Here is a 101,555-nt window from a genome sequence, read left to right as displayed (position 1 = left end):
CTCTGCCGAGTGGCCTCTCTTGGTCACCCACATCAGAACTGATGCTCCAAGGAACAGAGAAGGAACAGACCGGCAGACCGATGTCAGTGCAGGATGCTGTAAAACCTGGCCACACTGAAAAACACCCCTTATAAATCAGAGCAGGAATCACGTTAAATGAAGAGGCTTGGAGGATGCTTTATGCAAGAGGGGGAGCGTCGGAGAAAAATCAGGTATGGTTATGTCTCACCTAGCCCTTGATCCCTCCAGGGCATGGTACTTTTTGCAAGGTATATTGTATGCAAAAATGGAAGGTGAAAGATAGCAGTTTTACAGTGCCGGTGTCTGGCAGCATCTGTGAGGAGGCTGTGTGTATGGGATGTTCATCCCACCCGGGCAGCTCTGCTGGGAATGTAGATTCATTCACTCATCTCTTTCACTAACAGATAAAAACAAATGCAGAAAAACATAATGATATCTCCTAAATGGTGATTCTGACATGGAAAATACCTGATGTGTGTGTCAGGTATTCCCAAATACAGCTCACATTCCCTGAAATAGCTGACAGAAGTAAAGGAACAGATTAAAATGTTATGGCTGAACAAAAAATCCATATACACCCTTTCTCCTTATCTTTTTACAAAGCTGATTTCATATAAGCTATTTGCTGTAACACCCTGCAAACTCATACTGTATAGATATATGTTGTGAATGAGCATTTTCCTTTCCCTCTGTCACAGCTTCAATGACTGTAAGGGAAGCAAGAGTGTATTTTCTTTTAATCCAGTTCTTCCTCCAGTTTGACTCCAGGGTTTACAGGACTAAAATGTCTGCATTTGTCTTCCAAGTACTTCTGCCTTGGCAACATCAACAGCTGAATGAGACCCAGCTCCTCAGCAAAATATGGTTGTGGCTCTGAGTTTACTATAATTCAGATCCAAGAACCCATTTCAGCGACTTAGTGAATTCAATGGAAAGCGTGTCAGATGTACTGGGAGCAAAATTTGCTTAATTTGTGCTAAAAGTAGGCAAGTTTAATCCTGGTTTTATGAAAGTCTGTAGCAAAGCTCTTGCTGTCTTCTCAAGGGCCAAGCTTTCACTTGCTGCGGTTTTGATGAGTGGATCGACAGTGTCACTCAAACAGGAATCTCTCTGTCCCTACTACCTCCTCTCCTCGGAAAAGTCCTACAAGCATCCTCAAAGTGCTACACAACTGGCCACAGACAGAGAATTTATCTGCCATTTCTTTTGATGAGGTACAAAATATAACATAATATAATTAATTTTACTGCCTCAGAATTGCGCTGGCTGCTCAGGGCCAGCAGGAGAAAAAGCCATATTGCCAGCCAACTCAGCAAGCCCGGCTTTGAACTGATGCAGCAAGCACATAGTGACTTCTTGGAGCAGAACTGCACATTATCATTTAGCTGGATGAACGCATGAGACAGAAAAGTTGTTCTTGATTAAAAACAAATATCGAGCATGGCAAGAAAATGAGTAAGGATAAACAGATTAAGTGTGATATGTCTGAAGGCTTCCCACGGTATAAAAGCCATATGTGGGAGGCATGAGCCTAAAATGAAACTCCTAACAGTGTGAGTTAAGGTCTTTGAAAGAGGCACCTGACACAATCAGAGGGGGAAAGTCTGAGTAATTGGCTCATCGAGGGAGGTTCTCAACACTTTCCCATGATCTGCACCTTCCTTCTTCTGCTGTGCTCATCCAAGCAGGAGAACGCCATTCAGGGGTCAGACCAGACAAGCTGACTTACGCCAGCCCCGCTCGTCCGAAGGAGTCCCCGTGCAGAGCCGAAGCAGGGAAGCAGCTATGGGCAGCCACAGCTAAGCCACAGCCCATCCAACGCCAACCCAAGGCCAGGCAGGCTAGAGCTGGTACGAATGTTAAAGTCAATCCACCCTGCTATCAGCATTCCCTTCCCGTGCTCAGCCAGCTAAAGCCCCACACCACAAGCCCGGGTATGGGGGAAAGACTCTATTTTAAAAACAGGCAACAGATTCTCTAACAATCAGTCGCAGAGTACTTGCAGCAAGCAATTGCTTGGAACAACAAACAATTATCATGGGGCCTTCCTCGCAAACAATGAGCTACTGGTTGCTGTCTCCGTGCTAGTCATTGTGGGCTATAACCTCAGCACCCTTGCAAGCAGAAAGGCAGCGTGTCATGCTTCTAAGCAACATAAATCTTTTACTGATTTCATTCAATCCACCAAATTGTTTTCATTTGAGGCTGCCACTTTTTGTTAGCTTGGTGATGCTGCAGCTTTGGCTTCCGCAAAGAGCCTGCACTTCTAACAGGAACGCCATTTGACTTTCCCACTGTCGGGTGGCCGGTGGGATGGCCAGCATCCTCGGAGTCTGTGTCATCCGCCACTCTTCGCCATGCAGCCGGCATTCCCACACGCCCCCCCCCGGAGGCTCCCTGCTCGTCATCGGATGTGAGGGAGCCTACAGTTAGTGGGAACCCAGCGTCTCCCAAACGCTCTTGACAAACCGCTTTTCACTGCCACCCAAACCACATGTTTTCCAGTAACTGCACGATCAAGCAATCATTCACCCAGGCTAAACTCAACAGCTATGTGTTACTCTAGCTTGCAAGATGTTCAGCTCTGCTGGTTTCTTCCCGATTCACCTTCTTTATAGACCCAGTCCACAGCATCTTCTCTTTTCTTCACTGAGGAAGAAATAAACCCGATACAGTCAAGGTACGTTTGTTAGTGACTAGGAAATCCTGACGTTTTGGGCTCTCCCCATAATGCTGAAAGCCTGATCTCTGCTGCCCACCACCTCGCCTCGCCACCAAGGCCTTCCCAGAGGGAGCCCCGCACAGCAGCCCAGAGGCTTTTCCACTCCCTTTGGGCAAGTGCAAGGAGTGGCACCGCGAGCACTCCCGCGGCCACCCTTGCTCCTGCAAGGACCCGCTGTGACCACAGAAGAAATTCCTGCTCAAGTGGAGGTGGAGCACACGGGGCCTGCCTATAACATTGTTTGCAAAACGAAGGTCTAAAGTAACTCCGCTGAGAGACTAAGTGTGGGGAGACCAACCCTGAGGGGCTGCTATATCTTCCAGAATATGAGTGAAACTTGCCAGCCTTCTGTCACCGAACCCTTTACCAGTTTTATAGTTTTTCTCTTTTTTGGGGGGTTAGACTCTCTATTTAGGCAGGTGCAGTGCACTTAGCTCATGCCTGGCTACTGTTTTGGTAGCCCCAATGTCCAAGCTGCGGTGCTCGGAAGGATGCTGCACAGCCAGGGGAAACGCACGCAGTGTCGTGGTCCATGCCCTGCAGCAAATCAGCTGCTGCAATCAGCTCCCATAAGCAAATGCAGTGAATGGATTTGTTATTTAAAGCTGTCTGCCATCCCATGTCAGGCACGAAATTAATAAATGATTGGGAAGGGGAACTTTTCCTCTTCTCTCTCTGTGGAGGAGGTGTCTTCATCCAAGTCTGCACTGCTCCAAGATGAAGTAATTTTGGCTCCCCGTGTTTTAGCTATTTGAGATAACAAACTCAAATTTCTTAGTCATCCAAAGGCAAAACTGTCTTTATCTCTTTGCTGGTGTTATGGCTTCATTTTTGCTGTAACCCATGCTCTGAGTGCAAGCATGTGGATGAGCAAGACACAGATGCTGTTCCTACATAAGGCAAGTTTCCTAAATGTTGTGGAAGGGCAAGAGGTGAAATTCAACCATTACCAGTAACATTTCCATGCAGTGCCCACACAGCTGTTCACGGGAGGATGCAACTATTACAAAGGATAACCAAGAAAGACTGATTGATAGAAAAGAGTGATAGGTTTTGCATATTGCTCACAAGCTACTCTATAAACAGGACCTGAAACATTGTGTGCACCCATGTTTCCTCCCAGGACTTACAAGACGGTCCAACCTAAGGGTGCACCTCAAGGTTAGCAGTACAGCCAGGAGATAGTCTTCTCATGGGTGCCCCAAGAATCACTCTGCAAGGTAGTGTGGATGCAGTTTTAAATACTAAGAAGCGCACCTTGGATGGCATTTTGTTCATATCTTATATTTTTCTTTTTTTTTTATTTTTTTAACAGGGCAGGGCACATCTTGCCTTCAGAAGCACTAGGTAATCGTGAGGTAGTTTGTGGGTATTTCTGACTTAACTAAACGTTGGGGAAAAAAGCACTAGCTGCGTGCTACATCTGTGTAAAATGGCTGTGCTCAGCACCACCTGGAGCTGGATACCTGTGGCTCTTTACAAGAGCATCCTTTTAGGTTTTTAATTTATGAGCACAATCCAATGTTAAGGATATGAAGACAGGTCATCATGGAGGCAAGAGTTATTATTTCACACACCTCTCAGTCATATCTATTTATTGAGGCTGGCCACAACAAGGAGAATAAAGGAAAGAGCTTCCCAAGACTGAACCGCTACTAGAAACCAGGAGCCCGAACAGGCTCCAAAAGCCAAAGGGAGCACGTCTTTTTTACCATCTATGTTGCACATTAAATCTTCTTATATAGGTGAGTGTACCTTCCTCCATGCTGCATCATAAATATAGCTGGGTAATAGACATAGTTAATAGAAACCCGATTCTTTAGGCTGCGCTTCCTTAGGCAGACAGTAGAAGCATGCTAAATGACTAAGCATGCAACCAAAGCATCATAAATATCTATTACTCACTGTGACCTGCTCTAGGCCAAGAGATTAAGAAATATTTTTCAAAAGTTATCCAGAAAGTATTGTTGATTGATGAATGCATTCAAAATAATGAGCTCTCTTGGAAAAATATTTAAAAGAAAAAAAGAGAGTAAATTCATCAGATATTGATTTTGCTGACAAATTATTAGCCCAGCTTTGTCAAGTAGCAGTTTAACCAGAAAAAGACTGTATGATCTGCTTCCCTGCTCCCCAATTGTCCTACTATTGCCTCTTGGTTTCCCAGTTGTATAGAGTATGTTTTCTCTTCATTCAAGTTTCCAAGAATCCTTCTCCATCAAAAAAATTGGTCTTGATTTGGCTGGTGGGAGGATGACTAATTTCCATCTACCTCACTCATCTTAATCATAGTGGTCAGCCAAAATTTGGAATCCATAAGATTGTGTCAAATTAACAAGATAATAAATCCAGTTGATTTATTGATGACATCTGTTTATTTATTGAGTTAGGCAAAAAGAAAAAAAAAAAGTATAAAGACCTCTTCTCCTGAAGACAGGAAAAATCAACATCAGGAAAGGAATTCCTTGCAGGTACCCCTCATAACCTTTGTGGCTGGCAGCTGTTCCCAAAGCTCTTGGTCAGAGCTGCATTACCTTTCTGTCCTCATCATCTCCTTTCATGGTGGTTCCCCTGGTGGTCTCTCTCATAAACCTCGGTTGTCCCCAAAAAGCCCATCTACTCATAAAGTCCAAATTCCTAAGATAGCTGTGGTTCTACTGAGTGTCATAATTGATATATCCCTTGTCCTCTAAAGAAATGATATCACGCAGAACATGTCTTGCTGTTCCACCAAAAAGTTGGCAGGATTAGCTTTATGGAGATCTATTAAGTTACTTGTTCAAAATATCAACAGAGGCAGTGGTGCAGTGACGTGTCAGCTCAGACAAATTGAATTTGCTCTGATATATTCTAGCCATATAAACATGCACCAAAAATGTGCGTGCGTGTGTGTACGCACATGTATGCACATATGCACACCCACACACAGGAATGCGCTGAACCAATATATATACATATTTATACGAACACACTGAGCATATTTTCCTACAGATGCACCCATATATACCAAACAGCTGAGTTCATCCCTTGTTTATTTACTAGTTTACCACCAGGCAGGAGTTTGTTGATGCTAAAAATCTGCTAAACCCAGAAGAGAAGACAACGATGGTTGCTGGGCAGATGGTTGCTAGGCAGATAGGGCACATGCCTACAGCTGGTGAGGAAGCTGAAGGTTTGTGGGGATGCTGCTGCTACTCAGTGTGTTTAGCAGGACAGGGACAAGAGGAGACCATACACAGATGTGCCCCATCACAGGAACATTCATAAAAACTGAAAGAGAAAATTCTTCTTCCAACAGGACAAGACCACCTCTTATCAATACGCTCTTAATCAAAACTGTCCTCTGGGGAAGGTCCTTCTGCTATTTCCCAGTCTGAGGTCTCCTGTTATGAGATAGCTGTAAGATTTTATGACCAGCTAATGTAGTCCAGGATGGTAAATGCCCATATTCCTCGCTTTCCCACCATTTCATTTTTCTGTCCTAAGGAATCAGAGCATGGACAAATCCCATTGACGTAAATGCTGTGGGGTAGCAAGAATGTTTGCCACCAGGCCGTGCTCTGGAATGACAAGTATGCAAGAATTAGCATCTATAACTCTCCATAAACATTGGGGTTAATCTCCAGGGTTTACAAGACTCTTTAAATGTGTTTTAATAGGACAATATGCCTTACACAGGACCCATCCAACACTTCACATATCAGCAAAGTTTACAAGAAGGTAAACCGAGCTGGGGTAATAGTTCAGATGTACAGCCAGGGCTCTAATGAGAATGCCAAAGTCAAAGTAATAAATGGATTTGCAAGTATAATACTTTCCCAAATGGCTGAAGAGCGTTCCAAGTCTGGCAGGACAGTCGGAAGGGAAGAGCAGTGAGAACTGCATTGTGCTCTCTCAAATTCAGAAATCTAAAGAAATGGATCAAATCACCGCACATTCAATGCAAAATGGTGGGCAGGCTTAGACCTGCACTCTGCCAAGTCTCACCCAGCTTGGGCAGGACTCCACTCCTTGGACAGTCCTGCTGTGGGGACCGGGGACATTCTCAGCAGCCCCACAGAGTTTGGGGCTGCTGAGAATGAGTAAAGGTGGTTAATTAAAACTGAAGACTGTGTGGACGACTGTGTGGACACCTACTTTAGGAAGGGAAGGCCGAGGCCTTGAACAAACCTCTCATCTCCACTGATGACAAAAGCAGTCTGAGTATGTTGCCAATTTGCAGGCGCATACCTTCTAGCTTCCTAAAGCCAGGTGAGATGAATCCTGCCCTGGGTTTATGCAAGCCTTGGGTGTCTACTTGCTTCAGGTAGGCTCCACCTCTGTGGTCAGAGCAAGCCATCAGCCCCAGGCACAACTTGGTTTCATTTTGGAGAATGATTTTCAAGCTGACTAGCCTCAGCCTCACCATTATCATCGAACAAACCCATACAAAAGGCACACATTAGCCTTTGCTAGTAGATGACTGATTTGTTTTGAGTTAACTTATTCTTTCTATGCTTTTCACCCAAAACTGAATACCAACAAGAAAATAAATCTGGGAATTTCAAGAAGGGACACATTTCCGTTAAATCAATATGAAAACCAGCCAGACTATCCTAATAAACGTAATGAATTAATTAGGCATTTAAAGAAGAATGACCTCATGTTTCACTTCTTTATCCTTATCCTAATTATCACAGAACATTTGCCCAACCTACTCTCTTTCCATGCCACTGTACAAAGACCGGAGGGGACTTTCTGGAGACAGCCAGCCAATATCTTAGCTGCATTTGCTATTGTCTCTGTTTATCGCTTGGCACAACCTTGTCAGACTATGGGTAGATTGGCAGTAAAAGGATGATTGTTTCATTATAATAATTCAATCTGCACTGAGACAGGCTGTCTCCCGTGCTACGTGAGAAACAACTAGAAACTTTATTTCATAAGCAAAATTACCACTGGCCATTTTAAAATGCCAAGAGCAGCTATCATTAGATTGTGGTTCGGCCGGCTCTGTTCTCTGGTGCAGGGGCTGTGGCGTACTGGGGAGCCTCTGTCTCAGGAAGGAACCAACCTTTCCGGTGTGCTGGAGCAAAGGCATGATGAGCAAGAGAAGATCCAACTGTTCCTTTAGCACAAAATCAGAAAGTTTGGGAAAAACATCTTTATAGACCAAGAAAAGACTTTCTGTAACTGCTTGTATAGAGAATTGGGAACAATTTTTGCTCCTTTAGAAACATAAGCTTGACCTGGTCTATATCACTGAAATCTGGTGGGAAGATTCCCATGGCTGGAATGTTTAAATCAATCCTTATTGCGTATTTCAGGAGGATCAGCTGAGCAAAATCTAAGGAGGAGTTTCACTGTTTCTGAAAAGGGTTTTGGCCTGCTTCCAAGTTTTTAGCAACTCTGGAACAAATGTTCTCATATTGTTATGGATTAGTGTCCTCAGAAATGGTGTCTGAGATGGGTACAACCAGCATCAACTCCAAAGCCAACAGAGAAGAGTGAATTTAGCTCCCTGGATTATGATGCCTAGGGACAAAAAACTGCATTGCCATGGGTGCTGCAGCCTGTGTAGTGCAGCTGAGAGACCTCCCATTGCATCTACCAACACATTTATGGCATGTCTAGACATACAGAAGACATAGCATAACTTAAATACGTGCAGTGTATAACATGTAGTGTGTAAAATCTGGAGTGCAACATACTATCTGCCAGATTTTGTTTCTTTACAGGTTACCAGCAGATCAGACAGTGCAAAGCAGTGACTGCATAGATACAAGCCATCATGGCTGGATCGTGTTTGTTGGGATTATCATCATATAGCCTCAGCCAGGACTGGGTATTTTGAAAAGCCTGGCTTCAGAAAACTGAAAATATCACAAGGAAGAATTTAAAGGGAGAAACATGGATGATTGGCAACTGCTTAGTGACAGCAGATCAGTGACAACTAAGGTCAATGAATCCTGAGTTTGTGAGGAATGTCTTTCCTCACTAAATGACTTTTGGTGTCTGATAAGGCTCGAGCTTGGTCAAAGCTTTGCTTCTTGTTGGCTATTCATAAAGGGTCTCCCTGAGGTGGGTCCTCTGATGTCTAGTAAATTGAGAACCTGTAGTAAAGGCCTTCATCCAGAGGAGACACTAATCAAAAAAAGAGTAAATTGTTGGTAATGAATATGAATTACAGGCTGTAAATTACAGTGGTATGGTAAGAAAAGGACACCAATAGACATCTATGGTCATCAGGAGTTTTAAAAGTATGTTAATTACAAATAGGATCATCACAAAGGTACCACATTGCTTCTAAATGGACATGCTAAGACTGCCAATAATAAACCCAAAGAAGTAAAAACATTGAGTAAATATTTCCCACTTGTATTTGGGGAAAAGCCAGACAATGCATTGCATCTTATGTAAGAAAAACAACCCTTTCTTTTATAACAATAATTTCTAAACTTAGAAAATTTTAATTGGCAGTTCCTGAATAATTTGCATCCAAGAGGCAAAGATGTTCACTGAACCCCTGCTGCTGATTTTGAATAAGTCTTGGAACACTAGAGAAGTTAGAGATGTGAAGGAAAGATAATGTTGTGCCAGCACCTAAAGAGAGTAACTAGGGTGACATGAATAAATATAGGCCTGTCAGCCTGACATCAATCTGAACAAAATAACAGAATGGTTATTTGCAGACTCCATTAAGTATTAAGGGGAAAAAATGGAATTACATTGAAATTATCATGAACTTATTAAAAATAGACCCTATTCAAATAATTTTATAATGTTGGAGCATGTACAAGTTTAATTGGTAAAGGTAATAGTGCTGATGTAAATGATACTGTTGGACTGTTTTACCAACTGACAGGTCCTCACATAAAACTGTCTTTGGGGAATCAGCGAATCTCATGATATGGGTTCTTGGCCCTTCACTCTTTAACAACCATTCCCTGCTGATGGAGCTGGCAAATAAGACAAAGACTGGGAGGGACCGGTGAGTGGCGAAGATGTAACAGCTAATCTGGGAGACAAATCCAGTTTGCTCCGTAACCATGACACAGCACAAGTAAGGGACAGCAAAGGAGGCCAGACTTACCAGGTGAGGAGATCAGTGATTCTGAAGAGAATTCCAGATCCTGGTAGAAAGTTAGCTGAACAGGAGCTCGGTGTCCAAAGAGGCCAAGAGAGCCTTTGGCTGTGCAAAGCAGGGTCCGTTAAGGAGCAAGGTATCCTCTGTGTTTCACAATGGTGTGGTGGCTCCTATAACTGTTTTGGTGTTCAGAAAAAGGGTCCTGAAAACAAATGGAGAGGAGTCAGAAAAAGATCACACTAACTCAATTAAAGGGTAGGAAACATGCCTTACCTTGAGACACTCAAGAGCTCAATTTATGTGACATGTCCAAAGGAAGGCTCAAGGATGACTTGATACAAAGTCACAGCCACACAGGCCACACAGCAGCAGAGCTTTCACAAAGACAGGCTCCTTCACTTATTGGACAAACGTTTAACAAACCTCATGGTCTGATGCTGAAGTTAGATTAATTTTGACAGAAATAAGACACTGTTTTTCAGAAGGGAGAATAATTAACTGCCAGAATTACACACAATTAGGCTCCCTGTTATTGATCAGTTTCTAATAAAGCTTGGAGGAAATCCGGAAATTTCAAGTAGAAAGAAACCCATGTAGGTCCCATGGGTTTTGTTACAATGAAGATCTGTCTAGAAGACCCACATATCTACTCAAACCTTAAAAAATCTGAGAAAATAGGTTGTCAGTGATGACACATACTTTCAGTGAGTCTTTCACCAGCAGACTGTCTCAACACTGAGACAACTAGGACGACCTTTCTTTACACAGGAGTGATCTAATACTCCCAAAGTTACTGTTTGCTTTTACCAACTAGATGCTCTTACATCTTGACATCTTGGCTAGTACCGCCACCACATTTAGTCACTGTCAAGCTTTTCAGCAGTTGTTCTTTTAACTCTATCTTGAGAGTATGGCAATTTCCCCATGCTAAGAGGACTCGGAGATATTGCAAATTAGTGATTATCTAATAGCAAGGAAGCTAGAAGTTCAAAACCATTTATCCTGTTTCTTCATGCTCCTCAGCTCCTTTTGTGCCCTTGTAGAACTTCTTGCTCACTGACTTTATGAAGAAGCTGGATGCATCTCTTGCTGCTTATCAGCTAAAGAGATGATCTGATGGGAAGCATCTCTGCTGCACTTGGTCGTAATGTTTCCGTTTGCAGGACTTGTTCTTTTGGTTCACATGGCCTTGCAACCTGTCAGTTTCACTAAGTTTAAAGTCTTAAATCACCACTCAAGCAAAATCACCACCATTTTCCCCCTTTTCACGTTAAAAATTTGTGAAACTACCAAGTTTACTATGGCATTTCCCCAAATCCACAACCTGCTGCAAATTCATTGAAAAGTAATTCCAAATTTAACCCAGATTAATAACGCTTCCAATTAGTATGGCCAAGTTTTGCAGTTTAACAGATTAAAAATTGTCAGATTTCGTGTCTCTCTGTGAACATTTTGTTCCACCCAAACCACAATCCCACAACAAATTATTACCGCCAAACTAAAGCTAGGAAAAAAGTCCACCTTTGCATTTTGAAAACTCTACACTTTGATGGAGCTCAGATCTGCAGTTTAATTTTGTCCTGTTGCATAAAGATGGGAGTAACCTGCTTCCAGATCCAGAAGGGTTTCCAAGTCATAACCCTGCCCAGATCAGGATATTTGGACCCATATGCTTTTGTTTGGATCCTTCACTATTTTTTCCTTAAAATGGAGGGCGTGCTCAGATCATCTGTTTCAAGCTAACATGTTTTCAGTCATTAACCTTTCTTCAGCTGAAGATCACTGCCCCTTGACTGAAGTGAAATATCTAGCCACAGTTCCCCACCAGTGCAACATGAAACAGGTTTGCTGGCCCACCCTCTTGGAGAGGAAGGAGGTGAGAAGGGTGAACACCTACAAAGACGCTAATTCCATTGTTTGTGATCACTCTGGCTACCCCCTGCATTTTTCTGAGGCTGTTTTCTTCCTCCAGCTTCTGCATTCTTCTCCCTAGGTACGATATCTGGAGACAGAAACGTGGGCTGATGATGACTGAAACCACATTCCCCTGAACAGGATGGCCCTTGCACCTCCTAGACCAAAGTAGTCTCTGGGACTGTGCTGAAAAAAAGATTTATAGTTTTTAATCTCCTCATAGGGTATGACTTTAACTATGCTATAATATATAGGACAGGAATTAATCCTGAATTTATTTAGTATTTTTTTTCTTATTTCATCTGTCAAAAGATTGCCATTTCAATTATTTATTAAGAAGATTATATTTTTCAAGGTAAATGCATTACTGTTGTTATCTGCTTTCAATTAGCTGGGAATTCACTATGTCCAGCCAAATGTTCATTCATCAACAAATTCCAGATTCCTGGCAGTCTGAACAAATTCCCAATTTTCTTCTTTTATGGGTAAAATAAGTGAAGATATTCATGCCTCATGCTAAATTATGGCTGGGGTTAGACTAGCCTGGAGGGAGGAGAAAACAACTATGGAAGGTCTTGAATTATATTAATAGATGTTTTGGTAGAAGTAGAGCTAAAATATTTCACAATCTTTTCTCTTCAGGTGCTTTGTTAAGTTAACTAGATGCCCTTCTGCCCTCCTTCATGGGCAGCTTAATGAACTGAGCTGGTCACCCTCCAAAATGCGCACAACAGGTTGATGAGGCCATCACTAGCTGCGGGGCTATGCCTTCCACAGGGACATGCAGGAATAAAAGCAAAGTAAAATACACCTGGTGCCACTGCAGCTCTTCATGTCATGGCCAACCCTTCCAACTAGTGAATTCACATTTTGAGTGCAAGCCCGTGCAAAGTAGCTCCTGCAGTGTCATGGGCTGCCCCAGGGCCACCTGTGCAACCTGGAGCATCGAGAGAGCAGTGAGCAGGGAGAAGCACAGCAGCCAGTAACGTGCCGGGGCAGAATAGTGTCCAGGTTTCTGCCTCAGAAATACTCTGGTGATGGTCCTCTTTTCCCTTCCTGCAAAACAGGGCTACCTAGATGGGGGCCAGGCCATTACTGACACGGCTACATGGCTTGTGAGACCCCAACCAGTTTCTCAGCCCAGCACCATGCCATGCTGCATAGCTGCATCCATCACAGCTGGTTCCCTCCACAGCCAGCTGCTAGGTGGGAGCAGAAAGCCCCATGCCCTAGCATGGGAGCTGGTCTTCTTGCAGAGATGCTCTTTATCCTGAAAAGGGAGCATAAGCACTTTTTAAAATGCAAATATGCTTTTTCAAATGCCTCATGCCCAAAGGCATTTCTGCTTGCAATTGACGCTTCACATGCTGCTGGGCCAAAGCCCTTTACAAGGAATCTCCTGGGCAAAGACAGGAGAAGGGCCAGCCATAGGGATGGAGGGCAACCAGAAATGCTGCCCCAGCCTCTGTGCATGCTCACCACAGCTCTGAGCTCAGTTATTCTCCAGGCACTGCTTGGAGTGCTAATTCTGCATATGATGTGATCAGCCCCAAGCCATGGGGAGAGTAGAGGGGGGAGTGATCCCACTGTCCCAAACAGCTATATCGGCCTCCTTCATCTCTGTGGGGCATCAGGCCACACGCCTGAGGAGGTCCCAAGCACACCACAGCTCCTGACTGGCCGCCATGGCCACGTTGCCTTCCCAGAAGGCAAGGGGAAGAGGATAAGCTCCCAACAGGGAGCTAGGACCTAACTGGGATGCTTGCTTGGACTCAGGAGTTTTGGTGTGAGATAGCCTTAAAATATAAGCAGTATTTAAAGCTCAACTGTTTCCTTACAAACAAGAAAGATTTTCAGTCATTTTAGTCATTAATTTTATCTCCTCCTCCTTTTGTTAGTGAAACTGATGTCTCCCCTGGCTTTCTCAGGTTTTGTCAGAAATCTTCTGTACTGGTCATCTCCTGTAGGTTCTACTAAGTCACCTTGGTTTTGTGCTGCCCTTCTGCTTCCCAGCTTGGCCATCACTGACTCTGATTATATTTGCTTGGTCATCTCTTCTTTCCTCCTTTCCACTCACAGTGGATACTTTCTGCACCTTCTGTTTTCTCTTTCCAGTGATTTGTGGTCAGTAATGCTTTCCTTACACTGTGGAGAAGGACTCTTCAGCCTTTCTCATCACATTCAGGTGTTTGTAGGTGTCTCCCTCTCTATGCATGCTCTGAGATCATGTTCTCTTGTGCACCGTATTTTTCATCATGTGAGTGAAGAAACAGAGACACTGCTCTGCCTCTTGTTCCCCAGGTCGTGCAGAAAGCTAACCGTCCTTACATGGGCTGACGCCTTTCCCACCAGACGTTGGACAGGCAGGAAGATGAGATATTTTTTTCCTTATGTGATTGATTTGCGTGCATCTCAGACAGATATTGCTCTCTGCATGGAAAGATGACCGGGTTGATGTTTTGCAGTAAAAGCTATGCTGCCTTCACGTCTTGGTGTTGCAGAGCCCTGAGAGCCACCTTGCCGTCCAGCAGCCCTGCCAATGGCTAGTGCTCCTGCCCAGGGCTCTCCCAACAGGCAAAACCATCGCCAGCTCTTCAACATCTGTCTAACGTCCTATAGCCTAGGCAATCGTGAACTCCTGTGTTTATTTTACTGGTAGAATACACCTGCAACTTAAATATTGTATGATAAGCCAGATGTTCACTTCTATAAATTGAACAGCGCACAAAGATTTATAGACCCCAGAGGTTCAGATTTAGCGAGTGGGAGCCAAGGTCACAACTGGACCTTCAGATTCAATAAATCTTGACATTACTGGAGCATTGGGGGAGGGGAGGAAGGCGTCGTTATAGACATATAACAATTTTAAAAGTATGCCAGTGATGATCTGCAAAGCAGATGTAAGTCAGGCTGATTTTGATACGTTAAACTGACCCTTCCAGGCAAGAGATGAAATAACTCAGGATTTTATTTGGAGTCACATATAGGACTGGAAATGGTGATAATAAGGCCCTGTTCATACGAGAAGTAGAGGGAAAAAATGCTCCATTAAAAAGGATGAATGTTTTGTTTTCATGCTGTAAGAAGGACACTGTTGATATCATCAGTGGTGGATTTATTCTAATTAAGGTACTTTAAATGACATATCTGTACTGTATATTTCTTTCATGCAGTGCGCTAATGAAAACCACTGGTTTAGCTACAGAAAAAACAAAAAGTCCTGTGTGAGCAGAGTAGGTACCCACTGCACCCAATGGTGTCTCCCAGCTCAGGAGGCAGTGACGGCACTGCTGGGTGCATTTGTAGGCCTGGCAAAAAGAATAGGTTGTCAGAATTAATTCAGTCTCTAATGTCCCTTCAGACCCTGGTCTCTTTGCTGGAGCTTTAAACACAGGCTGGCAGCAATGATGGAGGGGAAGGGAGGCGATGCAGTATGGACAACCTGTACCAATGTCACTGCGGAACAGAGGCTGGAAATAGAGAGAGTGAGGGAGAGTAAGAGGCAAGGAGGAAGGTTTTAAATAGGCATGAAAATACCCTGACATTGCTCTGTTATAAGCTCCTTTATGGGGGCAACTCAGTAGCCATTGCCTCGTGACAGCCGCAATAAGATAGTGCTAAGGATGTAAATGGAAGTGGATGAAGTCTGAAACACCAGAGGCAGCCTGAAGCAACCCCTGCCAGCCCAGAGCCCAGCCTGGCTGTGAAGCCCTCCAGAGAAGTAGTACAACTTTGTCCACTCCAGACTCCATGCTGTACCTGGTGGCACCAAGTTAGCACACTCCAAGTTAGCTTGCATCAGCCGACACGCCGTCCCAGCCTGGGCTGGGCAGGGAAAGCGGGAGCTGCCGCCAGTGTGCACAGGGTGTATGTGACCGGCTCCCCCCACACCTCCACCAGCCTGCAGGTGCCTGTCCCACTCCACACCTGCAGTTTTGCAACTGCCCGCAATGTTCTAAAACAAACAGCTCAACTGGCCCATTCATTGAGCAATTCACAGCTACAACAAAAACCTGCATGGAGGTTACTGATGAGCAATTATAAATTACACCAGTGTTTTGGTGTTTTCTGCCTTTCTGTTTAGAGTAACTTATATCAATTTATGAGAATCATCTAACTAGCAATTTTCAGGGACTTCCAAAACATGTAGTTCAGCCAAAAGCAAAACAGAAAAAACACTACCAGTAAGGAATTCCCCAGTTACTGAATAATAACTAATAAATACAAATACGCATTACAGTAGAAGATGGAGGCAGAGAACACAAGGGGCAGATAAGAGAAAACAAACATGAAAATGTTATACTGACTTTTTTCTCATTGAGGTAGATATGCATGTGACATCTCCCACAAACTCATGTATCTGAAAGCTGAGCGGTCTCAAGCAGAGATAGACAGGAAGATGTGGCATTTGAGGGCTCCTATGGCAACTGAAATGAAAATTTTGGAGCCAAAGCGAAGTTATCACTAGCTGCCAGATACAATCTTTGAAAAAAAGAGTGCTCCCAAATAAGGCTGTAGGATATACCCTGGCTGCCAGTGGTAATACTGATAAATAAACGGGGAAAGAAGAATTCCCTTGGGTTGAGGAGGATCGAGTGAGGGATCAATTAGATCAATTAGATATTCACAAGTCCATGGGCCCCGATGGGATGCACCCAAGAGTGCTGAGGGAGCTGGCGGAAGTCATTGCTGGGCTGCTCTCCATCGTCTTTAAAAGGTCGTGGAGAACAGGCGAGGTGCCTGAGGACTGGAGGAAAGCCAATGTCACTCCAGTCTTCAAAAAGGCAAGAAGGAGGAGCCAGGGAACTACAGGCCGGTCAGCCTCACCTCCATCCCTGGAAAGATGATGGAACAGCTCGTTCTGGGTGTCATCTCAAGGCATGTGGAGGAAAAGAAAGCTATCAGAAGTACTCAACATGGATTCACCAAGGGGAAATCATGTCTGACTAATCTGATAGCCTTCTATGATGGCATGACTGGACGGATAGATGAGGGGAGGGCGGTAGATGTGGTCTACCTTGACTTAAGCAAGGCGTTCGACACGGTCTCCCACAACATCCTCATAGGGAAGCTTAGGAAGAGTGGGCTTGAATGGACAGTAAGGTGGATAGATAACTGGTTGAAAGACAGAGCTCAGAGGGTCGTGATTAGGGGCACAGAGTCTAGTTGGAGGTCAGTGACGAGTGGTGTTCCCCAGGGGTCAGTACCGGGTCCAGTCGTCTTCAATATATTCATCAATGACCTGGATGAGGGGATAGAGCGCATCCTCACCAAGTTTGCTGATGACACAAAGCTGGTGGGGGGTGGCTGACCCACCGGAAGGCTGTGCCACCATACAGAGAGACCTGGACAGATTAGAGAGTTGGGCAAAGAGGAACCTTATGAAATTCAATAAGGGCAAGTGTAGGGTGCTGCACCTGGGGAGGAATAACCCCATGCACCAGTACAGGTTGGGGGCTGACCTGCTGGAGAGCAGCTCAGTGGAAAGAGACCTGGGAGTCCTGGTGGACAACAGGATGACCTTGAGGCAGCAATGTGCCCTTGTGGCCAAGAAGGCCAATGGCATCCTGGGGTGCATTAAGAAGAGTGTGGCAAGCAGGTGGAGGGAGGTCATCCTCCCCCTCTACTCTGTCCTGGTGGGGCTGCACCTGGAGTACTGTGTCGAGTTCTGGGCTCCCCGGCTCAAGAAGGACAGGGAAGTGCTGGAGAGGGTGCAGCAAAGGGTTGCCAAGATGATTAGGGGACTGGAACACCTCTCTTATGAAGAAAGGCTGAGGGATTTGGGTCTCTTCAGCCTGGAAAAAAGATGGCGAAGGGGGGATCTTATCAATGCTTATAAATACTTAAAGGGTGGGTGTCAGGAGGATGGGGCCAGGCTCTTTTCAGTGGTGCCCGGGGACAGGACAAGAAGTAATGGGCACAAACTTGAACATAGGAAGTTCCACCTAAACATGAGGAGGAACTTCTTTACTTTGAGGGTGGCAGAGCACTGGAACAGGCTGCTCAGAGAGCTGGTGGAGTCTCCATCTGTGGAGACATTCAAAACCCGCCTGGACACGTTCTTGTGCAACCTGCTGTAGGTGACCCTGCTCTGGCAGGGGGTTGGACTAGATGATCTCCAGAGGTCCCTTCCAACCCTATGGTTCTATGATTCTATGATTCTATGAAATAGTCATATCATCCGAAAAGCATGACAGTCTGAAGCAACAGCACAAGATTTTCGAAGTGCTGGCACAAGGATGCTCTAGATACCCATGCATTCTTTCCTGAAAGGGAATCCATCGGGAAAAGCTGGAGTCAGGCCGGGGTGGTCGGTTCCCAGAGCACTACCCTCTCTTCCTCTCATCCTAGCTCCAATTTGGAGCCATGCACAGGGCTCATTTTAACCCTCACACCCATGTATGCACGATATGGGTATATTTTGCTTCAGAGGATTTAGTGAAGCTCACAGTAAGTACAGGCTTGGGAAAGGCTGCTGTAACAATCTGATGTGCAACAAACCTTCTGTCAACTGGTCTTTCATGACTGATGGCGCGTTTTCTGCACCCGCCTCGCAGGTTATGGGATAGAGGCACGGGGAGCAATTATCTACCCCAGTGCCACCCAACAGCCTCAGCCAGCAGCCCCCTGCAGTGATCCCAGTCACCACACCCCCTCGCCTGGAGACTTTTTTCCCCGTGAACACAAGCCCCAGGATCATTAAGGAAAGGTATTTCTCAGTGGTTTCTCCACTGCTCCTTGTGAAAATCCTACACAGCCATGGCAATCGGGAAGTGTTTACATTATCAGGCCTTTCTTCCAGTATCTTTAAACACCAGCTTCAAAATAATTCTGATTTCCATACCAAACAAGCACAATGTGACTTCTTTACTGGTGAGGCACAGCCTTGGAAGTTGCAAAAGACAGCTCTGGTATATGCAACATCTTTTAAGGGAGCCGGGAGCTTTCATTTTCTTAGTGAAAAACTCGTTTGGGGTAAATCAAAATTCAGCTTCATTGTTATCCTGTATCAGACCGGGCTGCAGGTGAAAGTGAGTTTAGTGGTTACTATTTTTTCCCAGCTGACTACTAATCCCATTTCCCATTGCTGAAATAGGGCGTTAAAAATCAAAGTAATCTCTCCTTGAAAGGAAGACATTCCTAACAGCTGTATCCTTCAAAGGCTTCAGCCTTTTCTTTCCCCTTACCTTCTCCCTAGGTAGCCCTCCGGGACATGCGGTTATGTGGGATGCCAACTGCTCACTATTCATCATGGCCCTGTTCTCCGAGGGTCCATTGACTTTCAATAATTTATCACTCGACGTTTTGTGTGTTGCTGCAGAAATAAATCAGAACTGGGAGCACCAGATGATCCTGCATCCCATCGTATTGCATTAATCTATTAAAAAGGGATTTTCTCAGCTCAGCCATCGGGTGCAGGAATCTCCTCCACAAGGAGCTGTGTGGATGGGGGTTGAGGTCCACCGAGCCAAGTGTGAAGAGCTTTGAGAGAGAGAGAAAAAGGGACTTCAACATGGAAGCACATGAGCTTGGAAACCCTCGCAGGGTGAGCAGGCGGTCGGCTTTCCAAGCAGAGCTAGTGATGACAGCGCTCCAAGAAAAATACATTTAGTCCTTAAGCGTGTAGCTTTTGTTCTGGGCTCACAGGCTCTTTCTGTTTCTTGGACTAGGTCTCGCACCCGGATACGGCAAGTAAATATCAAGCCATAAATCACAAATTTGATGCTTGCTTTTCTTTCCTCAAGGTTGTATAATATAATGAAAAAGATCAAGCAAACGCAAAGCTATTTTACGCTGCACATGCAGAGTGCAAAAGGCCCTGGGTCTTTTCCAATGACCCCGCAAGAATGATAGGCCTCCTGCTAACAAGAAGATCTATTTTTCCGAGGCATCACACAAATCCTCTCATGGATTGAAGAGTTTCTCCTGTTCTTGTTTTCTTTAATGCTCTTGCAATACAGTTAATTTAACATATAATGACCCTTCATTCAAACCTTCTGCACATATATATTATGGTAGTTTCATCAAATGTGCCTCTGGCAGAACAGGAAACACAAATTTCCTACGTCCCTTCCCAGAGTCCTGAATGCATGTCAACAGCTTTTTGGTACTCATCACCCTTGGTCATTTCTCATCTCCCCTTCAGATGGGGAGAACCATGGCTGCTAACACACAATCTTGCCTCTGATGTTACCACTGGAGCATCAGGTTGACCCCACCTGGAAGACGGAAGGGTGCTGGGACTTCTCCTTGAAGTTCTGGGACCTTGTCCTTGAAGTCCAGCCTTGCCAAGGTTGCACACATGGTTCCAGCACTCCCTAATGCAGCAGGGCATGAAGTCACACCACTGGCGCTCTTATAAAAATCAGTTTCTAGCTACCTGCAAGGGGAAGAGCCAAACCGATAATGTATGACTCATCCTACCCCCGAAAACATTAGTTCAGGGTAACTCCTCTTCTCTAGGATGGTGCCCACCAAACAGGAATTGTATAACGGGATAGGAGTATTCCCAGTACTGCTGACAAGTTAGCAGCCTCTCTGCCAGGTTTCAAGTCACGGGCTCCTTTGCCAGGTTTCAAGTCTTTGCCGCACCTCCAGAGGGACTTAGCAGCCTCTACGGGAACGCGCTGGCAGGTGGGTTTTAAGCCCCCATTTCTGTCTTCATTCTCTCCTCCTCCTCCTCCGAATTTTCCATTTGCATTGACATTTTCCCAAACTTGTAAGCTAGGGAGAGATGTGCATAATTCTAGCCTGAAGAGCTGAAGTTTGCCAATGTTATGAGAAAGCATAAGCAAGAGCTTATAATGGGAAGTGTTGGGCAATCCTGTCTTTACTGGAGGCAAAATCCCCTGCTGTGGCTGCCACCAAGATTAATTCCAGATTGTCTTAGGTTCTGTGACATGCACAAGGCCTGTCCCAGCAGCTGCTAAGCACTATCAGGTTTAATGCTCTCCTTTCAAATCTCTCAGCCCTACCATCAAAAGCATTATTCTGAGGAGATTTTTCCTGAAATCTTCATGAGAAACATCGGGAAATCCTTATTAGTCAGTAAGACCATTGTTTATCCTCCTGGTAAAACACGGCTTCCACTAAACCAGAGCCATTCTCTCCTTGAAGATAAGCAAATGTTAGCAAAATTACTGTAAATAGTGAGATTACTGGTTAAGGTTGCAGCAAAATGCAATTTGCATCTTAACTCTGTTTTCTCTCATTTACAGCCTTCTTCAAATGTCTTCTTTGGCACTAAAAACATTTGTCTCAACCTAAAAGTGAACTTTGGAGGGGGGGGGAGTCTGAATAAAAACCCTACAGCTGTTTTTGAATTATCCAGGAAGAAAAAAATGCACATTTCCCAGTATAAACATTATCTTGGTTTTATTCTGGGTTTTTTTTGTCGTTTTGTTTTGGGGTTTTTTTTTAGTTCAAGGAGAACATTCAGTTTATTTAGAGTTAGATTCTTTTATTTTATTTAGATGTTAGCACAGCACATCTGTATTTCTCGGTGAGACAGAGGAACATAAGAACAGCTCTGCGAGGTCAGACCAAGGGTCGGTCCAACCCCGTATCCTGCTTCTGACAGCGGCCAGTAGCAGATGCTCAGAACAAAGCACAGAGAAAACAGGACAAACACCCAGGGACCCTTCCTGGTGTCCTCGCACTGCTCCCAGTGCTCAGTGGTCACAGGGCTTCCTGAGCTGGAGCTGCAGCTGGGCCACTGTGTTTGACAGTCCCCAACAGCCCGGTTCTCTCCAAATTTGTCTAATCCCCTTTTGAGCCCATTCTACCCTCTTGGCCTTTGCAGCTTCCTGTGGCAAAGACACAGGCACGAGGCAGCTACGCTGCATGTGAAATTAATACTTCCTTGCCCTCTTTTTAAACCTGATATTGTCCTTGGAAGACTCTTAGTTCTTACCTTACGAGAAACACAGAATAGGCTCTTTCCCTGAACAGGCCTTTTTTTATAAGCTGTTTCATCACTCCTCTTGTGTAAGCTTGGTCATAGCCCTCCTCATTCTTGTTTTTTCTTCTCTCTGTACCTCTGGCTCTCCTGTATCTATTTTAGGGGAACTCAAGCATGGCATGGCTTGGACTTACTTACAATTCAAACAACAACTTCCTTTCCTGGTAGTATCTAGTACTTAATTCGCCTATTTTTTCCTCCATTGCGAAGTAGCAGACAATACTATGAGAGAAGTTTCCATCACGTCTAAACGTCTTTCTAAACAGCAGCCAACCGTTGGGTAAGCAGTAGTCATTTTTTTGTGTTCCCTCTATTTCATGACATCGCACTGACTTTCTCCTGACATTTCATCTCCCAGTCACTCAGCAGTGTGAGATCCTCCTGCAACTGTCTGCTGTTAGCTCTTCAGAAGAGTTCTGCATCACCTGCAAATGGAGTTAACTCACTATTTATCCCCTCTGCCAGATCTTTGATTAATACATCAGATTATACATCTACAAAGTTTTCCAGACTAGAGCAGCTCTGCAAAGAGGACTTGGGCCTTTTTTCCTCATCAGCTTGACTTTCCAACGTGCCTGGGGCAAAGCACCATTTTTGGAAGCTGGATACGCTTTATTGGCGATGCTTTGCTTAGTCACGTACTTGCTGACCCAAGACTGCCAATAAATTTGCGCAGCCAGACTTTCCCCCACAGAAGCAACATTTCTCTCCTCCCACCACCTATCTCACATACATGGGACCCATCCATGTCTATCAATTCTAATCTGTGACATAATTTTCAATACCTTGCTCAGTATAGAAGGCCAGCACATTAGTTTGCAGTTCTCCGGTTCATTCTTGAATTATTTCTAGCTAATGTTAATAATCTGGAATAAAAAGTTCAAATGTGAATTTTTATTAATAATTAGAGGGGCAACAAATATTCCCTGCAGGCAAGTTCAGTTACCTTTGCTAGCTTCCCTGTTAAAAATGCAACTTCTTCCACAAACTGGGTCAAAGTATGGCCAGAACTAAAATATTTGGAAAGGTGCCCTTGATCCTTGAATAAAGTGTTGATTTAGTTTTTGCACAGCAAAATGCACTGGCAGTTTGTTCCCCCATAAACTCCATTTTTGTATTCACAATTTTGCTCCTATAGTCTCTTGTGCATCAAACATAATAGAAGGCATTCAGAAGTTGTCATATAGTTTGGCATCTGCAGTTAACGCTGTGATCTGAGTTCATGACTGATTAGAGCCCTCTTACACTGGGAAATGCACTAGTGTTATTTTGCCTCTATAATTTCAGTTATATTGGTCCAGCTTTCCCTGTGCACACTCCTTTCCTGGAATAATTGTGCATAGTTGTTGATGTTTCATCATATTTTCCTTCAGCGTGATTACCCCCAGCTTTACAAAGTAGAAATTTGCATACTTTTAAAATGTAGTCAAATGTATAACATAGGGTAAAAATATGCAAGTCTGTATTTGACTTCTCTCACACTCTCATCCACCTGAGAGTGTGTACGTGCATGCGTATGCATAACACTGCACAAGCATTCATGCAGACATTAGAGAAGGTGAATGCACAAACAAAGGCATGCGTACAGGAACTGTGTTTTATTTCAAAAAATGCTAAATAAGACCCGAAGAGGTAAAAGTTGCCTACAGCAATGAAGGCAACAAGTATTTAATCATGAACATAAGTACAAATATGAAAGCACTGTCTGTGAAATTAATACAACCTATCGGGTGCTTTAAAAATAGGTTCACACTTAAATATTTCACCTACCCAGGGCTTCTGCAGGTATCGTCATGGTACCGTGTAGGTAAACAAATGCAGATTAATGGAGGGAGTGTGGGTGCTTTCACCTCTCTCCCTCAAAATGAGCAGCACCACCACACTGTGCATTCCCACATAATAATACATCAGGGCTGTGCAGCCTTGCCTCCACCCTTGAGTCAGTCCAGGGCTGTGTTTGCCTCTGGGTAATGTTAAATTTAGGGCTTGTGTTTCAGAACTACTCATCTTCACTTCGCAGCTCTCTCAGCTGCAGTATATCACTCACAGGCCAATACCCTTAACCCACAGGGGGGTATCCCATGTGGCATACACTAATTTAAAAATGAGAATGATATCTGAATGCGTCACATTTCAGTGAAGAAAAACAAACCTTATGCACTCTTTTAAGGCTGTGATAAATTAGAATGCGCACGGTACAAATATTTATCTTGCACCCTTATTACAAGTATTTCCTTTTCACTGGTTAATTTAATTAAGAGGTGTCCCTTTGGATTAAAACTTTGCAAGATAGATATATTTTTCTCCAAAACATAATTCATTTTGAATGAAGAGGGGAAAACTCATAGCTCCTGAACTTATTAATAATGATATGAATTAAAATACATTCCTGGCTTCCTTGAACACTTACGTATGTTAAGGGACAGCTGGGAGTGGAGGCAAGAGGGATTATTTTTGTTTTCATGAGAAGGACCTGATCCCAGAAACACTGTGGAACACATATGATGAGGAGTTAGTCACAATGATTTCTTTGGCAAGGGAGAAAGCAGCAGAAACAAAAACAACACTGACCCAACTTTCTGTCAAAGGGGGAGACAGGGGTGAGGGAGCCGGTGTGGGATCATTCTTCTTCTCTCCTGACACCCAGGATCCCATCTCACTCCAAAAAAAGCCTCCTTGTGCTTGGCAGCCTTGGCTGTGAAGGAGACCAAGGACAAGAGCAGGAGAAGCAGTCAAGCCTGCCTGGAATGGCTCGTGGCCCAGAGGGTGTCACCCTCCTGCATGGCCACAGGAGCTATGGGGGCCTCCTTTGTGTCCCCCTCTCTGCATGATGCAAATTGTCACTCAGCACAGGACACTGGGGCCCCAGGAAGGCAAAACCCACAGAAGACCCCATCCCAGTTCATCTGGCAAGTTCTGGGCAAGTGTAGCCATCCTCTGAAGACGTTACCTGGGCTGTAGACCCAAAAATAAAAAAAACAAAAGACGAAGCCTGCTGGAGAACGTGCTATTTAGGGGTTTGGAGGGTCAGGATTTTGTCTCAGATCTAATCTAATCAGGTGCTACTCTTGGATGTGCCACTTCATCTCATTTCTTGGGACCCCTTTCCAGCTTCTGTCTGATCTACTTCAAGGGCAATCTCTCTGGATCACAAGCTGACTCCTGCTGTGTCTGTGCACTGAGACAATGAGGCTCCACACACAATTTTGCTGACATACAGGCATTACAGATAGATGATAACAAAACTGCAACTGTTTTTCCAAAATATCTGCTTTGCCTCCGCTCAGAGCAATTCCTAGAACTGTCCATTAGAAAATTAGTCCCCAGCTCAGTCCCTACAGGGGGGTGAGTGATTTTGTGCATGATTATCTCTTCAAGGGAGAGTTTAGACATACAAATGTTTGGGAGATATGTCTATTTTGAGAGGCCTCTTCTTCCACAAAGCTTAGTGTCCACAACTTCCATCACGGCCTCTGTGGCATGCTGATGAAGGATGATTTTAATGACGTTCAAGGTTGAACAATAGAAGAAGGCTGTCGTTTCACTTCTGATCAGTTTTGACTATTGTGTCAGTAACTCCTGTCACATTTTCTTTCATTACAGAGCCTACCAATACGCTGCTAGCAGAGTTATTAACAAAACAAGGGGCATCACTGCCAGAAGAAAAGGCTACTCAAATGTCAATACAAAGTCTAGCAAAACATCTCAAGCATATAAGCTTCAACTTGAATCATTGCTGTAGGTATAACTGAAGGAGTTTCTCAACAAATTATTCAAATCCATGTTGCTGTTGTTTTGCTTCCCACTCCCCTCCAGCACCTGCAGAAATCTCTCTGCTGACCCTAAGACCCTTGGTGAGACTCAAGCCAGAGTGTTTGGTGAATGCCAGCTCTTACATCAGTGACTGGCACCCCTTCATGGCTCACACGTCCCCCTTTTAAAAGAACAATTACGGCCATGCTGTGAGTTGAATGACAAAACTCAAAGGAAAATGAACTTGAAGATGTTTCCCTAGCAACTGTGTGCAGCAGTGTTCCCACCAGTCCAAGATTACAGCATCACACTTTGAATTGAAAAAAAATAGAGACTGAAATCTTTACCACTTAAATAGCAAGTGCAGCCTGGCAGAGACACAGCCTTCCTTGGTCACGTCGGCCCGTAACCAACTCATAATGCTGGCTTTCACCTTATGTGGAAGACCGCTCCAGATAAGGAACAGCAATGGCCATGAACAGAGGTTCAGGGAGTATAGCAGCCTCAGGAGCTAGCCCTGAAAATAAAAAAGCTTGATTTCAGTACTGTTAAAAGAAAATAAATGTTGATTATCTCTTTCTCCTTCCCTTCCTGATCGTTCTCACTACAACAATCTCACTATTGAATAATTTTAGCATATGTTTTTTTAATGAGTCGCCTTCAGCCATCTGACACACATTGGCTTTCTTGAAACAAAGGCCATGAGTTACTAGTGGGCAAAGCAAAGCTTACTCACCCAAATACAATCATCTTTGTGTGGCAAATCTTTTCCAGTGCTTTTTGCTCATCCTTCCTAAAATGGCCTGACTCTCGGAAACAACGTGGCCTGGTACACCCTTTCTTTCCTGGCAGACTCAGAGATACGCATTTTCTCTCCACGGTATTACCCAAAGCAGATACAGTGAGTGATGCAAACAGAGGAAGGGAAGAGGCAGCAGCCCCATTACTATCCTAATAAAGCCACCTATCTTTTGTTTACATTACCACCACTGTTTTAACTGATGTAGCCCAGTCTACTGCATAAGGCCAACTTTTTAGGCTGAGTCCTGCACTATTATCTTCCACAGGGACAGTAATCATTTCCTTCAAGTACGTTATTCTGGTTTGAATATTTAGGCACGCGGATGAAAGGCTGCTGTGACATCATACTGTAAAATCTATTTGCACTGGTACATTATCTATTAGTTGTACTCCTAAGATAAATGCAATATTATACCATATCACCCCAAGAATGATTTCCACTCACCTGTGCTAGAAATGTCCTGTTCCATGAACTTGAGTTCCGCCTTTTGGACCTGAAAACACTCTGAAAATGCTCCCCAGAGCTGGCCAACCAATTGCTTTCCTTAGCTGATGCATGCTCAGTGTCACTCACGTGGATTATATTAGCAATATTAAATCAAAAAAATCGTAGCTCACACTGTGATTTACGGTTTACCTCCTGCAATACGAGCGGCCTTTGGCACACTGAGGCAGAGATGCCTCAAATGCTACCAAAGGGACATTTTTATAAAAAGAATGCGAGGGGAGGGAAGCATTCATCAACATCCATGCATTAGTTGTGCAGGTCTTCTTCCTGCTTGTTGGGTGTAAATAGTCATGCCATTCATTCTTTCTATAGCTCTCCACATGCCATCAGTAGGAAAAGCTCGGCCAGGGGCTTTGCAGGACAGGGCTAAACAGGCTCAGAGTATCTGAAAGCCTCAGCTGATGAAGCAGGAGGAAGACTACGCAATCACCCTGACCCACAAGAAAGCAAGAATTTCTTCTCACCCAGGCAAAGTGTTAGATTTGCGCAACTGGGAGGAACAATCCAGGAGGGAAAAGAACAATCAAAAAGCTGAAACGTCTCCTCGGTGCGGAGGCAATCCTGCAATTGCTGGGCCTGCTCTGGGAAAACAGCCCCCCATTGTCTCCCGAGCTACATGCAGAGACTTGGGCAACCCACGAGACCCAGAGTCAACCACAGACTTCAAATGATGAGTTTCTAACCTGAGAGAAGGGCCCAATCTTGCTCCCTTTAAATGACCAGGAACCTCTCAGGAGGCTTCAGAGCATTTCTTAACTACATACAATGCAGTCAAAGCCTGAGAAGTCCAGTTTTCTTCTCTGTAATTCAAGTAACAGCCCACCCACATACTTAGATTAAGGTGTACTTTAGGATAATGAAAAGTCATTAATTCTCTTCTTATGAGAGTTTGTTATGAAAATTTCACTGTTACTCCATCAATACCCTTTGTTGACACAGGATGACAGAGATGTAGTAGATCAGGCAGACAATATTACGCACGTTTTTCTGCGATGCAGATCCTGTCCTGCTCATCAACATACTTACATGGCATCAGAAAGGTTATCTCATACCTAGGAATCACTCCTTTTCCCATCCCTGTGCAGTCTTGCTAGCATTACTTGCAAAACCTCCCTACTCACAGGCTGGAGCTGGCACTGGAGTCACCATCTGTCTTTCCTGTCTGCACGAGGCTTTGATCCAGCCTCTTGTCTTGCTAGGAGCCAGAGCATGGCTCCTCCTGGCTCTCTGTCCCACCAGGTGCTGGGAGCCAGAGCTGCTAATGCTGCAGCCATGGAGGCAGCAGTGTGACCCCCTTGCAAATGGGCGATTTAGATCGCTTAAAGAACCACTGTCAAAGGTATCAGCAAAAGTGGTTTTATCGAAATATGATGTTATAAAAGTGTGACTTAACAAAGTTTGATGGCAAAGTTTGCTCTATTACTGCACTGCGCAATCATTTGAACAATGATTCAAAACTACTAAGGCAGAGTCAAAGTTACCAAGATACAAATTAAAGTTACCAAGACACAAATCAAAGTTACCATGACACAAATCAAAGTTACCATAACACAAGGCTATGTGTGATATTGGTGGCTTACCAAAGATCTGCCGTTGGTGAAAGGTCTCTCTGCCTCGAGGAGCAACCTTGAGAGGCGTCCCAGCTCAGGGGGAGATCACCACCATTCAGCCAGCCTGCTTAGCAAGGAGAGATCAAAGAAGGCTCACTTAGGCTATCATACTTATGGAATGAAGTGGTTGGCTTGTAGTTAAATTACATGTAATGGAAAAGGTACGCATAAGACTCCTTGTAGCCACAACTTTGTTCCTTGATAAATGAGTCTTGGAAAAGTCATCCACTATTCACATGTTAATTGCATGGTCGGTGTTCCAAGCTCATATGCATCAGTGCTCACTGTGCCACTCTGCTCTCTTGTGGGTTTTCAGAGAACAGACTGGAACTAGAGAAGGCCCGATTACGGTTTAGGCCTTTATCTCCTTTGGAGCCTGTACAAAATGACCGCTAGTTTGGTTAAGGGGGCGAGTGCATCCCTCACAGACCCCCATACCTGCATACCTGCAATACTGCATTTTGAACTGGGATCTGCCAGGATCTGACCCAGTCCTAGGACCTGGCTGCTGCAGCTGAAGCATATGGCCTACCCTGAGACGAGTTGAGGATTTTGTGTGCAAGGGTAGGAAAGCAGCAAAGCAATTGCCCTTCCCCATGAAGTAAAGCCAAACCCTGCTCCCGCAGAAATCAATGGTGAAACTGTCAGGACCTCAGCAGTGACGGTTCGGGTCCTTCGTGGTTGTTTGCCTCCTAAAAGGAATTTTGCTTCATTAAGATACCGAGTCTTTCTAATTTGAATATTTGTTTTGCTTTGGGTCTTCGGTTGTCTTCATGATGTGGCTGCCAACGGGGAATTAAAAGGGGCACCTCTGAACCTGCTGCAAGGCTGTGAAACTTTACTGAGCGAGTGTTATGTGTGGGGTGAGAGTGAGTGGGCAGGCAGGTTCCCAAGGGAGTGCCTCCCTCTTTGACACCATTGCTGTGGAAACTTAAAACTTCAGGATAAACTAGGAAGACCAGTGAAATGCAAATGGCATGAAGCCCAAGAGAGACTTTATTTGCTCACTACTCACCACGCTTCCGCAGAACGAATTCTCTGAGTTTCTGCCTTTGTGAAAATGAGCTTTACCTGATGTCCTAAAGGACAAACTCACTCATAGGCCTAAAGGTCAGGAATCCAGCAGTGGCGAGGTGATAGACATGAATCTCAAGAGCCACTTGAGATGCTTACTCTGGAAACAAACGCTCACACGAAAGTGGCAAAACACAAGACATGATGCAAGAGCAAAACAAATGAAAACCGTGTGTTTCATCCCAGGTCGAGTTACCTACTGGGAGAGGGAGGGCAAGAGCAGTGGATCTGTTGTGTACCTCCAGTTTTTCACACCCACTTGAACCCAGCCAGCTAGCCTGGCTAGCGATGACAAAAACTTCACGCATTTAGATGAACTCAAACAGTATGATTTTAACAGCACAGGAAGAAACGGTGAAGAAACGGCAGCGAAGTAAGCCACCAGTAGAGGTGGTTCATTGCACAACAATTCGCTAAGCAGAACAGCGCCCTACCACACTGCAAAATAAAGCTCTTCCAGACAAAGGAAAGGGGTAATTTTTTATTGCAAATGGCTTAATCACTTCCCTCAGCTCCAAATGGAAAGAGGCATAAGCTACAAAAGCTCTGCTTGTATTAACCTCCAGGCAAGCAGTCGCTCTTCCCTAAAATCCATTTAGCTGTCAAAATGGAGAAAAAAGGCCCGCAGCAGAGAGGTTCAAAAACTGTGAAGTCCAGGCACTTCGATGAGGCTTTTCCTTAAAAAAAAAGAATAATAATATAGAAAAGTACACTGAAACCCAACTCTAGATAATTTGTTCCAGTTTCTCTAGAAGGGAGAGGCAGGGTGAGGATACCACCAGCGCTTTTACATGCAATCCTTTCATGCAAATGATTTCAAATGGGAGCTCTTGCTCTTGCCTGAAGACAAAAGCAGAATGCATCACTGTTGCCAGACCACCTGGGACATGGGGAGGAGAGGAAATTTCCAGATGGGTTTTAAGACAATTCATTTATATTTATATAGCCAGAATAAATGTGGTTTTTTCTGAGATAGCATTTCCCTTTGCTCTATCTAGACCACCAAGAAAAAAGGGAGGCACAGAATTTCTATTGCATTAATAGTCCTGGTGTTTACGGTTTTGGCTTTTATGAAGTTGCGGGAGCTGTTTATTGAGTCATAAACGTTACTAATGGGGATATTATTTCTAAATTATATAAGTACTACAGTATTTGGGTTAGTTAAAAGAAAGGTTTAAAACAGTCACACACTTACAGTTCATCTCAATTACCAACATGATCCCATAATGGGAATTTAATTGCTAATTGCTAGCTTATATTGCAAAAGAACTACAATAACAACACACAATATATAGCCTGTATAAACATGTCCAGATAATTCTATATTATCTCCTTTCACTGCTACCTTCTCATATGGTGGAGTTTTTTATTACAATGATTTAATTCCTAAATGCCTCAAATTAGGAATTTCTCTTTGTCAGGAAAGCATTTCCACCGGTGCTTCATTTGATGGACTTTAGCAAGCCTTCTGCACACACTCGAGTGTCTTTGTGCAAAAGGGGCAGCCTTATGCATACGATTAAATACTCTGCTAAATTAGATTCTCAGAGAGCTCTAACAAGAATAATCCTGGTTCCATTTAAATCAACCCAGGTTTTCGTGTTTACCTAGCTGGAGTGAAATTTGACCAAGTCTCACTGGAGAGAGCTTGAGTCAAGCTTATTGAGGACAGTCAAATCCTCCTGCTAAGCATGGTCCTAAGTCTCTTCTCCGCCTAAGCTCCAGAACACCCCACGAGAGGCATCATATGCATGGCTGGCATGTAGCTTGGGCTCACGCTCTCCCCTACCTGGTCCGCCCAGCTCAACCCAGACTATCCACAGTTGCCTGATGCTCAGACCTTCCTACACATACTGTACTCACTGCAGGGTGGCTGCAACGTGCAACAAGGGTGGAGAGCAGGCAAGTGGTCACTGTGCTTGACCTTAGTGCACCCCTAGCAATGCTGATGGACCTCAAGGGCGGGATTCGTCTCACTTAACAGCAATGCAAACATCTACGTTTAGCTGGTTGTTTTAAATCCCTTCATGATCGGTGCAGACGGAGGGGTGGTGTGTGGATATCATGACTCCTGTAGATATTCCTGTAGGCTAGTCACTCCCTAGAGGTGCCCATCACTCTTCCATTGGCAAGTAAGGGATCCAGAGAGCTAGTGCTGGTGCGGACATCTGCACTGCAGACATCTGAAGCCACGGGACGCAAGTCTCACCCACAGACCTCATGCTAATTTAGAGGAGGCTGCGTCCCACCTGTGCCACAGCAGCTCTGCAAAAGGTCTTCCTCTTGTCTTTCAGGACAATGCCATTCTTCTAACAGATTTGCCTTTGAAAATGGGAGCTCTCTCAAGCACTGTTAGGTGATACAATGAATTTTTGCTGTTACAGATTATCCCACCATGCTGCTTGCCAGAATCTGCATCAGATTTCGGAGAAGTTTGTGAATCAGCTCCTTTACTTCTCTTTGTTCGTAGTTCTTAATATGAAACTATCCTGACGAAAGAGGATAGCAAAGAGGACAGATGGCTAGGGTGAAGGGCAGATGAGGATAGCTAGTTTATTTGTGTGTAATACATACCAGAAGAAACTTCCAGGTGATTCAGAAATGCCCAACTGCACAGAGAAAGAGTTTATATAATCAATTTATAACCTTAATACATTGTATCTATATTAACTTCCTTCCTCAACTTAGTTACGTTCCCTTGCTGGTTTTAAACTTTACATTGAAAACTGGTAGGGACACGGACTTCCCTCCACATCCCTATCTATCATCTGGCTTGTTTGACCATTGCCTAAAACATGAGTGCTGCTTCCGACTGGGTCTGAGTCACCACCCTAAACAAACAATGGGAAATTAATTCAGAGCAAACAGTGCCTTAAAAATGTCTTCTTTCAAGATAGTTTTCTCTCAAATGTTATCTATACTGCCCTCTAAAATCTAAAAACAATTTTAAAAATCTGACTGAGCTCAGATTGTGGTATTTTTTCCTCTTGATATTGTAACTTCTTCACAAACATGCTACTATTTTGTCTTTCTCATTGTATTGGGGCTTGCTGGCTAGGCCACCTCAAAGAGGAAGAAATGCTGTGAGTAAATATGCAATGGGTAAGTCACTGAGTGTACAGGACATTATTGCTTAAAGAACTAATGTTTTCCTCCATGTCACTGAATAACCTTCGTATGACTACAAGATGTTAAAAACTGGAAAATTCTTGTAATAATTAGTTCCATGTCTCAAACCATGGGAACACATAGAAGGGTCCAGCAAGCAAGAGACCAGTGAATTACTATTACTGATATATGGACTGCTGTTCTCTGAATGCTGTTGAGTGACTGAAAACATCTGATATTTTGGCTGTTGTGGAATTAGGATCCCTGCAGTTTTCCCACAGAACCTTTGCTTTTGGGTGGCAGAAATGTCTCCCAGGCTAAAAGGACAAGACAGAAAGAGCAGACATAGGAGTCAACTGAGCCCAAACTTTTTCTGTAAGCTTTCCTGCCACGAAGCAGGATCAACTAACATCATAACATGAGGGACAAAAGCACCTTTTCATTTATGTAGATGAACACCTGTCTGACATTGGTACAAATGTCTCTGTCTAGAAAAATATGGTAGATGCTTGTATGATGGGCAGAACACGGGAAAATATTGCCTGGAAAGGAACTTGATTTTTGTCCACAGATTGTCTATGGCTGCTTGTGGGTACCATGTCTGAGGGGGCCCATCTGCTGGTGACCAGAGCAGGCACTCTGAACTGGACAGGAACAGAAGTTGACGCAAGGCCATGAGCTAACCAGTGCACCACCTGCACACAAGGACTGGTCCTCTTTGCCATTTGCAGCCTGCCATTTGCTTGCAGCAGCAGCTATTCCAGAGAACTTGAAGCCTCTTATTCTCAAATGCCAAGTTGAGGAAATAAAAATTAACACTGAACACGCAGCAGACCCCAGCAGTGAGATGGGGAGCCAGTACTGTAATGTGAATCTCTTCGCTCCTGTCATGGACAGCACAGATACTTGTGGAAAGAAGATATCCTTGGCTCCCCTACAGAGATCGAGAGCTGAGATTAATGGCAACTGTGAGGGCTGCGTTCCCCTTTATGCGATGCATGCTTTAAAGCTGTGGCCTCCTGCCATCTTGAAATATAATCTTGTGGTATTGTCTTCATTCAGGCCCCTCATCAGCAATGTGAAAAGAGAGAAGAAGCTGGTGGCAGGATTAGAGGAGCGGTTGAAATATTCTGGGCAGCATATGCTGTAAGTCACATTATACAAAGAGTATTATTGGACTGCTCATTGGCTAGGGCTTTCCCTTTTGGAAGCACTGCTGCTTGTAAAAAAGAAAACCTGGTGAAAAGTGTTTATAACACATCAGATCACAGCATATGACACATTGTGAGCACAGTGACAAGCACTGAAAATATTTTTCAGGCCCTGTCCGCCCTGCTTCTAGGAGATCTTTTTTGCCCATCAGGGTTATGCAAGATGCATGGGAAAAGAGGAGAAAGAGAAGTGAGACTAATAATTCAGAAGAGTATTAATAAACATCCTAAAATTACTGTCATCAGATGATCCATCTCAACCTTAAAACTAACAGAGTACTTTAGTCTTGGAAGGCTGTTTGAGACCCTCGTTGGTTTAGAAGTGAGAAATCACTTTTTGTTATCCCGTTTAAATTTATTTGTGACGAATTATATCCATTTGTTCTTAGACTACCAATGTTCTTAACTGAAACAGATTATTTTCCTTGCCTGCCCATAATGTATTTACAGAGAGCAGTCATATTCTCTCTAAGACTTCATTTTATTTCACTAAACAAACCAAGCTCCTTTGGTGTCCTTTCTTGATTATTCTTGGTCTCACCTTTCTAGTTATTCTCTACACTGGTTCCAGTTTGAAGTCACCTTTCTTGACCATGACCAAGAACAGAACAGATCATGATTGACCAGATCTATACACAGGGTTCCACATGAAATTATAAGAAATTATATACTTGCACTATTTTTCTTTTCCTGTAAAGAGGCTCCTCTTTATCCTATACACATAAAGAAAAATAAACTAAAGTGAATTTCTCATCTTTAAAAGCTACTTGGGAAGTTCTAAATGTTCAGAGTCAATCTGTCTTGGAAACCCTCAGTTGCATTTCCACAACTGAAACACACCCTTCTGAAATCTGGGGAACATTAAAAATTTACAAGGGCAACTGCATTCATTTAAAGTGACAAGTTCAGTCTTGGTGGCATGTTTTAAAAATCCTCAGCTTTCATCAAACTGGCTTCAAACACAAGTTATTATTGTTTTGGCTCATGACACTATCCCCATGGTCAGGCACATTTTTCTTGTCCTGTAAGAAACCATTTTCCTTTTTTGGATCAAAAAGCGGTACATGGTCTTGTCTACAACTTAAAGCACTTCAACAAGTTTTCACAGTTTTCTTTTTGACCCCCTGGACACAACCATCACTTACCTATTTTATTGCAAACATCTTCCTAAGCAGCAGCGACACACATAATTATGCCTTGCCTCAAGTCCTTTTTTACTCACAAAGGCAAAAAACTGCCACAAGCTTCATATTTTGCCATATGGACGGAAAAGAATTTCTTCTAAGGAGCTGGAGGGGCTAGAGAGAAGAATACAATTAGAAATTTCATTTACACTATCACGCAAAAGTGCAGCAAGGTATTTCTAAATGGAATCATAATTCTAAAAGGGATCTCCAAGTTTCCAAAAAGATACAGAATCACTGAATTAAGTCATTCTTTGAACTAGGAAGTTAGATATGTTTAATTCTCATCCTTCTAAATCAAACACTTCCTCCGCAAATTGTAATTTCAGATTAGAGAAAGGGCAGGGTTCCCAGTCTACTGACTGTGTGAGTTTTCCAGCCACCAGCAGAGATGCGCTGACTAACACTTCTTCCCATTCCCATGTGGAATCACCATGGATGAGTCAGCTCTCCCCTTCACCTCAGCTTTCCATTCTTTAAACTGAGGTAATTACTTCTCTCACAAAAGCATGCAGTAAATTCAGATCTAATCATGGCTTTGAGCTGGCATAATCTTAAAAAGATACAAAAATGCTAACAGGAACTCCATTTAGTCACTGCAACTTTGAGCAAAGAGAAAGGCATCAATTAATTTTCAAAGGGCAAGTACAGTGCTACTGCAAGAAAGTTGCACACTAAAATTGTACTGAAACACCTTCTCTTCATACATGTCTCACTTAAGTAAACTTGGGTGGTTACAAATCTGAGTTACGTTTAAAACAAAAAGCAAGAACTGATAGTTTCCGTGCTGTGGCTGCAAAATACTTACTTCTACATTGGAAGGCTATAATTATCTCTGATACTAGAGCAACTTTATACAGTGCTAAAACCCTGCTAGTATTTCCCCCATAAAATAATGAACTTTGGTGCAAACAGTACTTAAGCGTCACCACAGGGATACAGCAAAACCAGATATAAGATAAAGAGCAAGAGAGGAAATTTGAATGGTATTACCTTATTGTGCTAATACAGTCCGACATAGTATTTTAAGAGGTCATCCAACAACCTCTTTTGTTTGCAGAATAAAGCAGGGTCAGTCAGATTTTGCTCTGTTTGACTCAAAGATTTCTCAATACTTGTAAATTCTCCATATAACCAGACACAAAGATTAGAGGATACAGTTTTAATTATGCTTGTATAAGTATGAAAGAGTACTGTTGATTTAGAAGGAGTTACAAAAACACACAAAGTATACATCTATGTTGGAATAAGAAATTACATGCAATAAAACTTATATCTGATTTTTTTGTTTTACAAGGAATGTTTTTCAGTATCTGTCTAAATAAACTTTGGAGCTGAAACACTAATCCAAAGCGCCTTGCACAGATCAGATTATTCTTCCTTGCCAAACAGATCATCCAGAAGAGGTAAGTATTTGATCCCTTTCACAGGAAGGGATGGTGGTTGTCCGCTCAAGTCATCTTCACTCTGAAATTAGTAACCCAGAGAATATCTTAGAATATAGTATTGAAAACAAGAATAGTTAAAAGCTGGTCAACACAAGATTGAATGAGCTGCTTCATTTCCAAATCTGTGAAAAAGTGGAACTTTATATAACACATCCTCTTAAAAGATTACTACACACCCATTTTTATCGATCTTGCACAACATTTTATTAAAAATATTTTCTATCATTTGCCGCTTTGCAAATATTTTCAAATAAAATAATGCTATATTGTCTTCATTAAGACACTTATAATTGAAAGTCTTGCAAGTCATCTATGTCTCAACACCAAAAATCATACAAAATAATGATGTAGAGAGAAAGAAAAAGAAAAATAAGCTTTAAAGTCAGCTAAATAAGCACAACTCTGTTGCTGAAATCTGTCTGTCAAATACAAGTGCTGTAGCCCCAAAATATTGCTGTTAATTCATGGTAAGTAATGATCAGAATGACAATTGGATTCTAAAGTTGAACAAGATTTAATTCTCTTCCTTTCTATATTTTTTTCCATTTTGTATTGATGTTTTCATTAAAATATTCTTGCACTACACCAAAGATAGCCTAGGTATTGCAGCTAATTAAGATAACAATAAAGTCAATAAAACTGAATAAACTATACTTGTACCAATTTGGGCGCAGTTCATTAAAAAAACAGTGCTGTATGTCAGTATGACGGTTACAGCAAGGCTTTGGAGCCAATAAGGAACTGATTATCCTAGCATGATGATGACTGGTTATAATTTCTATTGATGCTCTTTCTTCCTTTTTGATTTCAGCTGCAACCTTCCTCCCATAACTTCATGTACCATTCTTAGATAGGGCTCTTAGGCATCAGCTACTCCCAGAAAGCCCATCCACTGGCTGTCCTCCAAGCAAAGATAATATCTTCTTCATACCCGAACAAAACCTCATCTCTTATGCTGCTCTGAACATACGTTTCACCACAAATGTCCATTTCAACCTCCTGCTTGTTTCACAAGCACCTTTTCCTCCACACCTTCAACTTGTGAAGGCTAGCTCTTGGTTCCACCACCACTTGCACCCCATAGGAGCCATCTCCTTCCCTCACCTGCCAGAAATGAGCTCATGCTCAACGGCATCCTGTGAGGGGAAGGAAACGGTCAAACCCATTCAACAGCAAGTGTATATGAGCCTCTGCTTCTTTCACCCTTGCTTTTTGGTACAGCGCTTTGCACCGTCTTCAAGGCAAAAATCCTCTGGGCACTGGCTTTGACCTTTCTATTTCTGTGGTACTGAGAGTCATGAGGCCCCTTATCCTGACACAATCTCCTGAGAACAGTCACTGTTCAAATACTGATTTATAATTCAAGCACAGAATTCTTCTGTAAAAATAAAGACTACCCACTGAACAAACCTAATGCACACTTTTAACCACAGGACAGCTTTATAAAACACATACAAGGGCTTTGATTTTATCTTTACAAGATGGAAAAATTCTTCTCAATGACAAAGGGAGAAATAAACCACCAGGGAAAGCAGAGCAAACCAGCAGCATTGGGCCCTCATTAGACATCACCGACAGTTTGAGATGCTACAGGAGAAAGAGCTGGTAAGCCAAGTAAGAGAGAGGAGTCAGGTTAATAGCACAGTACCTGAGGAATATTAGTTTAAACTATGCCACCATTGAACTTGAATTTAAAGCAATGCTACGTTTCTAAATGGTCTGAACACAAGCAAACACATTCTGTACAAGCATAGCAACACATTGGCTAGGCCAGAACAGCAAACCCACATGTTGTCAGAAGGGCTTCGGATTTATCTGTTACAAAGTTTTTAAAAATCAGCATAATTCACATCTATTTTTAAATGTTCCATTTAGCACAAGATGGCAAGATCAGGTTAATCTCTGCAGCTTGTTGATACCACATTTTAATTTACCCTAAGTAGCAGGCTGGTGGAGATATACAAAGTTGATCCATCAATACTGCTCTTGCTGTACACCTACCCGTGATGTGGTGTATTATGTACAAGTTTCTATGGAGTTATATAACTACTTTCTGCAGTGTCAGTGAAGTTTAAAGTATTTCCGACTATCTCAGCAAGCAAACAGATCATTTGACATGCGTCGACAATATTTGTGGGTGAAGTGGTGTTCATGCCCATTGTTCATGGACAAATACACCTGTTTCTCCTTCTCTTTTTTTTTCTTCTAGAAAAATGACACAGAGATGTGACACTTATTAGGCATGGGAGTGTTACAGGGCCTTGTTTGATTTTTGTGCTTCATTCTAAACCTCCCAGAAAATAAATTAATTACTTGAAGAAAATAGGCAAACATATGCAAATATGAAACCTGTTGTGGTCTCCATTGGATAAATCACTCATGTTGAAGTTGGACAAATTGTATCAACGTACTGTACTGTTCCTTTGCACAGATACACTGGTTTTACCTTTATTGTCTGGAAAGCAGGGATTTGATTCTCTCTCCAGTTCAGCCCATCCACAAACTTTTTATATTCCACTTGCTTATGGTCATCTCCAAACCTGAGCACAATATCCGTAAGATGACTCAAGGTTAAAGGAAATTTTTAACAAAGTTGTATCATGTTATCTACAGCATACTAATACATTACCTTTTGGATAGTAATTTTTCACTCCTTTATTACCAAACACTGGCAGAGTACAGAAAAACACTACCAAACTGTCAGAACTTCTATATCATACCTTCTATTCAATATTCTTACACCTTATTATTATCTCTCATAGTAGAATTCAACTTCTTCACGTTTTATTACATTTCCACTAATTTCATTTTGCTTTTGAAGCATTGCCCAACCTTTTCCAACACTGGGATCTCACAATTGGTGACAAACATAAAGGTGAGATGATCAGTGTATGATTCCTTTGTGTAGGAAAGAAACATGTAGAATGATACAAGTGAGCTGTGCTATAACACAACTGACCTGCTTTATTTCCTGAAAATAAGCAATCCTTCAAAATGCTGTTTGCACACACCTTGGGATCAATTTACAATTGAAAAACACACAGCTCTCTAACGTACCAAATAACAGCCAGATTTAAAAATCACAAGCCTTGTCATTTTGTAGTTGTTTTATGGCATTATTCTTCATTTCTATGGAATAAATATATATTTGTGTCAGTTATGAGGGCCCCTAAATGCATGAAGATACATATGCTGCCCACTGAGGTCTACAGGTACACGTGGAACATGCTGTCTCCCTCCCTCAAATTTCTAAAATCATTACCCTGCACTAATAAACCCCATGGGAACAGATTTGTAAGCCACATCATCCTTCTGACATTGATTCAAATGAAGCAGCTCCACAAAAAAAAGTCCTCAATTCAGCAAAACACTCGGGTGATTAAGGCACTTGGGAACCACTGCTATTTCAGCGGGACTAGGCAAATGCTTGAAAGATATCCACAAGCTGAAGCTACCATGCAAATCGTTCTTGAAATGAACAGCTTAACTGCTCTGCCATAAATACTGTACTAGCAGCTTCTGTGAATGACATCTGTCTCACCGAACACTACCTACATACAAAAGGGACCTGGTTTAGGCACACAAGCACACCCTGAAAGTGTCTGTGCTTCACTGGGGTCCACGGAGAGATATATATAACTAGCAAGACTCAATACCTATTCTTTGGTGGGAAACACCAGGTTAAAAAATTCTGTCCTGTAATCTGGTGAGACAAATAGTACTGCACAGAAGCAGGGTCATCTCCATGAAACAAGTCTTTTCTTTCTTAAAGAAAACCATTTTATGTTGTTCTTAAAGAAATAGCACTGCACAGAACATGGGCCTCAAAACCCTTCAACCACTGCAGCGGGTTATGGTAAAAATTAAGCATGAAGGTACTTTAAGGGAGAATTTACAGCAGAAACTGGGAAAACAATACCAAAGAAGAGGAAAAAATAAATCTAGTGACAAAAATAAACTGCAATAAACTGCAACTCATCCTCTCCTCCTCCTCCCCCCACACCTTCCATTTAATAGTCAGCAGGAGAGATAATAATAAAATATACCGACAGCCATAAACAGAGATGCTAGCGATAAACTGGAACATTAAGTAGAGTGAGTTATGCTTAAGATGAAAGCAAAGTCAGAAAAGAATGCTACTGTTACTAGTATTAAAGAGGAGCATGAAACATTGCCATGAGAAACCTTCCTATGATAGCTTGCGTGTTTACAATAGCTCACACGCAAGTTAACATTTTCATAAAGCCTTACTTTTGGGAAATATATCCAATATACAAGAAAATTATCATTCCCACTTCTAAGGGGTTCTTGCTTATTTCTGGTTTGTTTTTTTTTTTTTTGCAGGTGGTAATTGGCAAAAGGAGTTTTGCATTAGATATAACAAGACAATAAAAAACTTATACCTCTTGGAAAAAAAACTATGGCACACAAATTTTGAATTTCAGAACTATAATGACAAATATTTTTTTCTTTTACTGTATATATTTTCTAATTTTGAAAAGTCAAAAGATTAAGTCTACTGCCAAGATGCAGAGCTCTAGAAGCAGGATTTTTAAATAAAGTAAAAGTGAAGGCATGTAACTACTTAAACTTATGTTGAGGCGATGAAGTCAAGGAAGGCATTGCTTCTGCTTTCGACATACATTAACAGGGAGAAAAGTCCTTTAATGTGACAGCACTAGCAAACTGAGATGACAACATGGGCATGAAGTTAACTATAACGAAAGATTTTAACACGAGCACAAGAAATGGGATTCCTAAATCCCATATTTAAATAGCTACAGAAAGCAGCTTAAAGTATTACTCTAGAATAATCCAGAAAGAAAAAATAAAATAAAATCTACTCTTTAGATCTCTGTCCTGCTGTGACTTATTGTATCAATCTACTAAATGCACACACTTGCAATTTGGCACAGAGTATCCAGATGGACTGAGGAGATGTTATCAATTTGTGCATTATTAGGATAGAGATATCATACATTTCAGTGGCTGGAGTTAATATGACTGAAACTGACAGTGCTCTTCAGGAAAGGAAATTACATTTGTCTTATCACGAAGATGCAACGAAGATCTCTTGAAACCATGCTTTTCTTCAGTTTTGCCCTGTGACTTCACCAATGCATGTGATTTTAGACAATGAAAGCCACTCCCCCATCCCTATCATAGTTTGCAGAGCTTTTTTTTTCTTTGACATTACAGAAATAATCATACATTTCTGCTTCTAAAAATATATTCACAATGAAATACTCCAGATACGTGAAAAATCTGGTTAAATCACATTATGACTATTCCTGAATATGCTTTGGTGAGTAAAGGCTACTTATTAATATTTTTTCTTTCCCATCAAGAAATCTGTAACCCAAGCATTTATGTGAAAAGTTAATGTACATGCAGAGGGGTTTTTTTTAATTCCTTAATTTTGAATAACATGTATTAAGAAGTTTATCTGATAATAATAGAAGGGAAGCATCATACTACTTTAACCTTAGAGAAAATGTTGGGATTTTTCAGCCTGTTTGATACACGGGTATACACCTAAATTGTCATAAACTGCTCATACGAAAAGATTTAAAACAGCAACCACGGACAAGCCTATGCAGCTGATCAGTACAAATGAAGTAATGGCTACCATCTTGTGTATGCATCTATTCATGACTTGAACAACTAGGAACAACAAGAAAGCCAACCACACCCTGGGATGCACCAAAAGCAGCGTGGCCAGCAGGTCAAGGGAGGTGATTCTGCCCCTCTGCCCTGCTCTCGTGAGACCCCACCTGGAGCTACTATGGGGAGCTCTGGAGCCCTCAGCACTGGAAGGACACGGACCTGTTGGAATAGGTCCAGAGGAGGGCAACGAAGATGATGAGAGGGCTGGAGCACCTCTCCTGTGAAGACAGGCTGAGAGAGATGGGCTTGTTCAGTTTGGAGAAGAGAAGGCTCTGGGGAGACCTTATAGCGGCCTTCCGGTACCTAAAGGGGGCCATTACATGGGCATGTAGCCATAGGACGAGGGGTAACGGTTTTAAATTGAAAGAGGGTAGATTTAGATTAGATATTAGGAAGAAATTCTTTACTGTGAGGGTGGTGAGACACTGGAACAGGTTGCCCAGAGAAGCTGTGGATGCCCCATCCCTGGAGGTGTTCAACACCAGGTTGGATGGGGCTTTGAGCAGCCTGGTCTAGTGGGAGGTGTCCCTGCCCAGGGCAGGGGGGTTGGAACTAGGTGATCTTTAAGGTCCCTTCCAACCCAAACCATTCTATGATTCTATGAACTATAAACTGAACCATCAGTTTCTCAGCATACTGAATAACAGAAATAATTTCTTTTAAGAGATCGGAATATTAATGCTGGAGAGTCTTTTAATCACAAATGGCATAAGGAGTCTCAGGCAGCAAAGGTAACGAGCAGAAGACAGAGTGCAGGAGAACAATTTTGTGACCCTTTCCAGTCTTGCTCCTGCTAGCAGGAGACTTGCTGTAGCAGGAAAAGAGGGTTTGCTTCCTGAAAGAAATAGGTCAGCCCTAAAAATCATTACAGACAAGCAACTACATAAAAAATCAATGCTTAGCCACAAACCAGAGAAAAGCTGAGCATGCAGGAGTGGCCTGGCCTGCCCTACTAGTGACTTGAGATCTGGGATGACCATGTAGGATGCCCATTGCCATGAGGCACTGCTACCTGGGATTAACTTTTTCAAAACAACAAGCCCCCCTCCAGAGTCCAACAGACTAACCCTCATACTGTGAAGAGCTGAAGAACTACACAGCTGTTTTTAACAGAAATTAAAAATCATATTTTAAAAAATAGGGACATATGCTTAACAACTAAACTAATGTGGAATAATCAACATGTAATACTCGTAAACTTGTCATCCATTCCTTCTTCCCTCCATTTTTTCTTTCCTTATCTGCCAGCTGTTTATATACCCTCTGGGACAGGATTGCGTCTTGAAAAGTCCTTGTTAGCATACATTTAGCATTGCAGTAAATAAAAAATAACTGAAAAAACCCAAACTAAATCCATTACTTAAGCACTTTAGCAGCATTTATTTATTAAACAAACTATAATTGCTCATTATGCCTGCATAAATTTAAAGAAATGCTTATGATGACTACTGTGGTTTTCTGGCAGAAAAAATGGTGTACCATATGCATTGCTTAATACATCGTGATTAAAAGTCTGTATTGTCCTGTGAATAAAAAACTACGTGAGAAAATGCTGACGGAGAAAGGAAATACTTTTTAATAAGCCAGCTCAGGTAAATTGGAAAAATGGACACATTGTTGGGTACCTAAATCCTACTATTCCACCATCCCACAATTAAAAATATAAATTTACTCTAGACAGGCAATTTTAAAGTGTCTTATGAAACCTCAGAGTCTTTGTGCTAATTCTCCCTACACTCTGTGGAAACTGAATAGTGTTTATGTACAGTAAACAAAGTCTTGGGTCATCTGGAGGTGACCACAAAATTAGACAGTAACTTTTAGTCCCATCCCATGCTTTTAATAAGTGACAGATCATTGCAGTATAATTTACAAATGTAAATAATAAATACTTTAAGAGTATTACCTTTCAAAATGGAAAAATAGAACCATTAAGTCCTACAGTTGCCACGTAATCTCAGACAGCAAAGCTGAATAAACATACAGCTTCAGTCTTCAACTACTATCTGATCATGTTGTCTAGCATCATTTTATAGCTGAATAGGGTCCAGCTAGTGCATTAGCTACATATACTGATTTTGTGGGAATCAATCCAACAACTTTTATTGTACCACTTTCTTCCTTCATAAATACAGATACACACAGTAGGAAGACCGCCACTGCTTGCTTCAGAAACATCAATGGACACAAAATTACGTGCTTCCTCATCCAAAAAAACACAGGGAAAGAATATTGTTGAAAACTTGGCCCACACTGAATTGCATACTCTCCAGGAGTGAGACTGTTCTTCACTAACAATAAACCTGCCTGTTTCCTGATTCCTCAGTCTCAAAGAAAACTACAGAAAGCAGGAGGAAAGGAAGAGAAAAGTCTAAATCTCCTTCAATTTCCAGATTACTGGAAATTAACTCCTACTAAATAGACTTCAAAAAAATCTTTCCCTGACTGCACCCTCACGAAACAATAAATTTACCAGGCAGTGCCAACTGCACACATTACTAAGAATGCGACAGTCTTCCTTCTTATCTGCAGTGCAGTGACTCACCACAAAGTGCCGTCTTTTGAAGCAGCTGTTAGTGTAACTTAGAACCGGCATTACACGTAGCACTCTAGATAATGAAGCACTTCTCACACTCATTTCTGAGGCCCAGATTCACACCATTTACCTTTCTCAAACAGAAACCTGTGATACAGTCTGGCCACAGCCCCTTTAGAAACAAAGGAAAATGGATGGCAATTTAGAAATCCAGCTCTTATACAGGCTGAGGAGATAACTCTCTCCTCCTCCATTGCCTACAAAAAGAATTTACAGCAGCTGAATCCTAATTCAGCTGTCATGGGTACCTGGGTGAAATCCAACCCTTAGTCTCCTCCTTGTCTTCTAAGCTTATCTCTAATTTTTATTGTAGTGTACTGGGCTTTTTCTTTTTAACTGCCTACACTGGGACTCTTCAGGAGAGAAGAGGTTCATCTCACAAAAGCTTTCCCTCATAAATTCACAAACAATAAACGCACCTCTGGAGCCTACGATGTGTCAGGCTTGTCTGTTTTTCATCAGCATTGAGTTAGTACATAAAGGAAAACCTACAGTCCTTTGTCTGTGCATCTATTCAATTTCAACCTTTATGAAGTGGAAACTATGAGAACCCCTTGTCTAGGACAGGATGTCAATTGCCCTCCAACACTTTTTGCGTTGGGCAGCTTTGTGGGAGTTCTTAAAAATGAGGTTTAAATTAATCCTAAAATTCAGACATGCTTCTGATTACTCCTGTTTGTAACTAACTGTCAGAAGTGATGAACAGCAAACAAATTGCCAAAGTCATCTATCTGGCTACTGCAGGGAACTATTCTGAAAGTTTTTGGTCTGGAAAAGGGGGCTTTGTGAAAAATAGCCCCTTAGGCTTCTTAAAGCAGTCTTGTTGATACCGATTGAAGCAGGAAGTCTTGCTTGCAGTACAAAGATGTTTTATTAAAATGGATTCCACATTTCTGCCTGACAAGAGTCTTTTCATTATTTGATAAATCCAGATGCTTAGTTTGCAATTCCTCCTGAAATCAAGAAGCATATCTACCTGAAAGCATCTAAACATGACAGAAGACAAGACCAGCTCCTGCTTTTAACACAGTATGAAGGCAACAGACAAAATATTTAAGGATTTCCCACAAGGGAAAGAAGAGACCAGTGAGCATGTATTTAAACCTATTACCAGAAAATCTGGCCATGAAAACCAAACTCAACATGACATAAGTGTTCAAAACACCACAGGGTACTCCGAACTCTAGCCTTTAATACAAGCGCACTGAATACTAGTTCTTTTCATTTCTACTCCCATTAATACAGCTAGCCAAGCAATTTGTCTTGAAACAATCAAATGTGCTGTGGAAAAATACCAAAACCATGCTAACAGTCCTTTTCCTTTTTAAAAATTACCATAAAATACGTTTCAGGTGAGATTAATAGGACTAGCAAACCACTTTTATTTACTATTGATGTTGACTACTTGATTCAAGGACGTTTCATTGTATTCATCTTGGTATGGTTCTTAAAACTCACGTAATGTGCTTTTACAAGATTATTGGTTTTACCTTACATATGCACAGGAACAACTAATGCAAAAAAAAATGAATGTCATAGATAAGTATCAGTAGCTGATTCCCATAAGACTAATTCCATGTAATTCTGGCAAAACCCAGATGATCTTCCATGCCAGACAAGATGAATAGAAGTCGCCAAGGTGGATGCACCTCAGTTGATCATAAATATTCTATAAATAGGAAAGTCCACATGTGTATAGCGACAAAATCAGCATCATTAAATGATTAATATTAGGTAAATGACAAATACTTAAGAACTCTGTCTGCAGTAGATATTTAGCACTGATTTCCACCTATCCAGGCAGGTCATACTATCTGCCCTTAACTCACATGGTCAGTAAAGCCTGCAGATCATCATCAGCCAGTGGCAACTTAAAGGACTTGCAAATAGTCCTGCACATCTCATGGGGCAGCGCTCCACATCTACATAAACAGAAAGAGAGGGGACAAGTGTACATTAGGTATTTTCCAGATTTATTTCACGTGAATGTTGCTGTGAATAGGAAAACACGTGAGGAATATTGGGGTAGAGATAAAGAAAAGAAGGTTTAATGAAATTTCACTGTTACAAAGCCAAGAAATTTGAAGTACGCATGGTGGCCTGTCTACCCCGGGCTGAGGTCCTTAGTGATTCTCTGTGATTCTTTATCTGTGACATCAGAGAACAAAAAGGGCAAATGAGTCATATAAAGAATCAGCTACAAATCCTTTATTTTTCCCCTTAAATCACTATTTTTTCCTCTTTGATTTGAAATACTCTGTTTTGCCTGTGAATAGGCAAAACGTTCAGTACAGTAGCTACAATAAAAAGTCCACAAACAAAATGAGAGGCAAAAAGGCTATCCTTTTCTTGTCTACTGTCAAGTGCTGAGAGAGGCTTAACATTACAAATAATATCCTTTGGCCACAATATATCATTCGCTCAGCAACAAACAGAAAGTAGGTAGAGCTTCCCAAATAACAGCTTAGGATAAACAGAGGAAACTTACTTCTCATGGTCGTTGTATAAAAACACTGCAGACAGTTGTTCAAAATTCTCAAAGCTATTTTTCTTTAGTTGTTCTTGAGCCACTGCAAGGAGGAAGTGGAGGTCCATTTCATATTCCTCTCTCACACTGTAATAGCGCCCAAGAGTGATAATTTCATGTTCTGAAAATGCTCCATCAGTGATGCTGGCTATCAAATTTCTGTTCACAAAAACAACAGCTCACTTGAGTTTTAAATAAAGGAGTTAAAAACAGTTAATAATCACTACATTTCAGGGGGTGAAGAAGGAATTACAATGCATTCATCATAAAATGCTGTATTTAGATCTTTAAATTTGAAATCCAGATCTGTTCAAGGAGGTATAATGAAAATTAACAAATCTTAAACTTTTGCAAGATGTCCACATTTCCTTAGTAGCTGGCTATACCTACAAAAAAATACATAATAATCCTGATTGAAGCCTTTTACCTGGAGATGCCATACCGGCATGGAATATTAGCAGAATATTTGTCATTGCATTTATCCAACAAGATCGTGAATTAACAAGGTATTATCCTGTTTTGTTTCTAATTATATTTTGCATTCTGCAGTAATTAATTATCTGTAAACACAAAGCATGCACAACAACAATTGCATAAAATAGAGAGAGAGAATTAACAGTGGCAGAGGAGAAGTGGGGCAGAAGATCCCAACAGAGAACACAATATTAATCAAGTGTCAAGCCACACTTCACAAAGACTTGTGAAAGCTGGCCCTGTTGGGTAGTTTTTGCTGTAATTACAGAAATTACAAGGGTTACCAAGAATGGAAGATAGGAGGCAGTAGCAAGACCGGTTTATGCTTGGACACTGTCATCGGAGGAAGACCCTATGCAGGGAAGAACTGAGATGCGCTTTCCCAAGATTGCTTGTGTTCCTCAGACAAATCAGCCCACTTCAAGAAAGAAGAAATGCTCCTGAGATCCATCTGACGGGCCAGTGCTAGCACTGAATGACCAGTCATTCCTTCTAGTATCAAGAATTTGTTGCTGGTAATAGAGCTGGAGTGATTTCTCGGTAAACTCCTGAAGGTACTTGTAGTATATCAGCAAGTGGACACAAGCTTTGGAGCTTAAGAACCAAGACTAATAATTACAGTTCATAACAATCTCCCTCTGCTTGATATTGTTCGTGGAAGGGAGGAGAAGGACTACTTTTAAAGACCACACTGTCTTTGCAGTAGGGGTTTTGTTGCCTTCAATGATTACAGAGTTCCTCATACGTCCTGGATGTCGACACAACGGAAGGAAAGAAAAAAAAAACAGTAGTAAGGTATGCAAGGAAACCTAGGAGGCTTCCTGCTCTCCTGGAAAAAACTGGCCTGAACTGTAGATCACCTCAGCTGTTCTCATACTATCTGCCCTTAATTTACATGGTCAGTGAAGCTTGCAGATCATCATCAGCCAGTGGCAACTTAAAGGACTTGCAAATAGTCCTGCACTACTGTGTCCTGCACTCTTGTCAAACCTGGCTTAGTGTAACTACATGATCAGAGGGGTGGAGCACCTCTCCTGTGAATACAGGCTGAGAGAGATGGGCTTGTTCAGCAGCCTTCCAGTACCTAAAGGGAGCCTACAGGAAAGACGGGGAGGGACTCTTTTATCAGGGAGAGGAGTGATAGGAGGAAGGGTAACAGTTTTAAACTGAAAGAGGGGAGATTTAGATTAAATATTAGGAAGAAATTCTTTACTGTGAGGGTGGTGAGACACTGGAACAGGTTGCCCAGAGAAGCTGTGGATGCCCCGTCCCTGGGAGTGTTCAAGGCCAGGCTGGATGGGGCTTTGAGCAGCCTGGTCTAGTGGGAGGTGTCCCTGCCCATGGCAGGGGGGCTGGAACTAGATGATCTTTAAGGTCCCTTCCAACCCAAACCATTCTATGATTCTATGATACATTGGCATTATGATCCCAAGTGTCTGCCTCTGGTGAACTCACATTCAACAGGACTTTTTTAAAACAGCAAGCATCAACATAGGCCTATGTGCTTCAGCCAAAATTAGATTAATTATATATAATATTTCTGAATAAACTGCACTAAGAATAAACTTCACCATAATTGCTGATGCAGTTAGAGATGTACCTTGTGGTACCCTTAAGGGTACTGCATCACTGTGATTATATACCAATCTTTGAAAACAAATGGAAGAAATTACTAGTGATGCACAAAGTTCTGACACAAGATTCGAACTTCTCCCTGGAGAATAGTTAAACTCTGGAATAAATCTGATAATGGGTCTCTTAACATCCACATGTGAACTGAAAGGACAGAAACTTAGTATTCTTCCAAATTGCAAAATTTCATCAACAAACATAACATTTCACTTGCTTCCTCTCAGAAGCTTGCACAAATGAAGATACCTGTTCATAAACATGATTGCACCTACACAGCTGTTCAAAAAAGGATGCTAAACACAGCATAGTGTCTACTTTGATTGAATGTCTCCTTTTTTCACATTAAATAAGTCAGAAAGACCCTTTATTTGCAGTGGCAGGAGATAAATGTAAGGAGAAGACAAGTTGACAGTAGCAAACCTTATCTGAGATTATGCAAACTCAATGATCAAAACTCGGTCCATCTATTAATATTATCATTATCTTGACAGTATTATTATTCCACTTACTGAATATTGCTATTTATATTGTAGCAGCATTCAAAGATCCAGTCAAAACTGGAGCCTCTTCCCTGGAGCCTGCAGTAATACTACTGCAAACACAAAGAAGAGGACAGTACTGCCTGATAAGGCTGGCACTCTAAATGCTTGGGCTGGGAAAGCTGAAAGCGTGTAGATAACATCACCATCTGAGTATTTCCACAGACTGGATTTCCACGCATGGCACAGATTTTGCCAGTGTCGGGATTTTAAAGCTCTTTTATTTTCTCAAGCCAGTTAGTGACAATAAAATCACCAAAGCTCCCAGGTAAAATCATTGTCTGTTTGGGAATTAAAGCATATTCTAGTGATTGCTAGGGACTAATGAGCGATACCAGAGATTCACAAACAGAATTACATCTAAACTCTTCCGGACAAAAAGAAACAAGCTGCAACAATTGTTCCCACAGCTTAGTTATCTTTTGGTTTACTTTTTTTTTTTGTTGTTCTAGAAGAGTAAGACAGATTGCAATCTGAATTTGGTAGAGAAAGAAGGAATAATAATAAACTGCTTAAAAGAGCTATTTCTTAAACTGAATTGAAGATAGACATCTTTGTTAAACCCACATGCTTCTTTGTCTCCAACAGTGAACAGTCTTGCCAGTAGCTTATGAGAAAAAGCAGTCTGGATAGGACCATGTGATGCACAGGCATCTAAGTTTAAGTTTTGGGGTTTTTTTTCTTCTCTTTTTAACAAAGTTTTCAATAGTTTTAACAATAGCTTAGGGGATAGCTTCAGTGTACACCATGCATTTATTTCCAGGACGATGTGCCATAGATTTGTGCTCTGAAAGTAGTTGAAGTAAATTGTATAATTACAATTCCGCTTCACTACATCATACTTACAGGTGTATTTTTAAATGCAGCTCATATAAAATTACATAGGTAGAAAGGAAGAAATCTGAACAGCCAAGTTCAGAGTGCAGTAAAGCTTTAGCTGTATTTAAGATAAGAGGATTATCATGCTGGTTGAAGCTGTCACACAGATAATTGCCTGTACTAAAAATAATCATTTGTAGTTACAGTTATAATCATGAAATGCCACGACAGATTAAAAATAAACAGTGATGTACACAAGAAAATGCAGAACTGAAAGAAAAATACATATTCTGTTCTCAGAAAAGTATCTTTGACTTTTCACAGATGCAAAGAACTGCTCCTGCTTTCAGCATTAAAAATGTTTCTTTCATTCTAAAACAAAATACATAGATTTAAAAAAAAAAAAAAAGAGACCCTTTAGATTACTGGATATCCTATAAATTAACAGAAACAAAATCACTAAAATCACTATAAAGCACAAAAGTTAATTTTCCTTAGAGGCAAGTTCTTCCTCTGGCAATGCGAACACTTCCCAGTAGACCCTCCCTGTGGTTCCACCACAGGAGGGATGAGACCGTTCGTTAGTAGGTGCTCCAGCTGGCCAGGTGAGCACTTGAGGCCAAGAAAACATTTATTAGGTGGGCTCTGCTGCTTTCACTCTTGCTCACGGAGAGGGATACTGCATTTTTGTTGATGAAACCAAGTGCCTTAATACCGTATAGCTAGACATATCTTACTCCATGCCACAGAACAGCACTACCCTAAATTAATCATCTGGGCTGTTCACAGCTGCACAGAATACAACTGTGATTAAATTTACATGCAACTGAGCCTCTCCTTAATAAAATAAAAATCTTTCCCTGCATAATCATCCCTTCTAAAAGTGTGCTCCACCAGTTTCGTCATGCAAACATTCTGAAGCTTTGCCCTGCTCTTATTGCATGTAAGAAGATAGTTTTGCAGATGATTATTTCATAATTTGAATTAAAACCATAATTATTTGATTTTAAACATTTATTGTGCATATAAATTAAAACCCTTTTCCAAGTGCTATAAAGTTTCTCCAGATATACATTAAGTTTCAATTTTCTACCTTTCTTACTCCAGTAATAACATTTTCCCTCTTAATGCAATTATCAATTCAAAATCTTGCTTCTGTTGAGTAAAATATCTGAGTCTACAAATATTTTGACCAAAAGCTGCCAATAACTGTGGCCTCTCTTAGTTTAAGTCCTACCTTTTAATCACTTATTTTTTATTTCTGAATACCAGCTTGTTTTCATTTCTCACTGCTTTCCCTTTGAACTGCTGGAGGAAGCTTCTGCTGATCTATACCTCTTCTGAGATATTTCAGAAGCAATCTCTACCTTGGTTAACATTCCTATAGGGATGACACTCCACGCAATATACATCTACTTATATGCTTTAGTTATTATGACGGTTCCTAAATATATACTATATTACCACTGAAAACCAAATGCTTCTAAGTAAAATTTCCTCCTCTGTTCCACATCATTAACTTTACCAGTACCCGACACAACACTGCTCAAGTATTCTGGCTATGGGATAAACTGAAATCAGCTTGCATTTGAGCACGATTTCCCCTTTCAAGTATCTCTACATTTGCCCATTGCAGAATCTGGATCATTGCCAGAATCCAGATTTCCACTCCCCCTATCTATGCTGAAATCACTATCCCAGCATTAATTATTGCTCTCACTACTGCTTTCCAGTCTTTTTTAAAGATGCTTACCACTGCATCCTATAATTTCAATAGACCTTGGTTCCGTGAAGACTCTCTTATTTATCAATGATTCAAAACCCAAATAACACCATTTTCAGAAGGCAACTCAAACATTCCTTCTTGAATTTCAAAACTACTAATTAACTCTTTGACTCTCAGGATGGACTTTTCTTTATCTTTCAGTGTATACTGTGTGTACTGCTAACTTGCCCTTCTTCACAACACCCTGTGCCAGCTCCATAAAAAGCAGACAGATTTTAGTTGTGCTTTTCAGATTACTTGAAACTATCACATTTCTCCTTTTTTTCTGGTGCATGGATTCACATTCTTTTTCACACACAGTCTCCAAGTAAACGCAAAACAAATGTACACCATTTGTCAGCTAACACTGTGCAGAACACATCAAGAAACAGCCATGCTCTATACATTTTTGTGGAATGTGCCTTCATTAAATATTAAAAAACAAACTCCACTGTCTTACCTGAAAGGTTCATACTCAATCACCTTGCTACGCTCAGGGTCAGCGGCTGCAAACACCTGTCTGATCTCTCGGGAACGAGGTTCGGCTGTGTCTTTTAGTTTCTTGAGGATGATACCAATATCAGCCATGGAGAACTTAACAAAGAAAAGCAAGACATACATTAGAGGGAAAGGCACTATGCACGTACCAGTAAGAGTTGTCAAGATGCAGGGCAATGCTGAACTGCCAAGTATTATTAGTTTCCTCATTTCAAATGCATAAGTCAGCACTGTGTTAAGTTTGGAGGGAAGCTTGCTACTGAAAAAATTGCTTCCTACTGAGAATATAAAAAATTAAACAAAAATCATCAGGTCATGCACTCTCAAAAAGCTTATTCCAACTACATAAAAGGACAGACACTTTTGCTTCAAACATTGAGTTGTTAAAGCAGAAGCAGAAACATTTAAAGAACAGTTCTAGTAACCTGCTTCTCATTTTATGTTGGTGCATCTCACTGAATTCTCAATTAATAAAATTCACCATGTTAAAACTAATCATTTCACTGTTGGCTCTGATGAACTGTTGAACAGATATTCTCATTCATATTGGACTGAGTGTGCTGTTTTACATACTCAGAATTAGCAACTGGAAATTTGTTAAGAACCAGTTTTTCCTGTTGTGTTAGAAGAATGCTTATTTCTTCTAACTATAGGCCCTTAAAATAAAATTAAATTTAGGTAAACAGAACTGGAGCAATTAAACTTCCACCCTACATTCAGAACATTGTGTTAGAACTCTACCAAAGATTTATTTGCTATACTCATTTTTAACATAAAACATCTATGTATTTAGTCATTAAATAAGGGTTGAGTGCAAGCATGAATAACTGACATGCCCTTATATCTGTCATGCTCTGTCTAACTTACAAAGCACAATGAACTCTCCAAACACAGTTTTTTTCCCCCCATTTCTTCCAGTAAGCAATGTTGTTTTTACTAGCAATTATTTGAAATTTGGTATGACTGGTATTAAGGACACAACAGAGATTGGGCCTCGCTCTAATTATGATGAAGTTTGTCTACAGCATTGTATCAGTTCAAAGGGATCTAGAAAAGGGTATTTAAAGTCCCTATGGCACTGCCAGAGCAGTATAAAGTGATCCAGGTTTAATAAATGTATCAGTGGTTGCAGGTAACATGCTCAGATTTAGAGAAAACTGTTGCTGCACATGCCAAAACTGCTCCAGGTACAAGCCTGGCATGCAATGCATTGCAAGGCAGTGGTGTGGAGCAGCAGGACCAAAAAGTTTTATAAATGGCAACTTTTTCAAGCCTCTCCCCAAGCTGTTATTGTTTGGGCCACAAGCACATAGCATTTTTGAAAAAACAAGGAACAGAGATTGAGAAAAGCCTGGGCAGAAGGAATCAATCACTAGAGTATTTAAAGATGGACAAAGTGTTCTGTCTATTTAAAAACCTGCTTTCTCTACATTATCAAAGCAGTTATTTTTACATCTTTTTTCTAAACTGCATATTCCAAACACCTACATAGACATCAAGTATCGGAGTAACATGGCAATAACTCTTTAACATCTTTTCCTGCTTTTCATGTAATTGCTGACATGCTGTAGTCACAATCTAGTTTTATTTCATGGTCTGGCTTAAGTCAGAGGTTATTATGTTGAATTCAATGGAAGTAAAATCAACCTCCTTGTTTGTGCTGCAGAAGACTACAAGATTTGAACAATGGAGACTGTTCCAGAGATGCTAAATTAATTTCCACAGAGGCACAAGGAGGGATGCCTTGTTTCAAAGAGTCCTCCTCAAACCTGGATATACCGGTAGGACTGCGCACAGCACGCATATTCTGCTTTGGAAGTGAATTTATGTTTTCTAAATACATCTTTTTCCCACAAATTGTAAAAGAGACTAGAAGTCTTGAAAAATTTTGAGAATTAGATCCATAAAGTTACTTTCAGCACAAGTGGCAATCAGAATTACAAGACTCAATGATTTTTCTCTTCCTATAACTTAAAAACAATACAATAAATACAATTTCAAAACAGAAAATTTAAGCTTTCCAAATACCTCATATGGAGTCAAACAAATGTTTCAATGATAGCAAAATCAATTCCCACCTGCACTATGTTTACCCAATCAAAATTTCATCTAAATCAACATATGCCTATAGAAATGTGGTCAAAATGGCATTTTCCAGAAGAAAAACATTCCATCTGGGTTTCTTTCACCAGTTTTCAGAATACGTACTGATGTGTCCTGCTGAAAGGAAACCTCTGTCTATTCAGAAGGAAAATTATTTATTTTCTAATTTTAGAAATAACTGACAAATAGTCCTCTTAAAATTGTTTCCCCTTCTTCAAGCCATCTTCCAGCTCTGCTCTTCTCTAAAATTTGCTGAAGTTCTTGTGAATTGAGTATGCAATCCCTTAATGAACTGAGGCAAACAAGGTGTGCCCTTACTTCTCGAGCTCTATTCAAAGGATGTGAATAAAGCAACTACCGTTGGGAGAATAAAGCTTTTTTTCTAACAGCTGTTGTAAAATCTTAACTGTGCAAAGAACATTTCAAAATTCACTTTAAAGAAGTATTTTTAGTGTTACTTCTTCCCATTTTGTGATTTTATTTTGATAATGTACAATCATTCAATCTGGAAAACTAAGATCTCATCTGTTTGACCCAAGATAATCAACGCAAACAGCAGTTCCAAAGAGCATTTACAATCTAATGATGCGCTCTGCATTTTGGAGAATAGCAGAATTGGTTTTGATTCTACTAGAAGAAACAGTCCAGCAGTAAGAAAACATAATGTATATAGCTTTGTATTTTACCGCTTAAAGCATTTAGCAGTCGTAGCATTTTACATCAACAAGCATTTTGCAGACCTTCCTCATTATTCCAGGGAAGGCAGGTGGTGCTAACTCCACGTTAATTTACTAAGAAAGCACACCTTTCTGCTATTTTCATTTGAGTGAGAACAGCACGTGTTGAATCTACCTCTGCCTCAGCAGCACAATGGCATCAAGACTCGCAGTCCCCAAGAAGGGCCTACTGGTGTCTTGGGTGTCCTGCAGGTCCACTCACTTTAGTGAGGAAGCAGACAGGGAACAATTAAAACTTGCACTAAGAACCTTCTTCCTTCTCCATCCACAAAAGGTCTGGACAAATGGGCAGAGTACCACAGCTTGATAAATCCTCCTGGATATTTTCCTTAGGCATGCTCTCAGCAAGCCTAAGCAAAAGGGCAGCTCTAGAGAAGGTCTGCTGAAGACACAATTCATGCTGCCACCCCACCATGAGCTATGAAGCATACACACTACCCCAAAGTCCTGATGTTCAAGATCACACTGTGACGAAGCAACAATCCAGAAGAGGGATCAGAATGCAGAAATGCCTTGGCTCCTGAGCTGATGCATTCTTAAGTTGCGTCTCAGAGTGACTGGGTCAGAGCTGCACATAACAGAAATTTCCAAGTATACTGGCGTACATTTATTCAAATATTGCAGCACAAACTTCATCATAAAAAAAAAACCAAAAAAAACCCAAAAAACCTCCCAATAATCTACATTTCTTACCAAACCAATATAAAATCTGACAAAACGCTCTGTGGCTCTTCTGTGGTTCTCCATCCCTGTATCCTTTCTTTTTTGACCTCTGTGACAATTGCTATAGGAGAATCAATATCCTCCTATTGCATATGTTTCTGGCTTTGGCAAATGAGGGCTTCTTTACTAGCCATTTGTGTAATGACTGCTAGCATAAACTATACATCAGCAGAGGCACCCCAGCTCTCTATTTATTGTTGCTCTTCCCTCTGAAGGGAACACCAAAAGATAGTGGAATGCAGTACAAACTGTGAGCTTGAATTCCAGACTGTGATATGAATTTCTAATATTAGAAGGGAAATGTTTTGGCAGACAAATGCGTATGAACCAAAAAAATCACATCAGGGAATAAAATACCCTCATCAGTAAGACTCTAAATTGGATGTGCCCACATTCTGAATACTGTGCACTGTTCCATTCCCCACATCTCAGAGTTACCTTGCACAGATAGACTATAAAGGCTGAAACTCTTGACTGGATAGGAAGGGGGAAGAATGTCTGAGATTTACAAAATTATGAAGGTGGTGCATAAGGTGAATGGGGATTGAACTAGTGGGAGGTTGATTTATAACAGATAAAAGATACTTCCTCCTAACAACCCCTAATACAACAGGGGTGGATGCTGAGAAACAATAAGGGTGGATGCTGAGAAAGTAGAAGGGGAATGAACGGCAAAGAGTGGCCGGGCTTGCATGCACTCCCTAGCTAGCCTCTCCTAAATCCATTGCTAGACAGAGAGCGCTGGGCTGTGAACTTCGGGTGAAGAAACTAGGTATAAATAATTCTGAAAAATACACAGGTAAACTACAGTCCTTAAAGATAACAGAAAGTAACAAAAGCCTGCTTCACCTCATTTGCATGCTTCTCCATGTAGTTGAACGTGTACTCATCAGCATCCACCAAAAGAAAGTTGTGACCATGGAAACAAACTCTGGCTCCAACAAACAGATCTTGAGCCTTGAAGTACTTGGATGGCTCACTCTTAAAGAGCTCCTGCCCAGGCTTCTTAATGCGACCTCTTTCCAAGAACTTCCCACCAAGTATCCCTATGAGAATAGAATTGTAAATCATTACTTGTGGCTTTACTTGGGGGGGCAAAAAAACAAAAAAAAACACAGAAGAAAACCGAAAAGACACCCCAAACTAGCTGGTTTGTATTTAAATCAGTTTTCGTCCTTGAGTTTCTTGTCTTATAGTATACTGTCCCCTTCCCTCTCATTGTTAAAAGAACTGCCTCTGTCGGTGTCCACAGCAACAGTTACATTGTGCATATTCTGTGACATGTCTCATTTGAATGCCTGCCAAACACCTTCCCTTTTTTTCTTTTCTTTAAAATGGGACAGAAATGTGCCTCTTCAAATCGTTCCCATAACCCTGTTGCCAGCCTTGGGACTGACCCATGAGAAACGTAAGATGCAAAGTGTAAAATGCAGGCAATTATCCTTGAACAGTTAAAGAAAAAAAGAAAAAAAAAAGAATTCACAAAATTCACAACTTAGAATAGCACAGTCCTACGAAGATCAGGAATTCTGGTGCACTGTAATTCTAACTTGTTTTTAAGGGCTTTTGAATGTAAAAAAAAAATAGGACTTGACATGACACCATCTTCCACATACTGTTCTGCCAATCCGATTTAACTGTGATCTGTTATTGCCTTTGTGAGCTGGGTATGTCACATTATCTCTTTTCACATTATAATTATCTTATTTGTGCCACTGGAAACCGCATGCAGTGCTCAAGGGTATGAAGAAACTAAAAGGAACATTTTGCTTTCCAGTAATATCTTCTGGTGCACAAGATTGCATTGCGTGTACTGAGCTTTCTAGAAAACTGGCTGTCACACGTTTAGTTTCGCCAGGATATGTGCCCTACAACAACTCTGTAGTGCCTGAGGTTCATTTCCTGTTTACATCCCAGCTTCCAAGTCAAAAGCCAAAATGTATACTTCAGTAATGGTTAATGATGTCTTACATATTAGGTAGTGATGCAAGTCCAATAAAAGGCTGATGAACAGTGCAATAAAATGCCTCTTACAGTCAAAATTATAAATGAATGTAAAACTCAAACTACTTATTAAACCAGAGTTTGGATCAGATATCTGTCTTAACTGCTTTACTAGCACCGTAAAAGCAAAAGACAAAAAATACACTATGGTCACAGTCAGGTCTAGCTTGAATAAAAAAACTATTCAAATCACTAATGTAACTCTAATCTTAACACATTCTTTTTCTCCCAGCTATTAAAACAAATATGAAATTTTTAGGTTATATAACCCTGGCAACTGTTTGTAATATTTAAACAAAAGTGGTTTCTGTAAGATTGGAATTTCGCTCTTGTCTCTATTTCCCTGCAATTGTGCACTTAGATTGGAAACTTACCGTTAATACCTCTGTCCCAAAATTGTTTTTTAAATGTTACAAGTTAGTACATTTCACGTGGTATAAAGAAAAACAACCAAAAATATCTCATTAGGTTAGAGATTTCACACTGAAACCTGATGAGAAATTCTGATGGAAATCTACAAGAGCCAGGCTCAAAGCACAAAATAAACACCACAACCAAATACTCTCTTCCATTAAGATCAGATCAGACTTTGCAGGTGTTTGTACAGCTGTTGGCTTGCTCTTACACTGAGTAAAAAGGGAGTTGTGATCTTCTATGTGGGGAGCCAAAGTTCTCAGGCTTTGACCCCCATCTCAACAAATGCTTCAAGATGTCCAGCCCTGTGCATTTCAGATACAGTTTCATAATGTTACGAATAGCATGAAGTACTTTTCTGCAACCTGCAGCTTGCTGGACTGGGAAAAGTAAGAGCAACTTTATTACTTCCATCTTAGGACTGAGATTTGGAATATTTTTACTTGCCAATTGGTATCAATTCATAAAAATAAAAAGGCAAAAGTAGCCCTTTGAACCTGTGCACAGAAGGGATGGTCAAGTTGTTATTTTGGAAGCCATTTACTGTTTTAACTTATCCCCTCTCTAAGATGTGCTCAACCTTACTCTTCTCCCACCCCATCCACTTCAACACTTTTCCTTCTCACTTCCTGTCCTCGCTCCCATTTTGCATACCTTACTCCTTTTTCCTAGCTGCTTTTATCTGACCTCTGCAAAGCCTTCTCATTCTTAACCTCGAAGAAACAGGTTCACTTTTCCTTCAGACATGACTAAAATGAGCAGGGGAGAGAGAGACAGAAGCAAAAAGGAGAAGAAAGAAAAGAAGGAAGGTGGGAACAAAGAAGCTTCTGCCCAGGTTTCTTTCCAACTACTGCTCTACTCCCCCCTCCCCACCCCCCACACCCCGTGAACTTCTTATCCAGCCTCTTCAAGGCTGTTCTCACTGAACTCTCCAATGGCCAGTTCTTAGCCACATCCTTCCACTTCACCTGTCCACCACCTCTGAAAGTCAGCTACTCCATCCACTTTAACATCCCAAGGAACTTAAAAACCCATTTACGTACTTCCTTTCATATGCACCTTAAAACATTTGTTATTGCTGGTATGCAAACTTGCCTATTTACTGTTTCACGTTCTGTTTGACTAGCGATGTTCAAGGGGCTCCCAGCTGCAATCCCAGCGTATATTCTCATTCCAAAATAAAAGGAAGCCAGGGAGCAATCTCTGGCCTGGCACCCATGCTGTTGAGAGCCTGACCAACTGCCCACATCCACACTGCACACTGTCTGGCTCTGGCTCTGCTCTGGGTGCTATGTGATAAATCTGGGGTCTTAAGACACAGTTATTATTTTTGTGCGTTCGAAGTGTTTGAAGGCATGTGAGGGCTGCGCTGCAGTCCAACAACATAAAACTGAGGGTACATATCACAGCCCCTGGGTGTGGCAGAAGGACCTGAATTTCAGAGTGTGCAAAACCTCCTGGAATAGTGTTAGATGACTGATAAGTGTGGAGTAAGCCAAACCTGGTGCGGCCTTGTCCTTACTGCCTTGCAGGAGGAGTTTCCTGGAGTAAAGCATCCTCCAGGAGGGGCCTCGGGCTCTCTGGGGCCTTGTCTAGTTGGAATGGTGCAAAGGAGAACCAGAAGCAACCAAACAGGCAATACATATGATTGAGGTCCAAGATTCAAACGATTCCCTGGACTTCTTTAACACTGCAGCTGCCTCCTTAGCATCCCTTACGTCTCCAGACATAAAGATTGTCAATCAAACATGTCATTCACTAGTGAAGAACTGAGCTGCTCTTGATCCTCACAGCAGCATTGCATAATAAATACATACATAAGTGTACGTATCTTTAGCTGTAACAAAAGTAGTTGCATGAATTACAGTCCATTGGATGGCAGGAAGCTAGTAAAATAATGATGACAGGACACTGCTGCCATAAGCAGAGCTGAATCTTGATGTTGCACTGCAGTACAGCTAACGGGGAATGCTCATTGAAGCCTAGGCAGGTACTCTACACATTTCCAAAAACATTTCTAAGAGAATTTCTTGTATTTTAGTTGGGTGTGAGGTCCCCGTTTATGCAGTCATAATATAGTTGGATACCGGCAGAAATGCCATTAGAAGTCTTTGCACCAGAAAGGCTCAGGCCTTCCCAGAAACCTACTCACGTGCATGGCACTCAAAATGACTTAGTAGCACCACTGGCACAGAAAGAGTTCTCTAGGAATAAAGACGGGTCTAGATATTCACCACACCTTCATTTTTTATGGATGCAATGTTCATCATAGTTCTGAAAAGGATTAACATCAGAAATCATTTTCAATGTAGGCTTAAGTGTAGGGTTGCAAGAATACTTAGTCCCTAACTGTAAGCTGAGTAACTGGACCTACGAAAGTCAACTGCTGGCTCCAGACCCTGAAGCAAAGGGGAGTTTGAGAAGAAAAGTCCTCTTTGCTCTAGTCTTCACTCTAGACAGTGAGCTGGGAGTATCAAATAGGTTAGTACCGAGCACAGTCACCATTGCAGGGTGTACCAAATATACCATACTAAAGTGCTCTGTACCAAGAAGCTGACGCAGGGCAATTCAAGCAGTACCAAAAGAGCCAGTCACAAGGTTCCACAAAGAGCCTAACCTGGTAGCTAAGGAAACCTTCTATTACTCTTTTTCCCTTGTCTTTGGGAGCATACAATTTCCTGATTTTTTTCTATCGTTTTCTCAGAGGCTGATGGCAGCTTTTGAGAGTCAGTCCTCTGACTGCACATGTTGAGAGGTGCCAGAGCACTTCTGGATGTTAACTGCTCTGAAACCGTTGCTACAGATGTTTTGTGGGCTTCACAGAAATTCACTAATCTCTTCTACAGGGTCATGCTTAGCCAAGGCTTCCCTATCTCTGCGAGTTACAGAATGACTTCCTGATATCCTTCCCAGTGTCGTGTCTTTCCATCCACATGCAAGAAGACACTCCAAGGAAATAAACCGATGCTTGAAAATCACAAAGCCTTTCATATCCTCAGTTGGAGGCAGTCTACAACAGACAACAGTGGTCAAAAGAATTTAACCATGACAACATTGGGTGACCATCCTCCGGCAATAGGATAAATGTGATCAAACAACTGAGAAGTAACAAAGCATTTGGCACTTAAACGCTGGTAGTCTGGGTCTTGAAATTCAGTTCAGTATTATGCACACACATATGTACAGACACTAGCACAGGGCAATCTTCACTCTTTATATGCTCAACAATATATGATTCATGACAAAATACGTTAAAAAATACCACAGCTATTTTGCTTTCATGAGCTGCTTCTGTATAATGGATGCTACATAAGTATCGGAACACCATAACACAATCTTGCAAAACAAAGAATTTACTCTTTCATTCTTGAAGTCTTACATTTCCTGTCCCTATTTATCATCAGTTACAATACAATTTCTGTATGTTATCCACAACAAAAGTAAGTGTTTAAAGGCCAATTTTGCAAATTAAAATGTTGTAATAAAATAGTTCTAATAAAAGTTCTAATGCATTAAACTTCCAGTTCCCAAAGGATATTGTGAAGTATGGTCATACAATAAACAGCGTTATTCTGAGTGATGAAGATTATAAATTACTATGACATACAACTACGCAAGACAATGCAGCAGACCTGCTGATGTAATTCCCATTGCATTTAAAAATCCAAATCCCTGCTTCAGCTAGTGCTGAGCTGGGCCACAATGTTTACTGTAAACTCTAATCAAATGAGCAGGGCAACTGGGACTGGTTGCAAGACATTACTGGATCTTACCTGTGTTTTGCTGTACCTGTTCAAAAATTGAAATGGTGTCATCACTCAGGAAATAGGAAATAATGAATTTCCGATCCTTGTCAATAGGACTATCTGTGACAAGTTTTGCAAGAAAGCGCAGAATGTTACTTTCCATTCCATTTCTAAAAAGCAAAAGAGGAGGTAAGAAATCAAAAACAGAGTATGAGAAAAGTTTTCATCACTAAGAGATGCACTCTCCTGAATTTTGTAACATACATTAATTGTGTTATTCCTGGACCAAGAAGAGAAATAGCATAAGATTCCCTACTTTGTCAGAAAACATTTTCAGCTTAAATTAACAGAACCAGCTAGAGTCAGCCAGACAGAATGTAATCATTTTCAGGGGAAAATTACTTCTCTGCCACAGGTCTGGAATGAATTTGTATTCAAATTCAGTTGCAAATCAAGCTCCCAGTTTCCTTCCAGAAAATTTATAAAGGAAGAACACACTTAGGTATGTATATTTTCAAATCAAATTCTGATTAGCAATACATACTAGGATTATCTCCACAAAATCAGGCCCATCAGATGATCTTACTGGTTGGATATTTGTTAATTGATAGTATTTCAAATCATACACAGCACCGCTATATGCACTATCAATACATTCCCAAGCCTTTTTCTAATAGCTTTCTTCTTTTATAGAGGTGCTACAGGTGAATCTCTATCATGTGACTTTGCTTCCCCCTTAGGCTTCAACAACCACTGCCTGACAAAACATTTCATATTGGAAAGTAAAGGGTTAATGCTTTAATATTGCTACAGTAAACTACATGAAATTCAGCAGACAAAAAAAAAAAATAAATGCCAGAAAGTCAAACAGAAAAACAAATTAGTGTTGGACTGCTGAAGCATACAAAATTCCTGACTAATTTCTGGACTAAGACTTCCATCAAACTCCCACTGAAGACAGCAGAAAGGAAGGGGGTGAGGTAGGGTCAAAAGAGAAATTTTGCTGAGTTCAGAGAAAACTGCAGTACCATGTTACTAAAACAGTCCTCATACACCTGTCCCTTAAAAGCCTGATGAGATGCATATTTTGCTGAAAAAAAATTACATCCCTACTTAACATTTATCTCCTTCACAAAAAGACATAATTAAAAAAGTTGGAATTGATTTTCACTGAAATACCTGTCTTTCTCCATGAATTTCTTGAAATCTTTTTGAGGAGGCTTGAGAAGCAGACTCATACAGGAGCACAGAGAATCCTCTTCAGAACCAAATCCAGTATAAGGAGGAAACGTTTTTTCTGGTTTTGGAGGTGGCGGAGCCTTATATGCAACTGGGGTGAAATCCTCTACAACAAAGACAGCAAGAATTATTTATTACCGTTCAGATGAAGCCATTGCATTAAGGATTTTAACTTCCAATATGAATACTTATTAGCCTATTTCTGTAACAGAGCACCGATCAAAGTCAAACCAGGATCCCTTCTATTGTTACAGCATAGAAAAAGACTTCATAGAAGCCAACAGCAAAATTATTGTTTCTTCAAGGGTTTCAGGATTTCATCTATAATCTTAAAATGTTTGACAAATATCATTAAGATACATAGGCAAAAGGAAAGACAAATATTGTTTCAAAATGGGCTAAAATAATAAATTAACAATTCTAGATTAATTTTTCAGTGTTATCCTTTGAGACAACATGATTAAGTAAATACTTGGCTTATGAGTTTCCTGCCTTCTGCTTTTTGCCAGAGGAAAATAAATACATAAATAAACAAAATTTTATTAATTATTTCAATCATACATATATGAGAAGAATTTGGTATGTTGAAGCCAATAGCTTCAGTCCACATCTCACTTTCCAGAGTTTCGGAAGCTTTGTTTTTACGCATTTTCCCCAGTTTCAAGTCTTTCCTCTTGGCGATCAATGGTCCAGACTATCACAGATACACAGCAGGAGCTCTCCTGACTCAGCAGAGACGTGTCAGGTCAGGGACCTGCACTCACTTCCCACAGGGCTTGCTCCTAAAAGCCCTGCTGCCCTGTGGTCCCCTCTTTACTCCTCTCTTGGTGAAATTCTTGCTGTATTATTTGGCTCCTTGTTGCATCCCTGTAAGGTGGCTCTTTCTCTGCGACACAGACTCCAGCTGCCAATGGGGTTCACATAAAACTTCAACAGAGTAATACAGTCTGCTGGTTAAATAAGGTTAATGGAAAATGGAAAAGGTGAGAGGAAAATTGTAACTTGTATATGGGAGAAAGTAAATAGGCAGACCTGAGGCAAAGACATAAATCATAGGAACACAGCACAATTCAGACTGAGCAGCACCTCAGGAGGTCTCTAGTGTGGTCTCCTTGCTCAGGACAGGGTCAACCCCAGCCTAGATCAGGCTGCTCAAGGCTGTGTCCAGTCGGGGCTTGGCACCTCCCAGGATGGAGCCTGCACAGCCTGCTCTGGCAGCCCGCCCCAGGAAGGAAAGTTTTTCCTGATATCCAATTCTGAGCCTCTTGTTTCCACTTATGCTTGTTGTTTCCTGCCCTCCTGCTGTGTACCCCTGTGAAGAGGGTCTCAGCAGCCTCCCCAAGGCTCTCTTGATGAGGTCTAATGAGTGCTGAGCAGAGAGTGATAGTCACTTTCCTCAATTTCTGGGCAGGCCAGGTCACAGTTGGCTCCCTTTGCTGTGGCCCCAAGCCCAGCTTGCTGGCCCCCATAACCAGCAGGGCCCTTCCCACACCAACGTGGGTGCAATGAGAAGGTCAGAGCGAACTGCGGTCCAAGCGGCGCAGCACTGCCCATGGGGAGCCGCATCACCTCCACACCTGGGAGGGCTGGAGATGCCACCCTGAGGAACAGAGAGCCGGCTGGGCTAGTAAGTGAAAGGCAAACACATGAGGCAAACTGGAAGGAAGACAGATCACAAACCACAGCCCAGGGGGCAAAGAGTGATGTAAGTGATATCTGTATAAAAGTGGATCCCATTAAATAAAAGTTTTTTCTTTAAAACTTAACTTAACTTTTCTACCCAGAACTGAGGAGAGATGAACAACCTACTTTATTCATCGCATCAAGTTTCAGCACAAATAGAGGAGAATGACAAAACTTCTGTCACTTGAGACATTTTCTGAATTGGCTTGTGATTAAAATGTTTTAAACATGGCTATATCAGAAGATGAAAGCAACATACTCTTTTAAAATCTGACTTGCCTAACAGAAGTATGAAGTTGAAAAACATAGAAAGAATCCAGATGTCCGAGTTTTTCTTTAACTTGAAAACACGATGAGATCTCCCTTGGCCTTTACCTCTTAGAAGATTATGGTCTGACTTGAAAAGCTATTACCTTTACCTGAGTCAGTCAAAAAGGGGTTTTGCAAAACCATGCCAACATTTTTTCTCCATAAAAGCTACGTGTGCCTTTTCTGTGATTCGGAAGTACAAAGGCCGAGCCCCTATGCAACAGAAAGTCCATTCCGAAATTTTCAAAGCAATCTTCGGCATGAAAGAGTATGCGTGCACGTAAGCATGCACCAGAACTCTATTCTCTAAACACTGTTCGTGAGAAAATTTCCTCCTGAGACATGTCCAGCGTGCCACGCTATAAACTTGACACGTGCCGTTCTTGTCGCGAGTAAACACGGCGTATGCAAACGCCCATATCGGGAGGCAGAAGGAAAAACCCCCAACACCCACAGGTGACGGCGTGTGCTCTGTCATTCGCCAGGCGACCACCACGGCCACCCCGCGGGTTTCCCACTGCCGGTGGCGCAGGGGCGGGGGGGGGGGGGCGGACACGGGTGACGCCGAGCGGGCGGTTCCCGCGCTCCCGCAGCGCCACCTAGCGGCGGCGCGGCAGGGCCGCTCCCCTCCGCTCCCCCTTCTCACCGCCCGGCCCCGAGGTCCCCATCTCCGTGTTCTTCTAATTAGGGTCTCCGTGCTGTTGGTTTGGGTTTTTTTTAATTACGCAATATGTTAATCTGCGCTGATGTTTTTCTCCCTCGACGCCCGGAGGTTTGTAAGGCTGTGTTTTAGCAGAAACAAAAGCCTTCTCCTCGCATGGCTGCAAATAACATGCTTCCTTGCCAAAAAGAATTTGGGAAGGCAGGATGTCCAGTTATGAACTCAAAAGAGAAGCTAATGTGTTTACGTGCAGGTCACGGTGCATGCACATTAACGCTCACGCACAAGGCACTGATTTAGAAATGCTAAAGCATTTCTTTTTGTACGTACTTCAGCACATATGGATGAAAATTAGATTTATAAACCAACAGGAAACCAAAAATTAAGAGGAATATTCTGTTAGGCCCAGAGAGTATATTAAATCGCTCATAACCCAAGCTTGGAGTAAATGGAGTTCAAAGAGAAGTTCAGCTCTTGGGTTCCCATCCTTTCCCTGATGTAAAATGACCTTATTTCATTCAGACTCACCGAGCAAAACTTCCAGCCTCGTGCTGCCTACAGTTTCCAGGATTTGAAAGGAATATATATTCAGATTCTCTCCCGTGAATGACGAAACTCAGGAAGAAATTGCCATGGAGAAATACAGTTTACGAAACTAGTTAAAAACTCATTTCTGAAACTTTTGAATAGCCAGCCAGGTGCAGTAGAGCTAATAGCCAGACCAGAGCTCAAAACTCATTTCATCTTTGCTCTGCCACACACCATTAGGGTAGAATCAGACAGACAACCTGCACTTACACATAAAATACACACCTCTCAAGGTTACCACTGTTTCTTAAGAAAATTACCTCTGTCCAGTCCGAGAAAAGAATCAAAGCCCTCTTCTTCCAGGCTGTACCATTTTCAATGTGAATTTACGGTGAGTAGAGGGTAAATTGAAAGTCTGGGATTACAAATTCCTACTTCCAGAAAGAACAGCACAGATATTTTCCCCATGGACAGTTTCACCCCTTACTACTGCATCAACTGATGGCCAGCAGGAGATGGGCTGGCACTGTGGTGTTTATTTCACCTAGCACACCAAACGTGTATCACATACTAGTAACTTTTTCTCATGACATCAAAACCTGAGTGAGATTTGAACAAGCACCGGGAACAGCAGGAAACAAAACAGTTCCAGCCACATCTTTAGCATATGAACAATTTGAATATGACATAGCCTTCTTGGTAAGAAAAACTAAATTCCTCAAAAATAATTTGTTGCCGCAGAGGCAGCACTAAACCATCTTGAATGAGCTTGTCTGCTTTCAGTTTCAATATACACTGTTAGATTTTGATATACATTCTAAGATTACCTTTGGCCCTCAGTCAAAGAACTGTAGGAAAGACCTCGTGTTAGATAAAAATATATCTCAAGGAAGAGTCAAGTGGTAGATATTTTGGATTAGAGTGATAACCATATTGAGTATCAGTATACAGCAGGCAGGCAAGAAATTCTGCCTTCAGAGGAGGAGGACAGACACCTCTGAGAATTACAGCCATGAGCAGGAGAGAGAAATCCCACCAGCCTTGGACAATGGAAAAGCTGGCGATAACCTGGAGGGATGACATTGTTAACATGATGTTCTCTCTACATATGAGGAGATGTATAACAAACAGCTGAGACCTGCTTTTTGTGAGAGTCTGTTTCACAATTTAGGTAAGAAGTACAATAGGAAGGCAATACCACCATCTTCACAACTTCCACATGCAGGATTAAAGAAAATCGAGTGCTCACAGAAGTGTCCACGCAGCTAAAACATGAAAATGTTTGTTCTGATTCAAAGAAATCTCCTTTTACAGAGTCTTACTTCATGAGTATTCCAGTGACCTGATGAAAAAAGGCATCTGTAAACGTACAAGTACATTTAGAAGCTGCTGCTCAGTCTCCACCATGTGTAGTGGTGAGGTTAGACGCCAGAGAGGCTCTGATGTCTGACGAGTCCAGTGAAAATTGGCAGCAGGCTTTAATGCCCCCACTGAGGGAAAAGCAAGAAGTCAGCTGTTATCCAGCAGCAGCTGCCTGGCCAAAAGCACACACATACTGGCCAGCAGATCACCCCGCACGCTGCTCTGCCCAGGCAGCAGGTCAGAGAGGGAGCCTGAGAAATGAGGGGGTGGGAGGGCGAGGAGAGCTGAGACAGGAGAGGGATCGCAGGGTGCTGCGAAAAGGCGTAACAGGCAGGCTTGGGAGGTGCCGGGACATTGAATAAAAATCAGTAGGAAACCAGATTTTACTGGTTTTGTTCCTTCAGGAACAATCTGTTATTTAAGAAAGAACGCTTTATACTCAACTCTACACTTTATACTCAATTCTGTCCTAAGATACTGTATTTAGTGAAAACAACGAGTATCAGCTTCCCCCCACTGCACATCAGTCAGTATATTTCAAGTTTCAGCTGAGTGACCACAACACCTACATGGCTATAGAATATTTTTCTCCTTCTCTGAGGCTGCACTTGCAAGTCTGGACAGATAATATCACATATGTTAAGGCATTTTCTCTTGCATTCATAGTGCTGCTAGATGACGGTCATGTCATTAGCTTCCTATTGAAGGGCATTAGCTCTTGTTTACCCATGGAAAAGCTCTCCTTTGCTTTTCGCGAACAGTGTAAGGAGCAAAACAGGCAAAACCAACATTGGAAATATATCGGATATCATAATCATGCATTTCAAGAGAAATCTAAACTGCCCTTAATTCTCCTAAAGGGCAAATTCCATCGGCAAGCAACTTATGCTGAAACTGCAGAGTCAAACAAAAAAAAGTCAGCCTCTTTAATGGCTTTGGCAGAAGAGTATAAATTGAAGGGGAGTAATGTGAAAACACAATAACAAACAGCTGGATTGATGCCGTGAGGTGCTGAGCACTGTGCCTTGATGTAAGAACTAATTTATCCATTTGCTTACTCTTACTCAAGTAAATGGTCTCCCTAGACTCAAACTGCAATTAAGTACGTTTCAGTGTTTAATTGGATGGGAGCAGAATGCCGGGCACTTTGTGGGACTGAGTCCACTGAGAGTACCTTGTATGTCCACCAGACACAAACAAAATTTGTAACTCACTAAGAATAAAAGGTGAACCCTCACCCTTTCTCTCTCAAAACCTGCTTCTAAGCCAAAAACTACCCTGATTCTACTCCTAGTCGCTTCTCCAGTTAAAAAGTCATACCTACATTTTTTCTGTCCTGATAGGGAAAACAGGAAAGAATTTCACAGCAAATTGTGAGAATCTCTTAACTCTAAGAAAGCGTGTATTTCCTATGCACAAGACAGGATGCATCAAGATGGATGTTTTTTTCATGTTAGCCAGTCTCTTCTCAGTTTCCCAAAGGTCTCAGCTAGAGCACGTGTTCGGGTGTTTCATGTTAAGGAGGTAGATAAACTGGAGAGAGCACTGAGAAAAAACAGAAAAATTATCACAGATGGAAAAGAATGGACTATGGAGAAAGAATCCTAGCAGCATTTCCCCTAGCAGCAAATGGCCCAGGAGGGCAATAGGGTGGTAAGATGGTGTGTGTTGGAATAGTGTTCAAATGAGGATACTGAGCAGTTGTTCTCCATGTCCAACAAAGGTAAGGCAGATAAAGTTACTCAGTTTACACAAACCAGCTTCAGAGTAGCTCTTAAGCAGCATTTCTAACTATGAGGTTAGGACAAGATACCTCAGGAGGCAAAGGGATCTCCTCTACTGGAGGATGCTGATAAAAGGCCATACAAACACCCACCAGTGACAATCTATGTATATACACTATCCTGCCTCAGAACAATGGGATTGGACTAGATCACCTATGGTCCCAATTTTCTAGAATTCTGTACATCAGCAACTTGTGATTTCTCCTAACTTGCAAAGCACCTAACTTTAACATCCAGAGACATAACCAGTAATTACCGAGCCACTGTTACAGGGAGGGGAAGAGCCTTTGCGTTTGTGTAACACTTGTTTGCATTGCTTGGTTGATACAGCATGACCAGCTGCATTTCATTTATTGCCTGCCGTGAGTAAGAAATCCCCATTCACTGTTCCAGGATATTTTGCTCAGACAGAGGATATTGCTGCCAAACAGCGGCAGCGGTCTTGGCTGAAAAAATTCTCAGGGAAGAACCCCCTGTTTTGCATCTCTGGAGTTAGACTCACTGTTATTATAGATAATACCATGGTTATTGAATATGGTTTCCTCACACGTTGGCTAGTACACAAAAAGATTTATTTTGGTACAGACATGCCAAACTATTAATAAAAAAGTCCTAAAGAGACATGTTTTGCCAATTAAGAAATTCAGTGTTGTAATGGCAGCGCTACGTCATTTAATTCCCCCAATGCAGCAGACAAGCTTTGATCCAAACATTACACTCGATCTGATCACAAGTCAAGCTGAAAGAAATAGTCTACCCAGCTATTTTGTTTCACAATGTCAGAGAAAGGCCATACTAGGATTCTTCCAACCACCTCTGAACAGTCAGACACTTAGCTATATTTATTGAATGAATAAACCGCCAGAAATTAACTAAGTTGTTTTTGCAGGAAGACGTCCATAATAGAACCATTAGCAAGTCTGACTGAGGGAATTCAGAGACAGATAAACGAAAAGTCCCTACGGTTATACATTTACAAAATGCTTTTCCATTATGGACATAGTTGCTAAATGTTTCCAGGATTCAGTGCTGAAACTTCACAGGATACATACTCTAATAGTCCAGAATACACGAAAACTGCATTGTAAAAACCAATAATGTGACAGACTACTACTGTTGCATCAGAAAATCTTATCATGTGAGGATTCTGACATCCATATAAAATGAAACATAGTATAATGGAGAATAATTGAGCTCATTCTACTTACCCACTCACTACATGCTCTTTATTAATTTCTGACTGCAAACGCAGCTATTGGAATGGGAGGGGGAAGGAAAGAAGAACTGGCAGTCTGTCCACATGACTATTTTGTCATTCTAGTTTTAAAATAGAGGCAGTTAGGAACAGAACATGTATGCTATGTTTTATTTTTCAAAGGAGTAACGTATAAGGAAGCCCTTCTGGATCACCTGCAAAATTACTGCTTTGCTGTTAACAGCCTACAACAGATTGTTATTGCTAAAGGTTTTAACGAACATGTTTTGTCAGTAATAAAATGCAAAGACAGCTCTGTCAAACTCAGAAGTAGAAAAATGCTCATAAGGAAAGGATAGTTATCACTACTTACCAATTCCGTACTTTGTCCTGTAATATTCTTTAGTGAATTCATCACAATCACAGAGTATTATCTTCCTTCCCCAAACATTAATTACTGCCCCTATTTTCAGGTCACTGTCTCTGTAAAATTCCTGATGCACTGCTCCTGTCTAATAAAAGAGGGAACAATTATATGGCAGCTCTATAAATCTCAGAATCCCACAACCTTTCTTAAAATTTAGGTCATTTAGTGTGTGTGTTTTAAAATACAACCTTCACAGTCCATTTGCAAGTATGCTAAACTACCATGCTAAACTACCTCACTTTCACAAACATGGAATTTACATACAGTAATTCTCAGTAGTTTTCATTTGAGCTATTCTCCAGTGGCAACACAATTTTATAAATAACTCTGTTGTAGAGGATAACAACCACAGAAATTACAAAAACTACTATAAAGACATTCAACAGCTGGAGGCATTCAATAATATCTGACCTTACGATTGTCCAGAATGTAACGGCCTCTGTTTCCTACTAACTTTCCAAACACATTAAGAACAGTGCGACTGGTGATTGTGCCTGGCTGATACAGCCCGGTGGGAGCATACTGCAAGAGAAGACACCAACTCTTAAGAAATACAGTTAACAGTGAAGAAAGAAAACTCAGTTACCTTAGAACTAGCAGGGGTTTTTACAGACTTACTGTTATTGTAATATTTTCTTGGGAGAAATTTTAGTAAATTCTAAGGTAAGATTACACTACCGAACCTAAAAGCCAGTGTATATGCCAAAAGCCAGTATGTATGCCAGAAGAAGCATTTAGAATCTTACTGTGTATCCAAGAGTAAAGCCTCTTTTTTCTTGGAAGCAAACAGAAAGCAAAGGTTAGCACATCCAAAGTAATATATCCTTGTCAATATCTGCTCTAAAGGCTATTATTTTTATTGGTAATAATTATAAAAACATACAAAAGAGCGACTCAGGATTGGTCCTACTGTGATAACCACTGCACAAATACAGGGAATTCAAGTCATCATGATTCCATTGGTAAAGTTGTTAGTATTTTTGTCTCTATTTTAGGTTTCAAAATTACAATAGAAATTTATCGCAGTAATATCAAACTTAATATGCAAACACATTATATTTTTTTTTAATTATTAACAAACTGCTGATGCAGGGTAACCAAAGTGGGTTATTTTGTCATGCCACCTTCCCTGAGACCCCATCTTTTGACTGATCTCCTCCGCTGCCCTTCTCAAAATTTCCACTGAATTCAAAGGAAGAAGCCAGCCTCTAAAATTATAACTTGCACTTCAATGGTAGAAGGGGTCTGTTAACATAGAGCCACTGCTAAATCAGCATCTCAGAACATAGGATGCACAAGGTGAGAAAAGTGCAATATTTTGCTGTTAGGTTTTTTACTATAAAATCTCACATACATTTATGGCATCACAAATAGATTACCAGTATTAGAAGGAAAGGAGGGAAAAGACTCCCCAGTATTTTACTCCATCTTTGTGTTGACGTTATTCTGTCATCAGGATCTGTCTGGAGTGATACAGAAGTGTATCCAGCTCATTAATTTTATAATCATAATAGGTTACAGAGGACTCAAATCCCTTGAAGATTTGAGTCCTCTGACTGGACTCTTTGAGCCCACTGACTGGAAAAGGGGAAACATAATCCCCATTTTCAAAAAGGAAAGAAGGAGGAATCAGGGAACTATAGGCCAGTCAGTCTCACCTCCGTGCCTGGTAAGATTACGGAGCAGATCCTCCGGGAGGCACTGCTGAGGCAGAATAATAATGAAGAGGTGATTGGGTACAATCAACACGGCTTCACCAAGGGCAAGTCGTGCCTGACAAACCTGGTGGCCTTCTATGAGAAGGTCACAACATCAATAGACAAGGGGAGAGCAACTGACGTCATTTACCTGGACCTGAGCAAAGCCTTTGACACTGTCCTACATGATGTGCTGGTCTCCAAGCTGATAAAATATGGGTTTGATGGACTGGCAATTCAGTGGATAAAAACTGGCTTGACGGCCACACCCAAAGAGTGGCTGTCAATGGGTCCATGTGCAAGTGGAGGCCAGTGACACGTGGAGTCCCTCAAGGATCAGTACTGGGACCAGTCTTGTTTAACATCTTCGTCAGCGACATGGACAGTGGCATAGAGTGCACCCTCAGCAAGTTTGCTGACGACACCAAGCTGTGTGGGGCGGCTGACAGGCTGGAGGGAAGGGATGCCATCCAGAAGGACCTTGACAGGCTGGAGAGGTTGGCCCATGCCAGCCTCATGAAGTTCAACAAGACCAAGTGCAAGGTCCTCAATCTGGGTCGGGGCAATCCCAAGAACCGATATAGTCTGGGCAGCGACTGGCTTGAGAGCAGCCCTGAAGAAAAGGACTTGGGGATGCTGGCAGACGGGAGGCTCAACATGAGCCGTCAGTGTGCACTAGCAGCCCAGAAAGCCAATCGTATCCTGGGCTGCATCAGGAGAAGCATGGCCAGCAGGTCGAGGGAGGTGATTCTCCCCCTCTACTCCACTCTCATGAGACCCCACCTGGAGTACTGCGTCCAATTCTGGAGCCCCTACTACAAGAGAGATATGGACATGCTGGAACGTGTCCAGAGAAGGGCCATGAGGATGATCAGAGGGCTGGAGCACCTCTCCTATGAGGACAGACTGAGGGAGTTGGGGTTGTTCAGTCTGCAGAAAAGAAGGCTCCGAGGAGACCTTATAGCGGCCTACCAGTATCTTAAGGGGGCCTACAAGAAAGTTGGTGAGGGACTTTTTAGGATGTCGGGTAATGGTAGGACTAGAGGGAATGGAGTAAAACTAGAGATGGGACGATTCAGACTGGACGTTAGGAAGAAGTTCTTCACCATGAGGGTGGTGAGACACTGGAACAGGTTGCCCAGAGAGGTGGTGGAAGCCCCATCCCTGGAAGTTTTTAAGGCCAGGCTGGACAGGGCTCTGAGCAACCTGATCTAGTGGGAGATGTCCCTGCCCATGGCAGGGGGCTTGGAACTAGATGATCTTTAAGGTCCCTTCCAACCTAAACCATTCTATGATTCTATGATTTCTCTGAGAGAAGCCTTCTCAAATAAGCACCTGATTAAGTTTATTCATGTATTCCTATTGATTTTAACTAGCTTTGTATAAGGTCCCAAACCTAGGAACCCATTTTTAAGAAATCACTCTAGATTTACTACAAAGAAGTAATGTTGTGGAATACTAAAACTAGACCTTTCAAAAGGTTCCAAATACAAGTCATATAGATCAAATCTGAATTCAGCGCAGTTTCACATTAGTTTATCAATCAATATTAATTAATTTTCTGGACTTCCATTACTGCAGAGCTTTATTAATACATTTACCTTAATAGACCAACATTGGAGAAAGGAAATCATTGGATATCTTTCTGCCTAAATTCTCTCTCCTTTTAATTTAATTTAAATATGACAAGCCTAAACCAATTTTTTCCATCACTTATTAAGTTGTTATTATATAAATATGTGTACAAAACCTAAATCATGTAATTATGATTAATACTCTGATAACACTTTCACATCATTCTGGCCATCATTTCACATCACGTCATTACAACCCTAATACAGGATTTTCAAAACAGGCACTTAATATTTCTTAATTAATGAAAGAATTTCAAATAAGCTAAAATTTTCATTCCTCACCTTTGGAAGCTTCTCTCTTCTGAGGAAAAGTGGAACTGCATCCCGGCCTGAATTTACTGGTATAATTTCTTTTATATCAATAGTATCATCAGACAAATAATAGTGTAGAACAAGTTCCCGTGGGTCATGAAACATGGATTCTGGGTCATCCCACACACAGAAAAAACGTAAAACTTGTCCATCATGCTCCAGAAATTGTTTCAAAGTGTCAATGCGCTCATAAGGGCGCAATGGCTTCATACTTTCCAGAATCTGCAGAGAAAGGAGAAATTAAGAGAAACACATTTTTAATTATTTGCTCTTAAAAACAGGACACCAAACTGCAGGGTACTAGCTAATCATGGACCATGCTTTTAGGATTTTCAAATAACACCACACAATTACAATACATGAAACACTATTTATGCCATTACCAAAGAACTATTTACTGGGTTGCTGTGCCCCCAGAAAATACATGAAAACAATTTTGGAATGGTTTTGATCCTTGTTTTTCTTGCAATAAGGTCCTTCAGATCAGAGAACTGTTAAATTATTTATAGTACAACTCACATTTTCAACAAATTGCCCATGGTAATCAGATAACTACAACTCCAAACAGCATCACCCTGCCTGATTTACTTCCTTGAAAATTATTTTTTATAGATGATGCGGTATAAAGAATTAATCCTTTATTTTCCCTTTGGTGTTTTCTTTCCTTTAGCTTTAAAACATAGTTAATTAACTTTTGATTCATGTCATACAGTTGGCAGGTACTGGGTATGTATGTTCTCCTCCCAATATACACGCACAGGTCTGAAAAGGAATAGCAAATTTCAAACTAAAGATATATTCCAGCTGATGTGATCTATAACAAGATGCTGTCTACAGTCATGGTTGCTGCAAAACCAGTAGCACTGCATTAAATCAGATCCCAGGATAACTATCCAATCCGAGGATTGCATTTACATACTGTCAGTTACAGTCACGTATATAAATGGTGACCTGAACAGGGTGTTTCTCCTAAGTCAAAATCCATCATATCCAAAGTGAGTTAAAGGGGCAAGACAGTCCTTCTAATCTACAAAATTCTACAAAATTGCTTCCGAAGGAGAATGGCGACAGACATCAATGAGACAATGTAAGCTGAGCTGACTGAACAGAAAGAACTGTCGACTATGGGCAGTTCATATCATTGTCTAGATTTCTATTTATACACTGATGCATCTTCTAGCCTTAACAATCTGCGAGGGGAAAGGCCCATTCTTTCAGAGCATCAAATCTTAAAATAAGGAAAGTAGAACTAAGTTTTGCCTGCCAATGTCCTTGCTAATCTGCAGCACTCTTTCCATTTCCAGCATCATCATGCTAGTATGCATGGTATTTACTATCCTAGTACTATCTTTCCTCCTTCCTGACCCTTGAAGACACAATGAGCAACAAAATACAGTCACAGAGCCAGAAAACATCATCATCCATGGGAATTCATCTCCAACAATACAGAAACATGAATCTAAAGGTCTTTCTACATTTTTCATTGGTCTCACTTTCTATCTCATCATATTCCTTCCTTTCCTTCATACTTTCATTTTCTGGCCATCTGCACTATTAGGAGTCTGGTGCAAACCCATTTAATTTTGCTCAAAGCAGTCCAGAGCAATCTTCCCTTAATAAATAAAAAAAATTACCTTCCACAAATTAGTCACAGGGAAGTGAGAGCATAAAGCAGCCAGAATTTGCTAGGTAACTTTTCTGTAATTTCTCAACTGAGAATATTAAGACATAGATTTCACTAATTTTTGGTCTTCTGATGCTCTTATTTCTCAAACGTCTTTTTCCTTTCTCCATTATCTTTAGACACACATGCGCACAATACTTGGAATGTTTTGCTTGTGGATTTTACAAAAAATAATAATAATAATGAAGCAGGTTATGCAGTACCATATATAATGCCGACACGGTCTGCCAATATCAAGACAACTCAGCATGTGTTAATACACACCCGCTACCTACAAGGCCTGAGTAAGGGAAAAGCAACCCACGGCCAGCCTGAGTCACCACTACACAGGAACAGGAGACATATTACAAATACTACTCTTCGTTGTGGGACTGCAAAAAGCCTGAAAGCATGAATGAAGTGAAACCAACACGTTGGCCTGAGAGTGCCTCAAAGACATGCAAATGGTCCTACACATCTCAGTGATAACTACTTTCCATTTTTGCTGCTGAGAGATGCAGCAGTTTTCTCAATAGGAGGATTAAGTTGAATGCAACAGACACATGGAGTGTTTGTTGCTTTCAGAGTACTAGGCTGCATCTATCACAACAGGCTGCATATCGTGGGCCAACAGTCCTAACCGTGAGGTCAAGAAAAAAATACAGTGCCATCTGCACTCATATTAATCAAGAAAAACAGAATTGAAAGAAATTGTCATTATCTCATCTCCTACAGAAAACATCACTCCCACTATTAACTCACAGAGAAAAGACCCCAAATCCTGCAGAGAGGAATCCACATCACTTTTAGGAGCTGCAAGTGAGATTTTTGGAGATGTGTATGTGTTCCCATATACTCATAAAAGAGGGAACTGCATTGAAGTAAAACCTCACAAGTCTTAAAACTGCAGACTGCTGGGTTCTGTGTGGCAGCAGAATTTGCTTTGCATGTGCAAAGAGCTGTAAATAACATGTGGGGTAGAGATGAAAACTGACATATGAATAGACCAAATCAAGTGAGTGAGTCTGCAGGAAGCCATGGATGTGCTTGAACCACAATTCCAATTAGATCTTTCTTTAAACACTTTAAAAGTGTTTATTATCATTAAATTAGCTCAAGCAAAATCATAAGTAGAACATACAATAGGTCCTTTTTTTTTTTCTTTTCCGTTTAATACAGAAAGGTTTATTTTGTTTTTACTAATTCATTTTGTTCTGTTTCAACAGATGTGTGAACACATGAGGAGAAAATCAGTTATATTCGGGTCTTCGCTATGTTAATACAATGAGCCATATAATAAAATTTTAAAAAGCAAGTTTTGTTTCGTGATTCATTATGTTGAAATAGCTACCTCTACGTACTTTCTATTTGCTATTAGAGAAATATTTTATATAATGCATATTACTCATTAAAAGGACACTTTTATGAAAACCAAGTTTTCACTGTTACTGCCTCATCTGACCTTTTGCCGCTTTTTGGTGTATGGGTCATCTGGACGATCTGCAGGAGGATTTAATCTAACTCCCATCTTCCTCAGGAAATTTTTTGTAAACTGGTCACAATCTATAATCTTGTATCTTCGGGCATAAAGGATTACTTCTATGTTGATATTGAAATGATCTATAGTATAGAACTGATCTTCATGAGGAGGTGGAAGTGGAATCCGATGCCGTCGAACAATAGTTCCTGTAAAAGAATCAGAACAAATTCATGGCGTGAATATCCTCTGCTCTAAGGATCACTTTACAGACTTGCTAATTTTCTATGCTGATATGACCAAAACAGATGAAGTTGTATGCGACAAACAAAAGTGTCACTCATTCAGCAAAAGAACTATTAGGTAAGAGGATCCTTTCTATTAGAAATACTTTACACTGATCATTTTCTAGAACCTCAAGTTCTAGTATTTGACTTAATACAGAAAATTAGCACCTTCTGGAGCAAACAAGAAACCACTGGAGTAACTCCCCAAGTGTTGCTGGAAATGTAACAGGTTAGTATTTTTTCAACAAGAACAGCAAAGATACTGCTCTCATTAAGATAAGAGATGTCTTTTTCACTTTTTCTGAGAAGCAAGGCAGTACTCATTAGTATCATTATTTTTTCTTTAAAAAGAAACACACAAAAAGTTGTGCAAAAAAAACATGTGGCAGGGGTGTATGGGAGGGACTAGATTTGTCTATGCTCTGAAGGGTAGAGAGAGCCACACATAGCTGAGGTTAGAGGGGAAAAAATGCCCTACCAAGGAAGAAAGTGTGATCTATCAAGCACAGAAGGAAGTGCATTCAACTGAGCTTCCTAAAGGAGCAAAATGAAAGTAGAGACGACTGAGACGAGTTGGGCTGATTGCTGGGCTGCAGTAGAGAAATGTATATATTGATCCATCTCCAAAATACAGAGCCAGGAACTCATAACCCATAGTCTAATAGGAACACTATCCAAAAGAAAAAGAAAGGGAAAATAAAAAGAATAAAGAAAAAAGATAGACATTTTAACTTTGTTAAAGTAAGTACACAATTAAGTTTTCTTCTTGATAGTCTTTAAATGAAAGGACTGTTATTCTGGAAGCATAGTATTTGTTTACATTTACCACATCAAAAGAGAAGGAATCTGCTATGGGTCTATCAATCAGCTGAAAACTCACAAATATATTGATGAATTGGGTAATGCTTCAAAAGCACTCACTGATGATGATTAAGAGACCATCTCTCATATGGAAAGGTTGAGAGAGCTGGGTCTGTCCAGCCTGGAGCAGAGATGGCTTAGGGGGGAACCTCTTATCAATGTTTATAAATACCTGATGGGAGGGAATGAAAAAGCTGGAGACAGGCGCTTCTCCAGACAAATTAAAAAATACAAAATTCCATCTGAACACAAGAAAACACTTTTTACTGTGAGGGTGATGAAACACTGGAACAGGCTGTCCAAAAAGGCTGTAGAGTCTCCATCCTTGGAGATACTTAAAACGCAACTGGACATGGCCCTGGGCATCTGGCTCCATCTGATCCTGCTTTGAGCAGCAGGGGCTGGACTAGACAATCTTAAGATATCCCTTTCAACCTCGACAATTCTGTGGTACTATAAGTATTTTAGAAACAACTTAGAAGCTACAGCCTCAGTAGGTTAAACAAATATGTAAAACATACATTAAAGGAAGGTATGCAGCTGCATGTATGACAAGCTATGATTTATTCTGGATGAAGTTACGAGTTCATAAAGAACAGCAGATGGGCAAAGCTGGGACTAAACTCTTTTTTTCAACATTAGGAGAGAACAAAAAGGACAACAGTGAAAGTTTTGCCACATCAATACCTCAGTACAGTTCTATGAAAATACCCTGCAGAGAATAAAAAGATGGTTCAGTCTTCAACCTCAGGCTCTTTGCTGTGCTTACCAACCCAGATACCTCTGTAGCACCAGCTTTATAATCTGGATATCCACTGGTTCAGACCAGACAGAAACCACCAACCCATACTATTATAATAATTCCTTGCTACCATAGGTGCCCAACAAATTTAAAATTACAGTAATTACAAAAGATGCAATTTTAAGACAACTACAGTAAACACACAAAAATTCCGAAACTAAAAGTAGTTCCAGTACTAGCCTACTACTACAATAATAGTTTACTAGACACAATTATCTAAAAGGTCTGTCTCATTATCTCTCACTACAGAGCTGGATCTCTTTCCAGTGCCCTTCAGCTGTGCATCTGGTAGTGCTTCCCACTGAGTCCCATTTGATGATTTTCCAGCACTGCTATTTTGTTTTGGGGGTAGGTGGGCGTGGAGGAGTGCTCGGGGAGAGTGGGGATGAAGAGAAGCAGAGGAGGAGAGAGAAAGATATTGCTGTGTAGTTTGGTTTGGTGTTTGAATGGCCTTATTTCTGAGTTAGTCCATGGAAATTCATTATTGTTCACATTATTTCCCTAGGGACTAATCTGTATGCAATAACTTCCACTACTACATTATCTTGGGTTGTTTGTTAAATTCTAACTCCTACAATGAAAACACACCCTTAATTTTTCAGGGGAATAAGAAAACAAAGCAGATTCACTCCACGCTCCCATATTTAAGACCCATTCAGCATCCTGGTGTTTCACATGTACCAAATCTGACATTCTCGTTACTGACCTTTGACTGTAAAATAAATTTGAACCTCTATCTGCTTAAACACACATGTATTTAAGATGCATCCTCATGGAGATATTAGTTAGAAAACATGGTAATTAGCACATTTTAAAATGATGCAAAACTGTATTGCATTACCATTAGCAAAACCACATACTTTAAAATATGTTACCTGATTTTGGCTAATCCTTTGGTTACTCCTACAAAAATCAACAAATAATGTGTTAAGTCAGAACAGTCTTCCGCATAAATTCTAATTCACAGAATAAATTCTCTGTGATTCTGTGATAAATGCAGAACAATGCAAATCCTGTTGAATCATCATTTTAGTAAAAATATAATGGTTGACAATTTTGTAATATGAGGTGTTTTCCAAAGGTATATTCACCTCAGAACTGGTGAATAAGCCTTCAGCTAGTTTTTCATATCAGTTTTCAAAGTATAATACACATACCCATTTTGTTGTGAGGGATAAGAATTTCTTTCCTAATGGAAAATGTCTTGTAAAGATAATATCTGTGCCAATCCTTTGCTTTTATTAGGTATCACTGTGCCTGATCTACACGTGTAGAGTAGACATTTTATATTGTTGAATTTCAAATTCAATAAAACCTGATCAGTTGAGGTTAGTACTCAGCATTTTTTAAATTGTCCTTCCTTCTAGAAAATAATTACGTTTCTACTTTTAGAAATTTGCTACAAGTTGCCATAGGAGGATCTGGGCATGTGCAACACTCAGGCTGCTCAGGACAGATGGCTATTCTTGATGTTTCTTTTGTCTTTTGTCAGTTTATTGAACAGGCTATCCTACCGCACCACCACCAATATTTTAAACATTTGCATCTGGTCAGGCTAAAGCTCTCTACTGCGCTCTTATAAAGGGAGTTGGGGTACTGCTTTTCTCTAACAGTGCTGGTGGCATCGCATGCCCACACCATAATTTGTAGCATATCTTCTTTTCTCTCAGGGCTTCTGATTATTTGGGAGCTACAGCAGCAGCTTAAGGAGACCTTAAGAGTAGTGAAGGCCTTTTGACTATGGGGCAGCTCATGAAGCCGGGCAGCAAATGATTTGGTCTCTGCTGCTATGCTGCTCTGCCAAAGAAATAAAGTGGTACCGAGAATTGCCTCAGCACAGCTTTCCGACTCCCTCTGCACTACTCAAGAGTGCATCAGAGAAAGGAGAGGAATGGGTAACACCTGGAGTTTGTACACTCTTTGACTGCTTGCACAGAAAGGAGGAGAAACAACCACTACTATTTCTGCAACACGAACAGTTCATCCCAATAAACAAGGGGGCTTCTTACATTCACTTATTCGCTCATCTCAGAACATAGCAAGGTCACGATTTGGCTGCTATCAAGTATGGCAAAATCACAATTATTTCAAGGCCTCAGGGGAGGTCTTAAACTCTTAGATAATCGGTTATACTGGAGGAGCTGACTTCAGCTTCGCTTTCCTGCTTGTACTTTCCTCTTCAGCCAGCCGGCCTTGGGAACCCGGCCAGCAGGCAGCTCCACTCTCTTCTTCAGCTGGCTGACCTTGGGGAAACCAGCCAGCTGCTCCACTCCACTCTGGTTTGCAGGGCCTGGATTGCACTGGAAGCTACAGTCAACCCCATGGGACAGAAATGACCTTTTGATAAGACAGTATCAGCCAGCCACAGTCCTGTTAACTGGGAATTAGATCTACAAAACGCTTGCACTGCCATATCTAGCCTCGCTCTCTATGGGAGAATTTCTTTTTATATGGGAAAAATCATGAGCATTCCGGCTCTGGAAGAACACAGTGAAGTTTGTTATGTGGTCAAGTTTACTGTCCTTCTCTTCACTCTGTACTCCCTTATCTGTAGTTAGTTTTTGTGCACTGTGATTGTCCTGGTATTTTTTGCTTTGATTCTGGTTTCTCAGTTTCAGGTTGGTCTCTGCACTCATTTGTGCTTGGCATTGAATTTCTCTGTTTGTATAGATTTCTTCTAATGCCTTTAATATTTTCCAAAGTTCAAACTATAGGAAGGCAGTTTCCAAAATTAAATGAAGTTTAGATTTCAGTTATTTGATAGCAACCTTATCTGTCCAAATTCATGTCCAAGTACAGCAGCCGATTCCATAATGTACTTTTTTAAAAAAGTCACTGAAATACATTTCCCACAGATCATTTACTGTGTCCCTCTGAGATTTTGATCAATGGTAAAAGCACATTTTGTGGCTTTTTTTTTTCCTGAAGACAATTTGGTTTAGTTTTGTAAAATCATAATCCAAGTTAGAAATTCTTCTTTGACAGCTGTTCCTTCACCAAATCCTCCTGCAGTCCATAACCCTCTCCAGGTTTTTTTCTGCAAAGCCACAACGGCTACCCACAGTGGAGAGTACAGTAGGAAACTACTACATTTCTCTGATCCCACCATGCCCACGGACACCCATTCAGACCATCAAGCTCTCATTTGTGGGTTATGGCACAAGCACTGGTAATCCCGTGGCCTCAAGGTATTAACCAGGCAAGCAAAGAAGATCTACCTTTGATCTACCCTACCACCTGCCTTTGATCCACCCCACCACTGCTATATCTACTCTGCAAGACGACTCCTGAGAACAGCCATTTGAGCTGTCTACTTTACATCTTTTCTGCTGGGGTAAACATCCAAACTAAGGTCACCACCACCTTCTGCCTTCAACAGTTCAATTCCACTTTTTCCATTGCGGTTTTTTGCCATTTATCTTTTACACAACCCCCTTCCTGCCACTGCAGCTCTCCAACTATTCACACAAACTAAGCCTATCCTGCTCCCGATGTTCCCACACTTCTTTCCTCACCTGTATCCCCATACCTGTGCTCTTTTGTTCAGTGAAGTTTGCCTTTCAACAACCCAAGATCTCCTTCAGCTGAACTCTCCTCCACAAACCCCTAGCCTTTTCATTAACTGAAACATTTTATTTCAGCAGATGTGCAGCAGACAGCATTATGGTTAAGATTCTGAACTTCAATTCAGTTCAGTTCCTCGTATCGTTAATGACCTTTTCTGCATGATCATGGGCAAGATTTTCATTCCTTTGTGCTTCAGTTTACCAGCTTCACAATGCAGACAGTTACACTTCTGTTGTTCTCAGGCTTACAAATTCCCAGTCAGGACAGGGAATCTGAATAATGTAAGAGATACATATAATTACAATAAAAGAGGCCATGAGCCAGATTTTAATTGACAACAGAATAAGACTAGCAATTAATGGTTTGGGACTTCTTTTTAAGAAACGCTGGTTTTGCATGTATTCAACAACAAGTATTTAATGCCTTTAACATAACAACTTTGTGATTGTTCTTCAGTTATGGAGGATGAAGTCACTGCCCAAGTGCATGTGAGTAAAGAATCCTCTGATAGGCATCTCCACCACCTTTCTCCTTCTACATCATATTAATCTCTAGGATAATGAGAGTATTTATGTAGATGTTTATGATAAAGTATAGGCCCCAGATCTTCTCATCAACTGTGAAGCCTAAACACATCCCAAATAGTCCTTGGGCCTTTCAGTCTACAGTATCTCTTCCTTCTTAAGCACAATCAATATACGGAGCTTCCTTACCAGCCCAGGTACCAGCAACAAATAAATGAAATGCACTTTTGAGATCCTGGAACATTACTTTTTAATCCATCAGTTTAATATGCTGTGTATACTCATTTATCCCACATAAAGTACTCATACAAAGCTGTAAAGGCCTTCAAAACATCCTTGCATGGAAGACTGAGAAAATTCTTGTTTCTCTCTAACACTACCCAGTTAATTTTAGATCCAGTACCAAAGGTGACTCCAAAACACAAGATCCAGCCAAAGAAACAGGGAGAAATTGTAGCCTTCCTGTCACCACAGGATCATGACTAGACTGCCAGGAACATGAGGCCTGAAGGGTCACAACCCATACAACAAAGACAATGAAAATGACTCATTGCTATAGCTAGATTCAAAGGAATCAGCTTTGAACTTGCTTTATCCTGCTCTAACAAACCTGGCTTCCACCTTCCTTCTCAAAGATGTCGCCTCTGCCTCTCAGGTTAACTGTACTTCCTTTGTCAACAGTCATTTGTTCTAAGCCACAAAATCCAAAACCAGACGGTCCCACTCCCGTGACACACAAGTCGAGAAAATCTAAACCAAATGATGTCTCTGGCTTCATGGATATGACTGCAGGGAGGGGATAAGTAACTTGGAAGTTCCCAAGAAAAGAGATCCAGCATGCTTTTCTTCAGGTCTTGAAAAAGCACTTGTCCAGGTAGGAGTAGGATGAGGTTCCTTCAGGTTCCTCTGAAGAGGAGTTCCTCTCCTGCTGAAGAGCCAATAAGATTTCTGGCAATAAGAAACACTCAACAAAGGGAAAGCAGGGCCTGAAGTACTGGTTTGAGAAAAGATTCCCAGGTAATTTTATCCCAGGTCTAGCAGTAATAACACACATCATAACACTTTTAAATATTATCCTGCTCTGTAGACAGAGAAATTGATAGCATCTGCTCATCTTGGAAAACAATACGGTAGTTAAAAGGTTAACTTCTTTTTGAAAATTGCTGTGCTAAGATCCACCAGAACATACAAAATATCTTTGGGGATTGGGAGGTGCAGTCATCCCAAGACGTCCTGCTTATCTGGACTATATCCCTTGAAAACTTTTTTAATTCTGGCAATGACCCATAAAAACCAAGAAGCAGCAGCTGTGCTCCCCTTCTGCAACAGGATGTTGACCACTACATCATGTTTTCTTAATGTAAACCAAGTCCATTAATACTCCAGTAAATCAGCTCAGTAAACCCTCCTCCAAAAGTCCTCAGGCTGGCCCAAGTGCAGTAATGTGACACTGAGGCAAGGCAGCTTCTTAACTTAAAGGTGTCAAGGAAAAATTACTGTGCCAAGGGCATTTAATCATAAAAGAACCAACCGCCAGAGGCACAAAAAGCACTCTCCTTCAACAATGGCAGAGATACTGCAGCAGCTAATGAACAACTACAAAGCTGCAGCTAGAGAACTTACTGTCAGCGCCAAGATGGGAGGAACCAGGCTCAGGAATGGAGATCTAGAACACAAATTGTTTTTGCAGAAGTGACACGACACTGATAATAGACCCGCTATCATATGATTTCAAACAGCTGTATTAGAGAAAAAATTGTACGCGTGAGTGCAGGAGGGCTTTCTGCCTTACAAAACCTACATCCTCAGAAACAAAGTCAATAAAAAAGTTCACATTACGATCCATAACAAGAAAAGGCAATTATAGCTCTTCACTTACAGCCCATTTTAACTATAAGAAGTCATGTTATGTATCCATTAGAATGGACCAAGACTGTACTGAAAAAGATATAAATGGCAAAAAAAAGAGTGCTATTAAAACCAGATACCTTGAGTTATGCCACTGTTTTTCACTTGAGGTTCAATCACTTGAATTGTATCATCCTCAAGGTAGAAGTATATTTTACAATGTCTGATTCTATACAGCTCTTGATTTTTGTCAGGCACTTCTTCCTCAAAATAGGCATCAAAAGACAATACCTATTAAAAACAATAAATAAACATAAGGCAGCAAAATCTTCAATGCTTTTGCAAAATAGGTCAATAAAATAAACTCGTATAGATTATAAGTAACTAAATGTATGGATTTCAGAAGGTAGATTTATTTCTCACAAATGTAAGAATAGAAATCAACATAAAATCAAATAAATTTAAAGTTCTTTGCTTGGCATTTTTATTATCACAACATCTAAGCAGAGATAAAGAAGGAAATCAAACACAAAACTATCAGCAGGCTGCTTGGAAAATCTTCTGAACAAAGCACTTCTGATAGCACAAAGAGCTACCGAGGTCCTGAAGCAAATTTTAGACTTCAATGAATTGCTGGAAAATAAAGTGCATTATGACAGTAATGGCTTTACCATTGAGGTAAATGGAAAGGAGAGTTCTTTTAAGCAGATCCTGCAAGCTGTCTAATGCATGGTACTGAAGATTATCACAGAGAAATGATGTTTCTCAGGAGTCATTTAGAGCTGTGCAATATTGGCATTTCAAAACTTACCTGGTTCTGCAATTCAGCAAGTGGGGAAATCTCAGCGAGCTTACCAACTGGTCTTCACGGTCTCTTGCAATAGCAATAATGCAAGAAAAAAACCCCTTCATAGGTGAGGTGCTCAGTGACCTTTATGTCTGGAGATCCCAACTCAAACTCGGGAAACCATTACACAGTTTTGCACTTCTTGGTATCATTTATGGTGTTTAATCACCAAGACCAACTTTAAGGGAACATGCAAGAAGTACCTACTTAGTAACGCATTATCTATCAGAATGCTTGCTGTGGTAAGTATATGCAAAGAGGCAATAATTAAAACAAGGTTTCCGCCTTGCCCCCCCAACACATTTGGGTCAAATAGGTGCTAATCCATACTTCATTTTTTGCAATGATTCTATTTAATATATTCAATTACCTTTATTCTTGAATCATTAGACAAACTGGAGCATTGGAAAAAAGACAAGTTAGCTGTTCACTATGTTTCAGTGAGCATCTGGCAGACCATGGCTTGAAAATGCTTGAAATGTAGTGAGCTAGCCAAGATCCCTATATGACACAGAACAGGCCGGTTAATAGTCTGTATTCCTTTGGCACGTGCCTTTGAGAATCTCAAAGTACTTCCATGTACCACCCCAATAAACAAACACAACCTCTTTTTTCTCCACCTGGGGAGAGAGAGCTCACGTCTTGCTCGGGAAGACACAAGAATAGCCGCACTGTGTCCTAGTCAGGCAGGGTAACAGCAAGATGAGAAAAACTCTGTTTCCACAAACTAATTCAAAGGCTAAGATCCCACTGATTGGGATGCATCAAACAATATGACAGATACCTTTTTGGCATCAACTCTCCTGCAGTGTGAGCTGCCACCATTACGGAAATAAAATTTAAATTATAATCAAACAATGTAACTGTTACCTGTTAAATCTGACAGCATTAGATCTTCACACAAAAGAATCTAGACACTATATGTTTAAGTAGTACAACATGCAAGTTTCTGAACAACCAACAGATGAAATAGTTGAAAATAAATAAAAATGCATTCTGGACATATATAATTTTTAACTGTGGATTTCACCGTTTCATATATCAAACACAAAAACACTGGATAAAACATCTTACATACACCAGAGCCAACACAAACAACTCTATCATCCTTTAACATCTCTTCTTCCTTCCATTTGTCTAAACATTGTTGGTGTATAGTGCTATTTTGGATGACCCAGGTATCCTTCCTGACCTCCAGTTACTATTGTGTATATCTCTTGAATACTCCAGGGGACTTAAAAGGCACTGTGGTGGAACCACTATATTCCAGTCTGAACATCCTGGGGTTCAGCTGACAAGGAGCTGAATTTTGTTCCTTGCCCAGCTGCTGATAAGCCATGCAACCATTGGAAACTTCCCTAGATGCTGTACCCTCTTCTCCCTATTCTGCTAGTCCCACTAGAGTATAGTTTTTTGACAAACATATTGTTCAAGTGCCCTATTTGATTACTAATTGTTCTTAATTTTGTCAATGACCTTTTCTGACAATGGTTGTCTCATGAGACACCAGCCAGGTGAAACAGTCTGTTTGCACAGACCTCCAAGCACAACCAGGTTCTAAATACACTGTATTTATTACTTTCACTGAGCATACACGTATGTCCTGGTTTACTCCATTCGAGGAGTTTGTGCACGTTCTTTTGCACTTAAACTTTATTCTCTTTATACCCTTATCAACATACTAGTGTATGAAATAATATGCAGCAGCCAACTGCAGTTTTGCAGATCAAAACAGATGATTCAGGAAGGGTGAGGAGAAGAAGGAACAGAAAAGAAGATGACTTACTTTTCATTTTAACGCAAAGTTAATCTTAAAAATACTTGAAATGTAACACTTCCTAACTCACGTCTCATCTGCAGTACATTGCTATGTGCAACGTTTCTATCCCACTCTAAAAAATTAAATGTTACCTATGAAAACCAAAACTAACAAATATTGACTAAACTCTGGCATTTTCTAAAGTCAGCATAAGGTTTCCCTGGCACCTGTGGTAGTCAAATTATAACCATAGTTTCAAGCCCAGGAGGCTTTGTGTGTGGACTTTATCGTAGAAGAAATTAAATTTACATCTGCTTCCTATTAGGCATATGAAATTGCAAAAACTATTTCTTACTTAATAATGAAGTTTTATGCCTGGTTTACTATGGTACCTGCTGAAAGGTGGAAACCATAGAAAAATCGTAACAAAGCAGGCTACATTTAAAAAGATAAACACCTGCTCAAAGCATTTTTCATGTAGTCCATTTTGCTGAGTCACAAACTGCAGCACTGGAGGACGTAGCTGCATTCTAGGCTCCTAACTGGGGAAGCTAAATTAGCTGGGTAGCTACCCCTTAGCTGTCTGCAATTAATACAAACACATGAGCCCTCCAGAGGCCAATTCCGAATCTGCAAACTCCTCCCCCGTATTGCCCTGTGGAGGAATACGCTGATAAGAGAAGGAATGTCGAAAGGCTAGCTAGTTCATCTCATAAACCACGTTCTGTGGCAGGTCCCCACTGCGTCCTACCTAATCCCTTTATTTCATAAACTTGGGTCCACGTTTAACTTGGCTAACTTAGCCTAACACGTTTAACGGGGCTAACTAACTTATGTATGGCCCTGAGAAGCCAAAGCACACCTCCCCACTGAAAGAAGGGCGCAGATAAAGAAAGCGCAGGACTGGCTGAAGCCTTAACGCTTTGGCACATTAGACGAATTCATACTTGAGCACATTGCTGAAAAATATGTGAGCAATACTAAGGACTTCAGAGATAATGCTAACCTAAGTCACGTGTATCTGTTCAAGCCTTACGTTTTGTAGTAGTTCTGGTCTGCCAAAGAGACAAATGCATAATTGTACTGCAATTACCTGCATGGCTTTTCTTTTAAAGGAAAAATTATGAGATTAGCTATTCTTTCCACTATTTAAATACTGTAATCATTTAGTCATGCAACATTTCTGCGATCTGCTAAATGATTTCTTTTTCTGGACCATTTTTCTTCTCTGATTGTAGGCTTTTTGCTTTAGAAATAAAACATCACTAAGTAGAATTTAATGTAAATTTAAACATAGAAAGTAATAACAGTGTGCTACAAAATTCATATCATCACAGATTACAGTTATTTGATAACTCTCTAACTTTAAAGGTGTCGCTACGTTCTTACAAAATAAAAAAAAATACTAATTTTAAATTCCTGTGTCTGTAATGGACATGATCTAGCTATATTACACGTGAACAGGTCACACAAAAGTCAACAGGACTTTGAGCAAGCAAACATGATAGCATAAGTGAATTCCAAGCCTATAGCACTCCACTGTGGTTAATGGTTCCCGAGTGCCCACGCACATTTTCTCCTGGACTGGGGCTCACCTTACATTCATTCTTAACATGTTGCCTTTACTGACACCATTTTCACTAAAAAGAAATATATCAACCACTCCCTTATTTTTATTATATTCAGTAGGAGATGTATCTCAATACGTGAATATTTTTATATGTTGCTGTATGGCATGATATATGTTTATATTAATTGTCTAATATACCAATATGATGGAAAAACAGATGTTACCACTCTTTTTGTCTACCTAGGAGCTTTTTTTTTGTGTACACAAAATAATCTTCTGAGGTATTTGGCTAACTGAGTTTCACCTTTACACCATCTTTGCCATATTGTAGCTATTCATAAAAAAACATACAAATACAGATTTCTACGTACCTGCTTGTCAAATGCTATCCAAGCAGGAGCATCACTTCCCATCCCTTTAGGAAACACACTGTATTCAGGTTTCAGCTTCTGACCAGGTAACGGTTCACCTCCTATTCCAGGCTTATCTTCTGCAACCAGCATAGCAACATTATTGCAGAAACCCCAGTGCTGTGACTTATGGAACTTTTCTTTACCCATCTGTCAAAAGTTTGGAAGAAAAAGAGAAAAAAAACATCTGTGTGTTTGTTTTTAAATCCATAAGAGTTAACTCTCTAGGCAAGGGGGATTAATCGTGTAAAAGTTTCTCTATAATTACTTTTAACAGAGTCTAAAAACCTGTAACAACTGGAATGCTGCAAGTGAAGCATCATATTTCAGCGGTCGATTTGCCAGCCTTATAGATGAAAATGGAAAAATATTCCAGTAATTTACCCAGGCTGAGAGACAGGATGATACTGGCCGTTTCCCTCACCCTCCTTCCCTGCAACAAGAATTGAGGCGTGTGGTAGAAAGAAGCAAGTCACCCATGAGAACTGTTGCAAAAGGTAGAGGGGAAAAGCCTATTCTATAGATCGCCAGAGGACAAATGGAAATGGTTCAGGAGTACACAGAGAACAGCCTGCTCTCATTACTTATGTCAAAGATCTTATTTACACTTGTGTCCCCGAGTGCAAAATAAATAGCTCTGTACTAGTGAATACACTTGAATTTTGGAAGATTGGATCCAAATCAAAAGACAGAATATTCATTCTATCTGGGCTTATTCCAAAACAAGGTCTCTGAAGTTATTTCTTTATATTATTACTATTTTTTCAGGCAATTAAGGATGGAGAGCTTAAAAAAATATGCACAACCAACTGCAAAGAAACCCATCTTGCCTACTCGCATTTCTTGGCTGGGGCTGGAGCCAATCTTGAAGTGATGCAGAAAAGCCTCTGGCCTCACATGACTATCAGTCCTGCCTGTGGAAACGTCCCTCCTGATGAGCTGCTTTGCTGGCCAGTTCCCTCGAACGGAGGCAACTGGTGTGATCTGCACTGGGGCAGCAATCCTCTCACAACCCCACACATCAGTCACACAAGAGAGGACACAGAAATAGGAAAAGCCAAGAGAAAGCTCCACTAACCCCTCCTCCCATGAGCGGCAGTTCTGACTCATTAGCTTCTCTGGCTCTGCTATCCCTCCCTTCCTCACTCTCTCAAATCCTTGGAACACCTTGCCTGGGAAGGTGGAGAAGGGCCACTGGGTAATTGCACCCCAGCACACCTGGCAAGGGGAGACGGAGACTATGGCAGCTGTGCCCTCCTTCAGCCTGGGACTGGGTGAACGTGAGGGAAGCTGTGGCTGAAGAGGGAGGAACTGATGTTATGGGTGAGCAAGAGAAGGCCCTGGGTAGAGGAAAAGACTGGACAGCAAGATTTTCATACTAGCACCAGAGCAGGTATGTCAGCAAAGTAGCAGAGGGACAAAATTACCTCTCATTTGGAAGACTGAGCGACATTAATTATCACACGCACATATATTTAAACCAGTACTCCCCCCAAAGTTGTACACAATTCTAAGTTACTATCAGGAATCAAAAAATGGCCAAGAAAAACAACAAAGAAAAGGAACAGATCATTGTTTTTCATCATGGCAACACTGAAGTGCTCCAAGATTATGTAATACGCTCAGCACAGCAGTTCTGGGAACAAGTGTGCAATCAGTGAAGCAGCAAAACCTGAAAGTAACCGAGTAGTTATTTCATTCTGCCGATATGAAAGTGAGGAATTTGACAGGCAGCTACCCAGCCTCATGGCTCGTAACATTCAACATGCACATAGGCAAGTTCCTGCACACTGAAAGTTACAATCCGAACCATTCGCCCGCCTTGCAGTGCTCTAAATCCAATGACACAGGATAGAGAGCTGCCCTTGACATGAACAGCTCAGTCACTACCTTAGCTTAACCTTTACTTAAAATCCTTTTGAATGCCACTTGTGTTCTTTTGCAAGGACAGTGGTATGAAAAATAATAACTTACTATTTTTACAAATTATTATTTTTCATACCATAATAATCAATGGCCATACCTTGCTTAGGTTAACAAAAGCTGGGCTGGCCAGCATCCTTTGAAACAGTCAATGCAAAATGAGCTAAGGTTCATATACTGGGGACAGTAATGATTGGGAGTATGGTAGCACTTCCCCAAAGAAGATATTTAAAAGGTAAGCAATGTTTTGAAAAGAAGTAAATAAAAGGGCACATGGCAAGTGTCATAGTTTAAAGAATAATACAAAGGAAAATAAAAAGTACTCCTGAACCATATGTTTATAACTCAAGAACAAAGGTTACTGAATAAAAGAGAAAATCGATAAAAGGAAATACTGAAATACTTGTGTAATGATTAATTAATCCACAGGCCTCTCTGCCACACAGCGTTGCTCAAGCCAGGAATTTGACAAGATTAAAAAAAGAGATGCGTATTTGCAGGAATAATGCCCCAAATAAAATATTTTATATCAGCACATTTTTTTGAGCTGTGACAAAAAATTTCACACTGTGGTGCACAGCAGTGTAAGCACTGACGTTCAGGCATTAAGAGCAGATCTTCATTTGGTCATCCCACCCTTCCCTGAAGAAGTGAACACAGGTACTCTCCTGGCACGGGACACTGAAACAGACGGTCACTGACGGGGTCTGGCACACACTTTGTAATACATCTGCACTTGGGATGGTTTTCTCCCTCTCCTTTGGGCACTACTGAGCCGCCCTTTCTTCTTCTATTGTTTTTTTTTAATAATTTCTTTCCTCAGTAGGCTGGTAAAGGGTTGCAGAGAAGTCAAAATGGGAGGGAGCTTTCTGCATCTGCTTTATCAGTTCAAATCTGGAATAACTACAGTCAAGCTGAGCTTTAAAAGGGAAATTTCTAGGCAGAAACATCTGATTTATACTGAAGGTGCAACAGAACAGATCCACTTTTTGTCATGGCAAGTATTTAATTATTTTCCCCTTATTACCAAAGCATGAGTTAGGGAGAAAGGCATAGTTATCAAAGCACAGTGAGGGTGGCAGTTTTCCTGAGCAAAGGAAAGCTTTTCATGTCCTCAAAGCTTCTTCTAGAAGCATTTGCTGTCCATCTGTTTCTGGGTTTTGGTGAGCTACCGTGCGGTAAAGTGTTCATCCAACAATCCAGGTTTGCCTCTACTGGAAATTTCCCAGAATTTAGGGATGAAATTTAGGGATTTTAGGGATGAAATCGCAACACCGTTCACAATTTGATATGAAAAATACACAGCCCAACAGCTGCAACTCTGTTAAGAATCTTTTATGGCATTCTTCTTCGACAGAAAGACTATTTTAGATTCCTAATCACAGAATTACTTATAAGCCCCTTCTCCATGAAAAGCACATAAATCCATATGTAAAATAATCTCTTCTAAAGGTCTGTACAGCCATTTCTTAAAAAAAACCAAAACAAAACAACAACAACAAAAAGGAAGTTTAAGAAAAAAGAGTAATTACAATTGAAGATCACAAAAGATAAAAATGAGATTTGGGAATGTCATTCATGGCTAATGAAGTCAGACCACATCCAGCCTAAAATAGTGATAGAACATCATGTTACCGCCACAGTAATATTAAATGACTTCTAAAAGAGATCTGTGAGAGTGCAGGGAAAGAGGTTTACTGTGTCTTCTGTGCTAACGCAGCTAAGCTGAGCAGGCTGTAGATCTGCTGAACAAAGCTGGTCATTTTCTGTGCGGTGAGCCTGAAATAAATATTGAGGATACACTCGATAGTGACTAATGCAAAGGTCAGGATTCTCTGACTGCAGCTATTGGCTTTGCAAGCTCAGCCACTGCGCTCCTTGGGGAACACTGCCTCGTGCTCTCTCCATCTTGCTCTTTAATACCCTGGTACAGGGTCACAGAAAACTCATCAGGGAGCTGCACATTTCAGACTAACCAAACACAACTGGAAATCTCTCCCCACAGTGGCTGGAGTGATGAGGGAACCCTGCGACACATGCGCTCTCAGGAGCTACATGTTTTTAACCAAGTCCACAGGGAGTTATGGCAGGAACGGCTGGTAGCAGTCCGGTTCTCTTCCCTGTATCCATTTTTAATTCCCACCTTGAGAACAGCAGCTGCACTGTGGAGGTCCTGCTCAAATCCTGTATCAGGATGAACTGTGATGTTTCTGAACTACTCTGATACACTCTCCTGGTTGCTTCAGCTAAGCAATGGAAATAAATGCAAATGCTTCACACTGTGCCAGTCAAATTCATGTAATCTCCTGCCCTGTGGAAAGTGCAAGTCACCACCAGACAGAGATGAGACAGCAGAAGTTCCTGCAGTACTTTTAAGTAGAATCTCTCACAAAGTTAGCACTCACTGCTTAGTGAAAAGCCATATTTGAGCTACCGATTGTCAAACCTTTATCATCCCCGGCTTTCTGCTGAGGTTTCAGTATCTTCAGAGGTTAAGTGGTACCGTAAAAGGAGGATTACCTTAAGACATTGTTCCCAGCAACTGCGGTGCCCCTCTAACACACCCCAGAACTAGGGGCACCAACACTAACAGCCTGCATTGGTACAGGACAGACATGGCCCTGTTTGAGTGGGTCCAGAGGAGGGCCACAATAATGATGAGAGGGCTGGAGCACCTCTCCTATGAGGACACGCTGAGAGCGTTGAGGTCGTTTAGCTTGGAGAAGGCTCTGGTGAGACCTTATAGCAGCCTTTCAATACTTAAAGGGGGCTTATAAGAAAGATGGGGAAATACTTTTTATCAGGGCCTGCTGTGATAGGACAAGGGGTAATGGTTTTAAACTAAAAGATTCAGACCAAATATAAGGAAGTAATTTTTTACATTGAGGTTGCCCAGAGTGGTGGTGGAGGCCCATCCCTGGAAACACTCAAGATCAGGCTGGACAGGGCTCTGAGCAACCTGATCTAGTTGAAGATGTCCCTGCTCACTGCAAGGAGGGGTTGGACTAGATGACCTTTAAAAGTGCCTTCCAACCCAAACCATTCTATTATTTTATGATTGTATTAGCTTGCTCTTACTGCCTGGGCTGTTACAGCCTGAGAGAAGACAACAGATGGATATAAAGTACAGGGTCCAAAATGCAACTCTGACGGGCAACTACAGGAAGATTCAGGTTTGGGGGGTATGAACAGACAGAGACCTGGGGGAGTGGGGCTGAAGGGCAGGAGGTGGCAGAAGGGGTTCAGGAAAGAAGGCCAGGGCAAGGAGAAAGGAAGGCACAGCAGGCAGGCTTACTTATAAAGAGGTTGGCAAGCACTCCGTCAAGAAAAACTAATGTCCCATTTTGGCACCAATGATTACAGAGCAGAAGGATTACTCAAGCCAGGAAAAACAAGAGACAGCGACAGTAGCACAGCTGAGGGCAATTCCAAACTCCTGCTATAAACAAGGAAGACAGGGAATTTGTGCTGCGCCACTAAAGTTTGCAACAGAAACTGATATTCTTAAGGATGTAATTTCACCCGGAGATCTATAAACTCATTGTCCGATTCTCTGAGAAATGCCATGCAGAATTGTTGCACAAAATTTTCTCTCTGAGAGCGATTTCAAACCTCAGGCACAGAAATACACCGGTCAGCTAGCACCTGGTAAATCTGACCCACACAAATATGCAGTCCTCTCCATTAGCTGCTGATATAAGGCAAGAACATCAATCTGGTATCAGAAGGGGCAGTTGCCTTGGACAATGGGAGATGGACCAGTAACACTAACAAAGGAAGTAACGATGCTGTTTCATTGCAATCAGTGTCATTCCTAACACAGTACAGACTCCAAATGCACAAACTTTTTCCTGAAGTAATAGAGTAAACCTATTATATGCTACATTTCCACATATGCAAGATTAAACACAGTTATCAAGACTTGTGATCCTCTGTCCTGACAAACAGGTGACACACATACAACTTGTATGGACAAAGCTGAAAGTCTCGCTATTGCACAATTTCAGTATCGACTGGGCTCTGCAGACAGAAGTTACAGTATGTAGGTCTCTCCACAGCTCTTAAACACTGACTTCAGTGGCAGGAACAAAAGAAAAGAGGAATTCTCCTTTTCAAAGGTACGCAACAGATAGTGAAGTTTTCAAACAGGTAACCTAGGAGTTACTGTTTGTGAAAATAAAGTAATGAATAAACTCTTGAATCCAACAGGATGGTAAATGATGTGTGAGTACCACATTCTGCCACTGCCAGGCAGACAAGGGCATTTCTCTAAGGCTGTCAGGACAGAGGAGCACCAGCCTTGCAGAGGGGCAGAAGCACTCCCAGCACAGATTCCAGCCTCCCCAGCCTCAGCAGAGGGGAAAGTCCTGACTTCTCCCCATTAGCCAGGCCCCTGAAGAGAGGGCCCTCATAAGTGGGCAGGAGATGAGCTAATCTGTGCACAAAATACCAGCCTGCTCTACCCTTAGATCTCCTGATCACCCACATGTGAACATGACAGGAACTGCTGATGAGCAGCTTATCTTTGGACTTCTGTTCAAGGAACAGGAGTTTTAAAGGAGGTGAAGGGGCTTTATTCAATGGGTGGAGTTGTGTGTACACAAACTACTATAATTTTGAATTTAAAGAAATCTGAAAAAATGTGGGTCATTCCTTTTACTCTCTTTGTAGACGGAAAATATTTTATGCTCCTGATGCCTTCTGTTAGTCATCATTCTTCTCCACCCCAACAAACCAAACTTCAAATATGGCACTGCTTGTGCTATGCCTACCCCTTCTCCTCATTCAGCGCAAAGGAAACATTACCTTACATTACCATAAGAACGACCTCTGCTGTTTTAAAAGTGCCTGTTGCCTCCCTGTGTTTCCCTCCAGTCTCATTAGCTGTGATGCCCGAGCAGCAAGATTTTGTCCCAGACTCAGGACTGCAGCGGCAGCATCGCTCTCATGGAATGCTACTGAATCGGGCACCAGTCGGTTACAGTTAAGGGAGGGAAAAACGGCAGAAACCAGCCAGCAGCTGCTGCGTTTCGCAGTGCCGGCACCAGGGGCGGTTGCGAGCTGCCTGGCCTCAGTGCTGTTGCTCCTGGATGTTTCCGCTCCTGGCTGGAGCGGAAATAAGTGTCCCCGGTAGAGCTAGCTAGAATCAATAATAATCATAACAGAGAAGTAATAGAAGGCCTAGTGGCTCTTAGATCCAGAGACCTAAGCGGTGCGGAAGGATTTCTTCCTTCCTTCCCATTTGTCAGTGCAGCCCCTGCTGCTCTCAAGTTAGACTCTGCATCCGTAACCATCTTAAAGCTCGGATTTTCTGGAGACAGTCCAGCTGCCTTATTAAACACATCCAAGGTAGACAAAACGCCTATGTACTCCTCTTCCACTGCCTTTCGTGGGCCTATATATGCAGCAGGTGGAAGCATGAGGGGCAGAGAAAAGAGGATTGTAGCAGTAGCTTGAACAGTGGTAAGAGTGGAATTTATACCCATAATTATAAACCAAGGGCTGACAGGAACAGCAATCCCCTGTCCCCTCCTTGTCCTTCTTCAGGGCATGCTTTGCTACTGTTGTTTCTGTGCAGTAAGAGGCGTTGATGGCAATGCTCAGAGTACTAACATGTGAAAATACATTTTTCCTTTTCAATTTATCTATAGCAGTGACACTTTTCTCCTTTAAATATGCTCCTCTTGGCCTCTCATTTGTGGAACTAGATGAAAATAAAATTAAATCTAATAACCAACAATAAGCGTAGATCAGAAATGCTTTTCAAGAAAGGTGAGTTATCAGTATTACCTTGACTATCTCAAGGACTGTCAAAAAGAGCAATTTGGAGCCCTGACAATGGTATAACCACAGTTATACAATGTTATACACAGTTTTACAATGCTGTCTTGTGGCAATCGTGACTTGGTTTTCACACCTTTAGTTTTCATCAGACATATATGCACTGTATGTACTTCAGCACGCGATGTTCCGGAAACAATTCACTCCATCATACTCCAAAACCAATAATCCCTATCAATTAAGTTAAATTAAAATTTGGGGAACAATAAAATCTCAGATAACACTTCCACCAGCAGATACCAATGGTATACACCTATTTCAATGTTGCCAATATGCCCACTCAGCAGCTACCTGAAGCATTATATACACAACCAACCCTTTACAAATTTGAATTCAGCAAGAGAGTCTGAGTGTTCACCACCAGACCCCCCTTTTTTTTGTTGTTTTTCCTTCTAAAACAATGGCATGCAGCCTGCTCTTTGTAGGGATGAAGTTGCCTGAGAGATACTCACTGCTTGTACACTGGATTTTTGCTGTAAGAGGTCCTGTGTGCTCATACCTGTGCAATGCTGACACACCAAGTGAGGCTGGGGAGTTCACATATTTCTGTACAATTTCATGTTGCCTGTACCAGCACCTAGGCAGCTACAGTTGCCCCTATTTGTCTTGGTTTTTTAGAGAGCTGCCAGAGGTTTTACACTGGACCACTCATTCTCAATGCAAACTAATTCATAGCTCATAAAGTGGGCTCCCAGATATGCTACCAGTGTGGACAAGTCTAATATTGAAGGGGTACTGATGCTTGTGGTATCACTGGCATTAACACATGTGTCTTGACAAATCATTTGCAAATTGTCCCTGAAATACATTTGCATCACCTACACTCTCCCTCATAGGGTGGACCGGACTCAGGAGCTAGCAAAGCACCCCATCAGTCAGGCTGCAGAAACGAGGGCTCTAACGGCCACATGTTCATCGTGAAAACAACAGATTCCTTTCCAGATATTTTAAATTAAGAAAGTCTACACTGTTTCATCTGCCTCCTGAAGGCACCAGCTACAGTGCCATGCCCAAATTCTCCCTTACCTCCTGCACCATTTCACAGTACAGATTGTATTCATCAATTTTCTAGCCGTCCTTGATGAACAAGTTTGAAGCCATGATGGCAGCCTCCTCTTTTGTTTGCTCTTGCAGCTCATGATAAAAATACCATCTTATATATTCAGACTGCCATCGGTATTCAATAGTACTGGCAACTCTGAAAAAAACATTAGCATCGCTAGCGTTCACCACCACCACCTCTGCAAAGACTCTGGTTTATTTAGTGGGTACTTGGCTCTCCCCGTTTGGCTTTGCTAGATACTCACCAAGAGCTCAAACTGCCCCACAGTAGCTGCCAGACCCCTTAGTCCCGACCTAGCTGCAAAGCATTCCCCCTCACAAGGTAAAACCGGAGGAGGTTTGCAAACATAACACCACCTCACTTTCCCCCTGCCGGGTAAGGAATGGAGGGGGGGGGAGAGGGGGAAGGCCTCGCCGTGGCACCGGCGCTTGCTCCCCACCCCCGGGGCCGCCTCCTCAGGGAGGGCCTGCGCCTCACCGCCTCCTGCCGGCCCCACCGACAACCAAACCGCGTCTTGTTCCGCCTTGGCCCCCCCAGGCCGGCCCTGTGGCGGCCGCCTCGCCGCCGGCCTGGCCTGGCCTGGCCTGAAGGGGGCGGCCGGGCCAACCGACGCCGGCACCGCCCCGGAGGCAGCCCCGGCACCGGAGCAGGGAGCGACAGAAGCGTCCCCTCCGCTGTCACTCACGTTCGGGTCGCGGGAGACCCCGGGCAGGAGCGGCAGCGCCATAGCCGCCCCGTCCCGCCGCCAGCCCCGCACCACGCCGCTCCCGGCCCGCCCGGCGCCGCTGGGGGCGCCGTTGCCTGGAGACCGGCCGGTGACGTCAGGCGAGGGGCGGCCGGGGCGAGCGGGGCGCTGCCGGCCTGGGCACCCCCCGCGGCGGCCGGTGCGGCCCGCTGGGACCGGGGACGGGAGCAGGAGCGCCGGGCGCCACAGGCTCAACCCCTCCCCGCTCCCGCCGGCCCCGCCGACGGTTCCTGCGGTGTCACAGCCCGCCCGGGCGGTACCGGAGGGGGGCAGGTCCTGGCTTTCGTCCACGGGAGCCCCGCGGGGAGTGCGGGCCCAGAGGCGGGGGCGCGTCGGGGTTTGCGGCCTTTGGGACCGAAGTAGAACTAAACACGAATCCATTTATTTAGGGTTTTTTCAGGCTTCATTGCCGTGTTCTTCACAAATCTTTCCAAATTTACCTCAGGCCCAAAGCCTTGCGTAGCCCCCTCCCTCCTGCTGGGGTGAAGCAGCCTCTTAACATGGTTCCGCCCCCAGAAAACATAACCCTGGATCAGGAGCCACGGACAGGGGCAAATCCCGCCGCTTTTGCCGTTTCCTTCAGGAATTAATGTTTTCCTATTCCTATTTCCTATTGCAACTTTTTGAGAACGGCACAGTTTACTTCGGCGCTCTGGCAGGCTCCGGGGAGCAGGGGGGTGGGATGCTTTTACATCTTTTTGTTTGGTTTTTTGTTGTTATTTGTTTGTTTTGTTTTCTTTTGGGGTTTTTTTTGCGTTTTAGTCCACAGGGATGGTGAAACTAGGTCAGTGGGTTTCCACTTTCTGGTTTCCCAGTGCTGTATTATGCACCTGCATTTGCATTTAGGGTGGAAAGGTAAACATTTAAAATGTATTTTAATTGAAAATAAAAGGAACCATCATTTTAATCACA

At 41.6% G+C, this 101,555-nt stretch overlaps 1 protein-coding gene across 3 annotated transcripts; it reads right to left on the bottom strand.

Moving 5' to 3' along the window:
- Positions 1-36,082: 36,082 nt before the first annotated feature.
- Positions 36,083-100,718, bottom strand: EFHC2 (EF-hand domain containing 2). 3 transcript variants are annotated; one of them, XM_074572875.1, is made up of 15 exons: positions 100,584-100,718; positions 91,033-91,221; positions 86,626-86,776; positions 78,582-78,805; positions 75,427-75,678; positions 72,225-72,335; positions 71,760-71,898; positions 63,805-63,970; positions 62,653-62,795; positions 57,311-57,507; positions 52,861-52,994; positions 47,133-47,330; positions 46,474-46,566; positions 38,828-38,921; positions 36,083-36,400 (listed from the first exon to the last, which is right to left on the bottom strand). In XM_074572875.1, the coding sequence occupies exons 1-15, from the start codon at positions 100,623-100,625 to the stop codon at positions 36,305-36,307; spliced, it is 2,229 nt and encodes a 742-aa protein (XP_074428976.1). In that variant the 5' UTR covers positions 100,626-100,718; the 3' UTR covers positions 36,083-36,304. The 3 variants fall into 3 exon arrangements, with proteins under 3 accessions (XP_074428976.1, XP_074428977.1, XP_074428978.1); XM_074572876.1 differs by lacking the exon at positions 38,828-38,921; XM_074572877.1 differs by lacking the exons at positions 36,083-36,400; positions 38,828-38,921 and adding an exon at positions 46,753-46,792 and having other exon boundaries at positions 46,509-46,566.
- Between the last annotated feature and the right edge of the window lie 837 nt (positions 100,719-101,555).

The sequence above is a fragment of the Larus michahellis genome, chromosome 1, assembly GCF_964199755.1.
Source record: "Larus michahellis chromosome 1, bLarMic1.1, whole genome shotgun sequence".
Taxonomy (NCBI): Eukaryota; Metazoa; Chordata; class Aves; order Charadriiformes; family Laridae; genus Larus; species Larus michahellis.
Note: the sequence above shows the minus strand (reverse complement) of the source record. Positions and strands in the feature narration are given on the sequence as shown.

What these genes read in the sequence shown, in the direction of transcription:
- EFHC2 (XM_074572875.1), bottom strand. Translation starts at nt 100,625, where the DNA reads ATGGCGCTGCCGCTCCTGCCCGGGGTCTCCCGCGACCCGAAC. An exon ending in TGGAGAAGCATGCAAATGAG is followed by an intron (nt 52,995 to 57,310) that starts GTGAAGCAGGCT and finishes TTCTTTGTTAAG; the next exon opens with TTCTCCATGGCTGATATTGG. An exon ending in TTATACAACGACCATGAGAA is followed by an intron (nt 46,567 to 47,132) that starts GTAAGTTTCCTC and finishes CTGTTTATGTAG; the next exon opens with ATGTGGAGCGCTGCCCCATG.